Below are 144,179 nucleotides of genomic sequence, written 5' to 3'. Positions count from 1 at the left end.
TCATAAAATTATATATATCTTTATTTGACATAAGTTATCAAACATCAATAGATTCTATCATCAAGCCTTGTAGTCAGTTGTCTCTTGTCTTCATCAGCCTTCAAGTTACTGTTCCTCTCCAATAGATCTTCTATTGTTGCATTAATTTCACTAGAATTTCCATCATCAAATACTTCTTCTATGATCTCTTCTTTGTATTGGGTATCATTTTTCTAAATTGCCATCTCTTTCCTCTCTTCAAACGTTGTCTTAGTATCTCCTTTGTAGTTTTGACTTGATCATATAAAAATTGAACACTGTCATCTAGTTGTCAACAATCTATCCCACTTTTTTTGCCTCCATCTTCAACATCTTTAACTCCCAAGTGGTTAGACTTCTACTAAGAGTACATTTCTCTGATACCAATTGTTGGAAATCTAATAGGGAAAGTGTCATACTAGGGGGGGGGGGGCAAGATCTATAAAAATTCTCTTATTTCAAACATAAATTGTATTTGATATCACCACATAAAATCCCATGTAATCATTCATCTCATATCGATGTAACCATTCACATCTACATAATATTAGATGTAGTATCTAACTGCATGAGTATACACTCATAAACACATAACACGTTAACACATAGATTTGGTAATGCATAAACCCTCCAAGGTGAAGATAAAAATGTGGTGGGGATGACACCCATAAAGTATTCACTACTGCAATAATAAAGTTATGCTGGTTAAGGCTACAATGATTTGATCACTTCTGCTAATCTATCCTATGAGGTGTCTGTCTTGTTAAAGACTAAAAGAAATGTTAGGTTCTACCTTGTTAAAGGATTGTAAATCATAACTAAGTGAGTACTATGTTAGGAGATTTACATAAGCCTATTAAATATACCTTTTTAATGGATTTAAACCCTAAAACACCTATTAGAATGTTTAGTACATGATCCTTCATTTAGCACTTGAATGCTTGATAACATATCTCCTCTATGCAATATAATATCACCTTGATGAGATAGATATTATTAGTCTCTACTCAAAACTCTTCACTCTTCATTCATGCATTCTCTTAACGTGCATTCTCCATGAACTAGATCATAGACCCTCCTTAAATAAGTGTTTGGGTGAACCTTCTAGATCCAAATCAATGATCTAGAATCAATCATTTTTCTTCTTAGTCCTTTCATTTTTTATGATTGGTGGATTTCCTTACATAGGGATTAATGATCTTCCTTTGAACGTGTAATCACTTCCTTTATTACCTCCTTGATCTTCAAAATATGCTTCCAGTAAGACAAATATGGTTTACATAGGATTTAGTGTCATTCCAAACAAATATGTTAAATTGTGTTACTTGACACTTACATCACACTAATGTTCACCATAAATAGTTTCATCATGTTTTCAGTTGGCCTTAATTGTCCTCGACCTCTATATCACTCGGGGTCAACTATTATCCTTGACAAAATCGACAATCACTGGAGTACTTAGCAATGATTAGCACAATTGGTAGTAACTTCTACTCAACACATAACTTGGAATTTTTACAAGTCTTCAATAGTTAGCTCATACTATGTAGGAAGTCTCAATTATAATGATGATCGAACAACCTTACCTTATGATGCAGGAGCATCCTAGGCTTGCTTGCAATCTTGCATGTTTGGAGGGATTTTGTCTTAAAATTGTGGAGTTTAGTAGATACTGATGCCTGGCATGGTTTGGGAACTCAACATGGTCATTATAACTTGGCATGGTCTGGGAACTCAACATGGTTTGTGGAACTCGAGAGGATCTAGGAACTTGGCATGGTCTGGGAACTCAGCATGGTCATTAGAACTTGGCATTGTCTTTGGTGTTAGAGTAAAGCGTTGATTTAATTTCATTTATTAAATTTGCTTTACTCCCTTCTTAAGATTTTACTTTATGCACCTTTTGCATCTCTATTTAATAATTAATTATTAATTATTAAATAGCTTTTCCTTTTAGGTTACCCTTTTTAGGGTTTTGATCTCCTTTTATAAGGATTGATCTCCTTTGTATTTGATCATCTCTTTCATTGCTGAAAATACATTAGCACTTTTTTCAGAGCAAAACCCTTTGCCTTCTCTTGTCTTTTTCTTCTGTGATAGGTTTTTGCATGCAGGTATTCGAAGGCTTTATGGATTTGTATTGATCAAATCCTTCATGGTATCAGAGCCAGATCTGCTGCAGCTTGTTTGTTATTTGGAGAAAAAGGAGAATGAGGGTTTGACAAAACAGATCTGGAAATTTTTGGGTATTTTTTGAGAAAACAGGGGGGTCACTGATTTTTTGAAGCAGGTTGAGGCCAAACGGACATCACAGATGGATCCAAAAGGTGTCAAAACCCCTATTTCCATATAAAGTTTGTTCAATTTGGACAACGTTGCTCCGGGAGGCAAAAAATTTTTGCCCAGCAGGGCCGTACGGCCTTCTGCACGCAGATCGAGGCATTTTTTTAAAAAATAAAAAATAAAAAAAAGGGCCGTAGGCCATTTTCCAGCCTGCGGACCCGTTTGCCGGCGGGGCAACTTTTTCGGCGAGCGATGATACCGGCGGGATTTTTTCGGGTGCCGGTTTTTTACTTCCGACGACCGCCACCGCCCGCGCTCCGGTCGCCATCAACACCGGCGGCTCAACCAGAGCGCCGCCCTGCCTCCGATCAGGTGGCGCTTCTCCTCTGCCGTCCTCCTCCGCTCCGGACAGTCACCACCGCCGGCGGCTCAGCCAGCGCGCCGCTCGGTGACTTTTTTATTATTTTTAAAATATATATATATATTTTTCAAGCTTATGGGGGCCCTGTTAGTTTTTTTGCGATAACTCTCGCATACGGGGGTCTTTTTCAATTTTGAAAAAAGCGTCGGAAAGCTGATTCCGAGACGGAGATGATGGAGAAGGAATTTTTGATTTTTTTTTTCCAGATTGATATCTATTTTGACGTTTGAAGTCCGTTGATGACTTCTATCTTTCGAGGGGCATAACTTCTTCGTTATAGCTCCGTTTTTCGATCCGAAAAAAGCACCGAAAAGATTTTTTCGAGCCCTTTCCAGATTCTCAGTATTTTCACCAGTATTTGGTACCAGGTATTTTTGATTTGTATTTGAAGTTTTTTTGCTCTTATCTCATTTCCGCAATCTATTTGTAAGTTGGGGTTCGGTTTATTGCATTGTTGGGGGCGTTTTAATATTATTTTCTGTTATTATTTTAATATATCAAAAAATGCAAAAAAAAAAACCCTTTCTAAAACAATGGCCGAGACCTCTTCTTCTCTAGAACTTCTGACCCCTCATAATTATCACACCTGGAAGACCTCAATGACTCGGCTTCTCCGGTCAAAAGGGTTGTGGTCATGTTTAGATGTTGTTCAACCTATTCTTCAGAGGCCTTTTGAGATCATGCAACATCGAAACAAAATGGATGAGGCAATCGAATTGATTGCATTACAGGTATCAGATAGTTTACAGTTTCATTTGGATGGGTGTAATACTCCTTTGGCTATGTGGACCAAGCTTGAAGGCTTGTTTGGTACAGTGAATGAGTTCAGAGCACTTCAGATAGAGATAGAGCTTACAACACTTGCACCAGATTCTTTTCCTACTATTGATGACTTCTTGATGAAGTTTACTCAACAGAGATCCTTGTTGCAGAGTTGTGGAAAGACGAAGACTAATACTGAGTGCATCTATTTGATTCTCTCAAAGCTTCGAGGGAATTTTCAGATATTTGCTTCCACATTCTATTCCACCAAAGATGCTTTGGGGAATCAATTTTTTATGCCTTCTTTTCAGGTCTTTTGTGATCGCTTGACTAGAGAGCAGTCAAAACTCACACAGTTGGATGCTACGACTGGTTCTAAGACAAAGGCATTGATAGCTCAGACATCTACAGGAAAGCCGAAGCCAAAACTAAAGCATAAGACAGATTCAGCAGGCAGCGAGAGTTCCTCCAAGCCTCCTCCCAAATCAGATGCTTGGAAACCCTCTCAGAAGGGTAATACTTCTAAGTCTGGTGAGTCTTCCTCCAAGACTAAGAAGTATACAGGTGAACCTTGCAGTTTTTGTGGCAAGGATGGACATCCAGTTTCCAGGTGTTGGAAACGTCTTGAGGCATTAGAAGAGGCTATGCAACAGTCTAGTATTGCTTCTCCAAAGCCTCCACCTCCACCTACAGGGAAAGGACATGCTCTTTCTGCATGTGCATTGTCTTCTCCAGCTCCTTGGATTCTTGATTCCGGAGCTTCCCATCACATGACACACTCACCTGATTTGGTTACCTCACTTGCTCAGAGTGTTACTACACAGATTGCAGTTGGTGATTCTTCTCAGCTTTCAGTCACAGGTTCAGGAACTATCTCTTTAGAGGGTGGTTCACTACAAGATTTTCTCTTGGTTCCAGCCATTTCTACGAACCTCTTGTCTGTCTTTCAGATTTGTCATTCAGGCTCTGGAAAGACAGTTGAGTTCTCACCACATGATGTTGTTATTCGAGACCTCCATGATCCTGATTATGTTATTGCTACAGGGAGTGTTGATCTTCATTCTCACTTATATCAGTTCGATGGCTTTGAGACCTCCGATTCTACAAGTGTTTCTCTCATTGCTCATGTAGACACAGTGAGCAAACTTTGGCATGACCGTTTTGGCCATGTCAACTACAGATACTTACAACAGATGAGTACAAAGGAGCTAGTGATTGGATTACCTCAGATCTCTTGTATTGACGGTGTGTGTCACGGTTGTGCACTTGGCAAACATCACAGAGATCCTTTTCCAATAGGTTGATCCACACGTGCTAAGGCACCATTGGAGTTGATACATAGTGATCTTATGTCATTTCCCACTCCATCTTTTTTAGGTGCTCGATATGTGCTCACCTTCATTGATGACTTCTCGAGACGCACATGGGTGTACTTTTTGAAGTACAAGTCTGATGTCTTTGATTCATTTCGAATCTTTAAGACCTTTGTGGAGAAGCAGTCTGGTCTTTTCATCAGGCGTATCCGCACTGACAATGGGGGGGAATATGTGAATCAGTTTTTTCAGAGATTTTTGCACTGAGCATGGTTTACAGCATCAGTTCTCTGTTCCCCATACACCTTAGCAGAATGGGGTTGCTAAGAGAAAAAATAGGACATTACGGGAGATGGCCAATTGTATGATACAGTCTCGTGCTATGAGTTCTTCATTTTGGGCTGAGGCTATCAATTGTGCCAACTATATTCAGAATCGGATGCCTCATAAGGCATTGCGACACATGACTCCTGAAGAGGCTTGGACTCATGTCAAGCCTGATGTTTCTACTTTCCGCATTTTTGGTAGTGAGGCTTGGGCATTTATTCCAGATGCTCAGCGGAAAGCCATGGAGAAGAAGAGTCGACCACTCATTTTTGTTGGCTACTGTGAGGATGTGAAAGCGTACAGGTTGTTTGATCCTGATTCCAGAGATGTCTTGTTTCGGCGAGATGTTCAGTTTGATGAGCGTTATCCTTCTATGGATCCTCCATCTTCAGCTACTTCTTCACTACCCAGTACTTCATCTACTCCTCTACAGGATTATGCCTCCTCTGAGGAAGATCTTGAGATTGATCCCCCTTTGCCTCCTCCACTAGATGTTTTGCGAGTGCCCAAGTGGGCTCGTGATACTGTTGATGCAGCAGGACCTCTGGCAGGTGATCCTACAGATGTTCGTCGTACTCGTTCTCAGACTGCAGGTAGTGGCCTTTTGAGTCATGCCATTTTTGATGATCCTCAAAAATTTTCACAGGCGACAGGACACTCAGAGTGGGATAGGGCAATGGCTGAGGAGTATTCTTCTTTGATGAAGAACCACACATGGAATCTGTGTCCTCTTCTGAAAGGCAGAAAGTTGGTTCGGTGCCGTTGGGTGTATCGTACCAAGTATGTTGCAGATGGTTCTATTGATAGGTACAGGCACGTCTTGTTGCAAAGGGTTTCACACAGGTTGAGGGTATTGATTACTCTGAAACCTTTGCCCCTGTTGCCAAGATGAACTCTATTCGCCTTGTACTCTCTCTAGCAACTTCACAGAAATGGACAGTTTTTCAGATGGATGTGAAGAGTGCCTTTTTGCATGGAGACCTACATGAGGAGATCTATATGGAGCAGCCTCATGTTTTTGTGCAGGACTCTTCATTGGTATGTCGGCTTCAGAGGTCTTTATATGGTCTCAAACAAGCCCCTAGGGCTTGGTATGAGAAGATGGATTCCTTCTTGCTTGCTTCCCACTTCACACGATGTCATTCTGATCCTACAGTTTACATTCAGCATCATGGGACTGACTTATTGATACTTGTGCTTTATGTTGATGACCTCATCATCACAGGAAGCTCACTCTCCATGATACAGAATGTTCAACAAGCATTGAGAGAGCAGTTTGAGATGCAAGATCTTGGCCTTCTGCACTATTTTTTGGGCCTACAGGTTGTTCAGTCTTCAGATGGGATAGCCATACTCCAGCAGAAGTATGCTCATGATATGCTTCAGAGATTCGGAATGCTTGATTGCAAGCCTGCCCCCACACCTTTTCAGTCAGGTGTTATTTTATCTACCACTTGCTCTACTCCTACAGTGGATTCCACTCTATATAGACAGCTTGTGGGTAGTTTGTTGTACTTGACACACACACGTCCTGATATTTCCTTTGCGGTTGGACTTGTCTCTCGATTCTCTCATAATCCTTATGAGAGTCATTGGCAAGCATCCAAACATATCTTAAGGTATATTAGCAGTACAACATGTTATGGCATTCACTACACATCAGGGGATCCTCACATTGTTGGTTTCACAGATTCAGACTGGGTTGGTGACATTGATGATCGCAAGTCTACTTCTGGTTTTGTTTTTTGTCTTGGTTCTGGTCCTATCACATGGTCTTGTAAAAAGCAGCATGCTCACGCATTATCATCTACAGAGGTAGAATACAGGGCAGCTGTATTAGCTAGTCAGGAGGTTTTGTGGCTTCGACAGTTGATGACAGAGTTTGGATCTCCTCCTGATAGTCCCACCTTTCTATGGTGTGATAGTCAGAGTGCTATACACATTTCACGCAACCCTGTTGAGCATCAGTGGACCAAGCACATTGAGCTTCACATGCACTTCATCAGGCATCTCATTCAGGATGGTGCTTTGAGCTTGGAGTACATTCCTACTGCTGAGCAGGTTGCAGACATCTTCACTAAACCTTTTGCATCCCCGAGGTATCTTAAGCTGTGTTCTATGCTTGGGGTGAAGGAAGTTGTCCTTGGGGGGTCTCACTGATGAGTCATTCCTTCCTTCTTTTTATTGCTATCTCTTTTTGGAGTAGAGTTTTTCCCACTGGGTTTTCTCTATTTCTCCGTTTCATAGAGATTTAGTTGTTATTGGGTACCTCATCAGGCCTTGTTGCCGGGACTCAAGTTTGCTTTAGGCTTTGCATTGTAGTTTCCTTGCTTTTTTTTGCATTGTTTGTAGCTGCATTGTTGCTCATCTTAAGGGGGGGTGTTAGAGAAAAGCGTTGATTTAATTTCATTTATTAAATTTGCTTTACTCCCTTCTTAAGATTTTACTTTATGCACCTTTTGCATCTCTATTTAATAATTAATTATTAATTATTAAATAGCTTTTCCTTTTAGGTTACCCTTTTTAGGGTTTTGATCTCCTTTTATAAGGATTGATCTCCTTTTTATTTGATCATCTCTTTCATTGCTGAAAATACATTAGCACTTTTTTCAGAGCAAAACCCTTTGCCTTCTCTTGTCTTTTTCTTCTGTGATAGGTTTTTGCATGCAGGTATTCGAAGGCTTTGTGGATTTGTATTGATCAAATCCTTCATTTGGAGCTTGACAATGCTTGGGAATTTACTGGTGCTCGACTTGGTTTTGCTAACACTCAGTTTGCTCTCGGTTTTGCTAGTTTTGTGTTGCTTGTGAGTTGACATTTGGCATTTAATTTATGTATGAGTATTTAATTTAGTGTTGTAGTTGACTTGTGGCTTGACTTATATTTAATGTAAGGGATTTAATTTAGTTTTTAATGAGCTAGGCTGACTTGTGGCTTAGTTGGGTACAAGAAGGGGTCTTTTAGAGTCTTTTGTAATGGGAGGAGGATCATTCATTCCAGCTTGGAGAAGGGGATGAAGTATAGATGCAAATTTTGAAGAGCTAGGGTTGTGGCTTAGGAACTAGAAGATTGCTTGGTGGACTTGAGTGTACAAGTGTGAATTCTTCTGGGTGTTCTTGTCCAGTTGTGGATTTGGACTAGTTGGAATTGGCATGTGGTAACTGGATCTTGTAGGATCTTGCATAACTAGTTTTGTAATTGTTGTTTGTATTTGGCTCTAACCCAGAAGGCCTTATAGCCGGGCATATTGAATGTAATTAGTTATTATATGAATAAAGAGTTGTGATTAGTATCAGATCTTGTATTATTGTTGCTTGTTATTGTGTTTTCGTTGTGTGTTGGTTTGATAGATTTTGGATCACCTCATTTTGGGGTAAATCTAGATTCACATTGTATTACATGGTATCAGAGCCAAGGTTTTCCTTGAGTGTGTTGACAGATCACCGAAACTAAGGTAGTTTATACCAAGATTTGCAAAGAAGGTTGACCTTGTAGCTGATTGATCTTCTGGATTAGTGGATATGTTGCTTAGGGTTTGTTAAATTTTTGAAAGATGCCTCCAAGAAGATTGGACCCTAGGGCAATTAATGATCTTAGTGATGTTTTGAAAGAAAGGATCTCAAAGAAGATACAAGTAGAGTTTAGATCTGAGATTGCATTGATGAAGAATGACATGATTGCTAAAATTGTAAGTGCTTTAGGTGGCATACCTAGGCATGTGGACATTGAAGGTAGTTATGAAGAAGATTTTGAAGACTTTGAAGTTGTTGGATCTAGTGATGAGGACATAACTGATCATGTGGGGTGAGGATAGAACTGATCATGTGGAGAGACCTATTAGAACTAGGGTTGGTTAGTTTGCTAGACCTAGATCTTAGTTGAAGCTAAAGCATAAGATGAGGGTTTCTAATTTCTTAGGTACTTTGACTCCTGAAGACCTGGTTGATTGGATTGGTGAATTAAAAGACTACTTTGAGCTTGAGGATATTAAGGATCCACTCAAAGTGAGCTTAGCACAGAGTAAGTCAAAATGACATGCTACTCTTTGGTGGAAGGAACTGTAAAGAGATAGAGAAGAAGAAGGTGAAATAAAGATCTCTAGATGGAGATTGATGGTGACTAAGTTGAAGGCTAAGTTCATTCCTGCTGATTATAAAATTGAGTTGTTTAAGAGATTACAAAATATGAAACAAAAAGATATGTCTGTGAAAGATTATACCGAGGAGTTCTACAAGTTGAATATTTAGTCTAGTCATAGAGAATTGTCGAAGGAAAAGGTAGCTTGGTACATTAATGGGTTAAGATTCATATTTAGGATGAGGTTGGTATGATAAACAATTTTTCAGTGGAGGATGCTAATCAATATGCCCTAAAGAAAAAAGACAAGTTGAAGAGGAAAAGTCAAGGTAATGCTAGAGGAAAGGAGAAGCAGGATAACTTGGCACAAGCTAAACTAAGTGTTGAAGGTGAACCAAAACTTGCTAATCAGATAAGAAGAATAGGTGGAGGTGGGTTTAGAGGTAATTGTTTTAGATGTGGTAAAGAAGGACATAAATATTTTGAATGTTTGATTGGTAGGAAAATTGCTAATGTGAATGATGTTTTAGTTCAAGATAGTCAACTTGAGCAAGGAGAAAGTTTTCTTGTCGGCAAGTACTAGTTGGTGAGAGGACATTGGATTCTTGTTAGAGGACTAGTTTGTTCAGGACTTGTTGTAAGTCAGGTGGTAAAGTATGCAAGATGATTGTGGATGATGGTAGTACTAATAACCTTGTTGCTGAAGAGATGGTTCAGAAAATTGGTTTGAAGAGAGTAAGACATCCTTATCCTTATAGTATTGTTTGGTTGCAAGGTGAGTATGCTTTGGAAGTAAGGAACCAATACCTTGTTGATTTCCAAATTTTGTAGTATAGTGATCAAGTGTTGTGTGATATTTTGGACATGAATAGTTGTCATGTGTTGCTTAGTGGACCTTGGCAACATGATTGTAGGGTTGTGCATGATTGTGTCAAGAATGTGTTTACTATTGAGAAAAGTGGCAGGAAGTTTTCCCCAATTCCTTTGCAAAATAAAGAACTTGGTAGGAGGAACCTAAGTATTAGTAGCCTAATTGAGTTGGTGGATTCTAAAAAGGTAGGAGATCAGTGTGGAAAGAAGACTTGTAGCACACCTAAGATGGATGTAAAGAAGTAGAAGAAGCACAAGGGAAAGAGTGTACAAGTTGAAGACTTGGAGGATATGTATGCGAAGAACCAATGTGGGATTTATGTGTTGAATCCCAAAAGATGTTCTTCTAGCTATTGAGAACATCTTTTTGAACTTGGGGTGTCTGATGTAGGAGCATCCTAGGCTTGCTTACAATCTTGCATCTTTGGATGGATTTTGACTTAAAGTTGTGGAGTTTGGTAGATACTGTAGACACCTAAAAATCCTTTAGAAAATAAAGTATTTTTATTTTCTGAAAAATTCCTGATGACATCATCATTTATTAATTAATTAATTATTTAATTAATTAATTAATTAATTTTTATGCCATTAAATCCTTTTATCTTAATTAAAAATATTTAATTAAGGAATCCCTCCCAAAAATGTTTAAATCTTATTTAAACATTATTTCCTTATTTATTAATTATTTAATTAATAAATTGACCAAAAATCCTAAAATAAATAAAAAATTTATTTTTTTCCCAAAAGTTGGCCAATTTCCTTATGACCAATAACCTCTTCCAAAATCTTCTAATCCTTCTTTAATTTTGATTAAAGGCTAATCCCATCATTTCCTACCCCTAATCCCAACTCAAAATATTTAATTAAAATTAAATATTAATCCTCATGTTTATTAAAAAAGTTTTAATAAATATCTCCTCAACCCAAACCCTTGAAATAAATAAAACTTTATTTATTTCCTAAAAATCTAATTTATCCTCATCCTAAGAAGTTCTAGACTCTTCTAGAAAGTCTTCATCCTCATCCTAGGAAATTCTAGACTATTCTAGAAAGTCTTTATCCTCCTCCAAAATCTAGACTCTTCTAGAAGATGTCTTTAAACCTAATCCTAATCCCCTCCTAACCTTGTCACATTCCCTAAACATGGGTTAAAACTTACTAACCCAAGCCAAAGCTAACAAATATCTCCTCCTTCACCCACCCTCATTAAATGCCATCCACTTGCCTATCCCTAAGCTAATCCTAAACCATCCTAATCCATCCTCTAATCATTTGCACAAGCCTAAGCAAGCTTAAAACTTTCCTAATCAAGTCCAAGTCGAATTTTCTCTCATCACCCTCAAAATATCTCAACCATAAAACTTTATGAAGTCCACTAGGCCATAAATGACTCTTACAAGCCCTTTTATTGCTCTTACAAGTCATTATGAGGGTCTTTATGAAGATTTTATCCCTTGAGCCTCCTTTGTTGACTCATCCTTCCCCTTTCCTCCATCCTCTCACCATGTGACATGTGTCACTCCTTGATTGGCTATAAGGAAGCACAATCCATGTGCTCTCCTCTCATGCAATCTGAGCCCTCCATAAGCTTTTTCCCATCCTTGCATCTTAGCCCTCAAACCCTCAAGCCTCTTGCCTATAAATTGGATCCTTCCCCTTTGCAAAATAACACAATCCATGAAGTAAAGTTATAATGCTATTTTGAGAGCCAAATCCATACTAAAGCCATCTATCCACACCAAAAATCTACAATCATCCATTGAAGCCCTTTTTGAAGCATAAAGCTTGAGCATACATCCTATCTATTTAGACAAAGCTACTCAACAAGAGAGCTTCTTATTGAGAGAGCCCATTAATGGCTCATATTTTCAATTAAGAGCTCATCTTAGTCTATCTTGAAGTTTATGAATTTTTTTTAGTTTGTAGAAGCTTTATTTAAATTTGGTTTCTATTAGCATACTAACATTTTCTCATATACATTTTGGCACGCCCGGTGGGACCCCGCATGGGTCATCTTCATTAGCTTTTTTAGTCAAGTTTTGTATGTCATTTGCTGATTTTGGCTAATTTTTCTTGTTTTTTTGATTGGTAGGATTGTATAAATTGGTTTTGTAGGTCTACATGAGCATGAAGAAGACAAAGGAACTCATAGTCAACCTCATAGTGTTTGCAGATTTTTCAAGCTTATAGGTGGAGAAAGCACTTGGGATTATTCTTCCTCTTCTTGTCTATATTCTTCTTATTCCATCTACTTCTTCTTCTTCTTCTTGTGGGAGATCTTGGCCATTTTTTTTGTTAAGGAAGCAAAATCATACACACTTTTTTTTAGTGCTTAAAATGAACCCCCAAATCATACTTAAATCCATTGAAAAACTAACAATTTGCAAAAAAGAAAAAATCTTTTAACAAGTGAAACTAAACCAATCTAATCATTTGCATCCTTGCAACATCAAGGTTTTAGATGCATTCATGCAAAATTAGGAACACTTCATTTTTGGGAATTTAAAAAGAACTTCAAGTTTCTATTTCAAAAGGTTCAAAATCAACACTAAGTGCACACTAAAGTTCTTTTAAAAAATTTCATGAAAATTAAGAGTCCTAAATGGTTGCCAAAAATTGTCCTAAAAGCTTTGTTATTTGTTCCAAACAAATGTCTTATTGCAAAATCTTGAATGTTTCTTAGGATTTTCATGTATCAAAACAATCTAAGAATATCATTTTTGGGCTTAAAACATGCAAACTAGAACACAAAATTTTGAATGAAAACCAAAGTTCAAAGAGTCATTTTAACTTTTGAGTCCAAAAAAAAAATCTTGAATGATCTAAGGTTAAAACAAAGCACTTCAAAGTTCTTAAAACAACACACAAAATCTCAATCTTGAATGCTCAAAAGAAAACACTTGAATGTTTAACCACTTGTCTTTGAATGCATGTTGCTAAAATCACTCTTGAATGCCATGGATTAAAATCAAATTTTCCTTGAATGCATGATTAAAACAACAAATTCAATCTTGAATTCTAAGGATCAATTAACCATTGCAATATCAAACACTTCATTTGGAGCTTCTAAAAATTGAACAAAACAAATCTCTTTTCCACATGCAATCTAGGTAAAGTTTGATTTTTGGACATTTAAGAAACCTTGTTAAGTTAAAATACAAATTTGCAAAAATCAATTTGAGTAGTTCCTTGGACTCACCTCTTTTCTAATCACCCATCAAATATTAACCATTGGTTGCAATCTCAGCGCCATTTATGGGGATGGGTCTACTTGAAAAAGGTGTTAAATGTTCCACAATCTAACTCACTCACTTGGTCTTTGAATGTTTGCTTTAACTTTATCAAAATTCTTAAATGATCAAAACTCTAGATTAAATCGATCACACTTCAAGTTTGGGCACTAAAATTGAACAACAACTGACGTGGAGAGCCTCCGGGTGCGCGCTTGAAATCGAATCTCACACACTTTTGTTTTGGGCTTAAAACAAACTCACACTCAATCTTGAATGCCTTAAAGAAAATTAATCGATACTTGACGTGGAGGGCCTCTGGGCGCGCGAGTTTGCTTTTGTTGACCCTAACTCTTCTTATTGTTTGCATTCTTCGATCGATTTACTTTTGTTGGCACTTCAAGTTGGAATTGAACATTGTCTCTTAAACATGAGTGCTTGCAAAGTCTAGATTAGCACACATAAGAGTCAGTTGGTAAAAGAACAAGCGTTTTTTTTAGCCCAAGGTCATCCAAGTCTTCTCTCCCCTTGTCGTCTTTCGAGGCCATCTTGGGTGCATAAGATTAGGATCCAAAACCTTGTTTCTTTTTAGGAGGCCTGCTTGGGGATTTCATCACCCCTTGGACGACCTCAACTCCAGCGTTCTGGCGGAGTATAAGAATTAGGAGGTGAATCGAAAGACACCTCTCTTGGGATCAAGATTTTTTCACTCAGGCTAAGCCTCAAGGAACTTTATACCCTTGAGAAGTGAAAGAGGAGAAGTGGGTTACCGCTCCTCTCGGCTGTGTGACATCTTTTTGGTCCCATCTACGGATTTGGGCCTCACGTACCTTGGGTATATCGAGGACTCCTTAGCTAAACCAACTGTCAGCCTTGTAGACAACCATCTAGGATGTTAATGTGTTTGAGGTGACTGATCGAAACATTTGTAGAACATACACACTCCTTGGCGCAAGTATCACTTTCTGAGAATCAAAAACTTCTATCTGGTTGTTTCTATCTATTGCTTGATCTTTTATTTGTTGAATGAATGTTTGCCAAACTTGGTCAATCCTAGCTTAGGGCATACTTAGCGTAGTCACTGCCTATTCCAGAAGTTGAATGAGTTGAAGCAAAACAACCAAGATCTCTCAAAGCCAAGCAAATTCAAAAATTGATGTCAGAGCAACCCAAACCCAAACAGAAGTTCCACAAAGTTAAACTCAAACCATCTCTAGCATACCAAGAACTTTCAGCCAAGAGAAAAGAAATAACACCAAGCCCACGAATTGCCAAACTCCACAAAGTAGAGGAAAAAGCTACCGACGAAGCACTTCAAGAGGCCTGGTTAGAGCGCACCATCAAATTTAGCCAACATCCAGGAGTTAATCCTGCTTATGCCTTACCAACTAGGCATGATTTCTATGATTAGACACCCTTGTTTCTCCACATCTTCTTGGATAAGCTTCACTTTAGAGTCATTTTTGTAGAAAATCCAGCCATCTTAGGTTATCCCCTTAAGCATTATTAGCTCATCCATCTCATTTAGAATCAAACCATCTAGCCAGCAATCAAAACCTCACATCCAAGCCTTAAAAATTGTTGTCACTTTTGCCAAAAGTTTGCCACTCCTAAAATCTTCCAAATCCATCAATCTCACCAAGGTTATCCCTTTGACAGAGCTTTGTCTAGGGTGATCCAGCTTTGTCACTTGTTATCCCTCATCACCTTGAGCTAAAGGTTGGGATCCACAAGTGGTCAATCTCGTGTTCTTCCTAAAGGATCATCAGTCTATCCTTAAGTTGACACAATCACCACCAAGCTTACACATAGGAAAGTAGACCTTTTGTGCTTTGACAACATATCTTTGAAGTTAGAATCTCCAACCCAATCCTCCTTAGGTTTTGTCGTATAGCTTTGCCTTAACCTAGGAAATCATTTGCATAGAGAAGCCTTCCCCCTTTTGCATCCATTAGCATTATTGCATCTCATCCCTAGGAGCATTTTTCATGCCACCCGTCACTCGCTTAGCCAAGAAGAAAGAAACAATAGAGCCCTATCATTTGGATCAAACAGCCTCACCCCCCTTGAGCACTCAGCCATCCTTCAGCGCAGAGAAAGCTATGCCATCACGTACTGACATTGAAGCTTTCATGAACCAACCAGGAAATGCAGTATTGGTAAATGCCATTATAGACAAAAACAAAGAGACAATCATGGCTCATTTTCGAAGGGAAAATGTAGGAACCTTTGACTTTGGAAGACCCCCTCCATTATCAGATCCATCTCACCCATTGTTTGGGCAGCTACCACCACCCATAGGCTCTTATGATCCAAATTATCCTCAATATATGCCAAAAGAAGAGCCTCCAGCCAATCCATATGATCCAACAGACCCAAACATACCATCATCCACCCAAGTTGAAATCTCCATGCCGCAAGCCAACCCAGCCACCACCACTCCATCCTTGGTTCATACCTCTCCGCTCCAAACCCCCTTTACCCAAAACAGCTCACCGTTCACCCCCTTCACTATTGCTGCTGCTGCTCCCCAACCCAGCCTTCCAAATCCACCCATCTCCCAAATCAGTGCTAGCATCTTTGGCCAACCTCAGCAATATACAACAGGGATGCCACCCATGGGGCCAAGTAATCAACCTTTCATCACCCCCAGCTTGTTCACTGCAGCCCAACACACAATCCCATCATTTCCATTAGGTCTTGGGAGCTCAATACCATTAGCCACAAATCTACAAGCTACTACCCTCACTCCACAAAGCTATCAAATCCCACAAGCTACTACCAATTTTCTACCAAGCTCCCAAGTGACCCTAGCCCCTGCCACCACTCTACCAAGCTTCCAAATCCAACCACAAAGCTATCAAACCCCATCAGTTCCATTCCCAAGCTTTCAATTCCCACCACCTCCACCACCAACTAATCCATTACCTCCAATTACCAACTACTTTTCAATGCCACTTCTAGGAGGTAATCCACCACCCCAGCCAGCCACCAATTATTTGCAGATACCATCCCAAATGGGGGCACAACCCACATATATTGGTCAAACCCCACAAGCCCCCAGATCCTTTCCCCAAGCCTCTCAACCATCTTATACCTTACCTCCACAAAGCAATCCATTTATCCCACAGCCAGCTTATGTTCCTCAATCCCAACCTCAAATCCCATATCAACAGCAAGCCTCACAGCACATGCAGCAATATGCGCCACCTCCCCCTCAGCAACCTGTCATCCACCATGCAGCTGCCCAAACAATGTACAATCCCTATCAGAAAATCCCTCATAGCCATCCATATTCAGTGGCCCCATCCAGTACATACCTACCTCAAGGCACTCCTACATTGGGGGCACCCCAGCCATCACCTATCAATTCAGAATGGGAGCAAATGAAGATAGCTCTAAAAGCCATCCAAGAAGGGAATGATCCGAAGACATTCAAGTTTGAGAATGTGTGTCCTTACCCATTTGACAGAGCCATTACCATGACACCATTTCCCAAACACTTTGAGGTACCCAAATTTGACAAATTCAGAGGAAAAGGAGACCCTGTCACACATATCAAAGAATTTTACATGCACTGCCAGGATGTAGCATACAATGATGTCTTCCTCTTGCGCCTTTTTCCCAAAAGCTTAGCTGGACCAGCTCTTGAATGGTTTTATAGAATCCCCTATGGTACAATTAAAAACTTTGCTGAATTATCTGAGGCATTTGTAGCCCAATATGCCCATCTTGTTGAAACAGAGCTATCAATAGTTGATCTTGTCCACACCAAGCAAAAAGGTGGAGAAAGCCTTGCCGAATACCTGCAAAGATGGCAAACCCTTACCACCCGCATATCCTGCACCTTGCCAGAACGCCATGTTGTGAAAATGTTTATTGATAATGCCCATCCTAGCTTGGCTCACCACATGACCATGAACTGTTTGCAAACCTACAAAGATATCAAAGAGAAAGGAATGATCCTTGAGCAAGGACTCATTAAAGATGGTGTGGTCAAGCTTTACAAGGAAGCCAACCAAAATCAATCACATTCCAATGACAAGTCTAGGTATTGGAACAAAAACAAGCACGTTGCAACAGATGGCGTCACTGACACCAGACATGTGAATATTGTTGGTCCTTCTCACAACCAGTCCAACCCACCATATCAACCAAAAAATCAACAAGCTATCAACTACCAACAACAGAATAACCAAAGCTATCAAAACCACAATCCAAGACCCAACTTCCAAGGGTCTAGCAATCAAGCTAATGCCATCAATGTAGCTGCAGGACAAAAGCCTAGATTCCAACCTACACCTAGAAACTATACACCCCTTGGTGAACCATTGGATGTCATTTTTGAGAAATTAGTCAAAGAAAACCTCATCAAATTTCCCCCTACCCAGCAAATTGACCCAAGCCAATCCAAAGCTACATGGTACAAAGATAATGAGTACTGCAAATTTCATAGGGTAAAAGGTCACACTACCCTCAGATGCATGAAAATAAAAGACTATGTGCAGGACCTCATTGATCGGAAGGAAATCACTGTTGGTGCCCAAACCTCTCCCAATGCAGGCTTACAAATCTATCAAAATGCTTTTCCTCCACACCACAACCAAAATCTTGGAAAAGCACCTATCCAAACCAACAACAACAACACCAACAACCGTCAGCCAAACCAACAGCATGGGAAGAACAATGACCACACTTCATCCTATATAGACTATGGTAGCCTTATAGGTTGTATATCCGAGAAAGGGCCTTCCGTCAATGTTATCAACATCCAAGGACCAAACAATGAGTGTGCAGTCACCACTCGAAGAGCGCGATTTAACATTGCAGGCCCACCTGTTACACCAACACCATCAGCTCCATCAAAAAGTCAGTACAATATCTTGGAACACCTTGGGAACATGCCAGCCCAAATCTCCATTTTAGACCTTCTTCGCACTAGTCCTGTGTACAAGAACATCCTTGACAGTGCTCTCATAGAATCCCGTGTCCCTTCTGATATCAATGCTACTAATTTTCGTAATCTTGTTGGACACCTCTCATCCTCATGTGCCCTATCGTTCAAACCCACCGACATACCCGTGGTCGAGCCAGATCACACCCTTCCGCTTCGCATAGCCATCATGGTATCCAACTTTGCTGTGAAAAGAGTAATGATAGATAATGGATCAGCCTTGAATATTTGCACCCTAAAATTCATAAAACAAGCTGGGTATACTGAGGCAGATATCATCAGTGAGGTTATCACCATCAAAGCTTATGACAACTTGGAAAGAACCACAGAAGGAACTATTTTGCTGCCAATCAAGGTTGGGCCAGTCATCCAAGAGACACTCTGCCATGTTATTGATCTAAACCTACCATTCAACATCCTCCTTGGTCGCCCATGGATTCATGCCATGAAAGCCATTCCATCCACTTACCATCAGTGCGTCAAATTTCTGCATCAGGGCACTGAGGTAACCATCCATGCCGATCCAGAACCCTTTGCTTACTGCAATGCGGTTGAAGCCTCATATACAAACCATTGCCCTGGAATTGATATCGGCACATCCATCGCCAGCTCATCCCACACTTATAATGACCCAGAAACCATCCTCGCCTCTACCCTGTCTACCGTGAAGATCAATAACAAAGGTTGTGGAGAGTATAGTCTGTCAGATGCATTTGCTGTCGAGGCACTCCCACTTGATCCACATGCCCATGGACGACCGACATATCACAAAGCTAAGGAAATTCCACCTCCTCGATACAAACAGTTTGGCCCAACAACCTTTGTATCCTCGAAAATCCCTCTTCATGAGGAGCTCACTCCAGATATCAACAAATGGTTACATAAGGATGCACCTCAAAGAAATCAAGCACGCCTTGATCACTTTAGCCAAAAGTATCCCCAAGAACATAAGCTCATCACTAACAAATGGAACTATCAAGGTGGTGTTCTAGGACCAGAAGAAAGAGGCATGCAGTGCCCCATCGACACACACAAGTGGGAATCGAAGTCAGGTCTTGGCTTTGGCATACCCACAACTGGGGGCACCAATGAGAACGGTCACGCTTTTTCAAACATTCACCGCGACCTTGTTGAAATTGAAGACATTCCTGAGGAAGTTGAAAAGAGAGCCTACGACGATATCCTAGACCAAATCTCCCTTGGAGACTCTGTTCTCCAAGAACTATCCATCCACCTCATTGACCTACCACTCGCCTATCCACAACTCATAGATTGGGACCAACCAAGTGTCGTACACATCGATGAGTTCACATCAGAGGAGGCACTTCTAAGATTCATGGGAGCTGAAACTCCTCACAAGAAAACAAAGCTAGATTCTGCCTATATCTACAAGCTAGATCCCAAGGGGTATTTTGGAGAAAATCCCCAACCTAGTTCCGATACACCCAAAACTGGAACTAAGGTGAATCTGAGACTAGCTAAGGCAACGAAGAGAACCCCTCAGCAAGAAAATCCAGAGCCACAAGAAGAACATGAGGATTTAGCATTGCCTCCTCAAGATAATCGACCAGAGGTGTCTTCTATTCTAATTGAGGATACTCGAGAAGTCAACATTGGTTCTTCAGAGATCCCCAGACTTGTTCACATTGCTGCATCCCTATCACAAGACCAAGCTGACCTCCTCTTTGAGGTCTTAAGAGAGAATATTGGCCGATTTGCATGGTCATATCAGGACATGCCAGGACTTGATCCAAAGCTTGTAGTTCATCATCTTGCAGTTGATCCAAAGATCAAGCCCGTCAGACAAAAGCTTAGAAAAATGCACCCCAAGGTGGCATTATTGGTCAAAGCTGAATTAGAAAGAATGTTAGCTGCTAAGGTTATCCGACCTATTGACTACTCAGAGTGGATCTCCAACATGGTCCCTGTCACTAAACCTTCCGGTGACATCAGAATCTGCACTGATTTTAGAGATCTTAACAAAGCTTGTCCAAAAGATGATTTTCCCTTGCCCAACATAGATATGATTGTAGATCTTACAGCTGGACATGAAATTTTGTCCCTCATGGATGGATTTTCTGGGTATAATCAAATCAAGATTGCAGAAGAGGATCAGCATAAGACAGCATTCACTACCCCTTGGGGAACCTTTTGCTACAACATGATGCCTTTTGGCCTAAAGAATGCTGGGGCTACCTATCAAAGAGCTATGACAGCCATTTTTCATGATCTCATCCATAGCATTTTGGAGGATTATGTGGATGATATCTTGGTCAAGTCTCATACCTTCATGGATCATCTTGCTGACTTGGAGAAAGTCTTTGATAGGTTAGCCAAATATCATCTCATGCTGAATCCCAAGAAATGTGTCTTTGGGGTCACATCTGGCAAGCTTCTAGGCTTCATAGTTTCTAAACGAGGTATAGAGATCGACCCCAAGAAGGTCAAGGCTATCTTAGACATGCCTCCTCCCTAGACACTGCGACAACTTCGCTCTCTTCAAGGAAAGCTCCAATCTGTTCGACGCTTCATCTCCCAGCTTGCAGATAAGTGTACACCATTTTCACATTTACTAAAGAAGGATGAGAACTTCAATTGGGATCCTTTATGTCAGCGCAGCTTCAACCATCTCAAGCAGTATCTCATCAATCCCCCTATCTTGGTTCCACCAATTCCTGGTCGTCCCCTAATTTTGTACATATCGGCAACACCTACTGCTCTAGGGGCACTTCTAGCACAGCTTGATGACTACAAAAGAGAAAGAGCCATCTACTACATCAGTAGAACCCTAGTTGGTTATGAACTCAATTACACTCCTATGGAAAAAGCTTGTTTGGCAGTTGTCTTCTCAACTCAAAAGCTTCGCCATTACATGCTAAGTCATACCATCCAACTAGTCTCCAAGATTGACCCTCTCAAGTATATGCTCTCTAGAACAACACTTACAGGCCGTTTGGCCAAATGGGTTATGCTCCTTAGTGAATTTGACATCCAGTATGTGGATAGAAAGGCAATCAAAGGGCAAGCTATAGCAGATCACCTAGCTGATGCACCTCTAATAGATGCTTATTCGTTGATCACAGAATTTCCAGATGAGCATATCTGTCTAATTGAAGAACAACCCCCATGGAAACTTTATTTTGATGGCTCATACACATCTCATGGATCAGGGGCAGGAATATTGTTGGTCACACCTCAAGGAGATTACATTCCAAAAGCCTTCAAGCTACAATTCCCTAGCACCAACAATATAGCTGAATATGAGGCCCTCATAGCAGGATTAAAGATAGCTGTAGAATGGAACATTGTTGAGCTACAAATCTTTGGCGATTCTCAGCTCATCATCAAGCAAGCCCTAAATGAATATCAAACCAAAGATGAAAAGCTATTACCCTACAAAGAGCTAGTTGATCAGCTAACCCAACATTTTACAAAGCTTCAGTTTACACAAGTGCCTCGAATACAGAACAAAGCAGCAGATGCTATGGCTACTATAGGCTCGCTCTTGGAAATTCCCCAAGCAGCTACACAGTATGAGTTTTTAGTGGAGCAGCTCCTCACACCCGCCTATGCGAATGAGGATTCAAACCGTGTTTGTATCTTGGTTGGTTCCCAATCCCCTTGGTACCATGAGATTCACGCTTACCTTAACGATGGTATCATATCCCCTCACCTCACACGTACCCAACGCCAGAACCTCATCCGAAAATCATCCCGCTATGTTATCATAGCCAATACCCTATATCGTCAGGGTTATCACGATACTCTCTCTCGATGTTTAGACCAAAATGAGGCCGCAATGGTGTTAAAGGAAGTACACTCTGGACTTTGCGGTGCCCACACGAGTGGTATTGTCCTAGCGCGACAAATCCTTAGAGCAGGCTACTATTGGCCTACCATTGAAGAAGACTCCTGTGACTTTGTCAGAAAGTGTCTCCCATGTCAGCAGCATGCAAATCTTGTGCACGCTCCAGCACAGGATCTACAGCCTATTGCACCACCTTGGCCTTTCGCTTGTTGGGGCCTTGATCTAGTTGGAACTATCACACCCGTCTCATCTGATGGACATAAATGGATAATAACAGCTACAGACTATTTCACTAAATGGGTGGAAGCAGTCCCCCTAGTCTCAGCTACAGGAGTTCAGGTCTCCAAGTTCATCTTGTACCACATTGTTTGCCGCTTCGGCATCCCATCCACCATCTTCACTGACCATGGAGGTAACTTTGAAAATCTCAACATGGAAGAATTATGCACTTCCCTCCGCATCCATCACCGCTTTTCTAGCCCATATTTCCCACAAGGTAACGGCCAGGCAGAGGCAACTAACAAAACCCTCCTCAAAATTCTAAAGAAAGTTGTCAATGATTCCGGCCGTGATTGGCACCTAAAAATAAATCCAGCCCTATGGGCCTATCGAACTTCATTCCGTACATCCACAGGCACAACTCCATACTCCCTAGTCTATGGTGCCGAAGCAGTACTACCTATAGAGGTTGAACTTCCCTCCTTGCGCATATCTTTGCAAGGGCAAATATCAGATGAAGAATATAGAGTAGCTCGGCTCACCCAGCTAGATCTCTTAGACGAGAAGCGACAACAAGCCTATGATCATCTCACAGTCTATCAAACTCGTCTCAAAAGGAATTTCAACAAGAAGGTGCTTCCACGACACTTTCAGCCAGGTGACATGGTCCTTAAAGAAAACATGAAAGTCCAAGCAGATCGAGAAAAGAAAGGCAAGTTTGAACCTACATGGCTTGGTCCTTATGTTGTCACTGCTTCCTTTGGCTCTGGAGCTTATCAGCTATCTACACCAGAAGGAGAACTCTTGAATGATCCTACTAACATCATTCATCTCAAGAAGTTCTATGCTTGAAGATCCTTGGTATACTAGGCTTTTGAAAAATACAAAAGAAAAAAAAATAGTAAAGAGAAACAAGCGTCCAATGGTGAAAACTTGGCAATTCAAGCACCTTGGATAGGTACCTTGGTGAAAACCTGGTAATTCAGGCGCCTTATGTACTAAAGACTAATCCATTATCTATCACTATCCTATCCCTCATCCATTTACCCACCATCCCATAAGACACACTTTCTTGTTCCCTTGGTGTTCCAACCAAATATCCAAAAATCTGATGAAGCTTGTAAATACCTCCTATACACCTTGTAAATCTTGTACCAAAGCTTGTATTATACCTTGTAAATCTTGTACCATACCTTGTCTATCCGAATCTTGTCCAAGGTTTGTACCATATTCCAGCCTATAAATAATCTTGTATCCTAGCTTGTATACTATCACGTGCACACACAAAACCCCATTTTCACTTAATCTTTTCGCAAACCATCTACCTATCCACCTATCACCTATTATAGACATCCCATCCTTCACAAACATTTCCATCTCACAAAAACCAAAACATGAAAAAATTTGTACATTTGTAACATATCTTGGTCCATCATCTTGTACATCCTCTTTAGCTTAGTACCATTGTATCTATCCAACGTTCGTGTCAGTTCGTCCTTGGTCAACATCTTGCACACATCACACACTTTGGTTAGATATTTCAATGCATCCTTTAGCTAGATTTCCTATCACCAAAGTGTTATCTTTCTTAGTTCAGCTTGCCAGATGCATCACTCATCCAAATCCACCAGCTTAGGTGCTCTCCGATAGGTCCTTGCAGGATTTAGCTTTCCTCATGTCTGATCTTGGTCCGTTAGTACCTCATCCTACCCATCTCGTTGGCAAACGGTTCTCTTTTGGATTTTCACTTTCTTTTGGTTTGGGATCTTCCCTTTTGGGTTTTGAAGTATCTTTTCCAAGCAATCTCCTTGTTCCCTCCTCAAGGTTGCCACGATCTTCCATATCATGGTATGCTGCGAATGGGGCAATTAGAGCGTAAGGTCTTGATCAGGTCTTTCGTTTGTTTTTCTTTTCTGCTTGTGGGTTCTCCAATGTCGTTTCCACGCTGCTTCCTCTAGGATTCATGTGTGATGCTGGGGCAATCCTTGTGTGTTTGTTTTGAGTTAGTTTGTCAGTCCTTTGGACGGTTGGTGAAAAGGCCTTGATGTTCTTGGTAACCTTGGCAATTAACCAATAGTCCTATAGCAAATCTAGTGCTCAACTACATGGTGGTACTTCTCTTTGAAGTATCCCCCCGCTCAAAAAGCTTCAATGGTTTTCCTTCATCTCCATTATCCCCCATCCATATCCAGCATCCGTCTCTCCTACCCCAGTTGATGCATCAGTATCTCTTTGAATCACTCATCACTCTTAGCTTTATTGATCCACAATCCTAGTCTTAGGGATCCACCAATCCAAATCAACCCACCAAGCCTCATCTTTCGAGATCCACAATCCTAGTCCTAGGGATCTCCGAAACCCATCTTCCGCCAATCTAACTCTTTGAAATCCTGTTGCATCAGCTTTATAATCCCCTCATCCATCTCCCTATCTTGGATTCCTTTTTATAGCACTCTGCTCCTTCATCCTCCACCTTCCCTAAGGTCTTAAGCTTGCTTCCTCTTGTGCATCTGATTCTCCTTTATCATTCTCCCATAGTGAGAGTTTGAGCTAATTCAACCTCTTCTCTTAATCCAATTTGAGTCTCCTTGCTCATCCCAGATTCTTGTATTTTTCAAGAAGCCACCAAGCCTCGCTTTCTCTCCCCGCTGCCTTCTTGAGGGGGCATCTCATAGTCCATTCTCTCCTCTTCTGCTCTAGCCTTGGGCATCTTATTTTCTTATCTTTGATGTCATGCCACTTGCGGCATCACATCAAAGAGGGGCAAAATGTAGACACCTAAAAATCCTTTAGAAAATAAAGTATTTTTATTTTCTGAAAAATTCCTGATGACATCATCATTTATTAATTAATTAATTATTTAATTAATTAATTAATTAATTTTTATGCCATTAAATCCTTTTATCTTAATTAAAAATATTTAATTAAGGAATCCCTCCCAAAAATGTTTAAATCTTATTTAAACATTATTTCCTTATTTATTAATTATTTAATTAATAAATTGACCAAAAATCCTAAAATAAATAAAAAATTTATTTTTTTCCCAAAAGTTGGCCAATTTCCTTATGACCAATAACCTCTTCCAAAATCTTCTAATCCTTCTTTAATTTTGATTAAAGGCTAATCCCATCATTTCCTACCCCTAATCCCAACTCAAAATATTTAATTAAAATTAAATATTAATCCTCATGTTTATTAAAAAAGTTTTAATAAATATCTCCTCAACCCAAACCCTTGAAATAAATAAAACTTTATTTATTTCCTAAAAATCTAATTTATCCTCATCCTAAGAAGTTCTAGACTCTTCTAGAAAGTCTTCATCCTCATCCTAGGAAATTCTAGACTATTCTAGAAAGTCTTTATCCTCCTCCAAAATCTAGACTCTTCTAGAAGATGTCTTTAAACCTAATCCTAATCCCCTCCTAACCTTGTCACATTCCCTAAACATGGGTTAAAACTTACTAACCCAAGCCAAAGCTAACAAATATCTCCTCCTTCACCCACCCTCATTAAATGCCATCCACTTGCCTATCCCTAAGCTAATCCTAAACCATCCTAATCCATCCTCTAATCATTTGCACAAGCCTAAGCAAGCTTAAAACTTTCCTAATCAAGTCCAAGTCGAATTTTCTCTCATCACCCTCAAAATATCTCAACCATAAAACTTTATGAAGTCCACTAGGCCATAAATGACTCTTACAAGCCCTTTTATTGCTCTTACAAGTCATTATGAGGGTCTTTATGAAGATTTTATCCCTTGAGCCTCCTTTGTTGACTCATCCTTCCCCTTTCCTCCATCCTCTCACCATGTGACATGTGTCACTCCTTGATTGGCTATAAGGAAGCACAATCCATGTGCTCTCCTCTCATGCAATCTGAGCCCTCCATAAGCTTTTTCCCATCCTTGCATCTTAGCCCTCAAACCCTCAAGCCTCTTGCCTATAAATTGGATCCTTCCCCTTTGCAAAATAACACAATCCATGAAGTAAAGTTATAATGCTATTTTGAGAGCCAAATCCATACTAAAGCCATCTATCCACACCAAAAATCTACAATCATCCATTGAAGCCCTTTTTGAAGCATAAAGCTTGAGCATACATCCTATCTATTTAGACAAAGCTACTCAACAAGAGAGCTTCTTATTGAGAGAGCCCATTAATGGCTCATATTTTCAATTAAGAGCTCATCTTAGTCTATCTTGAAGTTTATGAATTTTTTTTAGTTTGTAGAAGCTTTATTTAAATTTGGTTTTTATTAGCATACTAACATTTTCTCATATACAGATACTAGTGCTCAACATGGTCTAGGAACTTGGCATGATCTCTGGAACTCATCATGGTCTATGAAACTTAGTAGAGTCTAGGAATTCGACATGGTCTGGGAACTCGGCATGGTTGCTAGAGCTCGATATGGTCTCTAGAGCTTGGTAATGCTTGGGAATTTAGTGGTGCTTGGCTTGGTTTTCCTGACACTTGGTTTGCTCTTGGTTTCACTGGAATCGAGTTATCTATGAGCCAACTTTTGGTAGTTAATTTATGTATGGGTATTTAATTTAGTGTTGTAGACAACTTGTGGCTCGACCTATATTTAATGTAAGGGATTTAATTTAGTTTATAATGAGCTGGGCCAACTTGTGGCTTAGTTGGGTATAAGAAGGGGTCTTTTAGAGTCTTTTGGCATGGGAGGAGGATGATTTATTCCAACTTGGAGAAGGGGATGAAGTATAAATGAAAATTTTGAAGAGCTAGGGTTGTGACTTAGGAACTAGATGATTGCTTGGTGAACTTAAGGGTACAAGTGTGAATTCTTCTTAGTGTTCTTATCTAGTTGTAGATCTGGACTAGCTAGAATTAGCGTGTGGTAACTGGATCTTGTGGGATCTTGTAGAACTAGTTTTGTAATTATTGTTTGTATTTGAACCTAACTCGGAAGGCATTACAAGCAAGCATATTGTAAGGAAATTCAGGTGTGGAAACAGCTTCCTACACTAATCTCATAAGGAAAGTATGATGCAAATCCTATTAAAATCTTCTACACTTATAGATTCAATATCATGTAAAGAACACTATTGCAGCCAACCATGCATATAGAAAATAGACAGAGAAAGGAACACATAACACAAGGATTTGCCGATGGGGAAAAACCTTTTGGTAAAACAACCCCACCCCTTCAGAACCTGCACAATGTATTATCTTCAACACGAGGTTACAATACACTTGCAATGCAAGTTCAACATCAACAATAAAAGACTCCAGTAGCTACTCGCAGTACCAACAATACACCTTTTTCGCATCGCATCTCTTCTCAACCCTAAAAATGCTTATAACATGTGCTTTACTTTAGGGCTACTCCCAAAAGGTAAACCATATTAGGGTTTTACCATTCTTCGAGATAGTACTCAAATATCTTAGTTGCCACACGTCTTCACCTATCATTGAATCTTCCTAACATAGCTCTTACGTGTCATAGGAATCCGTCATAACCATTTTAGTCATGATCTCCTTACACACAATTCAAGATGTCGACACATCAACATTATTTGCAAGAAATACATTTTACGAAACAAATAATAAGAATAGGAATTATACAAGGTTCAGACACCTTATTCCTAACATTCTCCCACTTGTCAAACACCTTGTAAGAGCAACATGAACAAAACAAGAACTAACTGCTATAGGCTGAAAGGACCATAGACTCCGAACACCATCTGAACTTCTCAGTGCCCACTATTTTTGTTAATGCATCTGCAACATTCTTCACAGTATCTACCTTTTCCAAATTTTCCTTTCCATCTTCCACCATATCTCTCACAAAGTGATATTGCACATCAATGTGCTTCGTTCTAGCATGGAAAGTTGGATTCTTTGCAAGGCAAATAACACTTTGACTGTCACACCAAATAGTAATATGTTTTGCATCAACACCAACATCAGAACAAAATCTCTTAAGCCAAATGGCTTCCTTACAAGCATGAGTAGCAACCATGTACTCAGCTTTTGTAGTGGACAAAGCAACCACAAGTTGTTGCTTGCTCATCCAATTGATGGCACCACCAAACATAGTGAACACATAAGCACTGGTGGATCTCCTACGGTCAATATCACCTGCCCAATCTGAATCCACAAACCCATGAATACAAACTGAATGTGGAGATCTAGAAGAGTTACCATGATAACATATGGAGTAATCTGATGTACCCCTCAAATATCTGAATACTCGCTTAACTGCATCCTAATGTATCCGTCCAAGATTAGCCATAAATTGACTCAGGACTCCCACTGCTTGGGCAATGTCTAGTCTAGTACAAACCATAGCATACATAAGACTGCCAACTGCACTAGCATAAGGTACTCTACTCATGTCCTCCACCTCGCTAGGAGATTTTGGAGAATCATCTACAGATAACTTTGTTCCCACAAGAATAGGAACACATAGTGGTCTACAATCTGCCATGCTAAACCTGTCCAACACAGACTTCACATACTTACTCTGACTCAACCAAAGTGTTCCATTAGACCTGTCTCTACTGATTTTCGTACCCAAGATGTACCTAGCTGCCCCAAGATCTTTCATCTCAAACTGTGCTGACAACTAAGATTTAAAATCAGAAATCATACCCTTACCCTTCCCAAACAGCAACATGTCATCAACATATCATGCAACAATAAGAAGGCGATCATTTTCAATTCTGAAATAAACACAATGATCTGATTTTGATCTTACAAATCCAATTGACAACACAAAGGCATCAAACTTAAGGTACCACATCCTAGGAGATTGCTTCAAACCATATAGAGATTTCTTTAATCTACAAACTAAGGATTCTTTACCTTTAACAATGTAGTGCTCGGGTTGTGACATATAAATCTCTTCCTCCAAATCACCATGAAGGAAAGTTGTCTTCACATCCATCTGTTCTATCTCTAAATCATATGATGCAACAAGAGATAACAGAAATCTAATGGATGTCAACTTTGCAATAGGAGAGAATATTTCACCATAATCTATTCCCTCTACCTGTGAATACCCCTTTGCAACCAATCTAGCTTTGTACCTTTCAACACTGCAATCTGCACAGAATTTCTTCTTGAACACCCATTTATAGCCAACAGATTTTCTCCATTTAGGGAAAGGTACAAGGTCCCATGTTTTTTTTCTCTCTAATAAAGCCATCTCATCATCCATAGCCTCAATCTAGGAACCTGCATCTTCCATGCCCAAAGCCTCTTTCACAGATCTAGGCTCATCAGTGTTAGTAATCAAAGCAAAAGCACAACTAGAATCTAACATAGAATAACCAAACCTTTCTGGTTTCTTTCTTTCTCTCGTAGATCTCCTCAAGGGCTAAGGTTGAGGTTGTTCTTCCTCTTCTTCTGAACTATCAGAGCTGCAAGAGCTCTCCTCATCATTAGATCCAACATGGTCTCTCTGTTCAATCTTCTCAAGGGTAGGAGGCAACTGAACAACATCTTTTTCCTTTTCTTTTTCATATGGTTGTAGCACAATAGGAGAAGATGTTAGCTCTCTAAAAATAACATTTCTACTATACAACACCTTACTAGTCACAGGATCCCAAAGCTTGTACCCAATGAAAATACATTTAACAGCTTTGTTTTCCAACTTAGATCTTTTTTCCATTGGAACATGTGCAGAAGCTTCACAAAAAAAAACATGAAGATGTCTAATTGAAGGCTTCTTACCAGACCACACCTCCATGGGTGTCTTACCAACAAGGGCTGATGTAGGAGATTTGTTAACCAAATAGCAAGCAGTGGCCACAGCTTCGGCCCAAAACCTTTGTTCTAAACCGGCTCCACTAAGCATACTCCTAGCCTTCTCCATCACTGTCCTATTCATTCTCTCTGCAACTCCATTTTGCTGTGAGGTATATGGAGTTGTCTTATGCCTCTCGATACCTTGTTCTTTACAGAACTATTCAAACTCTGCTAAGCAAAACTCACCACCATTGTCAGTTCTCTACAAGGGCTTTAAATTCCTTGAAATCAACTTAATCTTCTTACTAGTCTGATTCTCTACAAGGGCTTTAAATTCCTTGAATCGACTAAAGACTTGTGTCTTACTTTTAAGGAAATAAATCCATGTCCTTCTACTATAATCATCTATGAAAGATAAAAAAAAATACAGACTTGGAGATTGAAGGAACTTTTTCAGGACCAAATACATTAGAATGAATAAGATCCAAAACATCAAAAGATTTGTGAGAACTAGAGTAAAATTGAACATAATTTTGTTTACCATATACACAGTGTTCACAGAAGTCAAACTCGAGATTGCAATCATTTAACCCCTCAACAAGATTTTTATTTTTCAGGGTTCTGAGACCCTTCTCACCAATGTGACCAAATCTCAAATGCCACAACATTGTCTTTTCTGCAGGAAGCTTTCCTTCCAAAGTGTTTGCACCCTTAGGTACACTTGTTGCACTACCATCAGAACCACTAACCACATTCTTCTTTACTGCTTGTTCAGATGGTGGGGATGAAGTGATAGCTGCTCTCTTCTTTGAAACAGAAGAACTATTACACTGAGAAATGTGTGCATCAAGCTGAAACAAAGTACCTCTCTTAGTACCCTTAGCAAGCACCATAACTCCTCTCATCATCTTACATCCATCTTTAGAAAAAAAAACTTGCACACCTACATCATTTAGCATACTTATAGATTATAGTTTTCGTGCCAAACCTAGAATGTGCATAACTCCATTGATTCCCTTTACTCGTCCATCAGGAAATTTGATAGTGACCCTTCCATGTCCAACTATCTTTAGGTGAGAATCATCACCCAAGTACACCTTTCCACCATCGAACTCTTCATATCTTGAGAACCAGTTTCGATGAGAGGTCATGTGAAAAGATGTACCTGAGTCAACCAACCACACATCATCAAATGCATGGGTTGCCAAACCTATGATGAATGCATCGCCATCTTCTTGAGATTTTTCAGAACCAGAATCTGAGGCTTTCTTCTTCTTCTTAAGCTCTTTACAGTCTTTACGAAAGTGCCCAGTCTTATCATAGTTCCAACATTTTGCCTTGGACTTATTGGAAGTCTTTGACTTCCCACGGGATTTGGATCTACCCTTATTGTCAAACTTATTGTCATTTTTCTTTCCTCTTTCCATGGATCTCCCATGAACATCAAGGGCTTCTTTTTTCAAAACGGAAGCCTTTCTCTGCATCTCCTCTGATAGCAGTGAAGACACCACATCATCCATTTTGAAAGTGACTAATGTGCTTCTGAGAGCCATCACAAGATGGTCCCATGAATCTGGTAAAGAACCCAAAAGTGTGTAGTAACGATCCTCCTCCTCTAACTTGACACTAGCTAATGTCAACTGTGCAGCCAGCAGATTAAATGCATTTAAATCATCCGTTAAGGATCCACCTTCCTCCATTCACAGAGAATACAACTTCTTCCTTAGGAACAACTTGTTCACCAAAGATTTGGCCTGATACACGGCCCCAAGTCTCTCCCACAAACTATATGCGATTTTCTAATCTAGAACATTTAGAAGGACTGCATCGGTTAAACAGAGTCTTATGAGACCCTTAGCTTTACGGTCTTTGATATCCCAATCTGGTTGAGCTATAGTTTCTGGTCTTGTAGCACTTGTAGTCGCTTCCCATAGGTCACGATCTTCCAACATGTCTTCCATTTTGAGTTTCCACAACTCGAAATTAGTGCCATTAAATTTCTCCACCTCCATTCTTCCATATGATGAACTCACCATCTCAATCTGCAAATAAGATTCAGGATGCTCTGCACAAGACTCCCACTCAACTTGAGATTAACTCAAAAAACCCTACCCAACAACTAGGATCAAAAGTTGATCAAGCTCTGATACCACTTGTAAGGAAACTCAGGTGCGGAAATAGCTTCCTACACTAATCTCATAAGGAAAGTATGATGCAAATCCTATTAAAATCTTCTACACTTACAGATTCAATATCATGTAAACAACAATATTGCAGCCAACCATGCATACAAAAAATAGACAGAGAAAGGAACACATAACACAAGGATTTTTCGGTGGGGAAAAACCTTTTGGTAAAACAACCCCACCCCTTCAGAACCTGCACAATGTATTATCTTCAACATGAGGTTACAATACACTTGCAATGCAAGTTCAACATCAACAACAGAAGACTCCAGTAGCTACTCGCAGTACCAACAATACACCTTTTTCACATCGCATCTCTTCGCAACCCTAAAAACACTTATAACATGCGCTTCACTTTAGGGCTACTCCTAAAAGGTAAACCGTATTAGGGTTTTACCATTCTTCAAGACAGTACTCAAATATCTTAGTTGCCACACGTCTTCACTTGTCATTGAATCTTCCTAACATAGCTCTTACGTGTCATAGGAATTCGTCATAACCATTTTAGTCATGATCTTCTTACACACAATTTAAGATGTCGACACATCAACATTATTTGCAAGAAATACATTTTACAAAACAAATAATAAGAACAAGAATTATACAAGGTTGAGACACCTTATTCCTAACACATATTGCATGTAATTAGTTATTATATGAATAAAGAGTTGTGATTGGTATTAGATCTTACATTTTTGTTACTTGTTATTGTGTTTCCATTGTGTGTTGGTTTGTTGGATTTTGGATCACCTCATTTTTGGGTACATCTAGATTCACATTGCATCACCTTGTGAATGACTAAGTGTTTGACACTAATAGACAACATAACTTAGGGATCAACAATAACATCACCACACATCATACCATGCTCACATGTAAAATCTAACTTCACTCATGTGATCTAATATATCATCAAAGCGTGCAACTGACCATCAATATAATATTGTAACATCAACACTCAACATACCATGCTTACATGTGAGTTCTAACTAATTATTTTGTCTCATACACACATAAAATAACTAACCCACTACTATGTACAACTTTACAAGTGGCCGTAAACAATAATCTAGTGTGACTAAATACATCCAAGATGTACCAAAACCAAATAATTAGGTAATAGTATGTTATATTATGCATTGGTATGCAACACCTAATTCCAACAATATTTGCCATATTGAAATGAGTAAAAAACACGCTTTAAGCAAAGGGGCAATTCTCTTAATATCGTGGGCACAAGAGATGCATGTGTAAATTATTCCCTTAATACCTAGTGTGATATCCTAATATCAACTACTCTCCTACAATTTTTTTTTAATATTTCCACATGTTGTATTTTAAGGCACTATAACTATCATTGCAAGTGGAGAATTTGATTGTGATTTTGGCCTCATATATTGTTTTAGGATGATACCAATCATCTAGTAATGGATATTATAATATTAGGCTAAAATTCATCTAAAAATTCAAACAAGATGATTACTAAAGTGTTTTGATTAGCCTTGTCAAGCCTAGATTAGTTTTTGGTAACATTTGTTAGTCCAGCGATGTTTTTGAGGACTATATGCCAAAGATCCTCAAACACAAATTAGGTTTGTATTTTTTTCTTCCACATGAAAAAATTTTCTCCTCTCAAAATTCAAAGGTCAAGAAACATAATTAATATTTCTCTTGCAAACAAACAATACATAATTTTGCTTCCAACCAAAAAAATTGATAAAACTAATATAGTTATGAAATATTTAACTATATTACTTTGTAAAACATAAATTAGGGAGAGTATTGACAAAATTGTGTACCTAACATGCATTCCTCCATCTTTATAATACCTCCATGGGTTGCAAATTCTTTTCATGCTTGATTCTACCACTTTCAAGCTTCTCAAGTCAATCTCATATTTCATCAACATCTTTACCTTCAAAATACTTTGTAGTGTAGCAAATTGAACAACTAATTTCTAATGCATTCTTCTATAATTTTGAGTGTCATGACTCTCCTTAACATTCATACACTAGTCTACATTAGCAATAATTTATTTAAACATCCAACAATAATCTTCCATAAACATAGGCAAGAGCCTACAACTAAACGATAAATTGTGAGTCTCTTATTTGAAAGGCCTTGGGTTCAAGTCTACTTGAATTTAATAAATAATAATAATTAATCACAATACATAGTAATTAAACTTAGCTTCAACCTCTTACTGATTTTTTTAATTTAAAATAAATAAATAAATAAACTCTTCCATAAACATCAAATAAGTATTTGAATGCAAAAAGTTACAATGCCTTTATGGTACTCTTAGAAAATAGTTTGAATGTTTTTATATTTTCTAGGAAACCTTCTAAATATGTCTGCAATGATCATCATGATTCCTTGTGTAGATAGATATTATCATGTCCAACAATAAAGTGAACTAATTGGCATATCTATATTATTTACAGGCCAAACTCATTCCTTTCTTAAACTTTAGATGTTCTTTTCTAAGACATTTTATAGGCAAAAGACTTTGATATCATATGACAGATGTAATAATTAATATGAAGATATTAAGATGATATAAGGAATTGAGAAAATCTAGATATAGTAACTTGAGGGATTATGATTAATTAAAACTAGATTAGTAATCATGAATAAAGTAAAATAAACAATTTAATTTAAAGAGGGACGAGTTTAGAAGTTAGGTACAAGCATAAGACCACAAACTTATCTTCTATTTGCAGATATGTTCTCTTTTGGTACACATAATTTATTTATAATGTTATTATGCCTCTTGATGTCTATGAAAATAGTTAATCGTATTGATGAATCTCTTGGTAGATTTGTTAAATGACATTGTTCATGAGGGTATTATGCCTTAATCAAACATAACTTAAAATTAAATCATATAAAACACATCATTGTTTAGCCTTAGAGATGTTCCAATTTTTTTTTATATTACACTAACTTTCTTTTAGAGAATCAAAAAATGACTTCTCTATAGAGATGAGAACAAAAAAAAATTGTATAGAGATGATTGTAAATTTTTATTATAAGAACGAATGCATTCAACTTCTTTAAATATAAAAACATAAAATTGAATATCACCAAAACATATGCGCTTAGTTTGCCTTCGCAAGAAGCATAAGGGTGAGAAGTTGTTCAATTTTGAAAAAAATAAATAAATTATGATAGGATGCGATTGTATCTCTAAGAACAACCATATGACTATGAACTAGTGAAAAAAGAAGAAGAAGAAAAAGAGAGGATAAGATTATGATGGATAATATGTATATATGAACGGGTGTGAGCATGTGAGTCCTAAATATTTGGATTGAGCAAGATGCATAAGAATGTGAACCAAAAAATGTGGTAAGTACATAGAAAGATGAGATATAATAGAGTTGTGTGAATGGTGGAGAACCTATCTTTAAGAAAAGAAAAGATATTAATACAATTTAGTCCCAACGTATAAAAAATAAAAAATATATACACCCATGACAGACCTATACAAAGAATTACTAGGCTACCTTTGTAGCCATGAAGAGTCATGGAATATCAAATGTTTTATAATTTATAAATTCAATTTTACCAAGTCGAAGGCAAAAGTTGCGTGGAAGTGGGAAAAGTATTTTCCTCTCTAAAGTACTTTTCTCCATTTCCGTGCCCACGCATTTACCTCGTGTCTTAGTGCTTTAAAAAATGTGACATTATTTGCACGCTTACTTTGACCGGCTCATCACTCTTTTCAGGAAAGTTTGAGTGGAGGAGCGGGTGTTGGCTTCTATGTGTGATTTTCACTTTCTTCTATGAGGTCAATTTGGTCATCTACTTGACTCAACTGTGGTCATTGACTCTCAAGTATGTCTTTGTGCAAAGTACGGTGAATCGGTTAATCATTTTATCCTTGCCACTTCTTTTATAAATGTGTGCTCAATTTATGTTCAGGAGAGTTTCAAATATTGTTTAAGTTCCTTTCTTAAGTATACGTTTATATTAATTATGGTTTCAATGTTTGATAAAGTTTTATTTATATAGGTAAATTTCTATAGTTTGTGACTTTTGTATGTCTATAAATTGTTTTATATATTGCTCATGATTTCATTATTATTAAGATGTGATTTTTCATGTATGAAGTTAGTTATTGGTAACGTTATATTGACACTTTTTGATGGTCTTAAAATTTAGAAAGAAGATATTCCTATAATCTATAATAATCTTATGTAGTTTCTAGATTCAATTGTGTAGAACATTTGTACATTAACATTGTGAATCAAATTTCATAATTCGTCATTAGGATGGAAAATAGGATGAAAGAGCACAAGGAAAATTAAAGGATCACCAAGTGTGATTCAAAATATTCATGTAAAAAATATTTAACAAAATCCAATTTAGAAACTCTTGCAAATGAGTCCTCAAAATTGATCTCTATTATAAGTTTTATATTCGCATTGATTGGTTCTAAAAAATATATATATTTATGATACATAAGAAGCCAAGAAAAGTATGCCTTCACATGTGTTACACAAGTTGGTTATTCAGTCTATCAAGCCTTGGTGGAAGGATTGGAAATGGTATCTAATCACTCCTTTGTCTAGTTATAAATCCAAGTTGGGATATCGTTGGTTGGTCCCTGACTTGCCTATGGTGGATCGGTGTTGGCATTTACATTCTTCTCAGTTCGACCTAGAGATATAGATTCACCATTGTTTGGCAAGCTATCACTGAGCCAAAAATTGTGCACTTTTCCTAGTATGTCCTTTCCCAATGTTAGGAACCTGTGTGTTCCTTCTGTTTATTTTGTTACAGTAGAGTTGTTGGACGCATATGCTTTGTAAGTCGTCCCGTGAGTTTATTTTATTATCCCACATGCATAGGTAGTATTACTTTTCTAGATCGTACCCAGTATATAAGAATAGGTTGAGGCCCTTGATGGGCACGGACGAATTTATTGTATTGAGCTTGCTCAAAGGAGGTTACCCCCTCAAAGTGGCCTGCGATCAGTAGATTTATTCTGAGTTCTGCTATCACTTTGTATTCTGTTATTTCGAGCATTCTCACGATATTGCTATAAGGAGGTTCTTCTCATCTGGTATCAGAGCACTCTCTTGGGCTCGCTGGGTGGAAATTACATCAAATTTTTTTTTTCTGTCGTGGCCTTCAGGTTCCTCTCACTTCTAATATCTCTTGTTATTGCAATAATTCATTTCAGTTGTTCTGTCTGTGAGTGAATTTTTCTAAGTCGACTGTTCAGAAAAAAAAAAAAAAAAAAAAAAAAACCTTGTTTTATGGTTGTTACGCGTACAGGAGCCAAAATCATGGAAGAGGAAATTGCATCCCTCAAAACCAGACTTCAAGATCTGGATGACAAAATTCTGGGTCTTAACTTTCAGCAGTCAGCCATGAGCCGAAACCATTCAGGAGATACTGGGTCCTCTTCTGGCAATTTCCGTGGACCAAAGCTTGATTTTCCACGCTTCGATGGTTCTGATCCGACTGGATGGATCTATAGGGCAGAGCAGTATTTCAGCTTGCATAATACTTTGGATAACCACAAAGTCTCCCTTGCATCTTTTCATTTGGAACATGAAGCTCTTCAATGGTTCCGTTGGTACATCAAGGCTAATGTAGGCCCAACGTGGAGCGAATTGTGCACCCTCATTTTGGAGCGCTTTGGCCCTAGTTCCTTTGATGACTTCACAGGAGCATTCACTAAACTGCGTCAAACAGGCACTGTAAGAGAATACCAGACAGAGTTTGAAAAATTAGCTAATCACACAGAGGGCTTGTCTGATGAATTCTTCCGTAGTTGTTTTGTCAGTGGTCTGAAGGATGCACTTCGCTCAGAAGTCAAAATGTTTCGACCTACTACAATGATGGAAGCCCTTGGGTTGGCTAAGTTAGCGGAAGACAAGATTAGTGCTCTACAACGCTCCAGATCTAATTTTGTTCCATTCAGAAATACAGGTTCTCACAACCCTCCAGTCATACCAGCTCCCAGAACTACTCCGATCAAGCACTTGTCTGAAACAGAGATGCGAGTTAGGCGAGACAAAGGGCTTTGTTATAATTGTGATGAGAAATGGTCTCGGGGCCATAGATGTGTTCAGCAAAAGCTCTATCTCTTGGATGTGGATTCTCCACCGGAACTGGAAGAATATGTAGATGCTCAGGAAACAGTGGATGCTGAGGTTGAGCCTCACCAGCCTGAACCTCCTTCCCCAGAAGCTCCACCAGAGATATCTGTCCATGCTTTGGCAGGAGTCACTACTCCACAAACCATGCGGGTCCAGGGTTTCTTCAAGAAGATCCCTCTTACTATACTCATTGATTCTGGTAGCACTCATAACTTCATTGATCCACGAATAGCCAAACAGGCTGATTGCTTTATCCATCCCTGCTTTAGCTTTGAAGTCATGATTGCCAATGGGGGCACTTTACCTTGTAAAGGGAAATGTCGCAATGTGCGTCTCTCTATTGGAGCTTATAACATGCGCTCTGACATGTTTGCCTTACCCTTAGGTGGTTGTGATGTGGTTTTGGGTGCCCAATGGTTACGCACTCTTGGCCCCATTCTCTGGGATTTTGCTGAACTTTGGATGCAGTTTTCAGCCGAGGGGCACCAACACACTTTGAAAGGCTTACAACCAGGGTCTCTCAGCATCATCAATTCACACCGTATGGAAAAACTTCTTAAGAAGAATTCACATGGTGTCATCGCTCAGCTCCATTCCATTCAGATGCAGCCATCAGCAGTCTCTAGCACTCCTGCCGATCTCCAACACATTTTGGACAAGTATTCTGGTATATTTGCTGAACCTGTGGGATTACCTCCTTCTCGTCCAGAGGACCACCGTATTCAGCTCCTTCCTGGCAGTGTTCCGCCCAACATCAGGCCCTACCGCTACCCATTTCATCAGAAGACCAAAATCGAGATACTTGTCCGTGACTTACTGAAGCAAGGTATTATTCGCCCTAGTACCAGTTCTTTTTCTTCTCCAGTTCTGCTTGTTCGCAAAAAAGATGGGTCATGGCGACTCTGCATTGATTTTCGAGCACTTAATCATCTCACTATAAAGGACAAGTTTCCCATTCCAGTTGTTGATGAACTTCTTGATGAACTTCATGGGGCTCATTTTTTCTCCAAGTTAGATCTTCGTTCTGGGTATCATCAAATTCGAGTTAATGAGGAGGATATACCTAAAACTGCCTTCCGCACACATGATGGTCACTATGAATTTTTAGTCATGCCCTTTGGCCTCACGAATGCTCCTTCAACATTTCAGGCAGTGATGAATAACATATTTCGACCATACCTCCGGAAATTCATTCTGGTCTTCTTTGATGATATCCTCATATATAGCAAAACTTGGGCTGAGCATCTCCATCATCTGGAGCTTGTCTTGCAACTTCTCTCTGATCATCAACTCTGTGCAAAACTATCTAAATGGGTGTTTGGCCAGGAGGAAGTGGAGTATCTCGGGCATATTGTTGCACACCATGGAGTGCGGGTGGATCCTACAAAAATAGATGCCATGAAAACTTGGCCGCATCCTAAAACTCTCAAGAGCCTTCGGGGTTTTTTGGGGTTGACTGGCTACTACCGCAAGTTTGTCAAAGATTACGGGAAAATTGCAGCACCATTGACAGCTCTGTTAAAAAAGGATGCCTTCTCCTGGACCCCTGTTGCTGAGACTGCATTTGAACAACTGAAACAGGCTATGTGCAGTACACCTGTTCTCGCGATGCCAGATTTTTCCAAACCCTTCACTATTGAGAGTGATGCTTGCGGCAATGGATTGGGTGTTGTTCTCCTGCAAGATGACCATCCTATTGCGTTCACTAGCAAAGCCCTCTCTGGTAAGAATCTAGCCCTGTCTACTTATGAAAAAGAAATGATGGCTATTTTGCATGCTGTACAGAAGTGGCGGCCATACCTCTTAGGGAGTCATTTTTGCATCAGAACCGATCACCAAAGTCTGAAATACTTCCTGGAACAACGGGTATCCTCTCCTACACAACAGAAATGGGTCAGCAAACTCATGGGGTATGATTATGAGATCACCTACAAGAAGGGTAAGGAGAATATTGTGGCAGATGCTCTTTCTCGCACATTTGATAATCAAGCTTCCCTTTCCGCTATTTCTAAGCCCATTCCCAATTGGTTAGCGTCTGTTCAGCAGGGCTATGACAGTGACTCTTCTTTATCTCAAATCATTCACCAGCTAGCCAATAATCCTTCTGCTATACCACATTACTCTTGGGATGGTGCTTCTCTTCGATACAAGGGTCGGCTAGTGCTTCCTCAGAACCCAGCTCTACATCAGGCTATTTTTTATGAACTCCATGCTTCTCCTTCAGCAGGGCACTCAGGCTTCCTCAAAACTTATGAGCGAGCAAGGAGAAACTTCTTTTGGAAAGGGATGAAACAGACGATTCAACAGATGGTGGCTGAATGTGATACTTGCCAACGCCACAAGGGTGAAACGACCCTCCTTCCTGGCTTGCTCGAACCATTGCCCATCCCTACACGGATTTGGACTGATATTTCTATGGATTTCATTGAAGGGCTTCCTAAATCCGGTGGCAAGACAGTGATCTTGGTTGTGGTTGATCGTCTCTCAAAATATAGTCATTTTTGTGCCCTCAGCCACCCCTATACTGCCTCCTCTGTTGCACAAATCTTCATGGACCAGATATTTCGTCTTCATGGACTCCCTTCTTCCATTGTCTCTGATCGTGATGCAACTTTTACCAGTCATTTTTGGACTGAACTGTTTCAGAAAACTGGCACCAAACTGAAGATGAGTTCGGGCTATCACCCACAAACTGATGGTCAAACGGAAATTGTCAATAAATGCTTGGAAACTTATCTTCGTTGCTTCACTTCCGAACAGCAACATCAGTGGGCCAAGTGGCTCCCTTTAGCTGAATGGTGGTACAATACCTCTTACCACACTGCCTCTAAAATGACTCCATATGAAGCAGTCTATGGTCAGGCACCTCCAGTGCTCCTTCCCTACACTCCCAACAGCTCACCAGTCCAGGCAGTTGACATAGTTCTCCGCAGCAGGGATCAGATTCTTCGTACCTTACAGGATAATCTTCACATGGCCCGTAATCGGATGAAACAGCAAGCAGATCAACACCGTTCTGAGCGCTCATTTCAAGTTGGGGATATGGTTTTTCTTCGTCTACAGCCATACAAACAATCCTCCCTAAAGCTGAAAGGGCGTCATAAGCTGGCCCCAAAATTTTATGGGCCTTATCAGGTTCTGCAGAAGATTGGTTCAGTTGCTTATAAACTGGAACTTCCTCCTTCTTCCCGCATTCATCCAGTCTTTCATGTTTCTTGTCTAAAGAAAGTTCTGGGTACCACTGTCAGAGCACAAACTACTCTCCCTAAAATGGATACGGAAGGATCCATTATCCTTGAGCCGGTGGCAATCATTGACCAGCGCACTCGCCAGCTTCGCTCTCGCTCCATCTCTGAGGTCTTGATTCAGTGGCATGGCATGCAACCAGAGGATGCTACCTGGGAACCCCTTCTTCAGATTCAACAACAATTTCCACACCTTAAGCTTTGAGGACAAAGCTTTTTTCTAAGGGAGAGGGGATGTTAGGAACCTGTGTGTTCCTTCTGTTTATTTTGTTACAGTAGAGTTGTTGGACGCATATGCTTTGTAAGTCGTCCCGTGAGTTTATTTTATTATCCCACATGCATAGGTAGTATTACTTTTCTAGATCGTACCCAGTATATAAGAATAGGTTGAGGCCCTTGATGGGCACGGACGAATTTATTGTATTGAGCTTGCTCAAAGGAGGTTACCCCCTCGAAGTGGCCTGCGATCAGTAGATTTATTCTGAGTTCTGCTATCACTTTGTATTCTGTTATTTCGAGCATTCTCACGATATTGCTATAAGGAGGTTCTTCTCACCCAAGGGTTGCCCTTGGGCCCTTGTCTCTGACATTTGGGTATTCCGAACCCTAGATGCCCTTTTGTGGCTAGCCTGAGACATTTCAACATATTTTTTGGTTTTATAGATGGACCCAATAGTATTGGCATTGGATTCATGACTTTTTCAAGCCTTTTCATCCGAAAACCTTTTCTTGGCATATGATCCTACTAGGGGATTTGGCCAAGCTCCCCTATAAATACTCTCAAATTTGACATGCTTTAGAATGGAGATCTTATTTACTATATGGAAGGACAAAAATGTTGTTGTGTTCCTCATGGATCTCTTGACATAAATGGTGCTATGTATATTTTTTCTTGTGTGTGCAATAATGTGATGATGTAGATTCAAGTACAAATTGATAAAGTGGCTTTGGAGATGGCTGACTTGTAGGAGCTCTTAGCTCATTGAGGGAAAGCTCCTTGCATAGTTTCCAAGGTACCACCTGATGCTAATTCTAGAGATCACATACTCCCTTATGGTCGTCAGTGTGGTCGTAGCTCTTTGGACTGTTGATCTCTCATCCCCAGATCGTATCCTCCTCACCGCTTGCCTAGTGGTGGTTTTGGAGGTCGTTGGTCCTTAGTTTCCCCTCCCCTGAGGTATGATTCTAGTTGCTCTCTGATGGCTCCCCCTATTGCTCCTGCTCCTACATGGCCTTCTGCCCATCTAGATCCTAAGTGGTCCTTCCTCTTGCTGGACTTGGTGATCTTGCCTCCTAGACCAAAGGAAGATAAAGATAAAGAGAAGAATGATGATCTTGCAGATGGGTGGGCTCCTCTCGAGCCTTCCACCTATTAGAAATAGATAATATTGAGAGTGGGAGTGAATTAGTATTCTATAAACTTTTTCCCACAACTGGATATTATTAATTACTTTACAACATGCATATGAAAGTAAACCACTAATGATGAATAGCAAATAAAACCATACACAGAGAGAACTCATAACACCATTATTTGTTAACTAGAGAAACCCTAGCCAAGGGAAAACCTTGGTGGAGATGGAACCAACAGAATGATTCACTAAACAAAAGAATCATGTTAAGGATATTGACCCTATTAGAAGTTTATGAATTACATATAGTGTCTCGGTCCTTCTTAGAGGACTAGGCCCTATTAAAAGCCTCAACCCTATTAGGAGTTGGTATTACAATTATAATGGTATGCAAGGAGACCCCACAACCCTAACATGCACTTTATACAATATAGTGCCTTTATACGAATGAGATAGATACAAAAAACCTCTTTATCATTGACTTTCATACTTCACATAACTTAATCTAACATTAGAATTTGCATCACAAATCTCTCATATAACGTTGCATGTCATAAGCATAGTTTGCATATACATCATATACTTCGCATTCTTAGATATATCATATATCGCACACCACAATACTTCGCATAAAGTGACTCTTTACTTATACTAATTCATTTCACAAAACTCTTCTGTAGTCAGCTTGATGCAATCACACATTACACTAATCTAGGATAAACATCTAGGATGTCATCATTATAAAGATAAGTAATTATTTTGTGGCTGAAATAATTCCTTAGGACCTTATACCTTTGTTTTTGCTATACTTCGTTCTATTGTGCACACTGCCTTTACTACTATTTAGCATGTGAATTTGTTCATATTGACCTGCGCACTTAGGTATGTCATCATGACACACTGATATACCTTCTCTTTAGTTTGCACATGCCAAATATCTCTGTAGCCTTCACTATACCAAAAATAATCTATGTGCTGCCAATGAAACTATCTAACACTTAGACAATTTCCTATTTTTGACTATAGAATCTTCAACAATATATTTTATCATTACATCCTAAAATATATGTTTCCATAAATGACAATGCTAACTCATCTTACCTAACCATATTTCCAAAAATCTCTCCCTTTGGCATTGATGGCAACATATAGGAAAATTGACTAAGTCCCAAAAATGTTATACAAAGCAACAGTAAGCACAAAAAACATTAGCCTTCAAAACTTCAAAATTTTATTCAATATTTGGATCATTACATATTATATTACCATATTTCCTTATCTATCATTTTACAATTATTTTCTATAAACATAGCTAAGCTCCCCTTACATATATAGACATCATCATCTTATACAATTTTCTGACATTCTTCGCCCCCTTTGACATCAACAACAAAGGTTTCAAAATCTGCTTACATGTCAAAAATATATTCCATTACCTCTTCTTAGGTTGATAAGCAAGACATATAATCACCAAAACTAACTGCAAGGTTCTTCATATTCTTTTCCCATGAGTCCTTGACTCCTTCTGAAATGCTGAGAAAAGCACACAAACCATAAGATGCTATCTCTACTACATTTAGATCTGAGTATACAAAACTATCAAAAGATGTGTTAACTGACAGACATTCCTCTAATTGACACTCACTTGTGCTTCATTTTACTGATATTTTTTCTCAGGAGTGAGAACATCTTGGTTATCCTTGACTTTTTGTCTTCAATGAGACTTATCTCATCATACACTTTGTTAACCTATGCTTCAACTGCTTCAATTTGCACACCATATTGACTAAGTTGACTTTCCAATGCTTCTACTTTCGTGCATTTATCCTCAAGCTCTCTATCATTGCCTTTTTTAAAGCTAAAATACATCACACACTTCACATGCAAAGCTTTTCCTTCAAGCTCACACTTCCTTAATGACTTGATACAAGTATCAAGAGTCAATAAGTCATTCCTAATGTTTTGACAAATAGTGTCAAACATATGTGCATCATGCTTGGCTTGAGCTTGCATTATTGCAACCTCTAAAAAACTTGTGAATTTAGCATTAAATGCTTGAATCATATCTTTTGCTCTGTCCTCAGGGTTAGGATCAAGTGATTTTATAGTTATTATTCCCTACAACTTGTCAGTAACTTCTATGAGAGTCTTCTACAAACTCTTTACCTATTTGTTTTTTACTAATTATTTTTCTGAGGGATGATTTTAGTTCTGATTGATCATTATCATTTGAACCTATAAGAGTAGCTAGGGTGAGAGATGTGCTGCCCTAGGTGCACTTGACTTCTCATCCTTTTCTGCCTTCTTCTTCCTCTAACATTCCTCATCCTCTTTCCTTTTCTCATCTTCTTTTCTTCTAATCTCTTTGTCCTTTTTCTTCTTTTCCTCTTCTTCTTCCTTCTTCTTCTTCTTTCTTCTTCTTCTCTTCTTCTTCTACTTCTTATCTTCTTCTACCTTCTTCTTCTTCTTCTTCATTCTTTTTCTTTTCTACTTCTTCTTTACTCTTCTTGTCTTCCTCTTCCTTTCTTCTCTTCTCTTCTCCTCCTCATCTAAATTGGATTAATTAGTCATACTGTTGTTAGTCTTAAAATGATTTTGATATTTCAGTGCCATCACACTTAATCATTTTCTACATTAGAGCCGAGCACACTATGTATGCCAAGCCACAACATGAGCTGAGTCAAGAAATCAAACAGGTGTCGAGTGGTCTTCAGGTGCCGAACAACCTTCAGGTGTTGAGTAAATATTAGGTGCCGAGTGAAGATCAAGTGCCGAATGACTTTAGGTGCCAAGCATGATACAAGTGCCAAGTGATATTTGAGTGCCGAGTTACAGACTATGCCGAGCAATACATAAATGCAACAGGAGCTGAGTAAGCCAGTTTGTTATAAGTGTCGAGCATCAAGAATCAGTAAGTGCCGAGTAACATAGAATACACATATGAGTTTGTAACCTCACTAATTCAGATGTAAACCATTTTCATGGCTGACATATGACGAATCTGGAAGGATTAAAATATTTAGATCAAATCTTTTGTATTTCCTATGCAATCTACATGCAGCCAATAAGAAAAATTGAGAAGGCATGCAACCAATAATAAAAGTGCAAGGAATGAGCGAGAAACAGAGATTCAATATGAATCATAGATCCACATCTAACCCTAAGTCTTCGAATGTCTTTATAAAGAAGACTAAATCTCATTGTATATGTGAATGGACGAAGGTGTGTAAGGGAAACTATTTTTTAGAGTGAAGAATATCAGATCTTAGAGGATTAAGATCAGAGAAAGCAAATCAAGTGCCTATATTCAGCAATCAAAGGATTGTAAGCTATTAGGTCTCTAGCAATTGTATTAGAAAGGAAATCTATGGTGATAGTTTAGCTTAACAGCTATTTTGTAAATCCTTTAATAGGGTAACACTTCATGTAAAGTGTTTGTAAATCCTTTAACCAGGGCACTATTGATACAGTGTAAAGCCTTTAACAGGGCAGACCGTCAGAAGTGGTTAAACATTATTGCTACACTAATTTTGTGGGTATCATCCCAACCCCAGTTTTACCTTCTTATTTCTGGAGGGTTTCTGGGTTACCAAAATTTCAAGTGTTATGTGGTGATGCACATGTGTTTTTCATAATTGCTTAATGTTGATATGCATGCATGTACATTTCAATATTATGTTATTAAGGATTTGTGAAAAATAGGTTAAAAGCTAGTAGTTGTGATTCACCCCCCCCACTCTCAGAAGCATTCTTTCCATGATCATTGAAAGGATCTTTTGTGATGTTAATTGTTACACTTGTAGTGCCAATTTCTATTGTATCTTTTCCAATGGAGACCTGTGAAGATAGATCTACCATTTGAGTGTCCTTGGCTTCTACTACTACTGATGGTGGAGTACTTTGTTCAATAGATACAAGGCTTGCTTCCCCTAACTTCACACTCACTCCCATTGGTATGAAAGTCATATATTTGACTTAGCTTTTTCAGTCTCATTTTTTACTTCTTCATAATTTCCTCTCAATAAAATAATGTGTCTTCTTTTATTCCTTAGCAAGGGCTCAATTCACTTCAATATATCTTACAAGTCTTCATCATTATTAACTTCACAAAGTTTCTTGATAATGCTTTCTTTGATTTTCTTATCCTCGCCAATGACTTTTCTTCTTCTATTAATCAATCTATCATACAAATCCTCTAGAATGTATCTCTAAACATCTTTAAACCGTTATTCTTAAGAATAATATTTTTGATTATTGCATTCTCTAACTAGATTCTATCCATGTCATAAAACTTATTCAAATGAATAAATTATTATCATTTATGATTTGCATGTTGAAGTTTTCTACCTTTAGCTTCCAAGGCTTCTTTTCTATGGTTGTCCTTGCTTCACCAAATACTTTTTTAGTAGGTCTATCTTCTTCGTCAGATTTATCATATTCATTTGATTCAACCATTTGTAGTGTCTTTCTCCTCTTTCTAGGGCCACTTGATAATTGCTTGGTCCTTTTCTTACTAGATGACTCAACCTCTAGTTTAACCTTGGTCAGTCTTTCAAACTATCTCTTGGCTGGAGGAGTAGATGATTTTTCTTCAATAATCTATACCTCCTCTTCATCAGACTTCTTCAAGGGTTGTACAATGGTAGGTTGTACTTGAGAAACTATGACATAGGGGGTAGTAGATATTTGCAAAGATCCTACTACTATCACTCTCTCTAAAGGTGTTGCTATGACAATAGGAGTAGCTGCCAATACCTTAGTTAGTCCACTAGCCTTCATTTCCAAGGCTATACCCTTAATTTCATCAAATTCCTATCTTGTCATTCTTGATTCTTTGAGAATTGATACTATCTACTTCTCAACATTCTTCTTGATCTCTTTGTTGTAGAGATTTCTCTCTACTTCTCTAATCTTTTCTACAAAAGTTCCACATGTAGGAGTATCCTTGTCTTCCTAAGACTTGAGTATGATCTTTGCATACCCTTCAATTATTTCCTCACTCAATTCATAACCCATGGGGTCTATGAGCTTAACTCTTGGTACAATTTCCTCCATTCAAGTAATACATGAAAGTAAAACACAAAGAAATAAAGAATAGATAATACAATGTTTTTAAGGAACCCCTAACCAAGGGAAAACCCTAGTAGGAATGGTACCCACAACTATGGAATAATCTAAAAATACTTTGTTAGGAGTTTTTTACTCTATTAGGAGTCATTACATACATCTAATAAATTAGTTCTTCTTAGATGACTTGACTTTATTAGAGATCTCAAATGTACTAGGAGTTGTACCACAATTAAATTTTCATTCTTTATGAGGATTTAATATCCAATTAGAAAGAGTATTAGTTACAATACCAAAAATGATTGTACTAACATTACAATGTCTAATTAGTCTACAATGTTAGCTCGCATTTTCTCTAATCTAGAATTAAAATTTTCATATAGCCATCAAAATAATACCATAATATCATCATATAATATCAATTTCTCATATCCCATACTCAGATGCAAAATTTGACTTCGCTTAATACCTTTCTCAAATAGATATTGTAGTCATCTTACCAAAAATCTTCACAAAACATGTTTCATACTATCCAAAAATAATTATTAAGAAATTTTATCCAAGTGTTAACATCTAGGATATCGTCACTACAATACCAAATAATTAAATTGAAAAAATAAATTCAATTCCTTAGGACAATTTGCTCAATCTCAATTGTGACCAGTTATAACCTTCTTCAACCCAATATTTGTGTCAACCATAATCTAACCATAGGAAAATATATCTAGAGAATATATGAACCTTATACTATCATTTCCCAAAATTGTGGCCATTATTGATTAGTATATTGTGTTTATTAGCAAAAACAAGTTGATTGTTCAATATTTTCTTGCTTAATACTTAGAAATTTTTTATGTATGAAAGTAACCATAATTGATTATTGAATTCAAGCATCATAATAAAAATGACTTAGTTTTCATCTATGATAAAATTTATGCCTTTGAACTACTAATCACTTGCCAATAATCTCCTCCTTTGGCATTGATGACAACACATAGTGAAAAATGACTAAGGGTCAATGCCAAATCAAAACTTACTAAAATATATATATCTATAACAATAATCCCCCTTTATATCACTGTTATGTGATTTCTTGTTTTTAATTTCTTCTGCTCCTTTGACATGAATGGAAAATTTGAGAACAAAAATAATATGTACAAATCAAAATTCTCCAACCAATATACATTGTATTCTACATAAATCTTAGTGCATCCGCAAAATTCACCTTAGGGGATACAAAACCTATATCCCAAGATTTCTTTAGGTTATCTACTATGTAACTCAATCCACATAGTGCATAGGCTTCTATCGCAGTTGCTTGAAAATTTGTAGGTCTAAATAGTGCATATGACTTCCTAGAAGACTCCAATATATGTAACTCTTTCTACATTATCTCCAACTTAGGTGTCAATAAACTTCACAAAATGGAAAAAGTATGGATAAATTTATCCCTTTCTTTCTCTAAAATACTTATCTTATCTATTATTCTACTTACACCTTTATCAAAAATCTATTAATTTTTTCTTAGATTTCATACAAAAGTCTTGCAATCTTCCCTAAGTTCACTTCTTCCTCCCTAATGAACTTATCTACAACATATGCATTCTTAGAAGACCTTACACAAATAACATTCTTGGCATACTTTATGTCTTCCCAGTTTGAGCTCCTAAGTGAATGGTAATCTAATGCAAAATATTGAAAGTCAAGTCTATATTGCACTTAGGATGGCATTTCTCCTCATCTACCCCTATAAGCATACCCATACAAGAAATGGAGCAAGTCAAGAACTATCAGTCAGCTAGGTGATTCTAGGATGGGTGGGCAATTGTCAAGCTTTTCCTAGGATGGGAAGAAATCTAAATGAGCTCTATCAATACATCTATACATGCTCAGACCTTGCTTGAAGTGAAGAACCAATTTTGTCTACATCAAAGGAAAAGATTACATGAAGATCTAGAGCTAGAGTGATGAAGAAGCAACCAGTTGAATGAAGAGATCATGGAAAGCATAGAGAAAAATTGGTGATCCATTTTAGGTCATTGATGTGATTAGAGAAATGGTCTAGATCAAATTGTGATTAGCCATGTTAGGAGGAAGAAAAGTCAAAGATCATATAATTAAGGATTTGTGTGATTAAACATTGAAGAGTTAAATCTCTAGTCATAAAGATCCACATGGCAGTAGACCCACAAAAAACTGAATGAAGTGGTTAAACGATTGAATCCAATGGCCCCCACTTTACTGCTTTAGCTAGATTCAAACTCTTTGATCTTTATGACATAGTAGGAGCCATATATCTCCTTCCACCTAGTAAGTTGTGGGCCCATATCATCAATTCATTTTGATTGTCCAACAAAGCTAAGATCAATGACTCCAAATAAATTTTGGGCTAATTTTTGGCAACAATAATCTTGTATTCACATATTCTCAGAAAGAGGACATGTAGCATACTTGACATAACATCTGATATGACACCGACATCCTTAACAAGTGTTACAAACCATTTGATCAACAAAGATCAAATGGCCCTAGTCATGTTTCGGGCCTAAATGTTGAAGGACAATTTTTTTTTGAGAAAGTCTCTGAAATAATGACACTTGTCCACACTCAAATCCATTTTGGGCCAGAAATTAAAAGGATCACAATTGACTTGAAAATTAATCTGAAGTTACGACCAAGGAAGTGAATGTAAGTTCATAAAGGATTTTATGATAAGGTTTTATGTCTCCTAAACTTATGCCTAGAAAGGAAGGTGTATGAGCAAAAGTGCAACTTAAGGGTGGTCATGATGTTACATCCAAAGAGGAAAGTGCAAAGGCATATATATCCATGGAAAGTTAAGCATAACATCATATGGCCAAATATGAAGACTTCCAGAGTTAAGCTTTACTGCCAAGTGACTATGCAAGAGGCTTCATATGTCAAAATATTGCACAACTACAATCCAAAGCTATTAGAGATGAGAAGCACCAAGATAATGCCATGTGGAAATAACATGGCAAAGTGCCCAAGTGTAATTTGACAAAGCTGGTGATAGGGATCTGATGACCAATCATAGAAGGTCATGTGTGAAGAAAGTCAACTAGGGTTTGACTAAGCTTGGAAAGGGCCTAATTTTTATTCAAATATATGAGTATTTTATATCAACAAAAAGAGGAAAGATGAGAGATGCTTTGTAGCAACAATAAGATGAGATTTTAGGTGGCCACTTGTCATGAACATATCAGATATGAGATTCCTCATTCTTCTATATCTTCTCCTCTTTCTCATTGTAGAGGGGTTGGTTCCATTCTATTGAGAAGAGCTAGAAATATCCTTATTCTAGGTATCATGGAGCTAAAGAACACAACTAATGAAATGAAGGCCTATATAGCTAAATTTATAATTTCAAAGAAGAAGTGATGCTCTATCAAAAGTGTTACATTTGCCTTGCAAGATGTGATAAGTGTCACCCCTTCTTCCCCTCTCTTTTTTTGGTATTTTGGCCATATTTGGCATTTTCCTCATATTGATCAGTCAATAATATTTTTAGTACATATATATGCTCAGTGTGGTAATCATGAAATGCAACTGGCCAGTTCTAAAGAGCCTATAAATGTAACTTTTTGAGAAGTAAATAAGATGGGCAGTTTTCTGTGCAATCTTCCCCCAGTAGCTGGGACTATTGAGTGAGACTCAAAGTTGTAGAGGGAGGGTTTATTGATGAAAAAGGGTTGGGAATTGTTTGAGTCTTGAGAGCTTATTGGGATAAGAAGTTCTCATGACTCATTGTCACTTTGATTCTTTCATTGTCACCTTACTATCAAGCTAGGCCTATTAGTTTGTTTGAGGATTGAAATATGAGCTAGTTGGGAAGTCATTGATAGTGGTTTTCACATAGATTATGATCCATTTATTTTGGTAATTATTTCATTTTTCATTGTGTTTTCATTTAGTTAGTTTAGATACATGTAGAAGTAGATAGTAGTTTTGAGATAGTCCTAAAATTTGCCTAAGTATCCTATAGTTATAGGTTACTTGGTTCTTCCTCTATTTTTCTCGAGTTAAGAGCACACCTTTAAGTTATTTGTAGGACTAGAATAGATTGGAAATCATTCTAGAGGGGATTTTTACCCTTAAAATTAAGGGGTGTTCGATACAGCACCTACCTAGATCCATTCTTCTTGTATGAGTTTGATTTTTAAGTTTTGGGCAAAGAATTGAGGCTAAGACTTTTCAAGAAAAGGACAATCTGTTATCCAACAAACATACATCTCATTTCCTTCCTATACACATTCTTTTATATCCTGATGTGTTCACTATTCAAAGTAACATCATTTTATATTGAAGCACATACCTTGCCATATTTTTTTGCAATATAATATTTCTTTATTTTTTCCTTGGTTAATTATTCAAGTGAATAAAAGTGTTCCTTAAAATCATTGAGAACTATTTCTAAATTTTATATAGCATTTCCTTGGAAATTTAATTGAATGGGAAATGCTTTGTTCACCCAAGCTCTACTATAAACTCTTGCATTTTTTTCTATTTTCTTCTTAGACCTCTCGTTTTCCTTAGAAAATACAAACATTGATATTTTCACCTATAAATTTTCATAATATGATTCCAAGTCATCATCCTTGTCCATAATTTTAAAGGATTTTATCAATCAACTTGTCAAAAATGCCACTATCCCAGACGAGGCAGGTGTCTCTATGAAATTCTCAACTTTTCATATTACCACCTCTAAACTCACAATGATGTTATCCTTGTCAATAAGATTAACATGGATAACTATGACTTGTGGGGAATGGTTTGATAATGGAGTAATACTCCACTCAATGGGATTGATTATGATAGTGAAGATTTACCTTCAATAATCACCCTTCTGATTTCATCTTCCATCAAGATGCTTTTCTTTCTATTTTTCTTGTTCCTCTTCTTTAGTGATCTCATCTTCTTTATCTCTAGCCTCAAGAATTATATCTTCTCATTGGAGATGTAATTTATGATGAAATCCTATTTTTCTATTTCCTTTTCTTCCTACAATGGACCCTAAGTAATAGGTTTCCCAATAACAAAGATGCATGGTTCTTGCATAGTAAAAACTATTTAACATCCTTTAATTCCTCAAGTAGATTTATTACCTTCTCTTTGATAGATATTCCTATAGGTTTAGGTGTAGGAATACCTTGTAATCAATTTGACTAAGTACATTTTCTATGGCTTTCTATATTTCCTTAGGATCTCTTCATACAAGATTACCATAATCTTCACAATCCTTATTTGGGTTCTCATCTTACTTCTAGCTTTACCCAAATGTTCCTTCATCTCATCAACATTAAATAAAGCATAGATTATGAATATTTTTTTCTCTTATCATTGATCTTCCTAAAGTTGATTATCTCCTCATTTTTTTTCTATCACATGGATCATTAGATATGATACCTTAAGCTCTAATAGATTTCTCTTAAAATTCAACAAATATGTTAAAACATAATATTTGACTAACTTTTGATAAGGTTCTTTATATCTAGTATATTAGTTTTCCAACTAATCAATCTCGCCTTCTTTCTCTATCCTACTCACAAGATTATTCACGTCAAGTTCCTCCTTTTGCTTATCATTTTTTTTTTCTCCTTTAGAATTGTCTTCTTAACTAGAAATAGTTTTTCTTTGGGTTTATATGATGCCTTGGGTTTCTTAGGAATTGAGCCTTATGCCTTTCATTTTTCCTTGTTATCTTTGTTGGGGTAGGCTCACTAGGCTTCTCTTCCTTAATAGGTAGTGTGATCCTAGTAGGTTTTCATGTAGCTCTTTTAAGTGTTGGTGTAACCTAAGTTTAAGTGACTACTACAAATGGTATATCTAGTACCTCTAGTGGTTTCACATCTTTTATGATTTCTTCTTCTATGTTCTTTTTTCTTGTTCCACCAAGTTGTGCTCTCTTATCATCTTCAATATCTTTCCTAAGTTTGATAATCTACTCTTTAGTGATTCCTTCCTTCTCATCTATCTTATCAATTATCTTTTCAACTTTTCTCTTCCATGAAACTTTGTACAACTCCTCTCTAACCTGACTATATTTTTCCTTATAGGTTCCCCATATCTCAACATTAAAATCTTTAGCTGATGCTAAAGTCACTTTTGCATATTTATTAATCATTTCATACTCTACTTCATAGCCCATGAGATGAAATCATTAAATTTTAGGCTCAACCACCTCCATGTTAGCATAATTTGTTTTAACTATGAAACATATAGAATGTGCACACTTGTCTATAATTTTCTTTCATATCATCCCTCTCTATTTAATTTACCTTTGAAATCCCTTAAACAACCAAATAGGTCACTGTTAATACCATTTATGTGTTACATGATGCAATTTTTAATGATCAAGATTGATGTGGTAACATCATCCTTCTATGCATGTGGATGTATATTAGAAAATATGTTAATGATATGAATGAATATATGCAACATTAGTGATCAAAATCTAAAGGAATGTGACTTATCATGCTTAATTCTCCTTATTTTCTCAATAAGATTGAAATGTCCCTTTACTGATTTTATATGAAATTTCAAGCCTCAAATCAGATCTTTAAAATCAAACACCCAATATTTCAAAAATCCACCAATTTCTCAATAAACCCCAAATTAGGTATGCTAGAAATAGTGCCAAAAGCTTCACAGCTTCACCTATTATTAATAAATTTGAAAGTGAACATTTTTAAAGAAATTTGAGCAGCATAACAGCCTATCAAATGATATTTCCAGATCTGTATAACATGCACACAATAGCTCCCAAACAGAGGACAAAAACAATGCTCATCGGGCTCCCGAGAATAGCACAAAATAGCCCGAAATCACCACAAAAACTTAATAATCTATCATAGAAGTATAATCATATCCAAATACGTGTATTCAAATCTATTTTAACATTTAAAAGTCTGATATACAGCAGCAACCCAAACTGATATGAAATACTCAACCGAAAACACCAAACTCTTACAAAAAACACACCCGAAAAACCCACAAATCTGCACTGTTCAGCACAAAGGAAAACTCTGCATGAGCATGCACATGAAATGGATTCAAACTCATGTCCTCACCCTTCCTAAAAACCTACAAAATCCCATTCTTGGGTCTCCTTCTTCACAGGTTTGGCAGCCTCTGAAGAACAACAAAGCATTGCGCAAAAATCAAGTTTTGGAATGAGCCCAAAATGCCTCCAAACTCCTTAAAAGAGGGAATAACCCTAACTCACGTCCAAGAGGGGTTAATAAAACATATTTTAATAATAATTTTCATTTATTAGTCCATTAGCTTCCAAAGATTATCCCCTTTTTCTGAAACTTCACCTTTTTGGGCCTGCCTGCCTTAGCAAAGATTATTATTTTTAATTATTTGAAAAGGGGACATGACAAGTCCTCCCCTCTCAAATATTGCTTGTCCTCAAGAAATGGCTGAAAAATAAACCAATCAATCCACCTGGATCCCAAATGTAGTCATGAACTATACTATTGTCAATTAACACAAGCTCCTACAATATCCTCTGCAATATAACCAAGAGGAATCCATAATCAAGCTGACAATTACTGCTCAACCAAACTCCAAAGTCACAACTTCCACAGTTAGAAACCCACTAGACACAAACTCTTAGAACATCAAAACCCAAGTAAAGTGTACAAATCAAACTATCAACACAGTAAATACCATCAACGCATTCCACTAGCCTATAAGGAATGTACAATCCAACTCTGCAACAATGGTGAATGCTCCCGAATGAAATTGTACCAAGTATGGAGAATCCACACACTGTACAACTCTTACAGTCAACAAAACTTTGTAGATCACTGATCACTGTCTCGTAACCATAACTCCCATGCACCCCTAATGGTGAAAAGCCATCACAAGATAAATAGCAAGAATTGGAACCCAAACCAAATTTTCCTGCCATCAACTCCTCAACACAAGGATCAAATGCTAACTGATGTACATACCTTGCAATATAATGTTGATAAAAAAAACCAACCTTAGTCAACAGCTCACCATGAACAAGTGATACAACCCACTATGACTGATCACCAGCTAAGTCAGGAGATGTCATAGCCAAAGGAGTAGAATCAATAACAACACCCGCTGAAACATTACTCTGAAACTCCTGCTCTAAGTCATGTATTATCAAGCTGTCAACTGCAGAACCTATTGCCATGTTGTGCCCATCACAACTCTCATCCCGAGGCATCAAACTATCCCATAACTGATGATAAGCACTAGGAACCAAAGTACATCTCTGTATCATCATCTCATCAACATGGTCATCAAAGGTGAATTGATGACCATACCTCACAATGTAATGTCGATAGAATGTGCCAATCTCAGTCAGTGACTCAGACTGCAATCTAGATGTAACTAACTACAATTGATCACTAACCAAGTTGGAACTGACTACTACCTCTAAAGACATCGCCAAGGGAGTAGTATTACTAGCAAGAACCATGCCAACTGTCATCTCACCAGCATCACATATGGTCTTTGATACATCATCTCTAGTCTTTGTGCCATTAGTACTAGAGGTCACCACCATGTCAGGCATACCACAACAATCTGTTGCAGCACCCAACTCAACTAAACTTGACTCTAGTGGGGACAAACCCAATATGCCAATGTTAGTATCAAGGATGGATGCATCCCCACCTCCACTGTCTTTGACAATCTCAACCATGGACATCCTTGGATCACCAGACACCATAGCTTGTGATTGTATAGAATCTGGTAAAGACTGTAGTTGCTCGAACTCCATGGTCACCTTAGCCAAATGAAACTGTGACTCCTTGAAAGCCAACTGTGTACTCTCAAGAATCTCAGAAGTCACCTCAAGCTACTGAGTAAGCTCACTCACCTCATCTTCCTTGGCCAACAATGCATCGTATGTTGTACTGCCCCACTCCATAAGATAATCTCTATCGGCTACCAACTGCATATAATCCTGTATCAGAATCTAGATAGCCTCCCATAAAGAGTGGAACTCTATCAAGGAAAGATAACTGCCTCCCTGCTCATCACTAGTAAGAGAACGCCATCCATAAACTGCTAACAACTGACGAGCAACATCAAAATGCTGGCAAGCAATAGCAATGTCTCACTCACTAACTCTCAACTGATTAGACACATGATGGCACTGGCTAGACTGTCTCCTACAAACCTCCTCTGATGCACTGTCTAAAGAAGTATCCTCAAAGTTACTAGTCTCTAGAGTATTACCATCCATATCCTGTGAATCAACTCCAAAGCTCATATCAACATATGGAGTATCAAAAACTATAGCACTGATGTCTAACTCCTCTGTACCAAAAGAAACTCCAAGGAAACTAAGTCTTCAAAACTACCCACTGCATCCTCCTGGATGTCATCAATGCTAATATGATCCTGGGACTCATCTGTACACACTGCCAAATATGAAAGATCATCAACACATTCCAGCAAGTATGGTCGACTAGATATATGAACAAAGCCCAATACCAGTGTATAAAAACTAATACCAGCATCGGACAAGCTGTTGGCACAAGAAAAGACAACACCGTGTAATCTGCTAATCAAATCCATGATAGCACCCAAACAAACACTGCTACCAAAAAGTGTTAAAGATCTCCAGTCAACTGAATCCCAAACGGCAATATAACAATCTTGAGTCCATATCTTTAAACTAGAATCAGATGGTAACTCAAGAAAACTCATTACCTAAGTAATATGACCAATACAAACTAACTCCACATACCTGTCATGATGAGATAATGAACTCACACTACTGTCTTTGTCCACTTTCAGCCAGCTGGACAAATCATGTGAAGTACTACCAGCCTTAATCTCATGTGTCGAAGCCTCTAACTATGCCTGGTACTCTTTCTCAGCAAAGTCATGAATGCTCAATTTCTACTCATCTCTACTAGGTATCTCACCATCATGCACAACAACATCCTCATAATCATCATCTGAACCCACTACGCTGTAGTCACTACCTGTTGTAACTATACCATCCTGAATACTTGTGACATCACCCTTTGACGAATTGTATACAATTGTCTCAATTTGAGTATCAAGTTGACCATTACTATCAATCTATGTAATATCCTTTCTTACTACCTCCTGGGCAGAGTAGAATCTGAGACCTCAGCCTGGCTATAAGCTAGTTTCTCAAACTCCTCATGCAAGTTCTTGGTAATTGTGTCATCTGCCCTGTGAGAAAATTTGCCAAATAGAAATCTAGTCAACTTATCCACCTTAGCTGGGTCAGACAACATGTCATTCATTATACGGTGGTGCTCAACCAACTGTTCAGACATGTCATGGCTTATTTTCCTACATTTATCTTGAATGTCTAAATAACCATCCTTTATACTGTTCTGATTCTTGATATCAATTGTCCAAGATCGTGTCTTCTGAGACTCTATACTATACCTGTCCATTCTGGATAAAGTAGAGTGTAACCCCAATGGGTTATAAATTCTTCAAACACCAAGAACTAACATGCAATTGATTAGAAGTAGCATGCAACCATAGATTTTGACATGCAGCTGATTAGAAGCAACATGCAACCACCAAATTCACTAAGAACTAACATGCAAATGATTAGAAGTAGCATGCAACCATAGATTTTGACATGAAGCTGATTAGAAGCAACATGCAACCACCAAATTCACCAAGAACTAACATGAAAATGATTAGAAGTAGCATACAACCATAAATTTTGACATGCAAGATTTGGGTAGTTGTCAAAATTGACATGCAAACTTCTACAAACCCTCAGGCTGGCAAGATCATAGCTCCGATACCACTGAAATGTCCCTTTACTGATTTTATTTGAAATTTCAAGCCTCAAATCAGATCTTTAAAATCAAGCACTCAATATTTCAAAAATCCACCAATTTCTCAATAAACCCGAAATCAGGTATGCTAGAAATAGTGCCAAAAGCTTCACAGCTTCACCTATTATTAATAAATCTGAAAGTGGAATTTTTTACAAAAATTTGAGCAGAATAACAGCCTATAAAATGATATTTCTAGATCTATATAACATGCACACAATAGCTCCCAAACGGAGGACAAAAACAATGCTCATTAGGCTCCCAAAAATAGCACAAAATAGCCCAGAATCACCACAAAAACTTAATAATCTATCAAAAAAGTATAATCATATCCAAATACATATATTTAACTCTATTTTAACATTTAAAAGTCTGATATACAGCAGCAACCCAAACTGATATGAAATACTCAACCAAAAACACCAAACTCTTACAAAAAACACACCTGAAAAACCCACAAATCTGCACTGTTCAGCACAAAGGAAAAATCTACATGAGCATGCACATGGAATGGCTTCAAAATCTCATCCTTAGCCTTCCTAAAAATCTACAAACTCCCATTCTTGGGTCTCCTTCTTCACAGGTTTGGCAGCCTCTGAAGAACAACAAAGCAATGCGCAAAAATCAAGTTCTGGAATGAGCCCAAAATGCCTCCAAACTCCTTAAAAGAGGGCATAACCCTAACTCACGTCAAATAGGGGTTAATAAAACATATTTCAATAATAATTTTCATTTATTAGTCCATTAGCTTCCAAAGATTATCCCCTTTTTCCGAAACTTCAACTTTTTGGGCCTGCCTGCCTCAGCAAAGATTATTATTTTTAATTATTTGAAAAGGGGACATGACAAAGATTCTATCTAAGAACCTCAAAAATTTCAAAGTCTTCATGTTCTATAACCATTTTTTGGGTTTTTTGAATAACACCTATAGAAATTGAGTTTAATTTACTAAATAAGGCATCTTATGCAAGAATCTTAGATATCAACCTTACATGATGATGCCTTATGTCTTTGAGAGTTTGATCATACTTATCGCATCTATAACCTATGTTAGTTTCAACTTCCTTCTTTACCATCATCATTGCAACAAGAACTAATCCAATGCTATCAAGACCGAGGACTAAATGAATCAATTCTTTGGTAATCTTTGTTGATTAATCTACAAGACAAAATAATTGGCCATGGATTTTGCTAAGGAAAATCTTAATCAATTTTGTCTCTTCAAATTCTTTGAAATCTAATTCATTTCTAATCTTTAGGTTTTCAAGGTGTTTAAACTCATCCTTAAAGGATTTATCATCATTATAAATATTTTCCAAATCATCCTAAAAATCTGAATTCACAATAACCTCATACTTATAGTGAATGTAATCCATAATTTCTTCTACATATAGGACTCTCTAAGGGGATTAGTAAAAATGAACCCCTCGAGTCATCCTCCATTGACTTAAATGGATGTTTCTTGAACTGATACCTTGGCTTAAGATTAACATCATATATTTATGGTTTTTCTATGATTTACATTGTTGAAAAATTACAATTGGAACAACTATATTTTTGTCATTGATGTCAAATCTATTGATGAGACATATTGCTACCTAATCTAAATGTCATATCTATTTGATTGATGAACATGATCTAAGAAATTTCTCATAACAATAGCAACCAGAGGAAAGGTTGAGTTATGAAAAGAAAGCTACAATGGACATTTGATTAGATAGAATTTGATAAAGCAAACTTATTGTTTATTTCAAGAGAGTTAAGCCAAGTTGAGCAATAGAGTAAATAGAAAAGGAATACCAAATGATCCTAGTGTCAACTGAGCCATAGTTAGTGTTGAGAAAATATAGTCTTGACCAAACATCAGAGTTTCCCAACTAGTTAATGCCAAGCCATAAAGTTTTACAGTTCCCAAGTGTTTAGTGATGACCAAGTGTCAGAACTTAGTGATTGTCGAGTACCACAGTTGAAGATGAATTTGACGAAATCATGACTCAATATTGACTTAGTTGATTTATTGGGAGATGTAAACCATGTTGAAGATAAGATTGATTAATTGGATCATTAAATTTAGGGAAAGGATTATGTAAAGACCTAACAAATGGATTCTAGAGAAGTTTCAAGAAGAAGATCATGAATATGGATAGATACACTAAATCATGTTGAACCTAATTGTAAACCCAAGATGTATAGTGATTTTCAAAAATGGTAATGCAAGAATTTCCTTTTTAAAGAGGTGTAGAGCATAATAATGTATGTGTACAAGTGCATATGTAAAGAGAGGTATACAAAGCAAGGTGGATAAGAGATGCACAAGTGTGATAGTGAAATCTAAGCAAGAAGGCTTAAGTGTTGTTGAAGGGGGAAGACTAGTTTCTTGAAGGGTTTCCAAGTGAATCAAGAATAGAGATGGCTATGGAGAACATATCAATGAATCAACACTTGAACCGAATAGAGATCTGAACTTGCAAAGTGAGTTGTAATCACATAGATCAACACCTACCTTTTTCTTTCTAATCATTGTAAATAGTTTGTATTGAAATCCTTTTAACAAAGGTTGAAATAGAATTTATTTGAAAGACTTAATAGCTTGCGTAAATCCTTTTTGATGAAGGGTGCTCCCCTTAATACCATAAACTCATAATAGAAACAAAGAAACAACAACAAATGTGAGAACAAAATATGGACTTCTTATTTGTGCCATAAATGCACAATTGTAGAATTCAAAAGTACAATATGCTAACCCACATGGGCACCTTCATTGTAGTTAGCTACACAACAAATTGTGAACTATCACCCAGAGCTATCGTAGACAATATTCTGGCCTTTCTTAAATAGGCAATTTTATGCTGCCTAGGAGGGTTCTGGACAATGAAACTTAATACCTAGGGTCAACAAACCCTAACAATATATATAGAGTTGGCCAAATAAATCTTTGACAATTATTTTTAGATATTTCAAGTAGTCCAACTTCAAAAGGTCATAACTCTCGAACCATTGCTCTGATTAGCTATTATAACCACTTTTTGGAAATGCCAACTCTTGATCTACAGGTTTGGAATAGTGCAAATGCCCTTCTTCTTAAGATTAAACTCATATAGAAATAAAATTTACATGCAAATATAACCAATACCAAAAAATAATAGATCGCACAAAAGAGAACACAAGACACCAAGATTTAACGTGGTTCACCCAATCCCTAGGCTATGTCCACCAACAACAAGTTCGATATTATTATGATCCAGTGATTACAACCTGACTACAATTTTTAATCCCTTATATCTCAATACCACCACAAGAACCAATTTTTTCATCACACATTATGAAAATCCTTAACCGCAAGCCTTTTTATTCAAGCTTTTTATCGCTTACAAAATTAGGGCTAGAGTAATAGATAAATAGTAGCTGATGCTTGTTACAATATAAGGTCAGTTTAGGATTTGGAGGCACTACCCTTGAAAAATCCCACGGGGGCATTACCCCTCGACCCGACCCTATACTACAATAGGGAGTGCACTTGGTGTGCTACCCTAGGACCCCACAAGGGCACTGTCCCTTGACCCTATGTTGGGGGTGCTACCCCCAAACTGTTGTAGAAATAATCTGGAGGGAAACTAAACCAAATAGACCTCTAAGTTTTATTAGGCTCCACATTATGTAGGAGCATCTTGAGTTTCATTGCTATCCTACATGTTTTTAGTTTTTACCTTGCTGCTGAAACTGTGTTTTGCTGAAACTGTATTTTCTAGTTTTTGGGTGCTTGTTGCAAAATATGTAACTAATTTTTAAAAATGAATGAGAGAATGAAACTTTCAGGGATTGAATAGGGCCTAGATTAATTTCTTTTTTCAAAGGAACAAGTTCTAATTCCTTATATGTTGGGAGATATGATAATTCTACCGGAGTATCAATTTATGGTAGTTTTGCATGATAATTTTATGTGCTTGAGTTTTAGGATGAATGCGCACTTATCCTTGGTGAATTAGCCTTTAAAAATTTAAGGGATTGTAGAGAACCTAAATTAATACCCAAATTTCAAAGAAAAAATTCTAATCCGATCGAAGATAGGAAATATCACAATTTCTTTTGGACATCAATTTCTGGACATTTAATTTCTATTACAGGTTGACTTGTAGCTCTCAAGTATTTAATTTTTCTTTTTAGCATTTTGGGCCAAATTTTGGCTTACATTAGTATAAGTTTGGGTCTTGGGTAAAGTATTAATCATAATTTTTAGGTAAATAACTTCGGGGAGAATTGAGGTTAGATAATTGATGGAAATCTAAACTTGAAGCTGGATCTTGGATTTGAATGTATTTGTATTTGGTTGTAACCCAGAAGGCCTTACAACTGAGCATGTATGATGATATTTTTATGAATCAATAATGAATATTGCTCTCTCTCTCTCTCTCTCTCTCTCTCTCTCTCTCTCTCTCTCTCTCTCTGTGGTGCTATTCTCTTTTGTGTTTACTTCTGTTGTGTTAACTCTTGCATGGTGGCTTGGGTAGCTGAGTGTGCCATTTGGACTTAGTTACTCCCAGCCTCCCTGTGTCAGGTGGTATAAGAGCTTGAGGTTCATCCTTGTGGTGATTGGATCATGTGGAACCCTATTTCAAATTTTTTTTTAGGGTTGCAAATTTTTGGATTTGACCTATAACTTGTAGATAGTCACAATCTTGTGAGAACTTGATTTGTAAAGATGGTTCATGGCAGGGGAAATATAGATAATGGCATATTGGATCAATTGAGACAAATTTCAGCCAAACTAGATGATGTGGAGACAACCTAGAGGAGAGGGGAAAATCTTGATGATGTAAGTGATGATGAAGCAGTAGCACCAAACTATAATCTAGAACCTAAATAAGATCAAGATGAGGAAAGATTGTTGAGAGTGTTATCTAGGGAAAATTTAAAGCCTATCGTAGAAGTTTTTCCTTATGATGGAAAATTGGATACCAATGCTATGATAGATTGGATCTTAGATATGAAGAAGTTATTTGAGTATGAAAACACTCTTGATAATAAGAACGTGAAGATTGTAGTTACTAGGTTGAAAGGTCATGCTTCACGATGGTGGGATCATTTACAAACTGATAGAAAAAGGATAGAAAAGGAGAATATCAAAACTTGGCCAAAGATGGTAAAAAAGGTAAAGATTAAATTCCTTTCTATTGATTACCAAGTTAGCATGTTGAGAAAGATGCAAAATTTGAGACAAAAGGACATGATTGTGAAAGATTATACCAAGGAATTCTATAGATTAGAGATCATATCTGGACATGTGGATGATGATGTTGAGAAAATTGCAAGGTACATAAATGGATTGAGATCTAGAATTCAAGATGAAATAAGTTTTATCAAGTTGGAAAGTGTAGAAGAATCATATCAATATGCCTTGAAAGCTAAGGAAATCTTGACAAAGAAGCATGAAAAAAGACAAAGAGGTAGAGGTGGTAGATTCCAAAGAGGAAGAGGTAGGTCTTATGGAGAAGGTGGTAGATCTAATACTTTGATGCATGATAAAGGAAAATCTAAATGGAAGAATGATGACAAAGACAAGACTGAGTGGAAAGGTGGTAGTTCTTATTGAGGAGGTACTAGATCTTACTAAGGAAGAGGTAATTCTTATCCTAAAGGTGGTTTCCATGGTAATTGTTTCAAATGTGGTAAAGAAGGACATAGATCTTCTCAAAGTGAGCAAGATAATAGAAATATTGTGATTCGAGGAGACATTGAGAGCTCACCAAGTGGACTTGAGGCTAGAGAAAATCTTATGGTGAGAAGAACCTTATGTAATAAGGGAAGTGATGAGGAACCTGTCCTTAGAAGAAGTCTTTTCAAGACCAGATGTAAGATGGATGGAAAATGTTGCAAGGTAATTATTGATAGTGAGAGTTCTACAAATTTGACATCAGAAGTGCTAGTTACAAAGTTGCAGTTACAAAGGCTAAAATATCCCAAACTTTATCATGTTTCATGGATCAAAGATGAGCATAAGATATTGGTAAGTGAAAAATGTATTATGAAGTTCATAATTGGACATTACTTTGATGAAGTTTTGTGTGATATTATGCCCATGAATTTTTGTCACATTTTGTTGTGTAGACCTTGAAAATATGATAGGTATGTTGTGCATGATCGAAGATTGAATCAATATACTCTTTGGGAAAATGGGAAGAAACAAATACTCTTACCTTTCATTAAAACTCAAGATGAGGTCAGTTGTACTAAAATAAATGTTTTGCATGGTTAATGGAAAGCAATTTGAAAAGGAATTAAAGAAGAATCAAACTTGTTTTGCTATAGTTCCTAGAGGATTGAGTGTTGGTAGTAATGACCAAGCATCAGAAGTTGGTAATGATAGAGTAACAACAAATAGTGGTAGCGAGTACTAGAAGAAATTTCAAAATTACTAAATGAGTATAAAGATATTATTGCTAAGGATATTCTTGATGGTTTACCTCCAGTAAGAAGCATAAGTCATTGTATGGATCTGATTCCTAGAGTTAGTTTTCCAAACAAAGCACCATATAGATTGACACCTATAGAGAATGAAGAACTTAACAGACAAGTGCATGAATTGCTACAAAAGAGATTAATTAGATAAAGTTGAGTCCATGTGTTGTACCTATTGTATTAGCACCAAAGAAAAATGGAGAATAGAGAATGTGTACTAATTCCAAAACAATTAACAAAATCATAGTGAAATATAGGTTTCCTATGCCAAGGATGGATGGCATAATAGATTGTTTAAGTGGAGAAAAGTATTTTACCAAGATTGATTTGAAGAGTGACTATCATCAAATTAGAGTCAAAGAAGGTGATGAATGGAAGACTAATTTCAAGACAAAAGATGGTTTGTATGAATGGTTGGTTATGTCTTTTGGTTTGGTTGGTTATGTCTTTTGGTTTGACTAATGCACTAGAACTTTTATGAGGTTGATGAATGAAGTTCTAAAAAAAATTCTAGATAAGTTTGTGATTGTTTATTTGGATGACATTTTGATATTTAGTAAGACCAAGAAATAACATCTTGAGCATATTAGACAAGTATTGTAGAGATCAAAAGATGAAAAGTTGTTGATTAATTTGAAAAAGTGTTCTTTTATGCAAGAGGAGATTGTGTATTTGGGATTTCTGATTTCAGCTGATGGATTGAAGATGAACTTTGAGAAGGTTAAGGAATTTTGGAGTGGCCTACACCTAAGAATGTGGGTGAGGTAAGATCATTCATCGTTTGGCTAGTTTTTATAAGAAGTTTATAAATAATTTCAATGTTGTTTGTAATGCTATGAATAAGACAATGAGGGGAGATTAAAAGGAATTCAAGTGGACACATGGAGCTGATAGGAGTTTTGAGACTTTGAAATAAAATGTTGTTGAATTACCTATATTGGCTTTGCCTAATTTCAACAAAGTATTTCAAGTTGAATGTGATACAAGTGGTTGTACAATAGGAGCTGTATTAAGTCAAGAAGGTAAACCTATTGCTTTCTTTAGTGAAAAGTTGAATGATGCTAAAATGAAGTATTCTATGTATGATCAATAATTTTATGCTATTGTCCAAGTATTGAAGAAGTGGAGACATCATTTGATTCCTAAAGAGTTTGAGCTATGTACTGATCATAAAGCTTTACAATACTTGGGAAGTCAACATAAATTGAATTAGAGACATAGTAAGTGGGTTGAGTGTTTGCAGAATTTTACATTTGTAATTAAGTACAAGAGTGGAGTTACTAATAGAATTGCTAATGCATTGAGTAAAATATGTTCTTTGTTGACTGAAATAAAGGTTGAAGTTCTTGGTTTTGATGAAATGAAAGAGTTGTACGATGCTGATTTTGATTTTTCTGAGGTGTGGATAGATTGCAGAGCATAAAATCTAATAGATCACATAAGTATGATGAGTATTTCATTCAAGAAGGTATGCTATTCAAAGATATTTAGTTGTGTATTCTTGACAATTCTATGAGGTTGAATCTGATTAAGGAAAAACATATTAGTGGATTGGCTGGACATTTTGGAATTGATAAGACATTGAGTTTGCTAAAAGAGAAGTATTATTGGCCACAAATGTATAAGGATGTTTAGAAATTTATAAAGATTTGTGGAGTTTGTCAAGTTGCAAAAGGAGTGAGTCAAAATACTAGTTTGTATACACCTATTACTATTCCTAAGTAACCTTGGAGTGACATCAGTATGGATTTTGTTCTTGGATTGCCTAAGAAATTGAAGGGGAATGATTCCATATTTGTTGCAGTGGACAAATTTTATAAGATGGTTCATTTCATACCATGTAAGAAGACATTATATGTTAAGCATGTTGCTGAACATTTTTTAAAAGAGATTGTCGGATTGCATGGATTACCAAGAAGTATCATTTCTGACAGAGACAATAAGTTTGTTGGATTTTTTGGAAGAATTTGAGGAAGAAGATGGGTAATGAGTTGAAGTTTAGTTCTATATTCCATCCATAGATAGATGGACATACAGAGGTTGTGAATAGAAGCTTGGGTAATTTGCTGAGATGTTTAGTTAGGAATAAGCCAAGTAATTGGGAGATGGTATTGGCATAAGTTGAATTTGCATATAATAATTTTGTGAATAGGAGTACAAGGAAGACACATTTTGAGATTATTACTAGAATAAAACTTGGAGGAGTATCAAATTTGAGATATATTGTTGGTGAAGTAAAGAGAAGTGCTGCAGGAGAAGAATTTTCAGATTTTATGGAGTCTTTACATAAGAAAATGAAGTTGAGGATAGAACAAAGTAATCAGAAGTATAAGGAGAATGTTGATCAATCCAGGAGACATCATGATTTTCAAGTTGGTGATGAGGTTATGGTTCATCTAAAGAAAGGAAGATTTTTTGTTGGAATATACAGTAAGCTGAAGATGAAGAAGTTTGGAAATTTTAAGATCTTGAAGAAGTTTGACAGTGGGAACACTTATGAAATCAAGTTACTTGATGACATGGATATATCTCTTATATTCAATGTTTCTGATTTATACAAGTATCATGAGTTAGATGATGAAGTTATTGTATTAGAGGACTATCCTAAGAAGTAGATTGAAGAAGTTGAATAGATATTGGATTAGAGAGTTGGTAACAACACAAGGGGAAAAGATTATTATGAATATCTAGTGAAGTGGAAGAATATACCCATGGAAAATGCTTCATGGATTTCCCAATCTTAGTTAGATTCAACTCAGGTTGTAACATCTCAATAATTTAAGAGAATCATTTCTTCCAACCCTGGTTGTTTGATGCAATAGCATCTTTGGTTGCATTTCTATTCTACATGTTTTTAGAATTTACCTTACTATTGAAACTATGTTTTTTGGTTTCTAGATGCCTATTGTAGACCATGTAACTAATTTTCTCAATGAATAAGAGGATTCTCTTCATAGGGATTGAAGAGGCCTAGAGTACTTCCTTTTATCAAAGGCACAAGTTCTAATTCCCTACAAGTTGGAAGATATGACAATTCTATCAGAGTATCAATTTTTGGCAGTTCTGTGTGATAGTTTTATGTGCTTGAATCTTAGGATGGATACACACTTATCCTTGGTGAATCCGCCTTTTTATATTTATGGGGTTGTATAGGACTTAAATTAATACCCAAAGTTCAAAGCATGAGTTCTAATTCAAATGGAGCTAGGAGATATCTCAATTTTTCTTGGACATCAATTTCTGGATATTTAATTTCTGTTACAGGCTAACTTGTGGCTCTTCAAGTATTTAATTTTGGTTTTTAGCATTCTAGGCCAAATTGTGGCTTAGATTAGTATAAGTAGGGGTCTTAGGTAGAGTCTTAATGATAATTTTAAGGTAGATAATTTTGCAGAGAATTGAGGGTAGATAATTGATGGAAATCTAAACTTCAAGTTGGATCTTGGATTTGAATGTATTTGTATCTAGCCATAACCCAAAAGGCCTTACAACTGGGCATGTATGATGATATTTTCATAAATTAGAAAGGAATATTATTCTCTCTCTCTCTCTCTCTCTCTCTCTCTCTCTCTCTCTCTCTCTCTCTCTCTCTCTCTATGGTGTTGTTCTCTTTTGGTTTTTCTTCCATTGTGTTAACTATTGCATGGTGGCTTGGGTAGCTAAGTGTGCCATTTGGCCTTAGTTACCCCCAGCCTCCCTGCAACACCACATCACAACAATATCCCACTTGGAGACTGATCATACTCTACAATAATAACCTCCCACTTGGAGACTAATCATAGCACTACTAAACCTATATCTCCCGCTTCAAGATTAAACCACCCTAGACTCTACTGTTCTTTTAGTTTGTTCAGCCTAGAAGACCAATCAAAGCTGAAGAGGAGTTCAGCTTCTCCCTTGTCACTACCTTTGTAAAAATATCTACTAGATTGTAATTTAAATGTATATTCTTTATCTTAAATTGTCCATCATCCAAAACTAACTGAATGAAACGGTGCCACAACTATATGTGTTTTGTCTTTGAATGCAGAGTTGAATTCTTTGCAAGATGAATGGCACTTTGGCTATCTATGAAAAAATAATTATCTCTATGTGGGTGTCCCAGTTATTCCATAAATAACTAAAGCAATATTATCTCCTTGGCTATCTCTATAGTAGCAACATACTCTACATCTATAGTGGATAAAGCATTAACTACCTGTAATTGAGAAACCTAGCTTACTGCTACCCCACCAATAGTAAATACATAGCATGTAGTACTCTGCTTGGTATCAACATATCCCTATAAAGTAGTAGTAGAGCTCCCAAAGTGTAAAAACTTACTATATTTTCCTCTCAGATATTTGAGAATCCATTTAACTACATTCTAATGCTCAGTTCCTAGATGACTCATATAATAGCTAACAACTCCCACTGCATGTGCAATATTTGCCCTAGTACACACCATAGCATACATCAAGCTTCTTACAACTAAAGCATAGGGTACCTTAGAGATCTTATCCTCCTCTTTTTGTGTTGTGGGACACATCTCCTTAGTTAACTTCAAATGGCCAAGTAAAGGTGTGTTGACAGCTTTAGCATTCTCCATAGAGAAACATTGCAACACCTTCTCAATATAATCAGCCTATGATGATGTCAATTTTCTATTCTTCCTATCTCTACAAATCTTCATACCAAGGACTTGTTTTGCTGGTCCAAAATCCTTCATAGAAAATGCATGTGCTACCTAGCATTTCAACCACTTAATATGATCCATGTTAGACCTAGGTACAAGCATATCATCAACATATAAACATAAAATAATGTATTTGTCACCATCCAACCTCTTAAAACAAACACAATGATCTGAATGACACCTATTGTATCCATGCTCATGCATAAACTTGTTAAATTTCAAATACCATTGCCGAGGTGCTTGTTTCAATCCATATAAAATATTTTTCAATTTGCACACTAAGTTCTCCTTACCTTTGACCTCAAATATCTATGCATGTTCCATATATATCTCTTCATCCAAATCACCATGAAAGAAGGCCATTTTAACATCAATTTTCTCTAAGTACAATTATTTAATAGCCACAATACTTAAAACAATGTGAATAGAAGTAATTTTAACAGTAGGAGAGAATATCTCATCAAAATCAATGCCTTTTTTCTATGCAAATCCTTTTTACTCATAGAAAACTTGCATAAATCCCATATCTTATTTTTCAGCAAAGAGTCTATTTCTTCTTCCATTTCAAACTCCCACTAAATCTTTGTATCTACCTGTACAGCTTCATCATAACATTTAGGTTCATTAGCATTAGTGTGTAAAATAGAGTACAAGGAAGGAGAAAGTCTTTCTAGAGGTCTATTTATCCTTGTTGACCATCTAACATTCACTGGGGTGTGTGATATTTTTTTTTTTGGTTGTTGCACATCATGAGCAATTGCTAGAACATCGACTTTTGGAGTATCATCCAACACTACATGATCATCTTCTTTCTTCTCATGTTGTTGTGTGAGAACCTAACCTATTGGGAGCATGCATAAAAAAGAAAAAGTTAGTTGCTCATATGCATATCAAAGAATCAAAACAAACTGAAAACAACTAATGTTAGACTTAAGTTTTATAACTTAATACAACCGAAAAGAAATAGTTCCCACACAACCTCAAAGCAACTCAACAAGGGCACCCATAAGAGGCCTTGTTGGTGTGGTTAAGATTGTAGGATGTGAGTGTGCTCCCCCAAACACAACTTATGAGTCCCAAATGATATGAAAATGAAATATAAGAGTGAAGAATGCGAATCTAGACTAAAATGAGTGTAGAATACCTTCAAGAAATGGCTATGAGTGAGCCAACCGCAAAGGATTCTAGAGATATGAGTATGAAATGGAAATGCAATGAAGCAAACTAGAAATAGTAATCTATCATGAGATGCAAACATAAATGCAAGAAATCTAACATCTATCAAAGGGTTAGTAACAATGCATAAAATCACTAAAATCACTAGAAAGCTCTAACTCTAAACTAGCATGATAACAATGCAAAATGAGAGAGATGTAAAATGCTTGACACAAGGGCTCTATTTATAGACTTGATTGGGGCCTTGAGGAGAAGGCATCTATGTGGCATCCACATAGGTGCCACAAAGGAGACACATAGGTTAAAGGAAAAGCTATACAAAAGTCAAAAAGAGCCTTTATGGTACACTTTTGTAGAGTCTAATGAAAGGAGGCTCATTGATTCTTTTGTTGCTCACACATGTAGTGAGCAACCACTTAGTTGCTAAAGAGGTGATTAAAAGAGGTTTAGGATAATAAAGTGGGATTAATTAATAGATAGGCTCAGAAGGATGAGAGTGATGGGTGTAGACTAGGTTTTATGATGGGATTATAATTAAATTAAATAAGATTTAACTTAATCATAGGATTAAAGAATTTAATAAAGTGGAGGGGATTAAATAAATTCAATTTTATTTAAAATAGGATTTATGGAGTATTGTGCATTAAATGAATTTAATACATTAAAGGGGAAGTATTCAAATTAAATTTAAATACATTAGCCCAAGATGAACCTATTTAATTAAATAAATTTAATTAAATACGTAGAATAATATAAAAATATAATTAATTAACAATTAATTAATTATAATATCATAATAAATATTAAATGAATTAATATAGCGTCTAGAACAATTTTAAGTGTCTACATTTTCCCCCTCTTTTATGTGATGTCAAGACGACATTATATCAAAGAAAAGAAAATATAGGTTGCTCCAAAGAGGATAGGAGTCCTAGGAGTTGTGTCGTAGTGAAGATAGGGGAGGAGGGTGCCCCTTTGAGGAAATGGGGTGAAATAGGAATATATTTTGCGTCATTTCTTGAAAATAGACATAAGAAGAAAAAAGGCTTAAAGGAAAGCCTTGCATGACTTGTTGGTAAGATCAGAATGAAGCAGGGTGAATTGGATAATGATGAATGCAAATAAATTGTAACTACATGATACTGAGGGATTCAATTTTGTTCATATGGGAGAGCACACCCTAGTTTGATATTGACAAAAGAGTTATGCATCAAATGCTATGGTAGCATAGATGAAAAGATTTCTTTGCATGGACTAGACTCTTAAAAAAATAGAGACTTTAGGAACATAGATGTAGGTTTCATAGTCATGATGGAACAGATGACATATATGCATTGGAGAGCTCTGGGAACACCCAAAGTCTTGTTAGGGATCTTGGTGGAAAATGTGCTAACTTGTTGCCCCCATGAGAAATGCAAACCATAAGTCAAAAAATGATAGGGATGTGCTAAAGAATCATGAAAATAGATCATATCACAGAATGACATGTGTAATTAGGTTAAGTCATTCAAATGATACTTAGATATTGAAGATCAAGGCACACTTGAGAAGGCTATCACTAATACACAAATATAAATTCAACAAAAAAGACCTTATGACCAAGTATTCATTCAATCAATAGTGCTTGTCATGAACTTTATTTTGATGGTGAATTTGTAAAGCCTGTGTAGGAAGGATTCATCCTGTAAGGAAAAAAATGATTGTTTGATTGCATTGAAGTGTATGTGATTGTTTGTTGGAAATTTTGTGAAAGGAACAAGGTTCTCAAAACATTTATTCATAGCTTAGCATCATGAGATTAGATGATGAACTAGAAGAATTTGGACAAGATGTGATCAGATGGAAGAACTTGATTAAATGAGCTGAATGATGTTGATGAGAAGAAAAAGGAGACTTAAATTAAGATGTAAATTTATTTGTAGGAAATGATTTGAAGAAGGGAATTTGATTAGATTAGATGATAAATGAATTGATTGAATTAAATTGAAAGAAGTAAAAATTGATGGAAGGTGGAATAGATTAGAACCAATGACAAGGGATAACCATGGAATGGTAAATTGATGGAAAAGGGTTGGGATATCCGAATGTTGGAAAAATATGGGGGACCAAAGGGTCTGGTATAGGACAATGGGGAGCAAAAGACCATGTTTCAAAGGAGTTACTAAAAATGCCCCATATGAAGAATAGGAAAAATAGAAGGAAAAAATAGTGGGAAAGGATGAATGAACATGGAAAGATGGTGCTAAGGTTATTATGATGGAAGGGAAGGTCTATGCATTTCCAAAGTATGTATGAACATTTCGTTGTTGTTCCTCTAGTATTGATCATGGGCATAGGCTATAAAGTTGAATGAATAAGAGATATGGGAGGGAGGGTATGAAATAGGGATAATGATATGAAGAGTATGGATGAAATGTGGGACATAAAATGGATGAAATGGATGGGATAATCAAGACCAAAGACATATGAAAGGAGAATGGAAGTATGTAGGATTATGGATGGAGGATAATGTGCAAGGGATATGTCGAGTGAGCATGGATGGATGAAAAGAAAATCATAGTCAAGATCAATGACAAAAAATGATGATGGAAATATGGACAATATATAAGGCAGTGTGTTATGGATGGAGCTTGTCCCTAGTGTAGAGTGCAAGTGGAAGAGAAACAATGAATGGGTGGATATATGAATTCAAAAGATGGTGGATACATGATAGGGAAATTGAGGGAGGACTTGAGCATCTAGATACATGGATGGTATCCTTTGATATTTATCTTTCTTTCTTTCTTATTTTCAAGGAATTTTTACTAATTTTTCATAGGTGTTGGTAGGATGGTGAAAAGAAGGATGAAATGGGTTGGTAAATGGAGGTCAAGGATTTACAAAAAAATTTTGGGTTAAGGGGGTGGAGTGGGTGGGAGGAAGACATGGTTGATGGATGCAAGGTTGGAAGGCTTGTGAATGAGTGGATGAATGATGTGGAAAGATCATCATTGATACACACCTAGAAAGGTGATGGAAAGGAGGAAATTTTGGAGGATATGTAACATAAAGTTTGAATATTGGAACATAGGGACCCAAAATGGATGAAGGAGATGATGGATCTAGGATGGTGGATTTGGGTTATATAAGGACCTAAAATAGATTTGGAAAATTAAAGATTTGAGAATCAATGAATGAGGGAAGCCTTTGGATTAGTGAAATTGGATGCCATTTTGAAATTTTCTTTCAAATTCATTGCCTCATTAAGTAGCTTTAGAATCCACATTATTTTTGAATTTTCTATTTTCAGCCTTTGTGGCCTTTTGATTTTGTTTTGGATTATATTCTCTTGGACATGTCTTTTAGAGGGGACATGTTGATCCTTGGATTTTTGTAGATTTTTGGCTTTATTCTCTTTATCCTTGGCATATAATTTTCTTCCATTGGCCATGGTATGGGTGCATGAAGATATATGGTATGGAGATATAGTGGATGAAATTATGGAGGGTGACCATTGGAAGGAATGAAAGGATGTGTGCCTTTGTTGATCTTTACTGGGAGCATGAGGGGATGAAGTGGAAGAATATGATATTATAGATGGATGTATGTAAGGACCCAAAATGGAAAAGAAGGGATGAAGGGCTTGGATTTGGAACATAAGTACCCAAAATGGATGGTAATGAGGAAGGAATGGGAATATAAGGGACCAAAATGGACTTGGAATATGGATGATGGGAAAATTTAGGTTTGGATGGAGGGATTTTTGATTTGGAAGGAGTAGAAGTGTACCAACATCTTGAGACATTATTTCTTCATGAGTGGATTTGATAGGTATGATAGGGTCATGTCTAATGTAGAGCCTCACCTTGGAAAACTTAGGAGGAAATCAATCACTCAAATAAGTTTCTTCAAGGGGCACGTACACCTTCCAGGATCAATTTTCAACCTATTTTAGATTGTTAAACAATTGATTTTCTCAATAGCCCCTGAAAATTGACATTTGATTTAAACTTTCTTGACCTCCTCTCACCACATTTTGGTTTTCTGCATCAAATTGACTTAGGCTAACCAAATTTTTTCCATAATGTAATAGAAAAACATACATGGATTTAACATCTTTGAAGATAACTCTAAATATTTGAAAGGATACAACCATTTTCTTACTTAATGATAACTATGTTTAACTACTCTCTACATGTTTGTGCATGAAATTAAAATCTAAACCCAATTTGGCTGATGAAGATAATATTTTTTAATATGACTCAAAATTGTAATCTCATGATTCAATTTGATGCTTATCTCTCTCAGATACAACTGTAAGATTTAACATATTAGTGAATAGATGAACACATTCACCTGATTTAAAATCTAGATTTCACCTGGGTATGGGACAAAACAAAATGGAATAAGGAAAACATACAAAATAAATAAAGGAAAGATATAATACATGACTCCTCCACGATCCTAGAAACCAAATCATGGAGAGTTTAACAACCTTCTATCTATTGTGGTGACCCTCAAAACAACAAATTATTTACATGCACAAACTCAAAAAAATTGAGTTCCCTATAATAAAATTATAGAGTTGAAAGTTAGTTTAGTTCCATGAGAAATCAATCCACTATTTTTGTGATACAACCATTACTTTATTGCCATTTTCTCAGAATGTAAACTTTCAAAATGTTAGAAAGAATGTAAAGATCAAACACTCTAAACTAAGATTGTAGAAAAATCAGAAAACAAAACACAAAACTTTCTATCTTTTCTATATTTGATCCCCCCTTTCATTACAAAAAAACTAACTTTTCAATACTTTTCTCTTTATCTTGTAGGAAGATGAAACATTCTCTTTTTCAATCAAGAACAAAGAGTCATTTTAAAAATTATGAAGAATCAAAACTACCGCCAACTTCCTGTCACTATCCAAAGTTTAGTTGGTTTAATTATTAAACACTCAAAAACTCTAACTTAAAGAAAATTGATGCAACTAAAAATCAACACACCTTGTCCTAGGTGGCTATACCTTGAGAGCTCATCAAATTACTACATTTATGCCACCACACATAGGACTTTATTAAAAAATTAAAATTTTAAAATCACACATAATACATGATATTAACTTCTTGTAGCATTTTCAACAATGTTAGTTCTTGTAGCATTTGTCTGATCTACAACTATAGCATACTCCCTTGTAGAATGAATCTTAAGTTCACTTGAGATGAGATGTCATAATGATGAACCATGTTTGCTGATTTTTTTTCATCCATCCACATAGCTTCTATCACTAGTCTATTCTTTCATTTGACTAAGTATTGAGTGTATTGCCTCCTCCTTCAAGTCTTCTTTATCTTTGTATTGAGTATCTTCTCTAATTGAGGTGGTGCTAGTTTAGATACTTGTTGCAAATTTGCTATTACTAAATCTTCATGTATTGAGCATTGTGTCCATATTTTTCTAGAATTTGACAAGGACCAACCTTCTTAGGAAATTTGTATGCTTCGTTTGAGGTAATCTTTCATCCTTCAAATATGCCCATACTAAATCACCAACCTTGAATTGTACTTCTCTTCTTTTTTCATCAGTAACTTCTTTGTATATTTTATTTGAATTCTATAGCTAAAACTTGACTTGATCTTGGACATCTTTAATAGCTTCAAAAAATTCTTCTCCACGTGAACTACTCAGAAAAGTGTTTGGAAGTTCTCTCATCTCAAGAATTCCTCTTGGGTGTGTACTATACACAATCTAAAATGTAGATTTCCTTGTACTTTTATTCACTATATCATTGTATGAGAATTCAGCTTGAGCAAGTATAGAATCCCATTTTTCTCCATGCTATTTTATAAGACATCTTAACAAATTTCCCAAAGATCTATTGACAACTTTTGTTTGACCATCAGTTTGTGGATGATATATAGATAAAAACGATAAATTTGTGCAAAGTTTCTTCCAAAGGGTCTTCCAAAAATGACCTATAAATCTACCATCTCTATTTGAAATGATATTCAATGGTAATCCATGAATTTGAACTATCTCTTTGAAGAATAAATCTGCACTGTATAATGCATCTTTGGTGGATTTACATGGTAAGAAATGTGCCATTTTACTAAACCTATCCACAACAACAAAAATGCTATCATACCCTTTTTGAGTTCTCGATAATCCCATAACAAAATTCATACTGATACTTTCCCATGGTCTTGAAGGAATGCATAGGGGCTGATATAATCCTACATTGGTACTTTTACCTTTTCTTTTTTGACAAATGGTGCATTCTTCCACAAGTTTTCTAACATCTTTTTGTAACTTTGGCCAAAAATAATTTCTACGAACTAACTCCAAAGTCTTATCTAGTCCAAAATGACTGGATAATGCTCTACTATGTTTCTCTTGTATGATATTATCTCTCATTGAACATTTTGGTATGCAATTTTGTCCTCCTTTGAATAATAATCCTTCTTGAATCAGAAAATCAGCATACTCATGATTGTATCTTTCATCCAAATTAGTACATGCTTGATAAATTTCTTTAAAATTAGCATCATTAACATGCATATCTTTTAGATTTGAAATTCCTATAGTTTCCAACTGAATTTGTGATGTAGTTAAAGTTCTTCTACTTAATGCATCAACAACCTTATTTGCAACTTCCTTTTTGTGCTTAATAGAAAATGTGAATGCTTGCAATGTCTCTGCCCATTTCAAATGCCCATGATTAAATTTCTCTTGACTGTTTATGAAACTAAGGGTTCGGTTATCCATGTATACAATGAATTCCTTGGGCAGCAAATAATGTCTCCATTTCTTAAGGGATTGGACAAGGGCATACATTTCCAAATCATATGAAGAATATTTCTATTTAGCTTCATTGAGTTTCTCACTAATAAAGGCTATAGGTCTTCCCTCTTGACTAAGTCCACCTCCTATTGCTATGTTGCTTGCATCACATTCTATTTGAGAGACTTTATTAAAATTAGGAAATGCAAGGACTAGTTGTTGGGCTACTTTCTTCTTAAGAAGTTTAAAGGCTTCACTAGCTTCTATTGTCCAAACAAATTTACATTATTTCCCTCCTTTTATGGTATTCAAAATAGGTGCACAAATCAAACTAAAATTTCTAGTGAACTTTCTATAGAAAGTGGGTAAACCATAAAAACTTCTAATTTCTGCAATAGTTTTAGGAATTGGCCATGAAAGAATTGCACTTACCTTATCTTGATGCATCTTGAGTGTTTCCTTTGAGGTTAAAAATCCAAGGTATGTTAGATCCTCTTGCATAAAACTACATTTCTCCAAATTAATCATCAACTTTTCTTCTTGTAGCCTCCTCAATACCAAATCTAAATGTTTCAAATGCTCCTCTTCTGTATCATTGAAAACTAAGATGTCATCTAGATACACTATCACAAACTTTCCTGTAAAATCTTTGAGAACTTCATTCATAAGCCTCATAAATGTACTAAGGGCGTTAGACAATCCAAATGGCATTACCTTCCATTCATATAGTCACTCATTTTTCTTAAATGTTATTTTACATTCATCTCCTAGCCTAATTCTTATTTGATGATATCCACTTTTTAAATCAATTTTTGAAATTTATCTTGCTTCCCCAAACAATCAAGTAAATCTTCTATTCTAGGCATTGGAAATTTGTACTTTATAGTGATCTTGTTTAGTGCTCTTGAATCTGTGCATAGTCTCCATGTCCCTTCTTTCTTTGGTGCTAGGACTATAGGTACTACACATGGGCTTTGACTTTTTCCAATCAAACCAATTTCTAGTAACTTTTTAATTTGCCTTGCCATTTCTTCATTTTGTTGTGGTGTTAGCTTGTATGAAACTTTTTTGGGTAATGTTGGACCTAGTATGAGATTAATACAATGACTGATTTCTCTCATAGGTAGGAGACTTCTTGGTATTCCATTAGCTATAATTTCCCTGAACTTATCTAGAATTGGTTTAACTTCTTCTGCCACCTTTTGTTTCTTCTTTTCTATCACTTCCACCTTCAAGTTTGAATGTTCCATGTCTAATTTTTCTTCCTAAATATGATTTTCAGCATCATTTTGTAATTTATCCTTGAGTACTAGAATTAATGCAAAGAGGGGACACTTCTTTCATTTCACTTCTTTCAAAAATTCTTTCTTACCCATTACCATGATCTTAGCTTCTATAGCTTTTGATTCTTCTTGACTTGGTTCAACTATAGATATCAATTCAATGACCTTTCCATTCTTTGTAATGATGTACATATTCTTCACTCCATCATGCTAAACCTTGAGATCATATTGCCATGGTCTACCAAAAAGTAAATGGCATGCATCCATATTAACAATAAATAATCTATCTTTGTATGCTCCACTCTAAAATTCAGCCCAAGCTTGCTCTTCCACTATGGTCTATTGTCCTTTATTCAACCAAGACACTTTGTAAGGATATAGATGTGGTGTTCTTGGTAACTTTAACTTCTCCACCATTTCAAGAGCTACAATTTTTTTTGTAGAACTAGAATCTACCAATACCTTGCAAACCTTTCCTCTAGACTTACATATAGTTCTAAAAATGGACTTCCTTTGTGGTGATTCTACTTTTATAGGCATCTTCAATAGTGTTCTTCTCATCATAAGTGCTTCTCCCTTTTTTGGATAACCATACATTTCTGAATCATCTTGTAAATTAGCTTCTTGTGTTAGGTGTATTCTCCTTTCTCCATGAGTACTAGAGCTTGCCTTCGCTAAACATTTGTGTTCCATATGACCTTCTTCATTACAATTATAACACCTTATTGTGCCATTCATTCTTCCTAGTGATCTTCTTTTGAAATTTGGTCTTCTACCTCTAAAACTTCCTCTAGAATTATCAAACCTACTCACTTCATTATATGTCTCTATTTACAGTTGAAAATTTGGGCTTCTTACTCTAAATGTGCATCTTCCTCTGAATGGCTACCTTCCTCTACCTCTATTGTTATTTTCTTGTCTCCTCTTTATTTTCTCCTCCACTTTCAAGACTAGTTGATAACACTTAGCTATTATGTTAGGACTCAACAACTACAACTCCTCTTGTATGTTCATCCTCAGACCATTTAGGTATCTTGCTATCTTGATATTCTTAGGTTCTACAAATTTTGATCTTAAACTCAACTTCTAAAATTCCTCTGTATAAGTGTAGATATCCATATCTCTTTGTCTGATATTGTGCCTTTTCTGGTGTAACTGTACTACATAGTTTTTATGGAAATATGTCTCTCTTATCATGGACACCATCTTCTTCCATGAACAAATTTTCCTCTTCTCTTCCTTTACTCTTTCTTCTTGCACAAAATTCCACCATATAAGGGTTTCTCCCTTATTCTAGACTTAGCCAACTTAACTTGCTATGATTCTAAAATCTTTTCACATTCAAAGTGATTCTCTAAAGCTTCAATCCATTCCAACACTAATTCAACATCCATCTTTCTCGTAAACATAGGTAACTTAGTGGGTTTTCCTCCCAAAGCCTTCAAAGCTTTAAAAATTGGTTTCTTAGTCTTAGATACTTCATCCTCATCATCATCTAGTACTTCTTCCTCTTCTTCTGCCTCTACTTTCATTTCTTTCTTCTCAACCACATTCTTCATGTATTCCAACTTACTAGCTAATTCTGCCTGTATCCCCTTTATTTCTCTATTCTCTTTTTGAAGAAGTTCTTCTTGCTCCTCAACCTTCTCAGCGAACTCTACATTGGTCACCATCTTGCTTGACCCTATTGAAGAATCTTGATTAGGAATGTACAACATGTAACTTCACACAACCTGCAAACTCTTTAGCTCTGATACAAAAAATGATGTAGAACCTCACCTTAGAAAACTTAGGAGGAAATCAATCACTCAACTAAGTTTCTTCAAGGGGCACATACTCCTTCTAGGATCAATTTTCAACCTATTTCAAATCGTCAAACAACTAATTTTCTCAATACGCACTGAAAACTGACATGTGACATGAACTTTCTTGACCACCTATTGCCACATTTTGGTTTTCTACATCAAATTGACTTATGCCAACCTGACTCTTTCCATAATGTAATAGAAAAACATACATAGATTTAACACCTTCAAAGATAACTCTAAATATCTAAAAGGATACAAACCATTTTCTTACTCAACACTAACCATGTTTAACTCCTCTCCACATGTCTATGCATGAAATTAAAATCTAAAACCAAGTTGGCCAATGAAGATAATCTTTTTAATATGACTCAAAATTGTAATATCATGCTTTAATTTGATACTTATCTCCCTTACATACAACCCTAAGATTTAACATATTGGTGTATAGATGAACACATTCACCCGATTTAAAATCTGGATTCTGCACTGGTAAGGGATAAAACAAAATAGAATAAGGAAAACATTAAAAGAAAAAAAAGGAAATATATGATACATAACTCCTCCATGATCCTAGAAACTAGATCATGGAGAGTTTAACAACCTTCCATCTATTGTAGTGAGCCTTAAAACAAAAAATTATTTACATGCACAAACTCAAAAAAATCAAGTTCCCTATAATAAAATTACAGAGTTGAAAGTTAGTTTAGTTTCACAAGAAATCGATCCACTATTTTTGTCATACAACCATTAGTTTATCGTCATTTTCTTAGAATGCAAACTTTCAAAATATTGGAAAGAATATAAAGATCACACACTTTAAACTGAAATTGCAGAAAAATCAGAAAACAAAACACAAAAACTTTCTATCTTTTTTGTATTCAATCCCCCCTTTCATTACAAAAAAAGCTAACTTTTCAATACTTTCCTCTCTATCTTGTAGGAAGGTGAAACATCCTCTTTTCAATCAAGAACAAAGAGTCATTTTAAAAATCATGAAGAATCAAAACTACCACCAACTTCTTGTTATCGTCCAAAGTTTAGTTGGTTTAATTATTAAACACTCAAAAACTCTAACTTAAAGAAAATCGACACAATTGAAAATCAACACACCTTGTCCTAGGTAGCTATACTTGGAGAGCTCATCAAATTACTACTCTATTTATGCCACCACACATAGGACTTTATTAAAACATTGAAATTTAAAAACACACATAAAACATGACATTAACTTCCTGTAGCATTTTCAACAATGTTATTTCCTGTAGCATTTGTCTAATCTGCCACTATAGCAATGTCAAGGATTAGGGTCACAAGGGGGATTATGAGGGATAATAGGGTCTTGAGATGGATTGGGGTCATGAAATTCAAATGAAGGGGTACTTTGATCTTAACTTAAAAGAGCATCATGTGGTGGAATGGAAGGAATTATTGGATCATCTAGTGGGATAGGATCATATAATGCAATTGATAGAATGGAATTATGAGATGGAACATTTTGATCTTGACATGGAAGAGTATTAGTGGATGGAGTGGAAGGAGAATATTCATAAAGTGGAGGATCTAGATGCTAACTCTTGAGATGGAATAGAATTATTTATGTACACAGTACATGGAATGTCTTGATCTTGATTAGGAAGAGGATCATGAGATAGATTAAGAGGAATAAATGGATTTTGAGGGATAAATGAATTATGGAATGGGTAATTACTTGGATATAAAGGAGAGGAGGGATCCATAATGGCATGCTTTGGAACAAGTACCTGAGATGACATTGGGTGTATAACTTTGGGTGATTTGATTACTTTATTTTTGTTTTTATACTTAGGCAAGGTTTTTAGTGAGATAAACCTATTACAAAGTGGAGATGATGTTGATTTTGGAGTATTAGGATTTTGTGGAGGTGGAGGTATAGGTAAGGGATTGGGGTGATGGTTTTGGACATTATGCTCAAAGTACAGGGAATTACATAGATGATTTGGGTTGGATGGAACATGAGGATTATGGACTTTGAAACATGGGGAAGAGGACATATTCCTTGGAGGGTAGATTTTTGCTTTTGATTTTCTAGGCTCAAGATAGAATTCTTGGTTTCCTCAATTTCTTTGTTAATGACATTTCTGTTTGAGGAATTGCGTGGCCTATGAACAAAATCGTATGTGGTTGAAAGATAATGAGGTGGATTTCCTTTGTCAAAGGTAGAAGAATAATGAACATGAGATGGATTTGGATTAGATATGAAATTTTTAGGATTGATTTGATATGGGGTTTTTGTTGGAGGTGTGACTCCATATTGCCTTTGGAGGTCCCTAACCATTTGGTTAAGCTAATTCTTATCCATGAAATTTAGATGAGGGATGATGGATGAAATATGAACTTATATGACTAGGAGTGATTTTGGACTTGTTTTGATTTGAATTGGATTGGATTTGATTTCACTTAAAGGTTTGAGATAACTTTGGTGTAGAACCAAACCTTATGATATTGAAAACAATTGGATGTTGGATTTGATTGATGATATCATCTTCCACTTGGAGATGGACAAGTGATACCAAGTTAGAATGGGATACAAAATAGATGACTCAATACTTGGTGATGGACAAATGATCCCAAGTGAGAAAGTGCGATGATGAGAAGTTTTCTTAAGGATGAAGGTCTAATATCACAGTTTGGAAAGATCTTTCTACCTAAAGATTGGATTGAATCTTGATGAAGGAGAAAGATGATTGATGATATTAATTTGAGTCAATCAAGATAACTAGGATTAACATGCAAGGTCTATGATGGTGCTTCTATCTCTAAAGTGGAAGATTTTAACAAAATTGAATTAGAAGAATTTTTGAATAGATGAAGAAAGGTTGATTGAAGATGTAAATGGATTGACTGAGGAATTGATTAGAAAATAAATGAAGTCGACAAGGGATTGGATTAAGGATCATGAGGATGAATCATTGAATGAGGGAATTGGATCTTGATGTCAATTATGAACCATGATTAGGATAACAATTAGGGATTTGATTAAATGATTAAGAAGATAAGGAAATGATTTAGATAATTAGAGATTATTAATATTTTGAGGAATGATTTGAATGACTAAGACAAGAGATGCATGATGGTGATGAATTTGATGGACAGAAGAAGTGATATGGAAAACTAGAGCTTCTTTTTGTTTGTTTTTCTTTTGAAATCTTTTTGAATTTTTCTGAAATATAACATGCAAAGTATACAATGAAATATATATACAAAAAAATCTTAGATGGTGTGTTCCCTTGAAATGTGGAGGGTTTCGAATATTCAATTACATAGAACACACCAACAATCCTATAAGGCTTTGACTAGGATATACAAGCTCAATTAGAGGGCTTCCTCAATATATGAAAGGTATGTGAGGCCCAAATCTATAGATGAAAGAAAATAATGCCACACAGGCAAGAGGAGACAATAACCCAAATCTCCACCTTCACTTCCCAAAGGCATAAAGTTCTTTGGGGCTTAGCCAAGAGTGACAAGATTTTTCTTCCAAAAGAGATGTCTTTCAATTCACCTCCCAATATTTATATTCCACCAAAACACTAGAGTTGAGGTCATCATAAGGGATGATGAAATCCCCAAGCAAGTCTCTTAAAATTTTTAAAACAAGATCACTTATTTCTTGTGTGCACAAGATCACCTGAAGGCATGAGAGGAGAGAATATGTAAGTGGCCTTGGCGTTTGAAAGACACTAGTTTTTTTTCCAATGAAGCTTAAGTTTTCTATCTACTTTTGAAGAAACTCATATTTAAGCATGCATCATTCTTTCCAACTTGATAGTGCTGTCAACATAATAAAAAGTGAGGATTCATCAACAAAAGTAAATCAATTGTCTTCAACATAAGCAAATTGCTGAAAATAAAAAAATTCCCTTAATTCATTCAAGATTGAGTGTATTTATTTTAAGCACCAAATGAAAATTTTCATTGTAATGTTCTTTGAACCTTAAGCATTCAAGATTTGATGAAATTCATTTTAAACCCAAATTGAAATGTGTCTCATAGCATTATTCTTTGACCTTCATGCATTTAAGAGTGTATTTTAACTTCTAAGCATTCATTCCAAAAATTGTTTGTGATTTTTCTTAAGGAATTCAAGATTGTGTTTTAACAACATCCATCCAAATGAAAGGTTTTGTTAAATTGATTATGCATTCAAGATTAGATTTGCTTGTTTTAAATTTTAGTCATTCAAGAGTGTGTTTGATTTATCCCATTAAGTACAACATATATTCAAAGAAAAATAATTAAGCATTCAAGTTCATTCCCAAGAGCAATAAAATATTAAGAAAAAATTACTAGAAAATATGGTTAGGTTTTTCTAAAATGCTCCTATTTGCAATGCTGAAATAAACAACTTGATTAGGTTCAAAAAAATGAAAGCTAACTATGGGTAAATTTATTTTAACTTTTTTTGTTATTTTTTCTATATGTAAATAAACTTAGAATGACTCCAATTCTATGGAACCACTAAAAGTCAAATTTTGATTTATACTCTTTTTTAAATTATTATTGTTATTTTTTAAATCACAAACAATAGAATGTAGGCAAACACAACAAAAACCAGATATAACAGAAATTGCAGATGATAGAATAAAAAGAAAGTATGATAAACCTACTACTTACATTCATAGATCACCGATGACAAGATAGGATCACAAATGTTGAAACTCAAAGATGACAAACTATGAAAACTACAAAGATGATATTTTATAAAAACACCTGATTTTTGACTGCCCAAACCATAGATGACAGAGTATGAAAACTTCAGAGATGATAGTTTATAAAAATGACTAGTTTTATGCCACGCACAATGTAGATGACAAAGTAATGAAACTATGGAGATGACAAACTATAACTCAAAGATGGGGAAACTATGTAGACAATAGAATATAATTTTTTTAAATTTCAAAATAGGCATAGATGCCAAATGATAGAGATGACAACATGCATAGATGACAAGCATCTACGAACATGACATTGTGTCCTAATGAAGATGATAGTGTATAGATTTTTATAGAAAGTGCCAATTTTTTACTGAATTTTAGAAATGGAAAAGGGATGTGGGTCCCATCAGGCGTGCCAATTTGTATGTGTGAAAACCTAACCTATCAGGAGAATGCATAAACAAGTAAACATTAGTTGTTCATATAAATATCAAAGATTCAAAACATATTGAAAATAATTAATGTTAGACTTGATTTTTATAACTTAATACATCAAAAAAGAAAGAGTTCCCACACAACCTCAACAACTCAACAAAGGCACCCATAAGAGGCCTTGTTGGTGTGCTTAAAATTGTGGGATGTGAGTGTGATCTCCCAAACACAAGTTATGAATCCAAAATGATATGAAAATGCAATATGAGAATGAAGTATGTGAATCTAGACTAAATGAGTGTAGAATACCTTTAAGAAATGGCTATGAGTGACCCAATTTTAAATGATTCTAGAGATATGAGTATGAAATGGAAATGTAATGAAGCAAACTAGCAATAGTAATCTATCATGACATGCAAGAATCTAACATTTACCAAAGGGTTAGTAACAATGCTTAAAATCACTAAAATTACTAGAAAGCTCTAACTGTAAACTAGCATGATAACAATACAAAATGAGGGAGATGTAAAATTCTTGGGACAAGGGCTCTATTTATAGGCTTGATCGGGGCCTTAAGAAGGTGGAATCTATGTTTCATCCACATAGGTGCAACAAAGGAGACACATGGGCTAAAGTAAAAGCCATGCAAAAGTAAAAAAGAGCCTTTATGGTTGGGGGGCTCAAGGTGTGCTCACACATGTGTGAGCAACCTTGGGGAAAGGAGTGGGGAACAAAGGTGTAAGAGTACCTTTTTGGAGAGTTTAATGGAAGGAGACCCCTTTGAGCCTTGTGTTCCAACCAGTTAGTTGCTAAAGATGTGATTAAAAGAGGTTTAGGATAATAAGGTGAGAATAATTAATGGATAGGTTTAGAAGGATGAGAGTGATAGGTGTAGACTAGGTTTTAGGATGAGATTATGATTTAATTAAATAAAATATAACTTAATTATAGAATTAAAGAATTTAATAAAGTGGAGGGAATTAATTAAATTATAATTTATTTAAAAGGAGATTGATGGAGCACTATGCATTAAATGAATTTAATATAGTAGAGGAGAAGTATTCAAATTAAATTTAAACACATTAGGGAAATGAACCTATTTAATTAAATAAGTAGAAGAATATGAAAAATATAATCAATGAATAAATAATTAATTATAATGTCATAGAAAATACTAAATGAATTAATATAACATTTAGGACAATTTTAAGTGTCTACAGCTACAACAGATCTTTGTACAACACTTTCTCATTGAATATGACATCTCTACTTCTTACAATTTTATGATTTTCAAAATTCCAAAGCCTATAAACAAATTCATTAATGCTATATCTAACAAATACACATTTTTTTGAATTAGCTTCCAACTTGGTTCTATTTTAAAAATCTATATGAGAAAATGCTTCACAAATGAAGGTTTTGAGAAAAGAATAATTCACCTTCTTACCAGTGCATACTTCCTCTAGAATATCACAAGACAAAGGAGTAGAGGGACCTCTATTAATCAAATATACAACAATACTGATAGCCTCTACCCACATGTTTAAGGGAAATTCTTTATGCAATCTCATGCTTCTTGCATGCTTGTTATAGTCCTATTCATGCATTTAGCTAATCCATTTTTTTGTAGAGTCCTTGGAACAGTTTTATGTCTATGAATACCATTAGTGGAACAATAATCTTCAAATTCATATCTGCAATAGTCACCACCATTATCAGATCTGAGACATTTTAATTTCTTTCTAGTCTCATTTTCAACCAAGCATTTATATTTGTTAAAAGTTTGAAATACATCATATTTCTATCTAAGGAAATAAACCCATACTTTTCTAGTTACATCATCAATAAATGTAGCATAATAATGAGAGCCACTAAGGGAAGATACCTAAGCCAATCCCAATACATCTGTATGCACAAGCTCTCTCAGTCTTCACAAAAATCACTCTCTTTTATTTTCCATACACCCAACTTTCATAGAAATTCATATTGACACATTTCAGACCTGGTAAAACTTGGTTTGAATAAAATACTTTCATATCTTTCTCACTCATGTGCCCAAGTTTGTTGTGCCACAATGTTGTATCAGAATCTATAGTAATTTTTTGTTCTCCCTGCTCAACTACATCAACTATTTCTAAACATTCATTTTTCTCTTAAACACTCAAAGTAGAAGGAATAATATAACCTATACAAAGATATAAGGTGCTTACTTTCACACCTTTTGCTACTACAAAGGAACCTTTTGAAACCTTCCAATTTTTATCATTAAAAGTAACTACACAACCCTCAGTACCGAGTTGCCCTACTGAAATTAAATTCCTACTCAACCTTGGAACATGTCTTACCTTATGTAGTAGCCAATGATTTCCATTCTATAACTTAATCTTGACTATTTTTTTCTAACAAACTAACAAGGTTCATTATCCCTCAAACAAACAAGCCCAAAATCCCCTTGGACATAATCAATAAAATAACCACTATGAGGTGTAGCATGAAATGAAGTATCAAAATCTAAAACTCATGAATCATAAACACTTTATAAAGATAGAAGCAAAGCATCCTCTTTGGATTTGTTACTTACCATGTTTGCCTGCTTGTTCCCTTTTGCTTTATCTCCTTCATTGTTCTTTCAAGTTGACCAATTTTTCTTATTATGCACTGATTTTCCAAAGTACCAGAAAACTCTCGATCCTTTGGATTTAGACCTTTTACCCTTTGACTTTTCTCTTGACTTCTCACAATTTCTAAAATTATTTCCTCTCTCAGTCATTCTGGCTCTACTTTGTGCATTCAAAGCACTACTTGATGTAGATCCACCTATGGATTTCCTATGAGTTTCCTCACTCAAAATAACATTGATCACATCATCAAATTTTAGGGTATTAGATTCAATAATAGAATTACTAATAGCCATTACCAAGCCATTCCAACTTACATGAAAAGAACACAAAATCAAAAGAGCCCTAATTTCTTCATAAAAATTAATACCCATAGAAGATAACCAACTAGCAATAGTATTAAGCTTATTTAAATGATCTGCAATAGATCCACCTTCTTCCATTTTTATATTAAATAAACACTTCATGAGAAATACCTTATTTAAAGTAGAGGGCTTTTGATACAATTGCAATAGGGTTTCCATCAACTCTTTTATTGTCTTCACTTTTGTAATGTTAAATGTCACTTATAGGGCCAAGCATAATTGAATGCTTCCAAGTGCCTTTCTATCTAAAATCTCCCAGTCCTCATTTGACATAGTTCCTTATTTCTTGGATTTTCCTTCCAATAGCTTCCATAAATCCTTTTGATAAAGATAGTCTTCCATTTGCATCTTCTATAACTAAAATTTCTTGCCATTAAACTTCTCCACCTTTAGCTTTCCCTCCTCTGCCATAGCTCCCACTCAACCATGAGACTCCCACTCAATTGTGAGACATTCTTGTAGAGGATCGCCAAAAAAAAACAAAACAATGATGGTTTGGCTAGAAAAAATGACAACCATTTGGCTCTTATACCACTTATTAAGGTTAATCTCAAACAAAAATAACAATTACATTCAAATATAACTAATACCAGAAAATAATAGATCACATAAAAGAGAACACAAGACACCAAGATTTAACATGGTTCACCCTGAGCTACATCCACCAACAACAAGATGAAAATCCCTAACTCTAAGCCTTTTTATACAAGCTTTTTGGCACTTAAAAAATTATGGCTAGAATAATAGATAAATAGTAGTAGATGCATTTTACAATATAAAGTAATTTTTGGCTTTGAGGGCACTACCCTTGAAAACCCACGCGGGGGTGTTGCCCTTCGACCCCACCCTGTATTGTGATAGGGAGTGCACCTTGGGTGCATCCCTAAGACCTCACAAAAGCACTACCCCTTGACCTCATTTTTGGTGTATTTCCCCCAAACCCCTATAGAAATAATTTGGAGGGAAACTATGTCAATAAACCTCTAATTCTAATTAGGCTCCACATCACAACACTTTCATCAAGTTTTCAAACCTCATCTAGGCACTCTAAGGCCTCCAACAGTGAGCTTGAATATTTTTATGCAATTATTTTTTATTGAAAATTTGCAATAACTTCTCTGATACTTAAGCTAGAATAATAAGATTTTTAAGGTAGGCTTATAATTAAAAAATGAATCTTCTTGTAGAAAATGAGAACATTCTGAGATAATATGACAAACTTACTAAAAATAGCAAGTTCTCATAAATAGTAACCACCTTGTCTACTAGTCCTTATTAAAATAGAAAGGACTAAAAAAGAAAATATTTTTTTGGGTGATGCAAGATTGCTCTTACACCTAGGATGCTTCTATATTAGACACCCCAGGTAATTTTAGAAGTGACTCCATCACATCTTAGATGTTCAAAGGAAAATCAAGATGGTTAACCTCCTCCCTTGCTAGCTATAATGAATCCTCTACTAGGCTCGTTTTCCATTTGACTAGGTAATCCTCATAAGTTTTGTTCCTTGTACTTTCTCCAACACAACTATCTAATATCTCCTCAATCTCTTTTGTAGTTGAACTAGCTATTACAATACTCCACTACATTTCTGCAACTTCATCTCCATCACCTCCTTCATAATACTCTATCAAATCTGAAATGTTAAATACAAGTGAAATATTCAATTAAATAGGCAACTCCACTTCATACACATTTTTAAAATCACACCTTTTCAATATCTTGCATTGTCCAAACTTCTTCATCTTCAACTTATTATATGTACCCAGTAGAAAATGCTCCTTTCTCAAATGAACCATGACTTCATCTCCAATCTAAAATTTATTATACCTCCTTTTCACATCTACCTTAACCTTATACCACATATTCATCTTTATGATGTGCTTACTCACCTCTTGATGGATGTTTTTCAAATGTTCAACAAAATCTTTTTCTTTAGCACTACTTATCTCACCTTTATTCAACTACCTCAATTCAAAAGAATTTCTGGGACTACTCCCATATACAATTTGAAATGGAGATTTACTATTACTCTTGTTGACACAATTATTATATGAAAATTCTATCTATGGTAAAAGCATATCCCATTCTTTTGGTTTATCTCCAACTAAGCATTTGAGCAAGTTTTTTTTGGTCATTTTGTTGTTCAGTGTGGAGCCTGATTAGTCCCCAAGTGTGAGATTGTTATATTGTGGTGACTGATCAAGAAAGTAATATACATACTCCATAATTCTTTGGGGTTTAGGGCATTGCCCAATTTTTCTTTTTGGTACTATTCATAGATTCGCCACTAAAGTTATGGCTAATTTATGGCTGACATGTTATAACCCTAAAGCAGTTTAATACTTGTATAAAAGGGCTTAGGGTTAGGAATTTTTTAATAGTGTGATGTGAAATTGCTTCTTGCAACAGTATTGAACTGTAAGGGATTACAGATTGTAATCAGGTTGTAATCACTGGATTGTAATAATATTGGACTTGCAATTTGGTGGATATAACCCAAGGATTGGGTGAACCAGATTAAATCTTGGTGCCTTGTGTTCATTTCTATGTGATCTATTATTTTTTGTTATTGGTTATATTTGCATGTAGTTTTTATTTTTGTTCGTAGTTTTATCCTAACAAGTCATATCAAATTGAGGTTGTCTTTCAGTTATCCTTTGCAAGAAAGTCTCACGATTAAGTCAGTGTCTCATGGTTGAGTGGGAGCGATGGAAGATAAGGGTAAGCTAAGGGTTGATAGGTTTAATGGGCAGAACTTCTAGTTATGGAAGATGCAAATGGAAGACTATCTTTATTAGAAGGATTTATGAAAGCTGTTGGAAGGCAAAGCCAAGAATCAGGGATCTATGTCAAATGATGAATGGGATCTTTTTGATAGAAAGGCACTTTGAAGCATTCAATTATGCCTAGCACCATCAGTTGCATTTAATATTACAAAAGCAAAGATGATAGAAGAGTTGATGAAAACCATAGCAACATTGTATGAAAAGCCCTCCACTTCAAACTAGGTATGTCTTATGAAGTATTTATTTAATATGAAAATGGCAGAAGGTAGATCTGTTGTAGATCATTTAAATGAGTTTAATACTATTACTAGTTAGTTATCTTCTATGGGTATCAATTTTGATGAAGAAATTAGGGCTCTCTTGATTTTGTGTTCTTTGCCTGAAAGCTAGAATGGCTTGGTAATGGTGGTGAGTAATTCTATTCCTAGATCTAGTACCCTAAAATATGATGATGTGATCGGTGTTATTTTGAGTGAGGAAACTTGTAGGAAATCCTCAGGTGGATCTACATCAAGAAGTGCTTTGAATGCACAAAGTAGGGGAAAAATGATTGAGAGAGGAAGTAACTCTGGAAATCATGAGAAATCAAGAGGAAAGTCAAAGGGGAAAAGGTCTCACTCGAGAGGACCGAATGACTGTTGGTACTATGGGAAACCAGGTCATAAAAAGAAAGATTATTGGAATTGAAAGAAAAATGAAGGAGATAAATCAGATGGAGACAAGGAGGCAAATGTGGTAAGTAACAAATCTGAAGAGGATGCTTTTCTTTTGTCTTTAGAAAGTGTTGATGATTAATGGGTTTTAGATTCTGGTGCTTCATTTCATGCTACACCTCATAGAGGTTATTTCATTGATTATGTCCAAGGGGATTTTGGGCTTGTTTATTTGGCGGATAATGAACCCTGTCAAATTTTTGGAAAGGGAAAAATTAAGATTAAGTTGTACAATGGAAATCATTGGCTACTACATGAGGTAAGACATGTTCCAAGGCTGATTAGGAATAATTTCAATAGGGAAACTTGGTGATGAGGGTTCTATAGTTACTTTTAATGATAAAAATTGGAAGGTTTCAAAAGGTTCCCTTCTAGTAGTAAAAGGTGTGAAAGTAGGCACCTTATATCTTTGTACATGTCATATTGTTCCTTCGACTTTGATTGTTTAAAAGAAAAATGAATGTTCAGGAACAATTGTTGTAGTTGAGCAGGGAGAACAAATAGCTACTCTAGATTCTAATACAGCACTGTGGCACAACAGACTTGGGCACATGAGCGAGAAAGGTATGAAAGTACTTCATTCAAAGAAAGTTTTACTAGGTCTAAAATGTGTTAATATGGATTTCTATGAAAGTTGTGTGTATGGAAAACAAAAGAGAGTGAATTTTCCAAAGATTGGGAAGGAAAACAAAAGGGAGAAATTAGAGCTTGTGCATACAGATTTATGGGGACCAACTTAGGTATCTTCCCTTGGTGGTTCTCATTATTATGTTACATTTATTTATGACACAACTAGAAAAGTATGGCTTTATTTCCTTAGACAAAAATCTGATGTATTTCAAACTTTTAAGAAATGGAAATGCTTAGTTGAAAATGAGACTAGTAAGAAATTAAAATGTCTTAGATCTGATAATGGTGGTGAGTATTGTAGTCATGAATTTGAAAATTATTGCTCCACTAATGGTATTTGTAGACAAAAAAATATTCCAAGGACTCCATAGGAAAATGGAGTGGCTGAATGCATGAATAGGACTATAATGGAGTGTGCAAGAAGCATGAGGTTACATGCTAGGTTTCCCTTACACATGTGGGCAGAGGTTATCAATACTAAAGTATATTTGATTAATAGAGGTCCCTCTACTCCTTTGGGCTATGGTATTCCAGAGGAGGCATGGACTGGTAAGAAGGTGATTTATTCTTTTCTCAAGACCTTCGGTTGTGAAGCTTTTTTTCATATAGACTTTGAAAATAGAACCAAGCTAGAAGCTAAATCAAAGAAATGTATCTTTGTTGGATATGGAATTAATTAATTTGGTTATAGGCTTTGGGATTTTGACAATCATAAAATTGTAAGAAGTCAGGATGTCATATTCAATGAGAAAGTGTTGTACAAAGATCTATTGCAGAAACATGAGAAGAAAGAAGATGATTATGTAGTGCTAGATGATACTCAAAAAGTTGATGTTCTAGCCATTCCTCATGATGTGCAACAACCACAACAAAAAATACCACACACACCAATGAATGTTAGACGGTCAACGAGGAAAATTAGAACTCCACAAAGATTTTCTCCCCCTTCGTATTACATTTTACTTATTGATGTTGGTGAACATAAAAGTTATGACGAAGTTGTGCAGGTGGATACTAAGATTCCATGGGAGTTTGCAATGAAAGATGAAATGGACTCTTTGCTAAAGAATAAGACATGGGATTTGTGCAAGTTCTCTATAGTTAAAAAGGCTTTACAGAATAAGTGGGTTTACAGGTTGAAATAAGAGGAAGGAGGTAAGAAAAGATTTAAGGCCAGGTTAGTTGTAAAAGTATTTGCATAGAAAAAGGGAATTGATTTTGATGAGATATTTTCTCCTGTTGTTAAAATGACTTCTATCCGTACTGTTTTAAGTCTTATGGCTACTAAAGATTTGCATTTAGAGCAACTAGATGTTAAAACAACCTTTCTTCATGGTGATTTGGATGAAGAAATATATATGGCTTAGCCATAGGGTTTTGAGGTGAAAGGTAAGAAGAACTTAGTGTGCAAATTGAAGAAAAGTTTATATGGCTTGAAGCAAGCACCTTGGCAATGGTATTTGAAATTTGACAGGTTTATGCATGAGCATGGCTATAATAGGTGTCATTCAGATTATTGTGTTTATTTTAAGAGGTTGGATGATGGTAGCTACATTATTTTATGTTTATATGTTGATGATATGCTTGTAGCTAGGTCTAACATGGATCATATTAAGGGGTTGAAACACCAGTTAGCACATGCATTTGCTATGAAGGATTTGGGGGCAGCAAAACAAATCCTTGGTATGAAGATTTGTAGAGATAGAAAGAATAGAACATTGACACTATCTCAGGTTGATTATGTTGAGAAGGTGTTGCAACATTTCTCTATGGAAAATGCTAAAGCTGTCAGCACACCTTTACCTAGTCATTTGAAGTTGATTAAGGAGATGTGTCCCATGACACAAGAAGAGGAGGATAATATGTCCAAGGTACCCTATTCTTTAGTTGTAGGAAGCTTGATGTATGCTATGGTATGTACTAGGCAAGATATTGCACATGTATTCGGAGTTGTTAGTAGGTATATGAGTCATCCAAGAATTGAACATTGGAATGCAGTCAAATGGATTCTTAGATAGTTGAGAGGAACATCCAAAAAGTATTTACACTTTGGGGGCTCTACTATTGATTTACAGGGCTATGTTGACTCAAATTTGGTAGGGGATATTGATACCAGGCATACTACTATAGGTTATGTCTTTACTATTGGTGGGGTAGCGATGAGCTAGTTTTCTAGGTTATAGAAGATTAATGCTCTATCCACTACAGAGGCAGAGTATGTTGCTACTACAAAGGCAGCCAAAGAGATGATATGGCTTTAGTTCTTCTTGGAAGAATTGGGACATCCTTAGAAGGATAATTATTTGTTCACAGATAGTCAGAGTGCCATTCATCTTGCCAATAATTTAGCTCTGCATTCTAAGACCAAACACATACAATTGTGGTACCATTTCATTCGGTCAGTTTTGGAGGATGGACAGTTAAAGCTAGAGAAGATACATACAAATGACAATCTAGCAGATATGTTGACAAAGGTTGTAACAAGGGAGAAGTTGAAATCCTCATCAGTTTTGATTGGTCTTCTAGACTGAAAATGAATAAAAGAATAGTAGAGTCCAGGGTGGTTTGATCCAGTGGGAGCCCCATGTGGTAGTGGTATTGCTACAAGATCAGTCTCCAAGTGGGAGATCATTGTTTAGTGTAGAGCCTGATCAGTCACCAAGTAGGAGATTGTTAGATTGTGGTGACTGATTAGGAAAGTACTATACATACTCCATAATTTTTTTTGGTACTATTCATAGATTTTCCATTCATAGATTCACCACTAAAGTTATGGCTAATTTAAGGCCGACATGTTATAAGGATTGTTTCATAGTGTGATACGAAATTGCTTCTTATAGTGGTATTGAGCTGTAAGGGATTACAAATTGTAATCAAGTTGCAATCACTGGATTGTAATAATATTGGACTTGCAATTTGGTGGAGGTAACCTAGGGATTGGGTGAACCACATTAAATCTTGGTGCCTTGTGTTCATTTTTGTGTGATCTATTATTGGTTATATTTGCATGTCATTTTAATTTCCGTTTGTGGTTTTATCCTAACACATTTCTGCTTGTCCACAAAAATTGCCATATTTAAATTCAAACATAGTAACATTCACATATTTGAAAATTTAAATAAATGCAGTATGAAATACTTTATATTAAAACCTTATGTTATATTGTTTGGCTGCACTTTTTCATCTTATGGGTCATATTTCATTCACTATTAGATTGAAGATGATCTACAACAGGGGCTTTCCTACAATATGGAGACAAAAAAATTTTAATGAATGCGGGGAAGTGACCTTCTTCCATGTGTCCTAGGTGGGGCCTTAATTTTTATTTGTGGGCTATTGTAGACAAGGTGGAAAAGCTATCAGGTGAGTTGGCATATGATTGGATTTCTATTGGTAGTTGTTTTCCTACATTCCATCTTTCATTAGACCTTTTGACAATTTGGGCAAGTGACATCATGCCATGTGGATTGGTGGGGTCAAGTTTTATTTAGTGGATTATGGTTTGATTATGTTGATGTACCTGGTGTTGGTCTGACTTTTTCTCCAGTAAAAAATTTTTCAGTTAAACCATAGAAAGGTCAGGTGATCTATGTCTAAATGAAGTATAAGGTTTTGGATAAACCATCTGTGAGAAATATCCGCCTTGTAAGCCTTACATTCATCTCTATTTATGAAAGGTCGGGCGCAAAAATTTTCAAAATTCAAAAGAAGCGAATATGCTTCCGTATTCCTTTTCCTCTCTCCCGGGTTACCTTTCTTACTGTTTGTCCCAACCGTCAGATCTGATTAGATCTACCGCTGGCGTTATCTCGCTATTGAAAGTTGCATGCTCATTAAGTATAGCGAGATAGCGAGTGTCGAGTTTTTTAAAGCGGTGGGACCATGAAGTGAACGTGCGGCGATCGAAGATTTGCTATTTAATTGCTTTATTGTGCAGGTACACTTAGCAATTCGCCGTAAAAAGGGGGAAAAGGACCCACTAGAATATCTGACATCAGAGCCGGAATGTTGATATTTTTCCGAAAGTACCGCCACCTCGCTATCGGAAAATTCAGGCACTTCACCGTTAGCGAAGTAGCGAGGCCACGTGAAAATGTTAAAATGATGACATTGCATCTTGCTTGTGTCATAATTACACTAGGTGGCATGACCTGTCGTAAATACTGTTGTCAGAATCAGTTTTAATTAAACAGAAGTCATTACCGGGTACCCCCTTGCTTTTTCCGGCACGGAATCCTTTAAAGTGCCGAAGCTCGCTACCTCGCTATCAGAAAATTGAGGTTCTTCACCGTTAGCGAGTTAGCGAGGGCCTGTAAAGTGGTAAAAGATCGGCAAGATCTATGATGACGTGTAATGACAGGTGACTGATAAAATTTGACATGTGCTAGCTGTGCAGAGATCCGATTCTCATTAATGCCTACCTGACTAAATGTACAAGAAATCTGGAACGTCAGTTTGAAGTGAATCAACGGAGCTCGCTATCTCGTTATGAAGAGTAGCAAGGAAGATAATTATAGCGACATAGCGAGATGGGCCCACCGCCTTCTTTCTTAAGAAGCCCTGTAGCGTATCTTTCGATCATTTCTTGATCCGATCAACGGTTGTCGCCGCCTCGTTATGGAAAGGTGCTTGTTCTTTATGCATAACGAAGTAGCGACATGCTGACACGTGTTCTCTGTCGTCAGTGGGTTTAAAGGTAAGCGCCATCAAAAGAAAGAATTATGTACATGGCAAGCTCTCATTGGGTAATATGACTGACATGGCAAGTGTAACTCCTAGTTGTTCTCTTTGTACCGCATGATCGTAGGATCTTTGAAGATCAACGGCGCAGTTTTAAATTAAAAATGTAGTGCCACTCTCTATATTAATTAGACAAGAAAGCTTCGTCCGTGAGAAAAAATAGAGTATAATACAGAGAGATTGCATCAGTTTCATTTCACGCGAGAAAAGATTTGAAGCCATTCCTGTGCAGAAGCTATTACTGAAAGAAAAGCGTGCCAAGGTTGATAAGAAATTGTCAAGTTATATGTTCGCTGAAATTTTGCAGGAATTCAAAGGAAAATTGAGACAGAATTCAAGTAAGTAAAACTACCATCATCTTTGTGAGCTTTTAAGTTTTAAAGAGGATAGCTCAAGATGCCTCCTAAGAAGGGATTTACAGGAGCAGTAAACTACCTGGATAGAAATGTGCATGATGATTTACTTGAGTTACTTCCTGAGTCCACTGTAGAAACGGTGCAAGTTAAGAGGTTGACCTCACTCAATCCTAGGCTTAGGGTAGCTGATGGATTGTATGATAAGGGTAATTGGGTCCGGGATGCTCAAACTGCTCAGACTGGTTTGAGTTTATTCAAGAAATGGTTTGCAGAGAGAAAGTTATATGCCCCTCATGCCAACATTTGGAATTTTGATCTTGGGAAGCTTGTTGTTCCCAGCGTGTTCATGGATTTTGACCTGCTTGAAGCCATAGCAAAAAACTATGACCAAGCCACTAAGGTAGTGAGGAGAATAGATGGTGAGGCTTTAGTTACCATCAGTCCCGAGGAGATTAGGAAGGTATTCAGTCTGGGACCCCTCACCATGTATCATGTGCCCATTAATCTGACAGATTTAGAAAAGGAATATATATCCAAGAGGGATGTAGTTAGACAGGGTGCACTGAAAGCCCACATAGGCCGAATTGGAGGCCTCCCAACCATAACATCATCTTCTAAAGAGCCCTTCAAGAAATCATGTTTTAATGCCAGGGCAGTCGAGATATATAGAACCCTGTGCAAAGTCTTCGGAGAGGGCGAAGAAGATTTTATTCCGGTGAGCTTCATGTATATGATCACCCAAATCTCTTCTTTTGGTGTGGAAATAATTTTTGATTTTGCATCTTACTTGGCAAATGAGATCCATCATGGATTGGTGGGGATTGCACAGGGCAAGGTGGAAAAGGTTTGGGGTCAGTATTCCTTACTAATGCATATGTTTCTTTTTAAAGGGGCCACTTATTTTGGTAAAGAAATGGTTTTAAATAGAGAACAAGAAGGGGAAGCATTACAAGTCCAATTATGGAGTGCAGACATGACCTGGGAAGCAGAAAATGCTAGCTTCGTCAGATTTGATAGGCACTTTGCCTCCAAACTAAGGTGCCTCTTATTGAGTGACAATCCCAGAATCCCTAAGGCATTAATGCACCTTATCAGGCCTATGGACAAAACCCACAATCTAAAGGTTTCACATAATTGGGGATATATTATCCCATATTCAGTCTCAATAGTCATCAGGGTCTATGGTTTCAAAGGAACACCCCATGTGTTACCCTATCAGGTACCCTTGAAGGTAGGGATAGCTGCATTTTTGTGGCAGTTAGGAGGAGTGGAGGAGGCCTTTTTGCACAAAAGGGGGACAGGATCAATTTTTCCTACTTGTACTATAGCCCACCAATTTGTGATAACTAAAGAAGGGTGGGCCTTTCTCCATAAATTTTTGGATCAATACAAAATGGCAGTGTCTCACTCTCGTTTTTGTGATACAGAAGGTTTCTTTAACTCTGCCCTTAGATTGAGAATCAAGCTGCGTCTAGTTCAGCATGAATTCTATTTTCCAGAAGATGTAATAAGAAATGAATATTCTCTCCATGAGCAAGAAATAAAGAAAGAAAAATGGAGAGTCTATTCAAAAGTTTTGGAATTCATTAATTGTTTTGATAAAAATTTTAGTCCTCTTAGTAATGCTGCAAACAATGCAGACAAAGTACATAAACTCATGAGCAATTTCTCTGAGATAATGGAGGTCATGAATGAGAAGAAACAGCATTTTATTAATTCTTTTCCAGATAAAGCCAGAGAAATTATGAGAAAATTGGGTTTCACTCCCAATATTGGAGTAGGTCCACTGGTGGTACGGAAGAAAACAGGATATACTATTGTCCGGCAGCAGGTGCCCGTTGTGCATAAAGAAAAACAGATTGTTGGATCTTCCAGCACTGTCCTAGAAGAAAGACCCCCTGAACCTTCCCCCAAAAGAAGAAGAATAATAAGGGAGGAAGAATCCCCTGATGAAAGTGGCTCACCTTCTCAAACCCCAATGAGAGTGGAGGAAGAACAACTCACCAGTGAGCAATTTGAACAAATGGGGTCACAAGGAGAAATTTTTGTTACACAAGCAGAGATTGATGAAGGCAACCCTCAGGAAACCCCTGTACCAAGTTTTGAATTAACTACAGCAGATTTCAGAGGAAGGGAATTGGACCCTGTTTTGGAACAAGCCAGTCAGCATTTTTTGTCTGATAACAATTTTGTAAGATCTAGAGCTTTCCATCAGTTTGCGTGGAGAGTAAACATGCACATTTTTGAGCAAAGGTGCAATAATATGAGAACAGAACATCCAGAAATGGATGAGACCTCCATTCAAAATACAATAAAGGAACAAATGGTTCAAGAGTTCCAAAATATAACCCCTGATGAGGGAAGACAGATGGTAAAAAATGCTAATGTTTTATTATTGCCCAATTGGGACATTGCTGACGCATTAGTTTTTAATTCTGTTTCAAATAATTTAGGACTCCAGGATCCGAATAAAGAGGAATTCTTGGGTACAACATTCAGCAATGATCAAGCTGCCCTTGTTATGTGGTCCCTGAGAAGAGGATCCAGAGTTACTTCATCACAGCCCGATGACTCAGGATTGACAGGGAGTATCATTGTAAGAAGAGTTGCTGACACTTCAAATGTACAGGCAGCCCACATGAATGTGGATTATTCTAAATTTGCCCTGGCTACTGCGGAAAGAGAAGAGAGGGAAATGATGGATATGCATAATAAATATGAAGTAGTGGTGGAAGCATATAATCAAGAGGTGAAGAGGAGAATTGAGTTAGAAAACAGGATATCTCAACTGGAGAAGGTACTTGGAAAGAGAAAAGTGGGAGAATCCAGTACATTGAGAATTGCATATCCCCCACAGTCATCTGTGGGATTAACCCCTATTATTGAGATACCTGACACCCCTGAAAGACCCCAATTCTATACTGCAGAGGAATTTGAAGCAGAAAAAACCAAATTACATGAGTGGCAGATAGAATTTAGAAATCAGCAGGAAGAAAAGTGGAAGCAGGGTGTGACATACTTGAGGGATAAAATACAATGGTCAGATTTTATGACCAGCTGACCAGGATTGTAACCCTCATAGATGAGTTAAATAAAGGAAAGAATGGATTAGACTCCCTTGCACAGAAGTGGAGGCAGAGGAATAATGATGTCATGATTGTTTGTATCTCTGCAGTTCAAATGCCTTACCATCAGGTTGAAAGAATTTTTGATTTATTAAATCAATTAGATAACTTTGAAAATAAAAGAGATTCTTTACAGAGGAAATTGACACTCTGTTTTTTAAGATATCTTGCTAAAAAATTCACCCTATTCCCTTGTGCCCTAGAAACTGTTGATACAGTAAAAGAAAAGGACAAATGGAAAAAGGAAATGGATGAATTATTTGATAACAGAATAACAAACATCATCAGTGAGACTGGCTGTTGGTTTTGGGCGAAGACAAATGAAGAGCTGGTAAAGATACAATTGTATTATGCTGATATGAGAAAAGAATTCGATGAATTAGAAGATAATGCCAATTCTTTAATAAAGATACAAAGAGAAACCCTAAGTTTTGATTGGCCAGATGATGATACTTTCAACAGATGGAAAGATCAGTTTAGTGAACAGATGTCAGGAGAAGATGACGGTGAAGATGTAAGAGTAATAGTTACTCTTGTAGTCAGCAATGATGACATAGAAAATCCCCAGGTTAAAGTGATTTTGCATGCAACAGAAGATGATACATCACTTGCAGACCTTATGGATATGTACTCTGAAGATGAGGAATGATTGCGAGAACAGACCATAACAACCAAGAAGCATAACAGAAAGGGACCCGCCAAGAAATGCTGTTGTAATCAACCGTTCTGTTATTCTTGTTTTTTGTTTTTCAAAAGAAGGACACCTGTCACCTACTGTAGCCTGAAGCTTGTTGCATCTCACATTATTTAAGTGAGATCCCAAGGCTAAAGAGGGGTCCGAATTTGGTTTTCACTAAGTGTTGTGCTTAGTTCCTTTTTGGTCCAAACATTTTTGGAAAGAAATTTATAGTATGCTTTTTCTGTCAAAATCTCTGAGAGATGGATGAATGTAAAAAGGACTGTGCTTCTTCTCTGAAGGTTTTTCTGGGTTTTTTGTAAAGGATATATCATTTTCAAAGGAAATGAATACAAGTTATGAACTGTCCCCATATCTGTTCTTCTCTGAATTTTGTCTCCTTTTTAATACTGAGTTACCTTGATGTTGTGTGAGTAAAAGCTTATGCAATTGATTGCAATTTAGTAAGACTGTACATCCATTTGTTATTGCTGTTAATTCAATGAATTAAGTAAAGGCTTTGATAAATGTGATGAGGTTGCTTGGGTGTTAATAAGGATTCTTGAATGATAAATTCTGGTAAGAATTGCTGATGAAAATTCGTTGCAAGGCAACAAATTAGATCTAAGAATTTACTTGACTCTGAATTCCCAATGGATTAGGCACTGATCGAGAGTATTTCAGCCAAAAGAGAAGTATATTATAACTAGCTTTTTCAAAATACATCATAAAATCAATTTTCATTTATCTTTCCTGTAAGATTTTCAAAGTTGGCCAGCACTTGCCTGCCTAGATTGTTTTAGCTTCATTTAGCCATTGTTGTTGGAAACATCTGCAGAGCTATAGAAGATTTCTTGGCCATATCTGTACAAGGGATGTGTTTATCAGTTATTTACTTATATGTTTAAGGATTTAGAGATGAGAATCAAAATGAAACTAAGGATGATTCTCATACAATTATTCCATCTTTGAACCATCCCCGGGTGCACCCGCCCTGGTTTTACAGAGCCAAAAGAGTAGAAAACCGTCTAAGGTTTTATTGAAGTTGGGTCCTAATACTTTGCATATGCAAGTGATAATGAGAATTGGCTATTCTTTAGGTTGTGTATGTACTGATATCTAGGTACTAAGCCTTTTGTCGCCTAGTAGTTTTAGTACTGTTAACATCAAAATAAAACACCAACACCTGGTGAGCTAACGTATAGGTGGTTCCTAGTTGGTTGCAAGAACAAATGATCCCACAATAATGGGTTCCACTTTTTGACCAATTTTGACACTGAAATCAATATTTGCAACAAACGTCAAGTTCAAGTGACTATATCTCCAAAAATATAAATAATTTCAAGATGACATAAACTAGTAATTTTTAATACTTTGTTCCTACTTTGTAACTATATTTTTTAATCTAAAAAAAAAAAAAATTATGTCAATTTTTTTTATCTCCTCTGAAAAGTGGTAACTAATAAAATTTAATATTTTAAAGAGTGACAGTCCGTTTGACACACATAAATTTTTTTCTAAAAATGATAATGAAGTAATTCTTTTGGAATTGGATTTGTAACATCAATATTCAGTGTCTGCATTTGGTTTGATTTATTTTTGTTGAATATTGTATAGTTTGTGAAGTTTTGAAGTGACATGAATCATAATTCAGACATACGTTCCGTTTGATAGATAATTTGAAATCACTTTATCATAGACCTAATTTTTTTTTTTTTGAATAGTAAGGTATCTCAATAAGCTAGTGCATACATATTTTTCAAAATTTTTTTTACCTAATTTACTAATTTTTTTGAGGTGTCGAAGTCGGTTGATGTTCAATCGGTAATGAACTGGTAATGAACCTATAATGAGTTAAACTCATATTTGAAAGTCTTAATGACTAAAATATGTATTAAAATTATAGTCGTTGGAAAGCTTGCTCCGAGTAGAACATTTTAAAATTTTTTATTTTACAGTAGGAGATCATTCTCTTCCAATTACGGGAGTCAAAAGAGCAAAAAATAAAAAAAATTATGAAAAATGGGTTGAAATTTTCTTAATTTTGGGTGTTCGCCTGAACATAGTGTTCGCGCGAACATATAGAGAATGTTCGCGCGAACACATGTTCAGGCAAACATGCCCATTGCAATTTCACAGCGGTTGGAAAATTAAGTGGGCATGTTCGCGCGAACATGCTTAAATTTTTCGTGTTCGTGCGAACAGTCCAAAAAACCAAAAAAATAAAAAATGGGACCTGCGTCTACATGCAAGAAACATCATTCTATCCGTGAAACAAAAACCACCATGTCTTGTGTTTCAATCATTGATTGCAAATTTCTGTCATAGACGTCATTTTGTGCCATCAATCTTCGTATTTGGCATCAACCTGATAGTGCATTGTAGGCCTATCTTTGCCACGAATTTGGTCCACAGATAAATCGAAGGCAGGTGAGAGATTTCTCAATATTTTCAAATTAATGTTCTTCCTATCTTTGTTCATGCTTTCATCAATATTTCCTATCTTCGTTCACAATTTGATAAAAAAAAATTGTATATCTAAATTATTTATTTATTTCTTTCATTAATGAAGTTGTTTAACGGATGCATTGAAGTTAAATTTAAAAATTAGTAACACATTCATGGTGTTAAGAAATGTATATTCATATTGATTTTTTCATTTTTTAAAATATTGAATTTGTTAAAAAAAATTGAACATCTAAATTATTTCTTTCTTTCTTTCATTAGTGAAGTTGTTTAAATGATACATTGAAGTTAAATAGATTCAAACTAGATACTTTTAAAGTGTGGTTACATGTTAGTTTTACTTATCTCACTTTAATTATCTCGGCAATTACATTTAATTGAATTTTTTAATTTATAACATGAATTAATGAAAAATATTTAATTTTATTTTCAAATCAAATTCATTCAATAAAAATAAATGTTCCATAACTCTTTATGAATTCTCAATTTCTATAAAGAAATAATCTAAGGTTTTCATTTCCTTCTAGAACATAAATTAGATGATTTTGTGTTACTAATGGTCTCCTTGTAGCATGTGGCAATTGTGGGATGAAGACAAGATCATAACTGTAAACTACTAATGTTTGCTTTGCAGGACGTTGTCAAAGACCATTGTGTGTTTGTCAAAACCATGTGTGTGGATTTATTAGATTAAATAACACTTCGTTTGGTGCTTAAAATGAACTTTTTATTTTTTTCCTGGCATGTTTATAGTGTTTAAATCCCTAGGAGTTGCATTGGACATATTCTTTCCCCTTGCCATTCGTGGATCTTGGGTGTAAGAGAAATCCATGTAACTTCTATAGGAGGCCTACCTTGGACCAAGATACTCGATATTGGGTATGCTAGGGGACGACCTCAGAGTGGTAACGGGCCAAAAGCCAGGTCAATGTTCCAACCACTATATAAAACTCGGTTACGGTGAAAGCCATATCGGCGGTATTGCTAAGTGATAGCTCTCCTCCAGTACCCTTGTGGTGCATCAAACTTGGTTCTCGGGGCTGGGAGACCTTCTGAGGAATTTTATCACTCACTTGCTAAACAGAATGCCCTTACTAAAAACTATGTTTTAGTGGCCAAAATCCTTTCTATCCACTGGCTCAAGGGGTCACCCATGCCTATGAAGACATCCTACATTCTTGCTATCCTTAGTAGACACAACAGTCCCTTGGGAAGTCATGCCCCTTGGGAAGTGGATCTTGGTAGCCCCAAGAAGTGAGTGTGCTGTAAAGGGGAGCCTGTGGTGCCAAGGTCCTAAGTTGTCGACTTTGGATAAGTGCGGCTGAACTTTGGTTCAAGTAGGAATTCAGTGGATACAGTCCTAAAGCCTAGGTTGTGGTGTGACTGTTCACTTTTAACAATAGCTATTATTGTCTTAATGTGTCTTGCATGTGTGTAAAACATAATCAAGATAAAAGCCAACATTACAATTTACACCTTGGAAACTTGCAAAACCTTGTCAAAATATCAAACATTGTCAAAACATCACAAACTTTGGTTCAATACATTCAAACCTTGGAAAACATGGCAACTTGTGCTCCTAAACATGCTTGGCAAAACATAGATTTCACTCATGCATAGCATCCACTTGCATTCTTCATAGTTTGAGCCTCATACTTGCATCATATAGACTTCATATAGCACCTTTTTAGTATCCCTCATATTCACATTGCAATCATTAGCATTTAAGCTTGCATCCTTTGCATTTCACCTCAAAAATTATCACTTTGCATCTTCCATCTTGCATCTTTGCATACGCAACCCTCATCTTGACTACTTTAAGCATCATTTCAGATGTCCTACACATCATTTTGAGCATTCATTTCAAATTATCTCCTTGAATGTGTCTCTCCCTCGCTGCTTTCTCCCTCTCCCACACACACACAAACACTATTTACTTGTGTCTCATTTTTATATTCATCCCTCCATCTCTGTCTACTCCTTTTACTTCTCTCATAACCTATCCCTTTTCTTCTCCACATACACCTCTCCTCTATATCCATATTTCTTCTCCATCTCTCCCTTTATCCATCTCTATCCCTATATCTCCCTCTCTACCTTCTCTTAGTTATATATTTCATTCTCACTATCTCTCTATAGAGGCACTAGTAAAGTTTGACCCATTTTTCAACAAAAAATCTAGAAAACATAGCTCTTAGAATTGCCTTAGTTTTAGCGCAACTTCCCAACTGCTACCTATGTCAAGGTAGATTTGGCTTTGTCATTTTGATCTTATCTTTTTTTGTCATTTTTTTGGTCAAGATCCAAAGTCTATTGTCATAACGTTAAACTCTTAGGTTAATACCTTGTAAAGATTTCACCTAAGTTCAAAAAACCTTATGTATATCGAGCTATCATTAGTATAATAATAAATTCCTAAATGTTATTTTTGACTTACTCTAGTGGTATATCCCCCTCATATTGCATTTTTCAAACCCTAGCATCATTTTCACTATCAAACCCTATCAAATTGTCCATCAACCAACTTGTCTTCTTGATCACCTATCCTCATTTTGCATAGCCTAAACGTCATTATCAACTCTAGGAAACCATCCCTTGCATAGTCCACTTTGTTTACACCTACCTTTAACATCCTTACCAAGTCCAAAACATAACCCTAACCTTCATTTTGCACATCATAATCTTCATCTTACATACCTTCAAAATGACACCTTGCATTTGCACTTGCATAACATCCCTAGGACATTTGTACTTTTCATATCAAAACCCTAGGTCATTTAACATTTCCTCATATTGCATAACATCCCTAAACACTTAAAAATATCAAAAACACTCATATCTTGCATACCCACTGAACCGCCTCACAATAGGTGTTCCATAGTCATGCACTAGGCCTGGCTTAGGAATAATCTATTCAAGCTAAGGACTACTTTTCCCCTACCATGAGGTGAATTCAGATTGTCAACCCAAGGATGTATACTTGAAATGGTTGACACAGTATGTGCACTAGGTACCTTGATGAGTCATTATGCTTATGCTGCAAGAAAGTAAAAATGCAAAGGAAGGAAACTACTAAATCTATGAATGTTGAAAACACAATGACAAGAGAACAAAGATTCCATCTTGAATAATCCACTAGACTGTTCTCGCAGATGCTGCAATAACGTTCATGAAGTGTGATGCTACAGGAAGGAATTAACTAGCTACGTCTTACTTAAAATACTGCTAATGCTAGTAAAATGAATCTATTCTATCCTAATCTAATCCACCTTCCAAGCGGGCCCCCTTGGTTGGCTTCTCTAATCTACCAATGTAGGATAGAAGCTAAAGAGAACTAATTCAATTCATTAGTCAGTCATTACATGATTTAGAATTGTAAAACACAACTGCAACAAACTGTGAATCAAGGTTCTCTCTTACTCGATAAAACTTATCAAAATCCAAAAACTAAAAACTAAAAACTAAAAAATTCACACACAGGAGTCGATCCTGACATATATAGGGAATCTACTCTTTATTACATAACAGAAAAGTAACTATCCTAAGTTAAGTTTGCAGGAGAGAATATAGGAGAACAACTAAAAGCAAAAAGGAAGGATAACAGAATTGAGGAGGGAGCAATGAAGTCTCAACATCTTCTTGTTACAATGTAAATGCAGAGAAGGTAATGGCTCGTAAAAGCTCCTTCTTATTCGCTGCCATGTTTCTTGGAGTGGTTATAACTTCCTTTTCATGGTTGTTCCTTGATGCTCGTTTCTCCTTGAATGTTGTCAACAACCAACTTCTGGATTCTTTCGCTCATCCTTTAATCCTTATCATCAGGTTAGTTATGATATAAGACATATTTGCAAATAAACATCCATCAAACTAAATTCAAGCATAAGAACGCACATTTGGATATTTATATGAAATACTACATATTAGATATAATTTAGGCAAAAGATGACATAGTTTTTCTACCCCATAAATCGTCAAAGGTTTATCAAACATAGGCTTATAAGTGTTAAAACAAAGATAAACGGAGTATCACAAAGTATCTTAAACATAACAAAATAAAGGCATTTTCTAGACTCATCACCCACATCTTAATTATCAAGTTTTGACCTCTTTTATCAACTGCAACCCTATTTTACCAACTGCACACTTCATGGGTGCAGTTGGTAGTTTCAGGGCGCACTTGGTAGTTTTAGGGTGCACTTGGTAATTAGGTGTTTCATTCTAGGTTCCAAAACCCTAATCTGCACTTCCACACCTTGCATTGCATCCCAAGACCTTAGGAAACACTCTAAATCACTCAAAACACTCAAAATTTTCATTTTAAGAAACTTTGGAGCTACATCATTTGTAGAAGAAAGAAGGACATGGGAGCTATAAACGAAAGAGGGGGTTTCTAACCTTGTGTTTGCTTCTTTTGATTAGTTTGGCTTTCATGGTAGACTAGTGGGTGCTAATGTATGTTGATTGAGTTTTGTGATTTCTCATAGTATGTTATGCATTTAACCCGTGTTTCTAGTCCTATAATAAGAATGAAAAAATTAAAGAGACAAAAAAATTATATATTTTATAAGAAAGAAAAATTTATTTTTTAGGACAAACATTCTAGTATTCATACCATGTTATTTGTTTGTGATTCAATGATGGCTTAAGAAGGATTTGGTGCTTTTCTACTTGTAAAGAACGTGACTCATAGATTTTAGTCATATAATGAAGAATATTTATGCCTTGTTGCAGACGACTGCATTCTATTGATTTCCATCAAATAATTTAAAAGTATTGACAACGACAGACAAATCTGTACAGTGATTTTTTTATCTTGTTATTGCGTAAAATTTATCTTGAGGCAAGGGATAAATTATTATTATTTTGATTTTATAATGGGAAACAAGAGAGGAAGGCAAAACAACTATGCAAAGAAAAGATCTGATGAAGCAGACCAAAGAAATATTCAAAATACGGTGGCACGTTATCATTGAATTAAACAAGGTGAAGGAAATGTTGAAGAAGGCTCAACAGAAGTAGAGGTGGTGCCCATGGGAGAGAGGTCAGGAACACTCCCTACAGAATCTCAAACTATGAATTTTGAAGAAGGTTCAAGATCAGTCCCTACAGAGGTTCAAATAACAGAAGTCAGAGAAGGGTTAGAATCTTTCCCTATTGAATCTCAAATAATGGATGTTGGAGAAGGCTCAAGATAGGTCCCCGTAGAAATTCTAGTAACAAAAAATAGAGAAGGGTTGAGATCAGGTGCAGGAACTGGTATGGATGAACTCTTAAATATTGTCCAATCTTTAAAGTATGGTATTTCTCATAAGAATTTAGATCATTTACTTAAAATGGATGTTGATAAATTGAGAAAACTTGCAACTAGTGTTCAACCATTAAGTTTGTCTAAGAGAAGGTCAATGAAGAAGAAGATAAGAGAAATTATGACTCAATTTGATAATACTGAAACACTTGAACAAGCTCAGTTGCTTTCACTTTTTCTTACACAAAAAAAGTTGCAAGAGGCATTGAAATTATTAGGTCTAAACACAACATCAAAGAAGAGAAGATTTTCTAACATGCAAATTGATTTGATTAAAAATATTAAACAAGGTTTGAGAAACATAGGAAAATGCTCTCAAACTAAAGATAAGTCTGCGGCAAGAAAAGTGATGTTTTTGATAAGATAAATAGGTTTTAAGGGATCCTGAAACCCATAAGTTTTACAAAAACAAGGCTGATAATAAGCCAAAGAAACCCAGCCAAAACAGAGGTCCAACAGCTTTAAAAAAGCCCAAAGGCCCAGCCCAAAACAAAGGCCCATAGAAAGGCCAGAAAACAAGCAAACTAAAACAGATTACAGAAAGCTTGTCGAAAAGCCAAAAGCTAGGAAGACGAAAATAAAAAAGACAAGCAAACTAGTCTTCAGTTATCTTCTCCATTTCCTGCATAGTCTGAGCTGCCTTGACTATCTTTTGTTGCTCCTTTGCCATTTGATCCTGGACCTTCTCCATGCCCTGATGCATGCTGGTGAGAGTACTGATTGTGGCCTTGTCATCATCCAGCCTGGCCTTATCCTTGTTATGTCCTCCCTCCTCCACCAGCAAGCCCCTATCCTTAAGTTTACCAGCAAAGGATTGGATGTTGTCATTCATCGAACTCAGGAGAGAAATCATCTGACTTTTCAGGTTGTGGTTGTAGTTTTCAAGATTTCTTAATCTCCTTTCATTTAAGCTTTCTCTATTTTCTTGGTCCTTTTGGCTATCATTACCTGTCTTATTCTTAATACTTTCCATCTGGGATACCCTTTCTCTAACTTCCTCCAGCTCATGGAAGAGCCATTTGATTGATCTGAAGTTGTCAATCATACTACTGCGGGCATTATTTAGAAGGTTCATTCTAGTCTCCCTTGCATTGTCTGAGATGGCCAAGATAGCTGGGTCTATGAGCTCATTGAGCCTAGGCTACTCTAGGTTGTCCACCAGGATCTGAGGGTTCATAGCTTCCCTAAAAAACCCATTGTAGTAGTCCTCACATTGAAATTTTTCCAGGCCTTTATCCTATTTTTGACCTACACTTCCCCCTTGTTCTCACCAGTGATGGCATTCACTTTTTCCTCCGAAGGAGGTTGAGACTAGATAGGGGAGAGGGGAAGAGGAATAGCATCCATCCTCTAATTTCTAGTCTCCTCAACTCTCACAACCTCCCTCTTCCATTTCTTCCTAGGTTTCTCCTCTTCCAACTCCTCCTTTAACACTTTGTCAGAATCTTCTGTATCCATTTCCTCCTCCTCCTCTACATAACCCTCTTTTGCTTGAGCTTGGCCGTGATCCCTAGGGCTTTTCTTGCTGGGAGTTGTAGTCGTGGATAGTTTCCTGGCTTGACCTTTTTTATTCTTTCCTAAGGAAACATTCTCCTCCTCCGAGCTAATGCTCTCAATGTCATCAGAGTCAGAAGAAAAGCTAGAGCTGCCTTCGTCAACATCCTCAACATGAGGAAGGTTCTTGCATATAAACTGAGCTTTGAAATTCTTATGGATGAGGAGCAATAATCCCTCATGCAAAGCAGGGTTAACAGTGGCTTTCTTCTTGAAACTAGAGATTTCCTTTTTCATAGAAGTGAGAAGGTAAAAGGGAATGGAAATTCTTTTCTTATGGCGAAAATGATTTAAAATCACAAAATGGTGAGTTCTAACCCAATCAAACCTAAGGTCCAGGGTAACATAATCAATGAGGGCATATAAAACATACCTCCAAAACTTCTTTATAGTCTCCAACACATAGAAAGACTCTTTCTTTTCTAGCTTGTTCATCTCTATAGAATTTTTCACAAACTCCTTGACTACATTGGACGAAAGTTTCTTGTCTCTGTAGAATTTGAAACCCTCCATAGGGATACCAGTGACCTCTGTAACCACCTCCTCTGTGATTTGGAAAGAAACCTTGTTCACCTTGACCTTGCCATTGTTCTACGAGTTCACCATGTTGTTGGTGACCTCAGGGTTAAAACCATTGAGTTTCTCAAAAAAATTCTCAACCCTGCCCTTTTCCAGTTTCTTCTAGACTTTTCCCATATTCGTCAACTTCTCCACTTCAACCGTCGTCTCCTTTCTACTTTGTTCTCCAGTCATGACGTCCATTTTTTCTTCAACAATTCTCATGAGCCCCAATCTCTGCAAATTTTTTCTAGCCAAGATTTTGGCTTTGTTTCTATTATTGGGTTTGTGATCGTTCGCCTCTCTGATACAATAGCGAGTGAAAATGATAACGATCCTCCAAATGTGTCAAAAAGACGAAAAAAATCCCTTGAGATTACGAAAACCAGGAAACATATTATGGCTCGTACCAACATCCATTCTTTCTTTATTAAACATGATTATAGTTAGATTGACCCGTACTTCTATGGATTTTCTCTAGCTTTATTAGTGACTTAGCCTCCATCGAAATATCTTTTTCGAAATGCCAGATCATCTCTTTGTCTACTCCCACCCCTTTGTTAGTGAACTAGTCAGCAACTGGGTTTGCTTCTCTAAATGCATGAGTGACATGGACCTTCTCAAATTTTTTGAGGGTGGCACGTGTCTCATCAATTATATTTACAATTGACCATGAGAGAAGGGAGATACCATTAATATTGTTAATTATGTTTTTGGAGTCCCCTTCAAGCCAAAGTTTGGAAACTCCAACTTCAAAAGTCAGCTTTACCACACTGCATGCGGCTCTGGCTTCGACCAAATGGTTGGTCTGGGTTCCAAGCAGGAGAGAAAAGGTCACAATCCCCTCCCCAAAACTATTTCTTATAATTCCACCACTTCTAGAGGGGCAAGGGTTGCCCTTAGAAGCACCATCAAAGTTGGCTTTTAACCATCCTTCCGGGGGTAGAATCCATCTGGCATCCTGTCTTTTGGGATCCCTATCTTTTTCTTTAACCATCTTCTGGTCCCCTATATCAACTTTCCCCTCCTTCATCACTTGAAGGTTTTCTTTTATGTTTTTCAAAATATTCCTTCCCAGAATTATAGTTGGCTCCTCTCTATCCCTAAAAATTTTGTTGTTCCTTTCCTTCCAAATACTCCAGCAGAAGTGAGGTAAAAACCAGTCATAATTATCCTGTCGGCCTGCAATTTTACAGAGGCTTTTCCAATGACTGAAAAAGTCGATAAGGTTATCTGGCCAGCACCAGAGAATCTCCATTTCCTAATTAAGAAAATTCTACACCTCCCAAGAAAAGCCACATTGAATGAAGATATGATTTCTCGACTTAGACTAGTTTTTACAGAGCGGGCATCTACTGGGCATAACATGGCTTCTCTTCATGAGGTTATCTTGCATTAGAATTTTTTTCTGAAGGGCTAGCCAAAAAAATATGTTGATCTTAGGAGTGAGGCCCGTGAGCTAGGCATCTTCCCAAGGGGGTTTCTCCTTTAAACCCCAGAGAGAGTTGTAGCCAAAAACAACAGAATAACTTCCATTGGGATTATCCCTCCAGACCATCTTATCCTTATTGTTACTAGGGATCAAAGCATTAAGCATAGTCATTATTGGTTTCAAGTCCTCAAAAATGAGGGAAAGGTCTCTCCATTCCTGACCAACCCTATAATTACTTACTTTAAACCCATATAGCTCCGTGGATTCTTGCACCCATCTCAAAAATTGGGTTGCTAGAAAATGGGCCTTGACATAACCACTTGTCAGACCAAAACTGAATATCCTCCCCATTGCCTAGTTTCCAAGAGACCCTAGCCTTAGCCAGGTCCCTGGCCTTCAGGATACCATTCCAAATAGTCGACCCTTTAGGGATGTCCTCATTGAATAAATTAAAATAAAGAGAGGGTCTTCTGAGGTATTTACTTTCCATAATGTCTCTCCATTCACCTGTGTTATTGAAGATACGCCAGATTTTTTTTGCAAGAAGCACCTTATTAAGATGGGTAAGCTTTCTGATGCCCAGACCTCCATACCTCTTGGGGAGGTAGACCTTCTCACAAGCAACAAGAGGGTACCTTTTCTTTCCTTCAAGTCCGGTCCATAGAAAGTCTCTTTGGATTTTCTCCATTTTCTCTGCAAATTTCACAAGAATTTCAAAAAGGCTCAGAGCATAAATGGGAAGGTTCTGAAGAGTGGATTTGACCAGTGATGTTGATGTCTATTGTAAGTAAGAATATAACCCAAAATAGAAAAATATCTTCAATTTCGTCTAAAATGGGTTTTAGTAGGAAAACAATGAGAGAATATGTTAAGAGAAGATTAATTGCGGATGATAGTACTATGGAGGGAAATTGGGCAATCATGTGTAGAGCACCTCGTTCTAATAGGATTGAAGAGTTATTAAAAAATTAATCATATCATTTTGGATTGATAACGCTCATCCTTCATCAAATAGTAGAGATGTTATTAGGCATAGGATTGCACCTGGTCAATATGAACATCATACAAAAAATTGGTTGGACACAACACAACATGAGTTATATGTGTCATTTTGTAGTCAACATCCTAATGTAAAATTTGGGCAAACATTGCTTGAAAAATTGAAGCCATACTGTGTGAGGTCAAACAAAGTGTTTGAAACGTGTTGTTGTCATCATCATATTGAGTTTGATCTCCACTATTAGGTATTTCGAAAGTTTGTAGAAGACACATATGGTTTTCATGCTACTCCTCCTAGTAGGAGAAGTGAGTTTATATCATCCATTTTGTGTGACAACATAGATGATCCAGCTGGTCAAATAAATTGCGTCAAAGGATTATGTGAAACATGCGGTGAATTGGCTCTATTTCCTTTGAAAACTGAAAATATTGATGTAACAAAAATATTGAATTGCAATAGTTACAAGTATGTCAAGAATGAAACAAAGTTGGGGAAAGAAACAAAAAGGTTGGAATATGTTGAAGAGGAGTTGGATGTTCTAACATTTATGGACAGATTTAAGAAATTGATTCAACCTTATATTTGTCATGCATTTTTTGCAAAGTGGCAAGCACAACAGTTTCAAACTCTGAGAGATAATTTTCCACCTCGAACAATTGTATCAGTTGTTGATTTTGCAGAAAACTATTCATTTGTTCATCAGAAAGAAATTCAATCAGATTATTACTTTAATAAGTAGGTCACTATTATGGTACATGTTTTTTATAGACATTCACAGTTAGATTTGGATGGTGTTTAGAGTATAGTTCAAGCACAAGTAATTATAAAGGAATATCATTTTTATATAAGTGATGATAAAGAACATGACATTCACTATGTAGAACATTACTTCAATACGTTCTTTTCTTATTTGAAAGAAAGAAACATAAATGTTGATAAACATTATGTTTGGTCTGATGGATGTGCCATGCAGTTTAAATCATCTAGACCATTTTATGCATTGTGTAGATATCATTGCAATGAGAATATAAGACACATATGGAATTTCTTTGAGAGTGGCCATGGAAAAGGTGAACATGATGGTGTTGGAGCTTGCATCAAACATGCTTTGCAAAAGTATCGAATGAATTATCAGGGAGTTCGTGTAAATGATGCATATGATGTTGTTGAATGGTGTAAGACTCATTTTGCATTAGATGAGGTCGGGACATCATCAACAATGAGTCGACAAACACCATACAGAGTCTTCTGGGAGATAACAGGTATGGATGTGTACATCTATTTAACTTTTATGCACAATTAAATTATAAAATTTTATTGTTAAGCTTTATTTATGAATTCGTTGAAGTTTAAATTTAATTTTTTTATATTTTCAATTTAACGAACTTTCAGGTGTCAATAGAAAAAACATGCATGGTTGCAAGAGGATAGAAAAGAAACGTTCCTTACATTCAGTCATGAGTACAGATAATTGCAATTGGACATTGAAGAAAAGAGAATACTCATGTTTTTGTGACAATTGCATTGATGAAAACTGTGAAGAATGCATCAATCAGACACATGGATATATAGGTGCACGGATTTTGGTACCACTTGATGTTACCAATACATTTGATAAAGAAGATGAAAATTTTGATGATATTCCATTGATTTTTGATGATTATAATCATATCTCTGGATTGGTAAAAGTGGGTGAGTATCATAAAAATTAATATCAACTTTTTATTTAATTATCGATTTCAACTGTCTTATATATATTATACACATGCATTCATGTATACTTGTTATGCAGGAGATATCTTTGTAGTGATTGCTGAGCCTGGAAATCATGAATGTGTCAGTTATTATTTATTGCGATGTACTGTAGAGAGGACAAAGTTATATGACCTTGAAGAAAGTGATGGGATGTTGTTCCCCATAGGTAAATTATACATATACATGTACATGCACATATATATTTAAATAAATATATATATTTAGGTACTTTCATGTCTGTCAAACTTTAAAACACTTAAATTTGTGGTACAGGTTCTGTTGTGATAGAGGGAACATATTTGAAGCAATAGAAAATAGTCCAACATGGAATACACTTTGTTGATTATCAACTTGACAACAAAGTTTTACAATATAGTCACCCGGTCGTTGCTACAGGGCTTTGTTTGCATCCAGTCAAACTTAAGCATGTAGGTCGCAAGTGGAGACTAGACAATGAAGATCATGAAAAAATATTGGATGTTATAAGTGTACATCATAGTTGATTAGACCTTTGAGATTTATTTTATAATAATCTAAATATCAACTTTGGTGAAATGTGTTTTCAATTGTACTATGGTAAAATTGTGAATATCAACTTTGGTGAAATTGTGTTTTTAATCTGAATATCTGAGTTTTAGTTATCATTAGTTTATTTTAAAACTATAATATTAATTGTACTATGGATGAATTTAATAATTTAACAACTAGATATAAATAGGCTAGAAGTTAGTTCGAACTTACATAATTTCATTATCTATGTTACAATTCTTAAATATTAACTTCTTTTCAAACTATTGAATTTCATCTTGAATTAAATGTGTTTAGATTAATTGTATGATCATAAATTCTTAATTTTCATTAATTTATTAAAAAAATTATATAATTTAATAATTTAAATTAATTGTACCATGGATGAATTTAATAATACTCCACCTTAAAAAGTTCCAAGGAAATTCAAGTAGTTGCAAACAATAAATATGGTGATTTGGTATCATTGTAAAACAAAACCCATACTTTCTAAGCCCATGGAGGTCCTCCAAAAGTTATAATTAAAAACCATCCATTAAAGAAGATCAGAAACATTATTATTACAATAAGCTTCCACGACAAACCAGTTCAGAGTCGGTTCAAAAAAATTTGTTGGACAACTAAAAATTGAACTCTCATTAGAAAAAAAGTATTTTATGATTTTAGACCTTTATAAAATTAATTTGAAAACGAAAAAAATTACTATTCTTAGTTAGGGTATGTAATCTTTGGATTTGACAATTTAAAATCAGTAGAGAACATTCTATTCTAGTTAAAATCATTTTCTATTTTTCAGGTAGTCTATTAATGTTGAGTTATTTACAAAAAAAATGAGCCTACACATTGATAAGGAAAAATTACTAGTTGAGGCTTTTGAGTGCATTATTTCTCTCACTTCCATCACAATGCGAGGAAACTCATAATTTAAAACAGATACAACACAACTTAAATGTGTTCCAAATTGATGAAGAGCAACTTCTGCTCCACCAATACTAGAAAACGAAGAAAGTACTCTGACACCATTAGGATATAATGCTTTCAAGACTGATAAATGATATGCAACTGTATCTATTTGGAATGAATTACCCAAACAACACAAGCGGTCAGTCAGACAAGAAGTTCTACTAGTGTGATCTCTATCAAATTTTAATATAAGCTCTATCTCATGGAGCTCTAGAGGGATGAGGTCACTTGGCCCCACCCGTACCAAATTCCACTCTTCACACTTTTGAAGTATATATTTCTGCGCACTATCTTGCAGTTGCCCTCGTGCATTCTGAATCATAACTCTCAGTTGATCAATAAGGACAGTGCCACATCCTCTTGAGTCTATGGAAAAAAATTTTGTCGTCTGATCCCATGAAGGCCAATACTTTTTTATTTGCGGAAGTGCTTCCTGAATAGTCATGGGGGGAGAGGTTCTACTTGAAATTGCTCTTCTATTGGAAGGTTATGCACATACCCTCTTGCTCTTCTAGAAGATAAAAAGAACATTGATCCACCAAATCTGGTTCAACACTATTAAATTATTCGAATATTGTCTTGCAAATATCCTTCGATGCAAAAGCATCATTCTCATAGTAGAAGAAAGGTGGCCCTTGCATGAAAACATTGATTTCCTTTGAACGCTGGCCAATAGGTTTCCCAGGAACTCCAAAACCAATTAGTTCCTTGGGACACAAATTAGGAATTGCATCACATACTTCAAACATTGCTTGCTTGTCTTGCATACCCTCTATGCATTTTTTATATTTCAACACTTTCATTATCTATGTTACAATTTCGAACTTACACAATTTCATTATCTATGTTACAATTCTTAAATATCAACTTTTTTTCAAACTATTGAATTTCATCTTGAATTAAATGTGTTTTTAATTGTAGGATCATAAGTTCTTAATTATGAAATTTAGTTTATTAAAAAATTATATAATTTAATAATTTAAATTAATTGTACCATGGATGAATTTAATAATTTAAATTCATTTATCAACTTGTACACATATATACATCTCAAGAATAAACATCTATAGATCTAATATATCTCTATGTATCTGAAATGCAAACTGTAAATCTCGAATAAATATACATATGTAGCAAAATATAAAAAGTCATATATATGTACATGTGATGGTATCTAACACTGAAATACTCAATAATCAAATAAATAGTGAAAGTACATGGATGTCATCAAGGAATTGAAATACACATGTGTACATGTAAACTAGACCTCCAATATATATGCATCAAAAAATATATAAATCTGATCTACTACTAGAAGGACCCCTCAAGACGCATACGAATAGAACGACCCTCTAATCGAGTCTCCTGTACATCCTCTCGCCGAGGTGCATCAACCAAGCCCTGCAAATATATATACATATATACATACATGTGTTGGAGTTCTATCTTTAAAACATATATATACATACGTGCATCATGTACATATACATTCAAATTAAATACAAATTTGCATATATATAGATATATATGTAGTTTTCAAAATAATTAAATAAATTTAAACAAACTATTTAAAACTCAAGTACTTGAGCACTACCAGGTGCTTCAATAAAATCATCTCTCTCATGTATATGATGCCCTGAACCAATAGTATGTGTAACCATGTGCTCAACAACTTGTGCCTACATGATTTATTACGAGTTAAAGATTAAATTAAATATCTACATATATATCTGAACTAAATTTTTCAATAAATGAACATATTTTTTAATTTCATATATATTTAAAATTAAAATTAAATTATATATGTACCTAGGTCTCTGAAGGTGGAGGATGATCAGCAAACTCCATCATATCATCTACTGATGCACCTAAGCCTGAAACTCCATGTCCAACTGCTAGTAAATCTGAGTGAAGTGGATTGTGTAACTGGCTAGTTACATCTGGTGTAGAATCAGTGCTACCAGGTCTGAATAACAAGTCCATGTATGATGAAAGACCCAGGGTCAAACTAGTATAAATCTCAGATAGGCCTCACAACTGCTCACCAAATCATCAAGGCCCTCAGTTGTGATATGGACATGTCCAACTCGTATGCTCGAGTCATCTATAGAGTGTCGTAAGTTTGGTGTTGAATGCTATGAGCTATGCATAGGTGTATCATCTGTCACTAGTGTGGCATCCTGTGTTTGTGGAATTGTGTTGGGGCTTTGATGCTATCTAACAACATCCATCACCGTGTGTACTGGAATCCTCTGTGTATCAAAAATATAGCTAATAAAGTGCAACATATCCTCCAAAAAATACAGTGCCATATCCATATGTGTCTGTCCTGAAAGACCACGAATATCACTTGGCAGTGGTAGCCCAGCAGCTCTATATGCATCATCAGAGGAGGTACCTGAAGTGCTACTAGATGCCTGTGAAGATGGTCGACCAAGTGGACAAGGATGTCGAATATGAAGATAATGACCAATAGAATCTGATGTGATACTAGTTGTCGCAGATGCAATGTGCCCAATAGTGTCAATTGCTTCCCTCTGGGAAGCAAAGATGACTCTATCTGCAATAGGCGCATGTGTAGGAATCATAGGAGGCATCCTTGGTCCAACAAACTGTCTAAGATTTGCAGGTGGCAAATGATCTACACTGTGGTACTGGTCACGATCTGTGATCTGACCATGCCCCTATCCATAATAATTAGGAGTATCCAAGTAGTTGATGTTGAGCCCTATACGAAACTCAGCGTACAACTGCTATGCAAAATAAAGGGGTATTTGGTTGTTATTAGGATAACGACCATATGCAGCTAAAAATTGTTGATAGATCATGCTAGCAATAATAGGCTCTCTGCATCGTGTGACTCTATAGCCTCTCACCCTACCCTGTGTCCCCTCATAAGCTAGAAATAGCTCTCTCCAGATGACATCTTTGGGGGTTACCCTCTTGACGTCATTGAATGATGCATCTCCTGAAACCTTAGACCTAAGCTCCCTAGATATGGAAGCTAATATGGCAGGAGTAAATTAATGGTGACCTCTAAACCTAGCTATCAAATCCTATAAACTCCTACATATCGTAGTACATATGTCTCTATAAAGACCATCATCAGAGGTCAATATAGAGTGTTGCAGTCTAGCAACCTCATGCTCTGAAAATGGAAATAATGCATCGATATCGATGCGTGGAGGTGGTGCAGTAGGACCTCCAGCAGGAGTTGCAGGTGCAGCCTGACTTGGAACATGAGCCCAACCAGGAGCTGCATGACGAGCCCTACATCAAGGTACATGAGGAGCCGCACTAGAAGCTGTAGGACAAGCCCCACCACGAGCTACATAAGGAGCCATATCGAGAACTACATTAGGTGCTGCAACAGGAACCGCATCAACCTATGCCATAGTAGGATCCGCAGTAGGAACTACATCATGTGTCGCACCAGAAGCCGCATCTAGCATATCGTGTGAAGCCATATCTGTAAAACTGTATGAAGAGCTAAATTTCCTATTGTACATACTTTTTTATTTTTAACATTAAAAATTATACACATGTAATTAAACATACATCACACATCATGGACCTAGATAATCTATAACACATCCAGACCTAGATTAATTTTCATATAAGTATAAGATAACTTTAAAGTTGAGAGTTTGGCTATGGTTAGAGTTAATTTGTTATTCTAAATTTTATTATATTTTGGGGGGTATTATTGGAGAATTCAATTAAAGGGTACCTAATAAATTATTTATATTACTCTTAAATGATAATGTTTCGAGGTTTGAAATTCTTGATTGATATTATTAGCAGAGTGAGTAACTAGACTCATAGGTGGCTCCCATCTGCTGGGAGGGTTACCCTGCTCAAGACTGTGATTCAGGCTCTTCCTATTTATAGGTGTTTAGTGCAAACACCTCCCGTGGGAGTTTTGAAATTTTTTGATGCTTTGTCATGATAATTCCTTTGGTCAAGCAATCTCCAATCCTCTAAATGGAGCTTAGTCAACTGGGAGATGATTTGTTTGCCTAAGTTTGCTGGGGGTCTAGGCCTTAAATGTATGGCTCTCGGTGTCAAAGCTCTTGCTGCAAAGTTATACTGGAGATGTTGCAAGAATCAAGATCGGGATTGGGCCAAGATTTTGACCCATAAGTATTTCTCAGGAGTGGAGGTCCAGGATATTCCTAGACTTGAGCTTGATGGTAAGGGGTCCTTTATTTGGGACACCCTTGAAAGGGGTGCTCCTCTTATCAAGGATGGCCTTTTTTGGATCTGTAATGAGGGGTCAAGTGTGTTATTCTGCCAGGACTCTTGGGATGGCCACCTTCCTATCCTCTCCAGTTTTCCCCACCTTTTGCCTCTATTTCAAGTTTTTTCTTCTACAAGTTGGACCATAGTAACTCACTTCAAGACTATTCAGAGGTGTGGATTGATGGAGGTGGCTAGTTGGAATGATCCATAGATTTGGCCCACAGGGGGCTCCTTAGAGATTCGGGTTGAACTGGTGAATCTTCTCTCTACTAGGCTTTGCAGCTCTTCTAAAGACAAAGACATCCTGGCTTGGGGTCCTTTCCCAAAAGGTAAGTTCAGTGTGGCCCAGGGATCTGCTCGACTAGATAGCCAATGTAATGTATTTCAGGTGATTCCCTGGTGGAGGAAGGTCTGGAATAAATTTTCTTGGCCAAAATGTTATTTTTTTCTACGGTTGGTTGCGCAAAATAAGTGTCTTACTTAGGATAATCTCCAGTGAAGAGGGTTTCAGGGACCCTCTTTCTGTCCCCTATGTATGTTGGATGGGGAAGATGTTTCTCATGTTTTCTTCTTATGTCCTCTCTCTAGAGAGATCTAGCATAAGTGGTGGAGGCGTGGTGCCATAGCTGTATTCATGCTGAATCTCTTATTGAATTTTGGGACAGCCTTGGCAGACCCCCTACGAAAACTTAATTCCTTCAGGTGGCCTGGGCTATTGGACCTTCTTTCATTCTGTGGAATCTTTGGTTGGAGCGTAATCATTGAATCTTCTATAATTCCAGCTTGGTAGCCACTAAACTATGGCAATTGATCCTAACTAGGCTTCAAGAGACTATCTCTACTAAATGTGATATGTCAGAGCCGGTGGATCCTAGTGATTCTCGTATTGTCAAGAATTTAGGATTAGTGGATAAAGGATTTGGAACTAGTAGTAGTAAGAGATCTCAGCCACAAAAGAGGAAGGTTTATAGAGTGGGGAGATGGAGTCTTCCTCCTGATGTAGTCCTAAAGATTAACACTGATGGCTCCTCCCATGGGAATCCTGGACTAGCTGGAGTGGGGGGGATTGGGAGAGATGCAGATGGCAATATTATTTTCATATTCTCTATTCACAAAGGAGTTCAATCCAATAACATGATGGAGGCTTTGGCCATTAAGGTGGCCATGGAGCCAGCTTGTTCTCTTGGTTGGAGGAGAATAATGTGTGAGTCTGACTCTCAAATTGTTGTGGATATGATAAATAACCGGAGAGTGGATGAATCTAGTTGGAAGATTGCCTCTATTGTTAGAGAGATTCTCCACTTGAGTAGCTTTGTGGATGGGGTCTCTTTCTGTCATATTCCTAGGGAATGGAATGGAGTGGCTGATGTCTTGGAAAAATGGGCATCAAAGAAAGGTGTTGGTTGGGATATTTCTATTAGGGATGATCTTCCTATTGATCTTGCTAGGACTTTCAAAAATTAATGGAAAAGGACAGAATGTAATTAGTTTTGGGTTGGTGTTTTGGTTGGTTGGGCCTGAGGCCTTCTGTAATCTGGTTTTATTTGAATAAATTTTTACCAATTTTTTTTTTTTTTTTTAAAGATAATCTTTTGAATGTATGTACATGTGTTTGAATGTATGTGCATGTATCTCAAATGCAATTTTTAACAATTTAGGATTAGGGTCAACTTGTTTTAATTTTATGTAAGTTAGGCTTCAATTAGGTTTTCAAATAGGGTTTTAGTGTAATTAGGCTCAATTTTAGGGTAAGATTTAAGACCTTATGACACTATCAGGGTTTACACGAACTTACATAATTTCTAGCATTAAATTTAGGTGTTAATATTAAAGTCCATGGTTAAGAATTTAGGATAAGGGAACTTAGCATATGAAGTTTATGATTTGGTTCAAGATTATGATTTAGGGTATTTATTATCATTTATAATATTAGGTTTAGAAATTAAATTTTAAGGTCAAGGTTAGGGTTAGGGTTTGGATAATGGTTAGGGTTAGGGCTTGGTTAGGTTGGGGTTAGGGTTTGGATGTACATGTATGTTATATTCATACAAGTAGAAATGCAAATTAATCTACATTCTTATATATGTATAATTTAGGATCTCCCCTTAAGACATGTCATTGAATTATATAGTTAATTATATATTTTTAATTATTAAGACATTAAAAATAATAACATATGTACATTTAAACATGAATATTGAAAACATATGTATGTACATCTATATCTACCACATGAACATATTTACATGTATATTTATGAAATAAAATATACATTTTAATCTACACTCTTATGTATAATTTAGGATCTCCCCTTAAGACATGTGTTATTAAATATAGTTAATTACACTTAGTTATAAGATAAATTAAGATCAATAGTTAACATATACACAAATTATACATATAAAAATGTGAATTTATTAAAAATATGTACATACATCTACTTTTAACAGTGAACAAATATACATGTACATCTATGTTCAAAATAAAAAATTATTCATTTTAATCTATATTTTTACATGTACAATTCAGGATCTAGACCCTTAAGATATGTCATTTAATTAAACTTCTAAGATTAAGACATTAAAGTGAATTGTACATATTTACATTTAACATTAACATATATATATATATATATATATATATATATATATATATATATATATATATATATATATATATATATATATATATATATATATATTTATTTATTTATTTATTTTTAAAAAAAAAATTTCTAAAATTTTGTAATGTTTTTCTAATTTTTTAAAAAATATTTTTTCTAATGTTTTTCTAAATTTATTTTCAAAATATTTGAGAACTATAAATTTTCTAATATTTTTCTAATATTTTTTTAAATTTTGTAATGTTTTTGTAATTTTTTTTCTAAATTTTCTATTTTTTTTTAATGTTTTTTCTAAATTTTCAATTTTTTTAAAATATTTTTTTAAAATTTTCTAATTTTTAACTATTTGTTTTCTAAATTTTATATTAAATTATAAATTTTCTAATGTTTTTGTAATATTTTTTTATAAATTTTATATTAAATTATAAATTCTCTAATGTTTTCGTTATGTTTTTTCTAAATTTGTTTTCTAATGTTTTTCCTAAATTTTATATTATATATTTTTTACTATTTTTCTAATGTTTTCTATATAATATTTTTCTATTTTCTAAATTAATATAAATAAACAATAAAAATATTAAATTAACATTTAAATATGTCTTATAAACTATTAAAAACATAAATAAAATTCAAATATGTTTTCAAAACTATTAAAAATGTAAATAACATTCAAATTTGTTTTAAAAACACAAAAAGAATGCATTGAAAACATTAAAATCTATTTTGATAATATAAAAAAAATACTTCAAAAACGTTGAAAACATTAAATTAATATTATTTTGACATACCCGATAATGAAAATGAGAATGAAAATGAGAGGATGACGTGGACGAAAGTTGCTCAAGCCACACGTTCGCCTGAACCCTCAATCAACAGTGCTCGCTGTAAATAGGAATTTTGGAAAGTGAAAAAGACATTTTAAGGCATCAAAAAGTTGGTCAATTTATGTTCGCGCGAACCTGTACGTAGTGCGTGTTCACACGAACATGTCTTGTTATGTTCACGCGAACATGCGCTACGTACGGGTTCGCGTGAACATGTCTCGGGTGTTCGCGCGAACGTATGAGAAATTGACATGCAAAAATTTGCCATTTTTTTCAAGTTTCTTCGTCCCACTAAAGTGGAACACATTATTGTGGGTTCAACCAGGGGCCACATGTTTTTAGTTCTATCTATGCCATCAGATCTTCCTAGATCAACAGTCATCACATCCCTACTTTACAAAATTGTGAGAACTTTAGACATTATGGGGAAGCACCCAAAGGACACATTTCCTTATGGACCTAGTTTAAAAGAAAGGCAATCACGGTTAAGGCTAATCATTATGTGACATCATGGTTAAGTTGGAAGGTTGGCATGATTAGTAGGTTACATGGTCAAATGCATGAAGACCTAGGAAGGTGGTGAAAATATAAAAGAATATTGCTCGACTTAGTGCTTTCTAGTTGTAGAACTCATTTGACCTATTGATCTTGCTAACTCATGAGCTTAAAAAAAAGGGAAGAGATGTTTTCTTGCATGATCCAATCTTCATGATTGATTCCAACCATTCTCCAATGAATACCATACCTAGTAAATGAAGGAAACATTCCAACTTCTCTAGTTTTATGCATCTACTTGGTCAAAGTGATTTAATGATGTCATTTATGTCTCCTCTATGCTTTGTTTTAGATAAATGTGGATTTTATTGCATTTGAATCTGTGCTAAAATCACATTTCTTCAGATCTATGTGATTGTTCTCTACAATCTTAAATGGTAGTGGTTGAGTTTGATTTAGGATAGAAAATATCTCAGTTATGCCTAAGCTATAAAGGCAGTTTTTTAAAATTTTATTAAGGTCAACTCTTCTCTATTTTCTTGATATTTCTCTACAAGTTCACTATAAATTCCCTTTGCCTCTGAACCTATATGACATTCTACTTTATCTCCTCTTGACATTGATGTATTGTGCAAGACCTATTTTCCTCTCATTAGTGTATTTTGGATATCTACAATCTTGCATGATTGTATCTCCTTTTGACCTATGAATGGTATATAAGTGAATTTCTTCTTCCTTGTGTCATTTATTTGGGTTTCCTAATCTACATCTACATGTGGTTGTTAGATTAAAAAAACTCTAGATCTATATATCTTTTTGTGTCATGATGGTTCAAGTGTGCATGTATGGGTGAAGATTGGTTTGGAACACTCTATTTTGGTACATCAACCCTTAGGTTAGAATAGGTAGATTTTCTTTCATGCATCCCATCTCCCTTTTCCTCTCCAAGTTTAGTTAGGTGCATCTTAATAGCAAAGAAAATTGGCCTTCTCTAGAGACTCAACTTCATAGTTCAAGTCCCACAACTTGGAGGTTGTTTTCATGTTTCACAAGGTTGTCCTTAGGTAAAAAAAACTTTGGAAAGGGTACAAAATTGTGTGACAACAATTTTTGGCATGCCCAATATGATTATATTCTAAAAGATTTCATGTCTACTGGTGTTAAAGAAAAATGTTTCAAGTTGATGCTGAGGAAACAATGCCACTCTTAATATTCAGGCCTTCAAGAGGCTAATTTCTACAAAGCACTTGGTGAATCTAAACCCTTCATATCTAGTTTCTAGACCAAAGTTGCAATGATTCTTGTCCAAAGCTAAAACAAGGGCATCTTCTAGAGGTATATTTCAATATCAAGAGCTTTCATTTTCAAATCCTAAAAGGAAGAAGACTAGATTGTCTTTATCACTAGTTAGGAGTACAGAGGAAACATATGCCCTTTCAAGATTCATTTTCACTCCTCCAATTGTTAGATCTCAATCTAGAATTCCATCAGATTATATCAATAGTTCACTTGCTTATATGGTAGAAAACTAGAGATCATGCTTTTGCTACTTTTAGTGGTGGAAGTCCCATGTTTCTAGCACAAAGACATGATGTACCAATATCAGCTCTCAAAAGTATACTAGATTTCACTGGTGAAACTTCTATCTCTCTCTTATAACACATTCAAGAGGTTGTAAATGTTTGTAATATTTATGGTATATCTGAGGATGATGTTGCAGTTAGGCTTCTAGCTTCATCTTTAAAAGGGAAAGCACTTCAATGGTACAAAGGGTTGCCTCATAACTCTATAACAGATTGGGATGGATTAGGAGCAGCAGTATGTAAACACTTTGAGAACAAAAGTGACTACTTGTCACTTTTGGAAAAACTACCATAAAAAGAGCCCCTGATGAATGCATGACTGATTTCAATTACAGATTTTAGAAAACATGGGACAAAATACCTACTTCAGTAGAACCTACCCTTGGTAATGCCTTCTTACATTACCTCAAAGCTTTTAATAGTGACATTGCCACCACAATCCAAACCATGGGAGGAGACACTTTACCTGATCCTTATGAAATAGCAATAAGGGTAGAAAATATATTGATACAAGGAGGGAAGTTAGCTCCAAGGCCTCTTATACCCTTCTTCCCTAATGTCTCAAATCACCAACAGAAATGGCCCCTATTACCACAACTTCCACATTACAATCCCTTGCTCTAGTCCCTCAAGCTTCCACATCTTCAAATGGAATAGATGAAATCAAGGAGATGATGCAATCTATGATGTTGAACATAGATAAAATATTGCAAGGCTAAGAGAAGAAATTGGAAGATAACTTCTCTATGATGCAAAAAGTGGGCAACAAAGTGGTGACTTTGGAGAGGTAACAAGCTCAAGGTAGTAAGGCTCATGAATTGCAATATCAAACTCCAAATGATGGTAGGCCACCAAATTATAATTATGGGAATAATCCTTTTGATTAGAGTAGGCAAAATAGTCATGCCTCTACTTCAAATGCAAATCAAAGTAGGGCCATAGTCCCTCAAAACAATATGGCTCACGATTAAGATTTTTGTCCTTCCTGCAACTACTACTATGCCTATTTCATGTGTCAAAAGGCTGAATCTTATTTGGCTTTGATCATTCAAGAGCCTACAATAGGACAATCATACAAGGGGAACCAATCCAAAGATGTCTAATATATGTAAAGATTGGGTGATTGCTCCTTTATGAATCATCAAGTGGAGAAACATTGTAATGTAAACTAGGATTCCATTGCTCACAACACTAGGATAAAAAGAAGAGTTATTGAAGATGCTACATCTCCTCCTCCTAATAAAGTTTCAACATCAAATGCAGTGCCTCCTATATAGGCAACAAATGACCAAACTAATGTTCCTCTACAACAAAAATAGAGTAGTTCTAAAGGGGATGTTAATGACCCCCAAGCTACTCCAACTCAACCCCCTACACATGCAGCTCCCAAGGCTTCTACCAAAGTACCTAATGCTTTATTTACTATGGTAGATCACATGAATAAGAAAAATGTGAATATTTCCATGTGGGATGCTATTGCTACTATACCCATGCAAAAGAAGTTGCTGCAGTAGGAGTTGGAAAGTATTGAACCAAAGGATCAACCACCTAGCATGAAGAGTTCCACAAGTCTAGTACAACCTTCAAAGGAGGTCAAAAAAAATAAAAAAATAAGACCTCCTCCATTTTATGTTTCTCTTATTATAGGGGATAAACTAGTCCACAATTGCATGATTGATTCAGTGGCTAGTAGTTTAGTGACACCTAAGTGTGTTGCTGACACTTTAGAAATGAAATATGAGGCCATTGTTAGGGATGTATTACAGTTGGATGGTAGTATTGTCAAGGTAGAGATCCTTAAGAATGTGGAAATGGTCCTACATGTATGCCCTAGTTGTACTCAAGATATATTAGTTGCTAAAATTAAGCCAAATTTTTCCATTTGTCTATCAAGAGACTTTACTGCCCAAAAAGGTGGTTACATATCTTCTAATTGGTCATATATATTTTTTAGAACAAGATATGGGACCAAGGCTTCAATCAAATTAGATCCTCTAGCCTTGCTTCATATTAAACCCTACACCCCTAATCTTATCAATATGAATTGCACTATCCTAGAAATGGATGAAAATGACATAATGAATGAAGCTGCCACTTCTCTAGTAGAGGTGCTTGATTTTCTCTTAGATGAATGGGCTAATGCATATCAATTTGATTGCATGTCAGAAACCCTTGAGATAGGTCTTGGTACATAATATGTTTCAGAAAAGGATGCTTTTATCCCTAACCTTATGAAGGCACACAAAGATACAAGCGAGATATGGAGTATGTATTTTGATGGATCAAGAAATGAGAGTGGATCAAGGGCTGGTGTGAGGTTGATTTCTCTTGCACAAGTAAGGTACTACTTTTTATATAGGCTCCAATTCAACTACACTAATAATGTTGCTGAATATGAAGCTTTGATCCAAGGTCTTCAACAGGCACAAAGGAGAGGCATCAAACTCTTAAAGGTATTTGGGGACAATAAGTTGGTTGTTAATCAAATTAGAAATCATAATACCACAAAGAACAACCTTCTCAAATCATACAAACATAGAGTTTGGGATCTACTTGAAGGCTTTCAAGATTTCAATATTCAGAGCATCCCAAGAGACAAAAACAAATATGCTAATAGGCTTGCAACCATTAGTGCTCATTATGATATACCAAAGCATGTTACTGATGAAAAGAAGCAACAAATTAGAATTTTTGTAAGGCCTATCGTCCCAGATAATTGCAAAAATTGGCAATTATTTGATTCTAATTTATAGATTGTTAATTTTTTGCAAAATGAAGCAGAGTTCTCTTTTAGAAATCAATCCAAGCTGCAAAGTCAATATGGGGACTATATTATGAACCTAAACTCCAACAAATTGCCTAAAGGTCTAGTTACCTTAGAGGGAATTTTCAACTCTAATGATCAAGAAAAATTCCATGGTTCAAACCTAACCACAAAGAGGGATGACTACACACTTATCACTGTTGCTAATGGAAAGACTCTTAATTTGGGAAAGGTATGCACTAATGTTGAACAAGAAGTTTTCATTACTTTATGTCAAGAATTTAATGATATTATTGCTTGGACATATGAAGACTTAAATGGTTTTGACCCAAGTTTATTTCAACATACTATATATTTAAACCATGGTGCTAAGCCTATTAGACAAAAGCAAAGGCCGATAAACCCAAATATTGAACCTTTAATGAGAAAGGAACTATCCAAACTTATAGAAGCCAATATCATCTTTCCTATTAAGCACTCTTCATAGGTAGCCAATCTTATTCCTATTAGAAAGAAGAATGGATAAATTAGATTGTGTGTAGATTTTAGGGATCTTAATAAGGCTTCTCTTAAAGATCACAATCTCCTTCCTTCTATAGAGTAGATTTTGTCCAAGGTTAGTGGCTCAAAAAGGTTTTTTTTATTAGATGGTTTTTCAAGCTATAATTAGGTGCTACTCCAAGAGTTAGATAGATATAAGACAACATTCACTATTGAATGGGGTACCTATGCTTATTGTAAGATGCCATTTGGACTAAACAATGTAGATGCCACATTTTAGAAGGCAATGGAGATGGCCTTCAAGGGTCTATTGGAAAATTTTGTACTAGTCTATCTTGATTATATAACTATCTTCTCAAAACATGCAACAAATCATTTTGATCATTTGAGATAGGCATTTGAGAGATACAGAGAGTATGGTGTGTCCCTAAATCCCAGGAAGTGTATGTTTTCCACTGACCAAGGAAAGATACTAAGACATATTGTGTCAAGAAATGGGCTAACAATAGATCCACAGAGAGTAGAAGAAATTCTCTCTCTCCCACTTCCGAATAATATGAAAGAATTATAGATCTTTCTTGGTGGGATCAAATTCATAAGAAAGTTCATACCTAATCTCACTCCCATCATGAAGCCTTTCATAGCTATGTTGAAAAAGAATATGATGTTTACTTGGACCAAGAAGGGGAAGGCTAGTTTTGAAGAGATCAAGAAATCAATTGCATCAGCTCCCACTCTTGTCAATCCCAAGTTTGATAGAGACTTTTTCCTTTACTCCATTGGAGGAGAATCTGGTATATTAGCTATTCTAACATAGCTAAATGATGAGAATTTGGAGCAGCCCATTGCTTTCTTTAGTGAGGGGCTTAAGGATTATGAAGGAAGATACAACCATGTAGAGAAACAAGTCCTTGCTATTATAAGGGTTCTCAAAAAATTTAGATATCATTTGTCTCATAATAAGGTTCAACTCTTGGTTCCACATGAAAGTGTAAAGGAGTTCTTGCTAAACAAAGATATCAATGAAAAAAGAGCTAGATGGATCACAAAAGTCATGGAATATGACATTGATATTAGTATCACAAAACTTATGAGAGGTAGGGGATTATGTGAGAAAATGGTCTCTTCAAGGAGGGTGATTTGGAATTGAAATGGGATGCAAACAAGGAAAAAATAGGGAGGCACTCCAAATTTGATGCTATGTGGAGCGGCCCATATGTTATCACCAACTACAAAGAGGCCAATGCTTTTCAGCTATCCAAGCTTGATGGTGAAGTTCTCCCAAACTCAATCAATGGGATTCACCTTAAACCTTGCTTTTAGAGGAAGTTAAAGGTTTTTTTTACATATTAGAATAGTTTTCTTACTTTCCAAGAAGTGCACGAGCATAGGTTGTCTCTTTGTGGGATGGTTGGGTTTCTTTTGAAATTTTAAAGTTTTGAAGGTTGTAGACTATTTTGGTTCCTATTTTGTACTTGCAGAGAAGTAGGGGTAGGGCTATGGGTTTTACTATGTTTAGATCTTTATGATTTATGACTATGTAGCCCAATGGATGCATAAGATCATTGGTCTATGCATAGCAGGTTGGCATGCCCCCTGAGTTGCCAAAATTATTGGTCATTTTTTCCTGCCCACCAGAATTGCCATATTTGAATTCAAACATAGTAACATTCACATATTTGGAAATTCAAATAAATGAAGCACAAAATGATTTATATTAAAACCTTATGTTATATTGTTTGGCTATGCTTTTTCATCTTATGGGTTGTATTTCATCCATCATCAGATTGAAGATGATCTATGGCAGGCACTTTTCCCCAATATGGAGATGAACAAATTTTAATGAATGTGGGGAAGAAACCTTGCTCTACAAATCCTAGGTGGGGCCTTGCTTCTTGTTTGTGGGCTGCCACAAACAAGGTGGATGAGCTATCAAGTGAGTTGGCATACAACTAGATTTCTAGTGGTAGTCACTTTCCCACATTCCATCTTTCATCAGACCTTTTAACAATGTGGGCCAGAAACATTGTGCCATGTGAATTGGCGGGGTCAAGTCTTATTTTGTGGGCCACAGTGTGATTGTGCTGATGTGTTTGGCAAGCCGACATATGGGTGGTTCATAGTTGGTTGCAAGTACTAACATGGACCAATTTTTTTTAGTTCTATCTATGGTATCAGATCTTCCCACATCAATGGCTATTGCATCCCCACTTTATGAAATTACAATAACTTTAGACATTGTGGGGAAGCACCTAAAGGCCATTTGTCCTCGTGGACTGAGTTTGAAAGAAAGACATACATAGTTAAGGCTAACTATTATGTGACATTGTGGTTAAGTTGGAAGGTTGGTATAGTTAGTAGGTTATGACCTAGCAAGGTGGCAAAAAGATGAAATAATATTGGTCCACATGGTGCTTTCTAGTTGTAGAACTCGTTTGACCTACCAACCTTGCTGACTCATGAGCCAAAAACAAAGGGAAGAGATATTTTCTTGCACAATCCTATCTTTATGATCGATTCCAACCACTCTCCAATGAATGCCATGCCTAGTAAAAAAAGGAAACACTCCATCAACTCTATTTTTATCCATCTACTTGGTCAAAGTGATTTAATGGTGTCATTTCTATCTTCTCAAGGCTCTATTTTGGAAAAATGTGGATTTCATTGCATTTGAATCTATGCTAAGATCACATTTTCTCTAGATCTATATGATTGTTTTGTACAATCTTAAATGGTAGTGATTGAGTTTGGTTTAGGATAGAAAATGTCTCAGTTATGCCTAAGCTATAAAGGTTTTTTTTTGTAATTTTTGTTAAGTTCAACCCTTCTTTGTTTTCTTGATATTACTCTGCAAGTTGATTGTAAATTCCCTTTATCTCTGAACCTATATGACATTCTAATTTATCTCATCTAGACATTGATGTATTCTGCAAGACCTATTTGTCTCTCATTAGTGTATTGTGGATATCTAAAATCTTGCATGATTGTATCTCCTTTTGACCTATGAGTGATATAAAAGTGAATTCTCTTCTTCTTTGTATCATTTATTTTATTCTTTTTTGATTTGCATCTGCATGTGGTTGTTAGATTAAAATTAGTCTTGATATGTATATCTTTTGGTGTCATGCTGGTTCAAGTGTGCATCTATGGGTGGAGATTGGTTCAAATAATCTATTTTGTTGCATCACCCCTTAGGTTAGAATAGGTAGATTTCCTTTCATGCATCCCATCTCCCTTTTCCTCTTCAAGTGTAGTTAGGTGCATCCTGATAGCAAAGGAAGTTGGCCTTCTCCTAAGACTCAACCTCACAATTCAAGTCCCACAGTGTAGAGGTTTTTTCAATCCTATCTATTATTGTCGAAAGAGGGGTTAGGGGAAGGAAAATTGACCAAACAAAATGATAGGGGGAATGCCCCCAATGGAGAAGGGGGAGTAGTGGCCAACCGGGTTGGGAGGAACTAATATTGCCTATAAAATGGTAGGGCTGGCCCATAGAATAGTAGGGGCCTCTACCCTACCATTTTATAGGCATCACAAACAACTATAGAAAGTTTGGGGGCTAGTGGGAAAAGCTAGAGAATAAGAACCAACCTAGCAGTTCAATTGAGGGATGGAGAGTTGGAAAGACCAATCGATCAACTACTAGGTGGCTACGTAACTAGTTGAATAATCGAGAGATCAAATTATTCTCCCTCTCCTCATGTTTTCCCACCTTGTGCAATGTGTAGGTTGAGGGATCATTCATGCCTATCTCATCATTTTCATTTGAAACCTTATATTGTGGAGGAGGAATAAAGAAATTGTATGTCGCTCTTCTACAAAAAGAATCAGATATGATATTGGTTGTATCAATGCCTTCAAGATCCTTTACTTTCTTCTTGCACCTTACTCTGCCCTTGATCTTGTCTTAATCCTTTCTCCCATCTCTTAGTTCTCTGTAGTAGACATATCTACCTCCTTGTCCTGCAATTATAGATCCCCCTTTGTGTGGAGCTCCTTCTTTCTTGTGCACTTTACAATGAAACTTTCCTCTTGCAATTGCCACATCTTTATACATCCATCTTATGTCTTCTATCCCTTTTCTTGTTGGCTTAACATCAAAGTCCATGGGAATCTCCATGCAAGAAAATGATCAAAATGAATCAACCATGGAGGAGGCAAGTGAAAAGAATGATAGATAAAGGAAGCTTCTATGTAGTCAAAGATATTTCAATAGTGCCTTCACTACATTTCAAGCACAAAACCATGGTGCTTCCCCCTTTTTCTATAAAAAAAAGGAAATCTCAAAGCGTTCTGCCAATATCATTATGGAAATGCATGTGCTTTGTCCTTGTTTGGAACTCCATTTTGCTAGTCCAAAGACACCATATGCCCTATATTCTGGTTGAACAAATTCAACTACAAGAAATTTTCAACTCAATTCAGCACTTAATTGATTCTTATCACTGAATACATATCACTCCTTCATCTTTTCTCTATTTACACTGAGCGTTGGATTGTGAATGTTGATCTTTAGAATTAACAATAAGATCCAAACATGAATTTGGGGAGAAACCATTTTAAATTTGGTATCAAAATTATAAAGTGAATGGTTACTTTCAAAAATTTCAGTAGATTCTAGTGATTGTTCATATATAATATGAGGCAATGAATTTCTTTTAAAACTTTTAGGCACACTAGTCCACTAAAACACAACTTCTAATGAATTAACCTTCACATTTTGATCATAAAATATCCTTCATATTCTAATGCCAATGGTTTTGAATTTCACTACAAAGATTTTATTTAAGAATTAAGATACAATAGAAATATTTGATGGCCAATATATTAATATACTTTTATCAAAGTCATGCCCTCTTGTTAAAATAATCACTTTGCTTTTAAATATATTTGAAACTCACATGGCTTTATTAGGCCACTGAATTCAGTTAGATTTCAAAGTGGATTTGGCTAAAAAAAATTATTTCCAAGTAATTGAATCCTCAAACCAATCCATTAATCATCTGGCACTAATTTTATTGAAATTCATTCATTGTTGCATCATTTAAAACTGATCTTCAACCTAACCTACAAGTTGTCAATTTTGTTCCAAGAGGTCCTTTGACTAGCTTCAAAAACTAACCAAAATACATGATCAGGCTTTGAAATCAAAAATATTGATTCTTTGTTTTGCATACTCTTATACTATTGAATCTCATCTCATGAAAAATTGTCAATCAAAAGATATTGACTGTCAAAGTTGCCCTTTCATAACTGCCTGCGGTAAAACATGTTAGAAAACCATAAATCATGCTTGAATCTAGCTTTGAAAACTCGATAAACAGATAGTTGGGGGCACTAAAACTAGGGCATTGTTCCATTGTCATGAGGACAAAAAAATCTAGGATTAGGGATCATGATGAATAACTCGATGAATTTGGTGGGCGGTCAAAGTGGGCCACTCATATTTGTAGACTGGAAACACTAGCAAAAAGGGAGTTATTTGCAAATGGAATGGAACTAGGAAAGTGTGTAGACGGAATCGTGAAAACTTGCAAACTGGCATACTTAAAGTATTTTTAGAGTGGAACACAATGGTACAATCAATTTGATTTCACCTATCATGGATTTAGAAACATGACATTATGAGCAGGGGTATCAACAAATCTACCTTTCTTGACACTAGTACAAGTTACAAATTGCATTTGGAATTGTGTTCAAAAACTAATCAAATAGATTTTTCATAAGCTCATAATTGAAACATAGCAAGTTTCTAACCTCTTAAATGTAGTGCAAAAGTAATTTTATCATTTTGATCAACTAAGTCAAATTTATGAGAAGTCAAACATGGCCTCCCAGAATTCTGAATAATTTGCATCAGCATGACAACAATAAACAACTAACTTTGAGGGATTCAAAACCTAGTCAAAATAGATTAAAATGAATCAAAATTTGAAACATAGGTTTTATGGTATGGACACTAAACACTCCCAAATTGGTGAGTCATGAAACATTAATAAGTTTGAGATATTCAATTGCAAACAAGGCCTCTTGTCCCTATTTGACACTTTGGCAAAAACATAGATTTGGGCATTGCTCAAAATGGAACTTCACAGAATGATTCAAAATGGAAATTTATCTTTAGGGGATGAGTGGATATATTGAATGCAAGGTGTTAGAAACTTTGAACACCTCTTAGGCCTCTAACAGACAACCAAGTACACACGCATCAGAAATCACTTATAGGGCTTGATTTTTTCAATGGTACTCAAAATCAAGGCTTCAATTTTGAGTCCCAATAGTGGTTCTATCTAGGGATTCAAGTCCCTTGTGGTTATGGAAAGGATTTAGATCTCTAGAAGAAGCAGAACACACATTTGATAGCAAAAAACTTCTCTCGAGCAGCTTTATTGAAAGCAAAAACAACTACTCCTAAATTGTACAAATGATGGCCCCGGGCCACCAAACTTCAACAAATATTTCTTCTCTCAATTTCAAAAATTAGATTAGAATTATGAATCAACTCAGTTGGAAAAATTAAATCTACACCTTCACTTTCATAATGCATATATAAATGATGATCACTCTCTAAACCTTGCTCATTATGAAAGTACCGATCAACATGCTCACAAATATTAGACTCAAACTGAAAATTCTCTTCATCAAATAAATCTTGCATGCTATAAATCTTGAATATGAAGGCTTCATACTCTACTTGGTGAAAAATATCACACATACCTTGAAATAGTGTATCCTTAGGTATAACTAGATGATATTCAAATGAGCAATTAGACTTATACTCACAAATGTCATCAATGTCAACATCTAAAACTAATCCAAAATCCTCCAATGACTTGCTGAAATCAGAAAATAGATTAGTCATCACATTAGAGTATTCACTATAAAACTTGTTGCAAGGTGCATGTTGATCTTCAATAACAACTTTGTCAAACACCTTATTATCAATCTCACGAGATGCAACATCATCATTTTCACTATCACATTTAGAAGAAGAACAATTTGACTTCTTACAATAGTAGGATAATGTATCAGCATCAAGATCATCCTCAACTAAATATGAACTTTCCATGTGCTCTTCAAAAAGAAGGTTGATAATTCCATGCAAAGTTCTTTTGTATATATTATGACAAGTGATCTGTTGATTGACATCAAATTCTTCACCATACAACAGATTAGTGAAAACTTTCAAACCATTTTTAACATCACTATCATAGATACTTTTAGCATATGAAGAAAAGAAATCATAATCATCATAAGCAGATACACCATCCACTCCATCAATGAAGCATGTAGAATAAAAATCAATGTTACTTGCATTGTTTTCATTAAGATGATTCAAATGTCTTGAAAACAAGTCATCTTTCATCTTATCAATAGCTACTGATGCATTAATCTTAGAATCATTTGCATATTGTTGGTTGCCACTGCATGCATCTTCAAGATATTCATCTACATAATTAGGTAGTCTGTCCTTATAAATAATCTCTTTGTCTTCATATTGTGTATACAACTTCTCTTCACAACATTCAACCTCAAGTTGACTTGCATAATTCTGAAATGGAACTTCACTTTTAGATTTAGAAAAAGAACTTATGCCTTTACTTGCATAAGAGTACTCACTTCCGTCATTTCTTTCTTCTTCCCAATTTGCATCAAAATCGTGTGAAGATGAACATGTACTATCAATGTCCTTCTCTTGACTCAAGTAACAACTCTTATCATTGTCTTCACATGATGCTTTGTCATAATATGTTGGATTAGAAACTTTACCTTCATCACTTGAAAGACCACTTCCAACTTCTTCGTCCTCATAGTAAGATGAACACCCTCCAACTTCAAAGTTGACAACATTCTCAATACAATGTGATCCATCAATAAGAGAAGGAATGAATGAGTTTATATCTTGTATATTTAACTGATCAAGTGAACTACCTTTTTCATATGCTACTATAATACTACAAAAATATGGATTTGATTTAGCAAGAATGGAATTATCTCTTCTTTGAAAATAAGAGACTTCATCTTCAAATTTATGTGTTTTTGATTTTGAAATTTCAACAAGATTTTTTATAGTAGTAGTATTACATACTTGCTGATCTGAATTTGAACACTCTTTATTACATTGATTTGTCCTTCTGACTTCATCTTTCTAGCAAACATTTCTAGAGAAATGGCTCTTAGTTAATCTGTACTTTTTGTTATTCTCAGTCTCTATTGTCATCATGAATGCCTGATGCAAAGTCTTAGCTTCTTTATCTCTTAATATATAACTCATATTTTTATCAAATGCATCAAGATAAACCACTAAACACACTTGATCATCTGGCTTATAACTTTTAGGAATCTCATTCAAAATCTTTGCAAATCTTATATTAAATTTATGGACTAATTCACCATTCTTGATGTGAATCTTCAAAAACTTCTCAAAATATTTAGAGATGCTTACTCTTTCCATGAATTGCTTCATGAATGCTAAAATTAATTCATCCCAAGATGAAATAGAACATGCCAACAGAAAGGAAAATCAATCTCTAGAATACCTTCCAAAGTTTGAACAAACAACTTCATATGCACGTCTTCATGAGGAATTTCAAAATCACCAATCAAATCACTAAATATTTGAACATGATGATTGGCTAAATTTTCATGATTCCTGTTGGGACTAAAAATTGCATGCTTCATTTTTAGTCACATTTTGAAAATTTTGGAAAATCATGTCCTAAAGTGCCTTTTATGCATGTGGTCAGTTGGTAGCTTGAGGCCTAGATGGTGTTTGAGTGGCTTAACACCTTTCATTTGACATATGCATATGATCCACAATGTTATTTTGCCATCCCGAATCATTCTGTGAAGTCCCATTTTGAGCTAGTGTCAAAATTTGCAATTCTACCAAGTGTCAAATAGCGATCAGAGGCCTAGTTTGCATCTGAATATCTTTTACCCAGGACTGTGTCATGACTAGTCACTTTGGGGATGTTTAGTGTGTATAACAAAGAACCTATGTTTCAATTTTCAAGTCTTTTTGAATCCGTTTGACTAGGTTTTGCACCCCACAAAGTTGGTCATTTACTGTTTTGTGCATTTAACTAGTTGATCACAATTCTGGGAAGCCCTGTTCGACCAATCATATCTTTGACCCAGTTGACCCAAATGAAAAAATCCTTTTTACATTTTGTTCTAGGGGTTCCAGTTTTTGGGAAGAAAAATTTCATTGCTATGATACCATTGGGGATTCCAGTTTTTGCACTGTGAGACCATTGGTTCCAGTATTTTGACATGTTTCCATGACTGTGACACCATTTTCTTCAGCAGAACTCTCATATGAACAGCATTGTAGAGATAATATAGATAGTTCTGAGATATTAGGTTGTTTCATGTTTTAATTTTATGCATCTGAATGTATAGTTTCAAGGAAAGGAATACATATGAGCAACAATTTCACTAGTTTTGTTTTGGTTCTTGTCTCCTGTCTAAGCAATCTGTAATTCTTATGTGGTTTTGGAACAAAGATTTGAGACCCATTTGCATCCCTTTCAGGTTGTATGTTTGATGTATTTTGCTGTTGGACCAAAGGGCCAAGTAAATGCTCAATATGTTTAAACAAGGTTACTGGTTGTTTGAGAAGGATATTTTGTGAGAATGAGACCTAAATGAACACTGATGTCTGAATCACAAGGTGGTTGGATAGATCTAATGTCTGGGTATATGAGATACGCCCTGATGTCACAGATGTATGTTTTGAATTCATGGAATTGCCCAATGGAGTAGGCACTGATCAGTTATAGGATCAATGGTTATACTGTTGCATTTTTGAAGTTTTGTTGAATCAACATCTTTAATCAAATGAATTTCCCTTTCATGTTGAAGAGCTCTAAACAGAATGCCCTCACTCAGCTTATGAATTTCATTGTTTTGGATCTAGCTACTGCAGATATACGTTATTTCATAAGTTATTAGGAGAAATAAGGGTTTCTATCTGCTTTGCATTAGATTCAGTGTATGCTTTGACAACTGGTACCATATAAAGAATCTATAGGTCCACCCGCCTAGGTTTTGCAGAGCCTGAAGTGCAGAAGGAGTATAGCCTTATAGTTGGCCTGGTGTCTGAATGGATGTGTTGATAATGGGAGTTAGCTGCCCCTAGATGCATCTTGTTCTCATCAGGGTAATTGGAAATAGGTAACATTTTCAAACACCAACAATTCCCACTGTACTTAGGCAAATACTTTCTGATATCATATGGCATAGGGTTTGGGAAACCATGAGTGCCATAAAAAACTAATGGCATGTATCTCTTGGCAGAAATAGATCTATAATTCTTATCTATGAACTACATACTAAGTGAAAAGAAATTTACCAAACTCATTCACCAAAATAACTTTCAGAATTTATTACTTGTGGTAGATCTAAAAAATTTCTACCAATTCAAACTCTGAACATACTTTCAAATATAAAAACATATACCGAATCTATCCTTCACAAAGTTATGTTGAGATGTATCAAACCATTCTCCTACTTATTGCTTGAAATACCACTTAATGTAGAAGCTCTTGTAAAGCTTACTTTCATGGAAATGAAGTCTCCTAAAAGTGGGAAAAATTCCTTGAGTGTTGATGCCTACAAACTTAATTTGCTGATTTGGCACAAGTGCAAACTTCAATTCTTCACACCACTGATAAAAAAACAAGTAGATTTGCCATCTCCTTAAGGAGAACAAAATGAAATCATTGTTTTGATTCATTCTTAACATTCAGGTTTCTTATGATAGTAGATCAATACAACACTTTGAAACTCATTAGTCAAGAACTCGTATATTCTCTCTTCTTGCTTACACCTTATCATAACTTTCAGATTTACATAACCAAGATCAAAACTCTTGAAAACATCTATATAGAACCAATCTGCATTGGTATAGAGATCTTTTTAGAGATTCACTACTCACAATTGTGAGAAATAATTAAAACATGATTTACAACATAATAAATTTGAACTAAATTTTGAATTTGTAGAACTTTGCAAATCATTAAACACTTAGAAGAGATAAACCACTTTTAAAAAATTTAGAATTTGAATTTACAATAGCACCTTGAAAACCAAAACTTGTTGAATTGATTGAAGATAAAACATAGTAAAATACAGTCTACATTCAACCTTCAAGGCTAATGTTGTCCTAAATAAAGAATCATTGGGGTGCATGTCAATTGAGTAAGAAAACGAGAAGACACGTTAGAAAAATCACTACTACAATTCTTTTCATGCACTTCTCCTACCGTATTGAATTCCCTTTTCTTAAATTCTCAAGGTTTGTCTACCATTCAAATTTAATACATTCCCTAGTAGAGTCACCATTTTTTTGAGTCCTAATATAAAAGATTTAAAAATAACCAAGAAAGAAGACCAGTACATCTAAGGCTAGCAAAATCCTATGATGGATGCACTTGACTACTAATCTTGGGCCACTATAAGGCATAACTCCTTCTTCACTTTAGACTCTGCAACACCTAGGCAAGTAAACCTTGAGGTTCTACTATATGGTACGAGTGCAAATAAACATATAATCTAAACTATTAACAATATATGAAACCCTTATATATTCTAATACTTTTGCAATAATATAGAAATGAAATAGCTACAAATCATAACCAATGAACCCATAAGCCAAGTGAGGTTTAATTTCTTTCAACCCACTACAAAACATGAAAAAATGAATTGATTTGTTTAAAATGATTTGTGCAAATGACCTTCATCTCAGCTTGTATCTAATTTAGTGATCAGTGCCTTATCCATTGCAACATAGAGTCATTACTAGCAAGATGACCTAGCTTGATTGCCTTATAATTAAGTTTATCAACTAAAATCCTCAAACTCCATTCTTACTAGCGTCCCATTCATACACCCAAAAACCCTATCAGATCATTGAAGAATTTACTTAACACATTGAATCAAAACCAACAATAGATCTAACACACAACTCATCCAAGTTGTCTTAAATTAAATGAACCTTATTCATTCAATCACAAAGTTAATAGCATATGAAGAATTAGGAGACAGAATAATAGAAAATAGATAATTAATTTTAAATTCCCTTTAGTATTCATCCTTGGAAATAATGAATACATTAACTAGTAACACTAAATGAAACTCAAGATATATTACATGATCTATCATCAATTTTCATTATCTCAAAGAAACAATACATGAAATGAAACTAGAAACCTACACAAGAATGGATGTGTGGCCTTCATAACTAGAGCTCTTCTCAATAGATAGGAAGTAAAATTAACAACAACCTGGTCTCACAATAAAAACTAGAACCCTACTAGTTTCACAAAGAAAACTGTCAACCACCTATAATGAATGAGAGAAAGAAATATATAGTAGGAATGAATTCCTAGATCTGCTCTATAACTACCATATGTCCACTTGGAAAACTTTCTCAAGAAGTTAAAAACATCTCTAATCTCTCTCAAGAACTAGAAAATCAAATCCTCACTCATTTTTGCCTCCAAAGTTGAAAATATCTTCAACAATTGATGCAAAATATAACTAATTTGGTAGGAGACAAAAATCTCTAAAAAGTTTCATCAAAAAGTATGTAAATTATGAAATAATAGAGGTAAAATACATCATTATGCACAAAAATTTTAACATATGAAGCCAACCAAACATATCAATTGTATCACAATTGAATTCTATAACTACATTGATGAAATCATTACTTGCAATTGAGCATCCCACTACAAATACAAAACCCTCTATAAGAGCTATTTGTTAAGACCTGCATAAAAACTAGCTCCAAAAATGGATAGCCCATCTCTTGTTGATTCCAACAGTTTATTAAAGTCCATATTTTGGTTCAATATCACCCCTCTAGTAGCCATTCAAAAAGCTAGCCCAGGGCTATAAAACAGACAATTTAAATGAATGAACTTGAAAAAAAATTAAAAATCTCTATAGTTTGAACTATAGAAAATTCATCATTTAAAACAATTTTTTTAAATTTTGAGATTAAATTCTCAAAACAAACTAGAAATAAAATAATGATTATTTCAATGCATCTCCTTATACTGCCCTTGATCATTCAAATGAAACCACGTGTCAAACAATGATAGGGCCCTTGACCACTGGCGGATCCCACTTGAGATCACCATGTTGCTATGGGAAAAATCCTCCCATTTTCTAGTGGTGGCATAGCGACCACTAGAATATGGCATCCTTTTCCAGTGAGGGAGCAAGTCAAAAATGTCAACTTCATTTCCATTAGCCATGATGGGTCCCTCCATGCAGTTGTTGCCTTTAGAAAGGCATTGTTTTAAAGGCATTAAGTATATTACATATTGATATATTTAAATAGGTAAAAATGTTCTTTCTTAGCAAATGTGGGATAAAAGACTCAAATAATTTTCCCTTTGCTCATGTTTTCTTCCCTTGTGCAATGTGTAGGTTAAGGGATCATTCATGCCTATCTCATCATTTTCATTTGA

Source organism: Cupressus sempervirens, chromosome 7 (assembly GCF_028749045.1).
Source record: "Cupressus sempervirens isolate cs-2001-9-10 chromosome 7, ASM2874904v1, whole genome shotgun sequence".
NCBI classification, from domain to species: Eukaryota; Viridiplantae; Streptophyta; class Pinopsida; order Cupressales; family Cupressaceae; genus Cupressus; species Cupressus sempervirens.
Note: the sequence above shows the minus strand (reverse complement) of the source record.